Below are 115,000 nucleotides of genomic sequence, written 5' to 3'. Positions count from 1 at the left end.
GTCAGTAACGTGGTACACGTGGGGTGACATGAACACGAGGAGAACTTCTCACCACAGCGTCCCTCACACGACTGAGCTGGAACAGGACCAGAACATGCAGCCATGAACATCACAGATATCAAAACATGGTCAAAAATATTTGGACACTTTCATAACCATGAGCATTAATGTAATGTCGTCTCTACTTTCCCAGGTAAGCTTTTACATCATTTAGGAATGTAACTGTGGGAATGTAACTGTTTCTTTCACATGGCAAACAGGCCGCTGTGTTCAGTCAAACTAGGCCTATTTATACAGGCACAGAGAAGCCACCAGCTGTAGTAAATCCTGATCATTAATCAAGAATTAGGAAGCCATGACACGACACTTTCCAAAACACCCAGCAGATTTTCAGAAAACCAACGATGAATTTTGAAAATGTTGCAATCAAATAATAATAATAATATAAAATAATAATAATAATAATAATATAAAATAATAACAATAATAATATAAAATAATAATAATAATAATAGAAACATAATAATAATATAAAATAATAATAATAATATAATAATAATACTGATAATTTTAATAATAACAACAATAATAATAAAAATAATAAGATAATAATAATAATAATCTTGATAATTCCAATAATAATAATATAAAGATTATAAAATTAAACCTGATAATTTTAATAATAATATAAAGATTATAAAATAAAATACTTTTATTAACAACAACAACAATAACAAAAAATAATAACAACAACAGCAATAATAATATAAAGAAGTAGAATCCAGATAATTTTAATATTTAACAACAAAACAACAACTACATTAATAATAATAATAATAATAATAATCATAATAATCATAATCATAATCATAATAATAATATAAATCCGGATAATTTTAACAACAACAATTATTATTATTTTTATTATTATTATTATTATTATTATTATTAATATAAGGACACTGTGGTTACTGACCTTCAGCAGGGTGGAAGATCAGCTGTGTACAGATCAGGATGAAATAAAGACTCAGGACCGCAGAGCTGCTCATGTTCACTCACGTTTAGCTCCTCCAGTTCGCTCCTCAGCTCCGGACCCCTTTAATCCAGAGTGTAGGATCCAGGTGAGCTCAGGTCAGGGTGGTTTGGTCCTGTAGTCCTGATTCACCTGTAACAAAGGTCTTCAGATAAACATCAGCAGGTCTGAGCTGGTTATACATTAACATTAATGTTCCACATGTTCACACACATCAGCACAACTGGGCCTGGAGCTCATTCACACACTGTATAATAATTATAACGCGTTATTACGTCCAAATGCTCATCAGAATGACTTTACACCGAATATTTACAAAAAGAGGAAATTATTTAGAAATAATTTCTGATGGGGCGCTTCTTTCAAAATTAAAGTCCTGCAGTACTGCAGTTATCCGCCAGAGGGAGCCAAACTCAATCCTACAATCAACGCCCGTTATTAGCGTTAATCAGAGGTTTGTGGGCAAAAGTATTGGGACACCTGACCATGAGCTAGCTTGTCATCCCATTCCAAAACCATGGGCATTAATATGCACTATACGGGCAAAAGTATTGGGACACGACCACAAGCGTGTCAGAATTGCTCCCACTTTACATATTTTTTGTTATATCCTTAATGTGTGTGTGTGTGTGCTTTATGCTCGGCGCTGCTCCACCCTTGTTTTTGATTGCCATCTGATAACGACACTGTACAGCAATTCCAGCGTTCTTTCCGATAATGATTAAAGTTGAAGTTCTCAGGGTTCCTTTCATACCACTTGTGATTATGTGAGGTGAAAATTCAGAGACTCACGCTCAAAAATGTGTGTGATTTAGCGGCCTACAATCATCACTGAATATAGTTTGAGCAATTGAGGGTTAAGGGCCTTGTTGGGGCTTGACCTGGTAACCTTCTGATTACTGGTCTAGTATCCTAACTGCTGAACTATTACTGCCCTAGAATATATAAGAGGATGGAGGCTTCTTGAGGCTTTTTTTTTTTTGTAGGAGACACAGACTTGAAGGTGGACGCTATGCTATAGCTCGTGTGTCTGAGTAGTGGGAGGAAGGGACTACTACCTGTGGACCGAGTCTCATGTCCATATGACTTACGGTTTGGTCTCTGTTTCATTTTATTGGAGAAAAAGAGAATAACAATAAGAAGAATAATAGCGCTGGGGTAAAACACACAAGCAGAGTCACGAGTCGAACCTCAGCTCTGCTTATGGCTGGCAGGACACCTATACAGACAACGATCGGCTCGTTTTAAAGTAGGGAGGGTTGTAGGGATTCCTCATAAGTGCTGCAATTACTCCCTCTGCTGGCTGGTCGATGGTGCTGCACAGAGACGGGGAATAATGGAGATCAGTGCTTGACTCTCTGTGCACGATACGGATCTCTGTATGAACCCAGGTGCAAGTAAAATAGACGAGGTTGGCCCTGCACATATGTCGGAGGGGGCGTGTGTTAGTTATGGCTCTCCTCGGTCAGGAGTGGACGTCTGCAGCAGTAGAGGGGAATCGGATATGACTAATTTGGGGGAATAATGCGAAAAAAGCAAAACATTTCAGGTTTATTTTGGCAAAATTTTATTTAAATACACATGAGCTTTGTTTATTATCATATAACGACATTTTACTCCATCAAATAAGTAGAAAAATTCTCAGAACCTTTTTTTCTTCCAACCATTTCATTTCCAGCAGAGTAAAAAATTCATAAAATCTGGTCAGAATTATCGTCGTCTATTCTACAAATTCAACAAAAAACATTTCAACATCAACAACTCAAAAATAAAGCACAAAGATTCCAGTTCAATTTCTGTTCTGATCCCATAATAAATATTTTATTACTATTATGGACACAAGCATTGGTACACGCCTTCTAATTTGTGTTCAACAGGCACGAATTCCCACAGACATACTTCAAAATATTGTGAGAAGCTTCAAAAGATCATAGAGATCATAAAGAGATCATAAAGAGATCACTTTATTTTAATACCAATTGTTTTTGTTTTCAGGACGTCAGACAAGCTTGCGGTCCGTATAGCCATATACGCCATATAGCGTAAGTCGTATTGTTTTTTCTGGCTCTGTGTCTGTGCTTTTAGATGTGAAGAAAGAAAATATTAGGCGCCCAGGTGGAGCAGCGGAATATTCCGCTAGCACACCAGCGCCGAGATTCTGAACTCCCCGGTTCTAAACACGGTGTTGCCACCGGTCGGCTGGGCGCCATCTAGCGGGCATAACTGGCAGTGCCTGCAGCAGACACGTCTCTGCTAGGGAGGGATGACCGGACTATGTGGGTGGGGTGTTCAAACGCTGTGTAAGGACCCTGATTGGCAGATATAGAGGCGCCTGTGCAGGGTGCATGGGTAAAAAAGGGTTCCGCTAAGGGCTGCACGCGGGTCAGTAATATACCCACCTCGACTACAATCAGGGATCCACCAGCAGCGGAAGACAGATTAACTAAACCAAAGGTCCCCAAAATACAGCATAAACACACAGCATGGGTCAGCGACAGTCCACTGCACTCAGACAAACGAATAAACAGGAATTAAAGTAAATACTGAAGTGAAAAGAACTCAATGCAGCATTTTCTCTAATAAAAAAAATCTCTATGTGACCCAAACATTTGTGGACACCCTTTTAATTAACATATAAGGTCCTTAACATCAATTATATAAAATAATTTTTTTGCTTTTCATCTATGCAGCAAACGTGAATGGAACAGTGTAGAGGAACTCCAGTGTCCTGCACCGAGCCCCGTCTTCCTGACCTTACAGAATGGGTATAAACTCCCCACATACACACTCCAAACTCTAGTGGAAAGCCTGTCCAACAAGCTCACTATAAGGTGTCCACATACTTTTGGCCCTGCAGAGCAAATGCCCTTCTCATTTCTGAACGAGAACGTTTAACGAGGAGGTTCCGACGCTGAGCGACGCTCCTCACGGTCTTTAAACCAGCAGCTTAGTGACCAGCAGCCACCACTGGACCCCCGAGCAAAACCATCAGCCATCAGACACCAAGCTCTAAACAGACGCCCGGGTTCCAAACTCCACGCCGGCTTTTGAACTGTAGTGTAATGATTCACTCAAGTCACCATTCGATTCAATCTGCGAAAGTAAGTAAATGATTCCATTCCGTTCATGATACTGAGTCAACGATTCAATCTGATTCATGATCTGATTCACAAAACCAATTTCACGATTCACATTTGATTCATGAAACAGAGTTCACAATGATGAAATTGATTCATAAACCAAGTCATGATTCAATTTGATTCACGATACCAAATTTATGATAGGATTTGATTCATAAACTGAGTCTCGATTCAATTTCATTCATGACACCGAGTTCATGATTCAATCTGATTCAAGGAACCGAGTTCACAATTTGATTTGATTGATGAAACTGAGTTCTGGAATCAGTTTGATTCATGATACCAAATTCACGATTAGATTAGATTTATAAACTGTGAGGTGTTGGTACGGTGGAGCTGAATCAGATCAGACTGAAGTTCAGAAGATCCAAACTTTCCTTCATCGTAAATAAAAAATCCAAAACTGAAAAAAGAAAGAAAAAATCGTAGAGAATCGCCGCCGCGTGTCCTGAGACTCGGATACGTCTCGGTCAGATCCGTCCAGGTTCCTCAGGCCTCCTCTGTCCTCACCTCTCGCCGCGGTTACAGCGACGGTTCCTGCGCCCGGTTCTGACCCGGGTTCCGGTGCTATTCCAGCTGAATCTGGCTCGAATAAACGGTCAGGATGAGCATGATGCTGAAGCCCGTGAGCAGCCCGGCGTTCTGGATGGCGAAGCAGATGAGGCTCGCACTTCCTCCCGCTTCCTCTTCCTCGCGACTCACCTCGTTCATCTCGGGAAACTGATCAGACACAACAGAAGCACGTCAGAGTCAGGGACGCAATACGGAACCCTTCAGGAGATCTGTCGGTTCTCAGAGGAACCGTATACGACGTCTTCTAACACTTTTGAGATCTTTGACTATGTGACAGACCTTCTTGGTATCAGTGCCTGACTGAATTGGTACGAATGCCCACAGACACATTCCAAATCCATCTGCCTCCAATCATCTGGGACTCTTTCCACCAGAATTTGAAGTGTGTCTGTGGAAATTTGTGCCCAACTTGTCAAGAATTTGTGAGATCAGGAACTGGCCTGGCTCACAATCATCATCCCAATTCATCCCACTGGCTAAATCTCAACGCTCCATCATCTCACCATATCAGCCAGAGAGATGTAGAGGAACATCCCCCCCGCCAGAGCGAAGATCCAGTTAGGGGAGAACTGGTTTCCCGCCAGGATCCCGAATCCCATCCCCAGATAGCAGCAGCAGGCGGAGAGGAAGTTGAAGAAAAGCGCCTGCTGGATGCTCATCCCAGCGTTCAGGAGGATCACGAAATCACCTGAGGAACCACGGAGAGGAACAAACACAGGAACAGAGGGTTATACACAACACGGACCAGCGTCACGGACCAGCGTCACGGACCGGACGAGGAGGTTCCAGCGTCACGGACCGGACGAGGAGGTTCCAGAGTCACGGACCGGACGAGGAGGTTCCAGAGTCATGGACCGGACGAGGAGGTTCTAACGTCACAGACCAGATGAGGAGGCTCCAGCGTCACAGACCGGACGAGGAGGTTCCAGAGTCACGGACCGGACGAGGAGGTTCCAGAGTCACGGACCGGACGAGGAGGTTCCAGAGTCACGGACCGGACGAGGAGGTTCTAACGTCACAGACCAGATGAGGAGGCTCCAGCGTCACAGACCGGACGAGGAGGTTCCAGAGTCACGGACCGGACGAGGAGGTTCCAGAGTCACGGACCGGACGAGGAGGCTCTAACGTCACAGACCAGATGAGGAGGCTCCAGCGTCACAGACCGGACGAGGAGGTTCCAGAGTCATGGACCGGACGAGGAGGTTCCAGAGTCATGGACCGGACGAGGAGGTTCCAGAGTCATGGACCGGACGAGGAGGTTCTAACGTCACAGACCAGATGAGGAGGCTCCAGCGTCACGGACCGGACGAGGAGGCTCCAGCGTCACAGACCGGACGAGGAGGTTCCAGAGTCATGGACCGGACGAGAAGGTTCTAACGTCACAGACCAGATGAGGAGGCTCCAGCGTCACAGACCGGACGAGGAGGTTCCAGAGTCATGGACCGGACAAGGAGGTTCCAGAGTCACGGACCGGACGAGGAGGTTCTAACGTCACAGACCAGATGAGGAGGCTCCAGCGTCACAGACCGGACGAGGAGGTTCCAGAGTCATGGACCGGACGAGGAGGTTCCAGAGTCATGGACCGGACGAGGAGGTTCTAACGTCACAGACCAGATGAGGAGGCTCCAGCGTCACGGACCGGACGAGGAGGTTCCAGCGTCATGGACCGGACGAGGAGGTTCCAGAGTCATGGACCGGACGAGGAGGTTCCAGAGTCATGGACCGGACGAGGAGGTTCCAGAGTCATGGACCGGACGAGGAGGTTCCAGAGTCATGGACCGGACGAGGAGGTTCTAACGTCACAGACCGGATGAGGAGGCTCCAGAGTCATGGACCGGACGAGGAGGTTCCAGAGTCATGGACCGGACGAGGAGGTTCCAACATCACAGACCGGACGAGGAGGTTCCAGAGTCATGGACCGGACGAGGAGGTTCTAACGTCACAGACCGGATGAGGAGGTTCCAGAGTCATGGACCGGACGAGGAGGTTCTAACGTCACAGACCGGATGAGGAGGTTCCAGAGTCATGGACCGGACGAGGAGGTTCTAACGTCACAGACCGGATGAGGAGGCTCCAGAGTCATGGACCGGACGAGGAGGTTCTAACGTCACAGACCAGATGAGGAGGCTCCAGCGTCACGGACCAGACAAGGAGGTTCCAGCGTCACAGACCGAACGAGGAGGTTCTAACGTCCTGGACCAGATGAGGAGGTTCTTAGTGTATTTTACATGCTGGCAGTAATGCCGACCACGACCGTAACTGTGGGAATTTGTGCGTGCGTGCGTGTATCTTACCCAGTTCATGAGGGAACTCCTCACACAGGATGGCGACGGAGGTGCTGATGCCCTGGAACACTGAGACGGTGAAGGAGGCGCCGATAGCCAAACCGTCGATGAAGTTGTGGAGTCCGTCGCTGAGTGTGATCATCCACGCTAACGTCCCGATGTCCGAGTACGACCTGCCCTTCAACCAGTAACACCTACCCTGAGAGTCCTACGGGCACAGAGACGGAGACGAATACTTTTTCACGATTGCCAGACATTAGCAAGTGCATCCTCAATTCCCAATCCAGGCTTTCCTCCCCCCAATATCAGTATTTGACCTCACAAATTCCCACAGACCCTCCCTAGAAACTCCAGACCTCCTCACCTGCGGCGTCTGTCCTGAGCTCAGCATTTTATCTTCTTCTCTGAGCTCCTCGTCCACTCGAGCTACAGAAGCTCCTCCAGCTTCTCCGTTCTGCAGCTTCTCCGTCACCCCGTCCTCCGGATCGCCGTTAGCGTGGCGCTCCACGGGGAAATGCCCATGCCCGTGCCCATGTCCTCCCTGACGGGTGAAAGACAGACACAACATGCTCATGTTGTCATGGTGATAACACAGAGAGATGAAAGAGGAACGAAAACACGCCAGCATGTGTTTAAACTGATCGGTGTAGTGCTCGGTGTTCACCACAAGGCGGCGCCAAAACACCATTTACATTTACAGCATTTAGCAGGCGCTTTATCCAAACTGTGACCAAATACAATGCAAGCAACTAAAGGTTAAGGGCCTTGCTCAGGGGCCCAACAGTGACAATTTGGTGGTCATGGGGCTCGAACTAGCAACCTTCTGATAACTTGTTCAGCCCTTTAACAACTTCCTGACAATCACCCATTCACCTGGAGGACATGGGTGTAGAACGTCCTCAGTGGAGTAGGGGGTACAATCCTTGACTCTGCTTACTGTCAGACATGAGTTTTGCATGTTCTCCAGGTGTATTAGATGACTGATGGCTGAATGCATGCTGCCCTGTGTTGTACTGTACTGGTACCTTGACCAGGCAGAATTCCTGCTCTGCACCTTTGGGTTTTTAAGCACTGGACCCATCATGACCCTGACCAGGATGAAGCAGTTAGTAGAAATGAACACATGACTGGATGAACACATGAATGAAACGAGGCCTCGTGACGGAGCGTGAAGCAGACGATGGTTCTGCTTCAGCTGCTGATGTTGATGTTTAATTTGTCTGGAGGAAGGAAGTTCAGCGGCGATCGTAAACGCATCGGAACCCCCACCGATAGCTCCGCCCCCAGCAGGGACAAGGTCCACAATAACAGCTCTAATGTAGTAGGGAGTTTATTAACACTCTACATTAAACTGTAATGTATAAATACTGCGCTACCGTACCGCACCAACACCGGGGTGTGACATCAAGTACTTCAGATTTCTACCAGTACTAGTTACTCCTGTTTAACTGGTTCTACAACTCAAAAATACTGCAGCGTCAGCACGAGGTTCAACCTGTGATCAAACACACCCACTCGCATCAAAAATACTAACACTACTAATACCAATACTACTAATACTAATACTAATAGCAATACTACCATTACTAATACTACTATTACTAATACCACCACTATCACTACTAATACTACTGTTACTAATGCTACCACTACTAATACCAATATCAATACTAATACTACTATTACAAATACTACCAATACTAATACTACTATTGCTACCACTACTAATACCAATAGCAATACTACTATTACAAATACTACCAATACTACCACTACTAATACTAGTGTTACTAATGCTACCACTACTAATACCAATATCAATACTAATACTACTATTATTAATTGCAATACGACTAATATTAACACCACTAATACTACCATCACTAATACCAATAATACTACAACCACCACTCTACTAATACTACTACCAATACAACTACTACTCTTAATACAAATACTACTAAGACAACTAATAACAATATCACTAATACAACCACTACTAATGCAAACTGCTATCAATAATAATACTACCAGTCAATACTACTAATACCAATAGAATACTATTACTAATACTACTACCAATACTATTACTACTACCACCAATACCAATATTACTGATACTACTACCAATACTATTACTAGTACTACCACCACCAATATTACCAATATTACCAAAACTAATACTACCACAACCAATAATACCAATAATCCTACTTCTACAACCAATACTGCCAATACCAATACTGTCACCACTACTAATACTGCGACCAATACTAATTATAGTAAAAATTTTTATCCTGGTCAGGGTCGCGGCCAGCCTGGACAGTGCACCAATCTATGGCAAGGCTTCAAACACCAGCCCCTCTTACCAGCCCCCCCCCCATCCCAACACAGCCAATCACGTCTTTGTAGGCGCCTGGCTGGCCAATAGCACAGCTGCGATTTGAACTTTATAAAGGCATGTGTGTGTGTGTGTGTGTGTGCAGGCTCACACTCACCCCCTGTTTGGGTTTGAGGATCATCTTCAGCACTTTCTCGGTGAAGAAGAAGAGGTAGAACCCCCCGAAGACCACTGCGGATTTGGATACGTAGCTGGACTCGGTGGGGTCGAACCCGAACGCCTGCGTGAGAGAGGGTTAGATTATTCCTGCAGACCTCAGACTGATGGAACAGAGAGACGTGACGGAGAACGGGGGGGCGCCAGACTCCGGACACGGACTCGGGAGAGTCACCCAACCCCCCCTCGCCCTCCGATAATGAATAAACATGAGAGTGTGAAAGTATCAGTGTTTTATTGGTACTTTAAAAGTGTTTTAAAGTGTTGATTTAAATAAACGTGATTATTTAATTATATTATTATTTAATATTCAATCCTTAGTGTCCAATTGGAGGCGCTGTTTCTCTCTCTCTCTCTTTCTCTCTTGTTGCTGCCACTGCAACCACACCACCCCCCGATCAATCATGCACCACTTCTTTTCACCCACCAGGTTAGAAGTTTAATAGAGCGCAGACTGGCAGACGTCATGCCTGCAGCCGAGACGAGGAGCCCTGCTTCGATTAATCAATCGTGTCTGTGTCAGCGCCCGGCCGGTAGATAGCAGAGCCGGAAACGGTCCTGTTCTGTTTTACTGGTACAGATTCGGCTCTTGATCTTTAGGATTTCAGATGAAGAGAAGATCGATGATTTGGGACTCGTTTTATAGAAGATTTAATGAGGAATTTGATTAAGTGATAAATGAAAACATGCAAAATAGAAACGATCTCCGTAAATTACAGTCGTGAATAATCGATCAGATTTTATTATTAACACGTGAATAAAAGATTTTTGCGGAATTTTGCAGTAAATTAAATAAAAATTGAAACCGGTTTGATTTCACGAAGGGAATGAAAATAACGTGATGGTTACACGTCCGACGTCGTTTACAGATCAGCCTGAGCTTCAAACGTCCGGGCGGAGCAGAAGCTGCCGAGAGTCCTGAAGTGAAAACATCATTAAATCTGCACTGTGAGATTCATCAGAGTTCATTTATACTGCTGTGATGGACCGAAATGTTCAAAAATCAGGAGGTTACTACTGAACCCGACCCCTCCCTCCACAATTTTCTATTAATTTAGTCATTTTCAGTTCCCGGTTACAAATCAAAGCGTAGAAAAGCATCAAGAGTCATGATGTGCACCAACCTGCCAGCAGGGGTCAGAATTATGCAAAAAGATCAAACTGGCCAATTATGCCTGTCCACCCGGCCAGGTCAAAATCGCGACTGAAATTTGAAAGAAGAAACGTCGCTGAAAATGGGCGCATCTGCACTCGCAGACTTTCTAAACCCACTTGGTCGATGAAGCGCAACACAGCGTCTCCACGTTTACTAAAAAAAAACCCTGAACCTTTAATACACATTTTGGAAATAGGCTTATTGTTGGACGTAGTTCTCTCTTGTTTTAATTTACACCAGTTACAGCACGCCGGTGATGTGGGGTAATATGGGGTTACTAATCACCTCCGTTGCCTCTATGACAGCCTCCACTCTTCTGAGAAAATTGTTACCAGTAATCACAGCAGTATAAACGCGCTCAGATGTTTAGCATGGTAACCAAATTCATGTTTATGGATTATTACCAAAAGTAAACTTTTGGATTTTTGTGTTTTGGCTGTTTTGTAAAAAAAAAAAAAAGGATTTTTTTTTTTTTTTTTTTTGACCGTTTCGTGATTTTTTTGGTAAATTTTTTTGAATTTTGTGATTTTTTTTTGGCCATTTTCGCAATTTTTTTTGTGTGTGACTTTTTACCATTGTGTAAAATTGTTTTTTTTATTTTGTTATTATTTTTCTATATTTTTTCGAATCGTATCTGAGCTTTGTTTAGTGTAAATCTGATAATCTCGTGTTTATTGTAGTTTTGAAGTTTTGTCTGTTTTGTGAAGTCTTTGTGAAATTCTTGGTATTTTTGTGATTTTTTTTGGGCCGTTCTGTGAGTTCTTGTCTGTTTATCTAGAGTAAATGGAGACTGTCAGGATGGGAGACTCTACCTCGGGGATGAGCTGAAACAGGGCGTTGGAATAGAGCGTACCGATGGCCAGCGCTATGAAGTAGAGCAGCAGGCGTTTGTAAAAGGTTTTCTTCATGAAGGGAACCACGCTGGCGCCCAACAGCGAGCACAGCGAGATCACCGTTACACTCACGAACCCGTAACCCCAAACTGAGCGAGGGTGGAGCGCCAGGCGAGGGGGGGGGGGAGAAAAACAAAAGAAATGAGAATTAGTCTGATTACAGATCTAAAGAGGAGCAGAAGGTTCAGACCCTGAGAAACACAGAACAATGAATTCAGGTTAATTACAGGTTCAAATCCCACAAACCACAACCAGGTGCGTCATCAGTGATCGATGATCGGTGATCTGTGATCGATTACACACTCGGTGCACAGTGAAAATCAGCAGCTTATTAAATCTTTGAAGGAACTTTTTGATCACCAGCGTGCAGCGTTTTCCAGACCACGAGGTTCAACAGATAAATCACGTCCAGGTTTCAGCCGAATCGGACCTGAGCTTTGTTTAGTGTATTTACCATAAATCTGATCATCTGGTCCTTATGGTAGTTTGAATGAAGCCACACTGGAATTTTGTTCATTTTTGGCCGTTTTATGATTTTTTTTGTCATTCTTTGAAATATTTTGACATTTATGATCAATTTATGAATTTCTTTTGTGAATTTTTGGCCATTTTGTGACAATTGTTTGTGAAATGTTTAAAATTGTGTACATTCTTGGTACATTCTTTTTGTAAATTTTTTTATAATTTTATTTATTTTTTGTGAATTTTTGGCCGTTTTGTGATTTTTTTTTGTAACATTTGTTAGAATCTTTAAAAAATTTTGGCCATTGGCCAATTTTTGATCAATTTCAATTTGATCAATCAGTTTCTTTGGTGAATTTTTGGCAGTTTTGTGAAAATTGTTCATGAAATGTGAATTTTTTGTAATTTCTTTATAAATGTTGTGAATTTTTTGCCATTTTTAAATGAATTTTGTGAATTTTTTTTGCCATTTCTTTAGGAATTTTGTGAAATTGCCATTTCTTTATGAATTTTGTGAATTTTTTAGTCATTTCTTTATGAATTTTGTGAAATTTTTGTAATTTCTTTATGAATGATGTGAATTTTTTGCCATTTCTTTATGAATTTTGTAACTTTTTGAATTTTTTTTATGAATTTTGTGAAATTTTTGTCATTTCTTTTTGAATTTTGTAAACTTTTTGTGATTTCTTTATGAATTTTTTGACATTTTTGCCAGTTCTTTTAAATTTTGGCCGATTTGTGACATTTTTTGAATTTTGCAATTTTTTAGCAGTCATATAAAATCAGTCTTACGTAAAAATGTGGACACCCCGGTCAAATGTCATGCTTAGTTGTTTCCAATTCCCTATTTCAACTCCTCTGCTGCTCAGCGCTCATTAGAGCGGTCACGCCGTGCTCGGTGTGTTCCTCCACCAGCCAGCAGGGGTCGCTGTTGCAGCAGCAGTGAAGAGGAACCCGATCACACCCTCCCTCCCTCCCTCCCTCCCTCCCTCCCTCAGACACGGCCCATTGCCAACAAAACACTAGTGTGACCGGGGCTTCAAACTAGCGTGCCTGGTGCTGTATGGCCAAAAGTATGTAGACACGTCAACATGAGCTTCCTACACATTCTGTTCCAAAATCATGGTCATTCAAACAAAGCTGCAGGTGAAATAGCCTCCACAGTTTTAGGGATGCAAATATGGGAATTTGTGCCCATCCAGTCAAAACATAAAGATGGAGGAGATAGCCCGGCTAGCAATCAATGTTCCAAAGGGATGAATTAAATGGTGCTGAGATCTTCGCCTTACAGGGTGGCTGTCCACATACTTTTGACCATGTGACCCAAAACACCCTGGAATGGTGCAAGCGATAGTCTGGAAAACACTGCGTTCATCTCAACAACCATCGATAAACACTGTGCTGTAATTAATAAACGAACCCTTGGAGAAGAAGAACCGAGTGTTACGAAGTGATGAGAACCCACCAGAACAAAGAACACACTCACACACACTCACACACACTCACACACACTCACACACACTCACACACACTCACACACACTCATCCCCCGGAGGACTGATAGGAACACCTGAGGCTATCTCTGATCCTTCTTCCTAATTTGGTGGATTCAGAACATCTCCTCAGGCTACACGTCCCTCCATCAGCCCTGCAGGAACCCACAGGAACCCACAACACCCTGTTAGCTCGGTCAGTGAGGGGATTCGAACCAAAACAACTTGGAATAAAGACTGGCTGTCTTCATTCATGAACCCAGTGCATCTATGGAAGCTCGTCTGGACGCACCAGCAGATCTCAGGTTGACCAACCACGGCGGTTGAGTGGGTTTGTGGGCGAGTGCATGTGTGTGTGCGCATGTAAGAGTGTGTGCATGTGAGTGTGTGTGCATTCAGGTTTGTATACTGGACCTCTGGCAGCAGCTGGAAGACAGATGTGGACAGGAGTGTACCGATGGACAGAGCGATGAAAAAGACCAGAACTCTGCGCATGAAGCGGGTCCTCATCAGGGGGATGACGAACGCCCCCGTCAGAGCGAACCCGCTCACTATAGTCACGCTGAGCACCGCGTAACCCCACACTGCAACGAAAACCAGACAAGAATTAATCCCAAACGCTTCCTCAGAGGGGCGGGGTCAGGACCTTCCCCAAACTGTTTCCACACAGCATGAAATTATTAACAAGAATGAGCAGCGAGTCTGAGAGGGAGGAACCGGGTGGAAAAATCAGCTGCTTGGTGCTGAACAGCGACTGCTGCTGTCCGATCGGGGAATTACACGAGTGGTTGAGAAATACAGAGAGCGCAGTGTGTTCCTTCATACACATTTGACATATGGTCTTGGGCTCTAATCCACCACGCTCGGCCAGCGTGTGGGTGGTGCACGCTGCAGAGGATCCGACGTCACTGCGATCGTGTATTAATTATCCAGTTTTCCTCTCTTGGGAGGGTCACGCCCAAAACTTGCCGTTCACGTCACTTTGAGAAGCGGGCGCGGTCCGGGCGAGGCTTGGAGGCTTTCGACTTTTACTTCTGGGATTCTTCCTGGTTTTACAAGCTTCATAAATACAATTTACTGCCCCAAAATTAATTTGGGGAGCAAAACCAAGTTCATTTGGTCATTAATCAATGAAGCTGATTGATAAACATCAAAATGTATCTCCACCAAACATCCGTCTGCAAGCTTGAAGCCAGAAAGGGTGAAAACTTCCCACATGGCAACCCAAAACTGAGCTGACTTAGTCATCTTGTGTGTTTTTCTCCTCTTCGGTCACATTTTCACATTTTTGTGGACGGTAGAGGCAACCCGGTCAACCGGTCAGTCCGTGTTCGGTCACTCCAGGACGTCTTTATTCGTGCTGACCGACGGGTTTGTTGTTTCTCCCCCCGGGTGAGATGAACCGAGTTGAACCGGGAGCGTCGGGTCCGGCTGTGCTTTACACTTTAACCAGCTTCTTATAAATGTTCTGGGAGAACGTGATGAGAACCTCGGTGCTCTCTGCTCCATCCTCCTTCACCCACATACACACTGATAACTCCTTTAATATCTAACAGGGTCGGATTAAATTTTACGAGCGGCGTGAACCGCGTGGCACCGGGATTAAAGAACACGGAACTGAAACGGCTGAAGATCCGCCAGCGCGTCGACGTTTTCTAATCTGAGCTCCTGATCAACCAGGGCGGAGAACCGTCACGTATCTCCTGATGAATTCATCCTACTGCTTTCGTTCTTATTGTTAGTCATTTCCGATTCCCTATTCCCGATTCCTCTGCTGGGGCGGAGGAGAGCCGTGGACTAGCACCCGCTCCCTCCGTCCGTCCACCCGGAGAGTCACGCTGTGCTTTACGTGTCCCGGTTCCTTGACCGGACACAGCAGGACACGGCCGAGTGTTCCACCACTAGAAGTGTTCCAGAGGGACTAACCATACAAACAAACTATATAATATATATAATATTCTCCAGAGGTGTCCTGCAACATGAAGCAACATTTACATCTTGTTTATCATCAAAACCTGTAATTAAATCATTCATTAATAAATATAAATAAAACCCAGTAATAATAATAAATGAGTTTCATTTGTGATACGGTTCCAGCGTTTATCCAGCGCGACTTTTACTTGCAACTGAGGATTTAGGGTCTTGCTTGAGGGCTAACAGTGGCGGGGCTTGACCTAGCGACCTTCTGATTACCATTCCAGTACCTAAGGAACCATGAAACCTTCCCACTGTTCTATAAAGCAGGAACCGGTTCCACTCTAGTTTGGACACTTTGACCAGAACTAATCGGGTTCCAGATTGGGGACGGGGAACAGCAGGTTTTTCAGCAGGAACCGTGACGACGTCCGTAGGCGTGTCCTCCCAATTTAGTTGTATCCAATTCCAGACGTTATTTCACCTCTACTGCTGCAGACGTCCACTCCTGACCGGGAGGGTCGTTTCTTTTTACCTACGGAGATCCATATCGCGCACAGATCTCTATTATCCCCCGTCTCTGTGCAGTTCCATCGATCAGCCAGTAGAGGTCGTAACTGCAGCAGTTACGAGAAACCCCTACGACCCTCCCTCCCTCGGACGAGCCGATCGTCATCCATGTAGATCGTCGTCAATACAGGCAGCTTGTTACTGCCGTTTATTTCCACTGTGTGTTGTGCAGCGCCCCCTGCTGATGACATGTCCTCTAAATAGAAACCTGAACGGAACCAGTTCAAGAATCAGAATTATTCTGGTTGATTAGAGGCCTCGGAGGTGTTTGGATGGATGAAATAATTATATGACGTTGTTTACACAGCACACGTGAGTGATTCACTAGATTTGGGATCCTTCACCCCAAACCACAGACTGTGCACTACATAGTGTGTACCAATACCATCAGTAGTGCATTATTAAACGTACCATTCGCCGCCGTTGCCTTTATCTTCACCTTCAACACCCCTATCCCACCCGCCTTCCCGCCCAAATACCCCAGACTTCCATCAAATCAGGCCCAAAATAAACAAACCAACAAACAAACCAACAAACAAATGAAACCTCTCGTCAGTAATAATCGTCATGAGCACTCGTTAATCAGACGTTGGTTCTCTTACCCTCGGCGGCTGTCGGCTTGGCGCTGGGTTCCGGTTCCGGGTTCTGCTGAGCTCGGCACGATCGAGAGTCCAGCTGCTGCAGCATCAGGGGACAAAACTGCTGCAGACCCGGAGCGTCCAATCGGGACTGTTCATGTAGGCCGTGAACCGCCAGGGTTCCTGTTTCTAAGCACTACACACACACACACACACACACACACACACACACACACACAGAACTGATGTTAGGTTACTGAGCACCTGACCCTCGACACTAACCCCCAACACTAACACTATCTTCATGGATCCCCAAAATTAAGAAAACCCCACTTTCATAAGCTAAACCACCTGATAACCACCTGATAACCACCTGATGCCCCTCCACATGACATTATAACCACCAACGGTGCAGCCCAGATCACCAACTACCGCGGAAAATAAGTGACACACCCTAATTTGTCCTGTTTCGGAGAAACGCTGTTCCCTATTGTCAGTCACAAATACACCATGTGGTCAAAAGTATTTGGACACCTGAGCGTGAGCGTATTTCCAAAACAAAATGACCTCTAACAACAGCCGCTCTTCTGAGAAGCTTCTCACTAGACTTTGAATGGGCACAAATTCCCACAGACAGTCCCCATACTTCAGTCATGCACTGATTGATCAGTCTGTGTTCCGGTTCATCCCAGAGCTGTTGAGTGGGGCTGAGCTCAGGGCTCTGTGCAGGACACTGGAGCTTCTCTTCATGTTTTTATAGAGCTCATACAGTCATGCTGGAACAGGAAAAGGACCTTCCCTAAAGTGTTGCTGTAAACTCAGAACCATGTGATTCCCTTTATATGATTGATTTACTACACCTGTTAGCAACAGTTGTGTTTGAAACACGTGAATTCAGTCATTAGAAGGGGCGTCCCAATACTTTTGTCCACATAGTGTAGATACAGCTTTGCTTTCTGCAGAGCTCGGGGTGGACACGTAACCGGGCTGGGGGGGGCTGGTGCAGAGATTAGGACAACCCTCTAAAGCCCTCGCTGCTCCACAGGGAAAAAGAAGTGGAGGGTAGTGATATCTGGATATGGAACCAGTATGAGGTTTCTTGATGAAACTGGGAGGACTGGGATCGTATTAATACAGCTTCTCCATGCTCAATCCTCTCTGAATGGTTCCAACGACCTTTATGTTCGAGACCTGCACCCCACACACACACACACACACACACACCCCACTGCTGGCACTCAAACCAGCAGTTGTCCAGCCTGCCCCGCCCGTGATCTGGCCCCGCCCGTCCAAACCCTGCATTCTTTTCTCTATATAACTTCACTAAGACGCTTCTGGCAAAGCTGCACCCACCAAAATACACAAACAATAACGCGGCTCCTGATTGGCCAGGAACGTAAAGTAAACCCGCCCACACCGAACCCAAACATATCATTACAGTCTGGAAATCACTGGAATAAGCAGGAGCTTACAGAGTCCAAAAAAAACATGAGACCTCGTTGTTCTGTACGGTCTGCGACACGGAGAACATACAAAATATACAGAATAATTCTGACCAGGGTACACACACACACCGCCAGGGTCAAATGGTTACACACACCCGGATTTATTTTTGTTTATGAACTGTTCTTCCTTTAAGTGTTCTAAAAAGGAAAAAAATAAAGAAAGAAAGAAAGAAAAATTAAAGAAATAAAGAAAAATAAAAAAATAAAAAATAATAAAATAAAAAATAAATAAATAAATAAAGAATAAGTAATAAAGAAAGAAAAATAAAAAAAGAAAGAAAAATGAAAAAATAAAAATAAAAAAGAAAGAAAGATTTAAAAAATAAAGAAAGAAAAATAAAAATAAAAAAGAAAGAAAAATAAAAAAAATAAAAATAAAGAAAAATAAAAAATAAAGAAAACAAAATAAAGAAAGAAAAAAGAAAGATAGGAAAAAAATAAAGAAAAATAAAAAAAGAAATAAAGATAAAGAAATAAAGTAAAATAAAAAAGTAAAGAAAAATAAAGTAATAAAGAAATAAAAATAAAGTAAAAAAGAATAAGAAAATAATAAAGAAAAATAAAAAAGTAAAGAAAAATAAAGTAATAAAGAAATAAAAATAAAGAAAAAGAAAGAAATAAAGAAAAAAATGAAAGAAGGAAAAAGAATGAAGATCAAAAAAAGAAAGAATAAAAAAAAAAATTAAATGAGCAAAAATGAAACAAAGAAAGAATAAAAATAAGAACAAAAAAGAGATAAAGAAAACAAAAAGAAAAAAAAGGTGAAATAAAGAAAGTGTGAGGATTTTTCGTTTTCCTTTTATTATTTTTTGAGGGTTTAATCTGATTGGCCGCAGCAGCGCTGAGGTGGCGCTGCAGTAAACTACTGGGATCTGGGGATCCAGGGTTTGAATCTCAGCGGTGCTATCAGGCGGTCGGGCATGAACATGACTGGTATGAAGATAATCTTTAGGGAGGTGCACTGGTTAGTCTGGTATGAGGAGCAGATCTGCTGTGGCGACGCCTAAATAAATCCAGGAGCCGAGAGATAATAAATCTGATGCTGTAACATTCTCGTTAGACTCCTCGTTAGACGATTTGTTTGTTATTGATTATCGATTATTAGTTTCCCTCTCACCGTGGACTCGTTACCCTTGGATTTCGTCTCGGCCGTCTCCTCCTCACTCGGCTCGATGTTGAGGTGAACGAGGAGCGAGCGGAGCTGCGGTACGGAGATGGAACCGTTCTCTCCATAACGGCTCAGCAGATCCTCCAGAAACGGGGAAAACTCCGACTGACCCCTGACCTCTGCTAAAGGCCAGCGTAACAGGCCGAGGGTCAGCGTGAGGAGAACACTCAGGGTCAGCTGGGTGCAGACATGGGCCGGACTCTGGGTCATGACTCTCCTGTAGAACCTGAGTGAGACATAAAGAACAAACGGAGCGATAATGGTTAAAACGTCAAGTTCTATCGAGTTCTGTCAAGTTCTTTAAAGTTCTGTCAAACTCTGTAGAAGCTCTGTCAAGTTCTGTGGAGTTCTGTAAAGTTCTGAGAAATTCTGTAAAGTTCTGAGAAATTCTGTAAAGCTTTGACAAGTTATGTAAAGCTATATAAAGTTCTGTAAAGTTTTGTCAAGTTCTGTCAAAGCCCTGTAAAGTTCTGTAAAGTTCTACCAAATTCTGTAAAGCACTGTAAAGTTCTGTGATGTTCTCTAAAGTTCTGTAAAGTTATGTCAAATTCTGTAAAACTCTGTAAAGCTCTGAAGTTCTGTAAAGTTCTGTAAAGCTCTGTCAAGTTCTGTAAAATCTCTGCAAAGCTCTGAGTTCTGTAAAGCTCTGTAAAATCTCTATAAATCTGTAAGAAGTTCTGTAAAGCTCTGTCAAAGCTCTTTCAAATTCTGTGGAGCTTTGTAAAAGCTTTGAGAAGTTCTGTAAAGTTTTGTCAAATTCTGTCAAAGTGTTTTGAGTCAAGCACTGTCAAATTTTGTAAAGTTCTTTTAAGCTCTATCAAGTTCTGTAAAGCTCTGTATAGCTCTTTTAAGCTCTGAGAAGCTCTGTAAAGTTCTGCATCTGATCTGTTTAATATACCAGGATCGTTTACCTGTTTTAATAATCAGGGGGGTGTCCACATACTTTTGGCTCGCTGATGTATTAGCAGGTAACTTCCCTTCTGTTTCAGTAAAAGAGAACAAACTCAAATCATAATCATAACGACAGTTCAGTCAAACCCGTGCCACGCCCGTTACTGTTCCCCCTGTCCAAAGCAAACACCCCTCCTCCAGGACGACTGGTGCTTCAAGTGTTTGTTCTCCTGCCATGTCTACCAGGATCCACAGATCATCTCACCACACACTCAGAGGGGTGCAGGATCAAATCCCCGAACACTCACAGTGACTGAGAGAAAGAACAACACACTGACCTGCTGTAGGAATTCACCCACACTCTACACCATGTACTCCAACCCCCCCCCTTCACTACAGAAAATAACCCCCCCAGCACACACACTTGTATCCAAACTGTACACCAAGTACCTCCAAGTACCTCCTCAAAAATAACCCCCTCCATTCACTACAGCACAGAATCCCCCCGCCACTACTGTATCCAAACTGTACACCATGTACCCCCCAAAAAAGGAGAATTGCCCCCATACCACCACTGTACCCAAACTGTACACCATGCCCCCCACAAAATCAACCTTGTTACTACAGTAGAGAGGAGAATAACCCCCCCCCCCCCCCCGCCCAACACACCACCACTATCCACTATCCAAACTGTACATCATTAACCCCCCCCCCCCCCCCCCAAAAGGGGAGAATAACCCTGGAATACCCCCCCACACACACACACCCCAACACCACTACTGTATCCAAACTGTACACCATGTACCCCCTCAAAAAAAAGGATAATACCCCTCCGCATCATCACTGTATCCAAACTGTACACCATGTACCCCCCCCCCCCCCCCCCCCCCCCCACAAAAAAAAAAAAAATCACTACAGCACAGACTGCGATACTGAACCTACCGCTCCTACTGATCAATCACCAGACGGAACACCCGGAACATTCCATACACGTCACCTTCAGAGCTGTACGAACACACCGAAAAAGCACCCGGTGCATTCTGGGAATCCTGCGGCTCTCCAGATTAGGTCACCACGACGCGGGTCCTAACGAGACGCTGGAGGATTCGCGATGCTAACGTCAGACTCCTTATTACTCGAGGGGAGCGACGGAGCACCTGGCAACCCGACACCTACGGGACTGAACCACACACACTCCCGAGTGACTGGATGGCAATTCCCACAGCTGTGCTCCAAACTCCATGATGGTTCTGAGGCCTGTGAGGTTCTGCTCCATGAATATCGTCGTGATTTAGATATACTCAACTCCCCGCGCCCGAAACACACCTCACGATTCACCCACCTGAGATCAGACGAGCTGCTCTTCCTCCAAACAGGCTCGACGACAATCCAGCTCACCACATCCAGCGCCCCAGTGTGTGTGTGAGTGTGTGTGAGAGTGTGTGTGTGTGAGAGTGTGAGTGTGTGTGTGTGTGTGCGTGTGTGTGTGCGCGCGCTTATACCCCTGATAACAGAAGGTCGTTACGACCTATTTTGGGAAGGACGTCGCTCGAACAGTTCAGTAAAAACACATCCAGACGTTTCCACGCTCAGCTGGAGGAGGCAGGAAATAAGAAGACAGTAGGTACAGGAAACTTAGGAAGGAACAGTGAAAGGATGGAGGGAGAGTGGAGGTGCTAGGCTGCAGGGCTGCTGGGCTGCACATCAAGCCGTGACCTTGTCGGACGTCCGGATATAAAAACAAACGATATTAAACCGGAGCTTGAACAACAGCCGCTCTTCTGGGAAGACTTGTCACAAGACTGTGGGAATTTGTGCCCATTCGGACAGTATGATTGGGCGCCGAGGTCAGTGTTCCGATTCATCCCAGAGCTGTTGAGTTGGGCTGAGGTCAGGACTCTGGATCCACAGATCATATCATCATGCACTCACAGGGACGCAGGATCAAATCCCCGAACACTGGAGGTCCTTCAAACCAGTGCACAGCGGCACAGTCATGCTGGACTGGAAAGGTCCTTCCCTAAACTGTTCCTGCCAAGTCAGAACCATGTATTTTCCTTCATATAACTGATTTATTACACCTGTTAGTGACTGTTGTGGCTAAAACGCACGAGATCAGCGCCAAACCACGTGACGTCCAGCGTAGCCTAAACGTCTCGTATCAGAGATCTGGACGCCGTCAGCGCCGCTTTTCCTCGGCTCCGAGCACAGAGACTCCTCTCTCTCAAGGTCGTCAGGAATTCGAGAACTGGTTGGGAACACGCCCGGGTGAACGTGGAACTCCAGGTGATCTGGAATTCGAGAGCCGAGGCTGAACGCTGACGCGTCGACTTCAGCAGGAGCGAGAAGTGTTCGTTTCATTTCACGACCTGGATTTTTGCTGAGTCATGATGACTGAGGAATAAAATATACGCTACATGGTCATAAGTATTCGGACGCCTGAATGCGGGACGCCAGATTAGTTACTTCACACCGCATCTTTACAACAATAAAACACACACACACACACTATAAACTAGACAAAAACCAAGACGATCATGAAAGCTGGTAAATATCATGTACAGAACTGAAGAACGAACCCGTGTCCTAGATCATTCAGCGTGTTCCGCCAGTCCAGAAGCGTCCACTAATATACAGAATCATCGATGCATCCCCGGGTACCTGAAGAAGTCGTTCTTTACCTCCAGAAGTGCACCGTCCCGATTCAGACTTCGCTCGGATGACGCTCCGTCGGCGGTCAGAACCTTTATAAGAGCGGCGTGCATGACGGCACCAAACCAAACGGGTCATTAAACACACCGGTGGTCATTAACCGGCCTGCTGAGATGCTGAAATGAGCACCTTCACTCGGGATCCTCGCTGATAATAGCAGAGCGGTGCTGCCGGTGATAATTAAGTCATTACAGAGCACTACTGAGTCAATGTGGGGGGGCAGGTGGGGTCGGTGAGGGGTGACGTGAACACCCCTTGTGGTTACGGTTTCAGAAAAGTTGATGCGTCTAGAGTTACTGAATTAAACAACATTAGGTGGCCGAACGCTCCGACTAATCCTGTTTCCAATCACGTGTGTGTAGTCGTGATCACGTCTTGGTACCAGATACTACAGAATTAAGTCACCTTGGTGGGTACAGCGGGTAAAATGGGTGATTTAAAGTTCAGGACTACAAACGTGGTACGAGTCTACACTAGAGGCGAGGAGCCTCCGTACACACATGAGCATTACAGCCTTGCAGCAGCTTGTTAGCCGAAAGGATCAGCGAGAGGCATCAAGGAACAAAAATAATTCATGTAGCTTCACTTACGGATTAAAGTTACTTCACGCCGCATCTTCACAACAATGCAGAGCTGTTCAGACTGCGTGTTAGGTGGGTGGGTCAAATCTGGAAGACTTTCCTAACCTAAAAATGCTTCTGAAAGAATTTAGTTGGGTGCACCCACAATCCTGCTGATGGGCGGTGAGGGTGGTGAATCAGGACGCTGTTCCAGAAACACTGGGTTCCATCAGGTTTGTAGAATGGTGAACCACCACTAGCATCAGCTAAATCCTCATGCAGGTCCCCTGACCGAGGCTGCGTCTGAAATCGCATACTTCCATCCTGAACAGTACGCGAGAGCGTGTAGTGTGTCCAAATACGTAGTTTATAGGGATGTAACGATTTACCACAAGACAGTTAATAATCGATTCAAAAATTCCACGATTCAAATCGATTTCACGGGTAAAATGAATCGATATTCACGTTGAACAGCAGAGGGCGCTGCCGCTATAAACCTCGCCTTGATGACACTGGCGCTATACGCCTGGTTGCCAAATTTGTGTTTTTTTCAGCCAAATTGGGCTTAATTCAAAATTGTTTTGCATAGTTTGTACCTACCTCAGAAATAAAAGGGCGTTCATTATTTAGATAAACAAAAGATAACAATAAATAATAATAATAACATTTTTGTCATCATTTGTATTCAATTGTTCAGTTTAATTCAGTTTTTAAAAAAATCTGGGAAAAATCGTATCGTGAATCGCATCGTATCGTGGGTAGAGTGTATCGTTACATCCCTAGTAGTTTACATTAAAGAGTACGCCAGAAGTATCCGGGTGCACGCTTGCGGTCCGATAATCTATCCCATAATTCAACTGGAGCTGCAAAGGCGTTCGTATCGAAGAAGAAAGGCGGCGGAAAGCGGAGTACGACAATCATTAAAAATGTTATGATTAAGTTTAACCCTGAATAACGCTATGAGCAGCTTTGTGGAGGACGACAGGATTGATTCAGTCCGATTTTAAAATGGTTATAAGTGTGGCGATGAGGCGTCGTGCATCACGTGACGTTGGTAGGATGGCGGACGTAGTACGTACGAGGTTGCGTGCATACTGGACACTTGCGTACTGAAAGAGCGTACTGCTTTACCGACTGAGCAGATTTCGACGCAGCCCGAGGTACTTCTTGTCTGGTCCACCAAACTCGTTCCAGGTTTCTTCCATTTCTGTATTATTGAAGCCACTGTGGTCCTCGGACACTCAAAGCCTTAAATATTGTTTTATATTACTCATACTGACATTTGCGTGTCCTACACGAGGTGCATTATCATTATTAATAATAATATAACCAGGTAAAGTGAATCTGTTTTAGTGTAAATAACGCCACACTGTGTGTGTAATTTTCATCCGGCAGCTCTTAAGTCTGTATCTCACGTTTGTTTGTTTTGTATTCAAGGTTCTTTCACTTTGTTTTCTTTTCTGTTTTAACAACCGACTGTTCTGTTTGCACTCTTCAACCACGTTTACACAGCATGTCCATAATGTTTCACCATAAAAACTCTCATATTTCTTATCATTTTAGCTTATTTTGTGCTGCACGGAGCCATAAATCTTATTTTTTATTTTATTATTGCTGCTGGTCTCACTGAAGAGCTACCAAACAAGGTTTCATTGTACTTTATAACTACAGTGACAATAAAGTTTGTCTGTCTGTCTGTACTGCTGTAACGAGTTCATTTCCCCAACAAGCTCAATAAAGTCTCATCTTATCTCTGATCGATGTCTTACTGCAGTTTGATCACAGACATCCACAAACGGTTCCTCAGACTTCATTGTTTGGTTTTAGTCTAGACAGTAAAGAGTAAATTGAGGGCCCTGACAGACCCACAGACTGCAGCAGGTGGATTAAATTAAGTTCTAGACAATTAGAGCAATTAAAGCAAAGGGTGTGAATACTTTCTGGGCGTCATAGCGGTTCAGTACTGGTGATTTGGGATGAGCAGCATTTTACTGAAGCTCCTACAGCACAGACGAGCAAATCCCAAACACTATCAACCAACACATCATCATCATCATCATCATCATCCGATGTGTTATTATACATTCACTAACACTCAGACTCACACGACACAACCACAACATAGAAGTACAAATATAATCCAGATAAACCTGAGAAGAATTCTAAATAAATAATTAACCAAATCAAACGAAGAGAAACATCCAACAAATCAAAATGACTGATCTAGAAATGGGGCGGCACGGTGGGTAGCACTGTCGCCTCACAGCAAGAAGGTCCTGGGTTCGATCCCCAGGCATGTGTGTGTCTGCCCTGCGATAGACAGTGTGCCTTGCCCCCCGGCGTGACCCTAATTGGATAAGCAGTTAAGAAAGTGAGTGAGTGATTGATTTTGAAATGCATTTATTATATTGTGAGTATTGTTTTTTTTAATGATCAAAACCCAAAATTAATTTTAACACTCCTGACAACAAATCATTGGTCAGACATTGAGCACATCTCAAAACCTCTGCCCCCTATTTGCTCCTCATTTCTCAATTTATTTATTTATTTATCAGGATGGTAACGTGATGTTTTACACTGTGGTTCCATTCATGACAGGAATGGTAGTTACTCGTTACACAAGATTCATCAGTTCAGGTTTAATATCAAACACAGTCATGGACAATTTTGTATCTCCTGTTCAGCTCACTTGCACGTCTTTAGACTGTGGGATGAAACCGGAGCTCCAGGAGGAAACCAAGACATGGGGAGAACATGCAAACTCCACACAGAAAGGACCCGGACCGCCCCACCAGACTGTGCAGAACCCAGGACCTTCTTGCCGTGAGGCGACAGTGCTACCCACTGAGCCACCGTGCCGCCCCAAAACCTTATAACATTTAGCTGAATGTAAGTGTGCACACATCTTTAAGAAAAGATGCTTTGCGCCATAGGGTGCACCTGGTTCTAATGATTGATCGATTGAAAGATTAGTGCATTTTTTTGGGTTTAGTACAGGAGTGTATATTTATAACAACTAGATGAACTAAATACACCCCCCAACCACCCACCCCAAAAAAACAATAATAAAGGTATAGACTTTATTTCTACATATTTAGACTTCTATTATAAACCTGATTCACAGCAAGACCAGGTGAATCACACTCACACCTCTGATAATATGTGGAAGAAATAGAGTTATAAAAAATATATTTATTTTAAGGATTTATTCCTATAATTTACACTCCATCATCATCATCATCATAATCATGTGTTTCAGCATCACTGCTAACACAGGTTAGCACACCAGCTAATCTCAATCACACTTCAACAACATCATTTAATATCCGTGTTATAATCGAGATTAGAGATTAGATAAATAAATTGAAAGCATTTACAGGATGTGATTCTGAGATCGATATTAATTATTAATAAGAGTCACATGATCTGAAGGTAAACACACATCACATGTATAATACAATGTAATATAATATAATCTCAGGTTTATACTCACCACACAAATTCCACAGCGTTTCTCTGCACCTCTGAAGATTTTCGGATGTTTTAAGATGAACTAAAGCCTAAAATCGAACGATCGCCGGAGATATACCAGGACTGACTGTGAACCGGATGAATGTGCTCAGCTCGTCTCATTCACTCTACAGTTGAGCCGTGTGGGGAGCTGCGCATGCGCACTGATCTTTAACACGCTGTCACTTCGGCCAGTCCGCCTCTTTTCCGTGACGTCACCATGTCAACCGACCTGCAGATGGGATGTAGGGTTGCCAGATCAGCATAGAATCGACAATAATGGAACGCTGTGAAAACAAAGCGACCTCTATGTGATCTTCTCAGCCAGAAGAACAGCAGCTCTTTGAGAAGGCTTCTCACGATGTCTGTGGGCATTTGTGTCCAGTTGTATGGCTGGGAACTGATGTTGGTCAGAAAAGCCTCAGTTGATGTTCCGGTTCATCCCATATCCCATATATATTGTATGGTATTGGTCATTTCTATATTTATACTTATATATCTGTATATATTGTTTATAAGAATAGATACACTATATACTGCTCCTATTATTATTATTGTACCAGATGCACAATTTGTACATGCTTTTTTTGCATACCATATATTCTATATAAGCTTGTTGTACATTCGCTACACCTTACTTATTTCTATTTGTATTAGTTTCTCTTCTTTTTCTTGTTTCTTTTTCGGTGTCTATCACTCTGACTGATGCTGCTGTAATTCAAACATGTCTGGAAATTATAGGGGGGGGTCTTTGGAACTCTGTTAGTTGTTCCGAAATCTCACACATCAGTAGGTGGTCCGTCGAGTTCGACAATGACATCTATGTGCAGGGGTGGGCTCGGAGGTGACTATGGACGTCCACATTCGGGGCAGGGAAACTGGCCTGGGGGTTTCAGTGCTGCTACTGCTGCTTTCTTTTTTTGCACGTGCCTTAGAGATGCTGGCACGTCGTTTGTCCTCAAATATCTCTGTTGCTTTATGCGTCAGGGTGTGCCATCCAGTTCGGTCCTCTGTGCAAATATTTACGTGCTGTAACTATGAGCGCTTGTTTATAGCTGATCCATGCTGCTAATCATAATTAATCAAACAAAATTGCCTCAAGGTCTAGCTGTATTCATGCTGTGTTATTTTATGATATTTAATTATGTACAAATGGATCAAGATGCAACAATATTGATGAAAACAATATTTGATTTCAGACAAATCCAGACAAAACCTTTCAGGACTTTTCATATTTAGTGTCTTACTATATATCATAAAAATAGAGAATGTTCTTTCAAAACATCACTTTATTAAAGAAAATATAAGAACATCTGTTTGCGTCCTAAATGTAAACATTTGTTAAAAGCGTCTTTGTTTCATCACTCTGGAAAGATCTATAAGGGAGAGGTTCCCATCCAGCAGACCACAGACTGGTATCGAACCGCTGAGTCGTTTAATTGGTACCAGAGCCTTCGACTTCCTGTGGGGGGACAAACACCTTTTGTTAAACACATTCAGTCACGAGATGAAATGATTCAGGATTGATCATTGTGGATGAACAACACTTACATCCACCTTATTCTCCTTCTGTTCTCACTGAGCCGGCTGTGAGCTTAATGACAGTAATGACGTCTGGGAAAGTCTTCATAAAAGTTGGCTATAAACAGCCGAAAACTAAATATTAGTGCAGCCACACCCAGTTTTCCTCCAAACATTGGAGACTTAATACACAACACAAACAGATCATTGCAATAGTGCAGCATCTTCGCTGCCAAGTCGTCACTGCTGAGCCCCTGAGAAAGGCCCATAACCCTTAGTAGCTTTTAAAATTAAAAGAATAATTCTATCCCCTCGGCTGCCCCCGTTAGGGGTCGCCGGCAGATCGTGATCCGCATTATTGATTTGGTACAGTTTTTAGGCCGGATGCCCTTCCTGACACGACCCTCCCTATTTATCCGGGCTTTGGGACCGGCCCTACAGTGCACTGGTTTATGCATCCTAGTGGCCGGGTACCTATAGGACAATTTCTCCAATTAGCCTGGTGGCATGTTTTTGGACTGTGGGAGGAAACCGGAGCAACCGGAGTAAACCCACGCAGACACGGGGAGAACATGCAAACTCCACATAGCATGCAAACACCTGGGGATCGAACCCAGGACCTTCTTGCTGTGAGGCGACAGTGCTACCCACTTAGCCACGGTGCCGCCCTAAAAGAATAATTAAAGAATTAATAATAAAAGCATCCACTAAAAGCCATAAATGTACATTTCAGGTACAGTGCTGTTCCAATTAGATATATTTTCATACAGTTAATTACTGATATAAAGACGACCTGAGTTGCCACAACCTACAGTTTTTAAATCATCATTTACTTTAATAAATAAACAAAATTATTCAATGCCAACTAGTGCCTGCTAGTTCGAGGAGTTCGAATCCCATGCTGGGCTCACAAATACAGAGGGTGCATAGTGCCTTGCCTTTGAGGCGACACACATCAGTGCACCCTTAGTGCAGGTCCCAAGCATGAATAAAGGAGGGTTGTGTGAGGAAAGGCGTCTGGTGGTAAATCAAACAATTGATCCGCTGTGGCGACGCCTAACAGGAGCAGCCAGGAGGAATCGTTCATCATGGTCCCAAAAAAAAAAAAAGAGATTCCACCCTGTGTTCACAGCCCTGATACACAGTGTGAACGGGGAGGCCTGGCCTGCCACCCCCCAGTGTGGGTGTAGCTACAGCACCTCAGCTTATTCACTATAGAGACAAAAGTATTGGGACAATACTTTAATTATTGAATTCATGTTTCAGACATAACAGTTGCAATGAATCAGTTATATAGAGAAAATTATAGTTCCAGCTTTGCAGCAGCAGGTTAGGGAAGGCCCTTTCCTATTTCAGCATTAACAGCTCTGGAGCGTCTACATCAGCGCCCAGCTATACAAATGCTCATCTTTTGACTGAATGGACACAAATTCCCACAGACATTCTTCAAAGTCTTGTGAACTTTCAGCACGTATTTAGAATTTGTTCTGTTATTTATACAGCGGTAGCTTGAAACTGGACGTCAGGTCGGTTCTGGGAGAGTTTTAAAGACGTTGAGTTTTAAGGTATTTTTTCCCATAAGGATGTTTGGGAAACTTGTTAATGCGTCCATGGTCCCGTGGAGCTGCAGATATTTTAGTCTCATGTAAAATAATGAGGTTGTTTCTGACACTTAAACACTAAAAATAACACAAATATAATATAAACACACTGAAATACAATTACAAACAGTTAAAAATCAATAAAAACACAATAAAAACTGCACTTTAGTTTTACTTCTTTATTGTTTCCTGACGCTTCTTAATAGTGGAGATGCTCGATGTTGGAATACCGTATTCCCTTCAGCACCGGTGCATTCACATAACGATAAGCGTTTTAGACTCTGGGAGAAGCTGATTCTGATTCTCACCATTTCTCAGAAGCTGGAGCTGTAACACAAGTTTAAAAGTGAAACAGGGAGGAGAATCCAGATAAACACAGATACATGTGGAGCTGTAACCCTGGATCTGACGCTTATTCCACACTGATGCAGATTCAGATCAGATTCACACTTCGATGTTTAACTGCTTAAGCAGAGCGCTGAACAAAGCGTCTGGTTATTGTTCATCTAAAAGTAAATAAATTTATATATATATATATATATATTTTTTTTAAGAAACTGAACACGTTGAGTTTAAGGGTACAGATTTCTCGACGAAGGGCGTCGAGTTTCAAAGATTTTGGGTTTAAGAGACGTCGAGTTACAAGGTACCGCTGTATGTGTATATTTCAGTGCACAGACAGAGTAAAAACGTTTCCACGAAAGTTTGGAATGCAGAGTTGTTTTATTGAACAACAACAACAAACAGATCAATAACTTAACACAACTTTTTTGTAGACAGTTCAAACATTATAATGTCACTTATAAAACTTATAAAAAAATACAACAGAAACATTCTCAATCTTATAAACCTGTAGATGAACATAAAACAAAACCCCGTCGCTCCTTTAAGGCTTAAAAACCGAATCAACAAATGCAAAGGAAAATAAAAAACGTCCACGTCTGAGCGGCTCCTGACACGAGAGGAGAACGAACGTCCTCGTATCTGAAGTAAACATCACGCTCAGCGTTCTTCTCTTTCTCTCAGATTCTCACAGGAAGTAGAGTTTGTCGCAGAGCTGGATGGCGGGTTCGGCGTGGAGGTACTGGCCTGACAGAAAGGCCAGTTTGTGGGCGTATTTGCACGGCGCCGGGACACGGATCGTCCCCGGCCAGTTCCAGTACAAATGGCACATCTTGAAGGTCAACCTGACAGGATCAGAGGCGGGAAGATATATTACACACGCTGTAGTGTAGAGGGACAGCTGTAGCTCAGTGGGTGGAGCTTTGGGCTGTCAATCAAAAGCAGCCACTGTTGGGCCCTTGAGCAAGACCCTTAATCCTCTCGGCTACAATGACTGACTGCGCTCTGACCCCAGCTTCCAAATACAAGCAGGGATATGTGGAATTTTATTGTACTGGGCTCTACTGTGCTCTGTTTTACTGTATTCTCCTCTATTCTACTGTACTGTACTCTATTGGACTCTATTGCACTCCATTCTACTGGACTCTATTGCACTCTATTCTGCTGTACTCTCTTGTACTTTACTGCACTCTATTGTACTGTACTGTACTCTATTCTGTCCTCTATTGTACTTTACTGCACTCATTCTACTATACTCTGTTCTATACTACTCTACTGTACTCTATTCTAATGTACTGTACTCTGCTGTACTCTATTGTACTGTTTTACTGTACTCTCCTCTATTCTATTGTACCTTACTGTCCTGTTCTCTATTCTACTCTATTTTGCTGTACTCTACTATACTGCATTCTGATGTACTCTTCTGTATTCTACTGCACTCTTCTACTCTACTGAACTCTATTCTATTCTGCTGTATTGTACTATACTGTGTTCTATTGTACTCTGCTCTACAATCAGTGTGTGAAAGTCACGTGTATGATGCAGCGTGCTTGTGTCAGGTCAGTACTGTACCTCTGGATGTGATCGGGCGTGAGGTTTGCCGTGTTGTATATGGACACGTAGTGGGTTGGGATACCACAGCCCTGACGAATCGAGTGAGCCATGAGGTAGAAATCCACCCTACAACATATATGTATATATATATATTCAGACAAACAGAGCCCTGATGTTAACACTGTGAGATGAACCACACACAATCAGATCGACATCTAATAGATCCCTCACCCTCACACCCACCATCAGATCAACAGTGTAAATCATGCAGAACAAGAAGACTACAAACCAGTCTTTGTTTGTGACGGTGTGGTCGAGCACGGTTCCCGGAGGTGGTGTTCCGAACCCCTGCCCTCCGTACGAGTACAGCGTGGTGTTGATCCTCTTCTGCACCACGATGAAGGCCAGTTTGGGCTCGTAGTTGGGAAAGGTTTCGAAGCACTTGAGGATCTGCGGGATCTCGTACAGCTCCACCGTCTTCAGCTGGCTGTCCGAGACGCCGTCGCGGTAGATCACGATCTTCTCTGGGAAGCTGTGGTTCACCTACAACACACACACACACACACACACACACGGTTACCCAGACTGCACACACACTACAGGACCAAAAGTATGCAGACACCTGAGTGTTTTACATTCCGCGCCAAACCCCCCCCCCCCCCCCGCACCTTTGATATGGCTTACTACACAATTTGGAAGGTGCCTGTGGTAATTTGTGCCTATTCAGTAATAAAAAGTATTTATAAAAGAGGCCTGATTCTTCATTAGTGTTCAAATTCATCCCAAAGAGGTTTAGTAGGGTTGAGAACCAGGCTCTGATAGCAATCAGAAGATCGCTGGTTCAAGCCCCACCACTGCCAAGTTGCTACTGTCGGGCCTCTATGCAAGGCTCTTAACCCTCAACACATCATACACACACACACACACACACACACACACACACACACACACACACACACACTGCAGAGTTAAGCAGGATTTTAAGGCTGTTGATGTTTTACAGGTAAAAAACAGAAAATATAAACCCGTGAAGAATAAAGAACGTTACGTGCTGCACGGTGAGAACCTTTTACCTCGTAGTATTTCTGCAGAGCAGCTAGGAGACACACTCGAAAACCGTTAATCATCTCCTCGTTGGGCATCTGGAACGTGACTCTGGAGTACCACCGGGTCAGCAGACTGAATCACACACACACACACACACACAGCGTAAAGTTCTTCTGTCTGATAGAGCTACTGTTATACCTTATTTAACTGTGTGTGTGTGTGTGTGTGTGTGTGTGTGTGTGTGTGTGTGTGTGTGTGTGTGTGTGTGTGCTTCGACCAGCCAGCAGAGGTCACAATCTCAGCAGCAATGAGAAACCCCTGCCTGACCATTGTTATACCACGGTGGTGTGGTAGCGCATCAGACCTCCGAGCGCCTCATGAGTGATTTGTACAGATCTTGTGCGATCCTATCTACACCTCAGGTGACCCTATGTGGTGTCCTGATCCCTGAGCTGAGGACTGACACGCCCAGTTCCACATTTTTACCATGGTGAGTTTCTATTAGCATCTGTAGGGTCAAAAATATACAGAGAGTAACTTAGCATTGCCTATATAAGACTGAGTGCTGTCTACAACTTCTCTGTGCACATATAAATACAGCTAGCTTTACTCCCCCTATTAAAACATACTGTACATGGAACAGTGGTCTCTTTCCACATTGGGGAAGAAATCATGAACCGTAACCGTGTGCCGGGTGTAACTTTGTGATTCATGCAGATGTAATTCAAGAACCAGACATGATTTAAAAGCTAAAAACACAGAGGACATTGTTCACAGTCAAGCATGTGTTATAACAGCACAGGGTTCGACGCTGGCACAAGAAAGAAGTCCTTGTCACAGCATCTGACCCAGCAGATTTAAGTCAGAGAAAAAGAACAAGTGCAGAAATCACTGAAGTCAGAGAGTCATGTGGATGACCGGGTGTGGTTCTCTAAACCCAGTCAGGATGTGATTACTGTAAGTTACCTGTTCAGACTGGCCACAAATCCCATCACAGATCTGCTCCTCTTGCTGGTGTCATGATGAACGTCCACGCCGATCACCATCAGGTGTTTCTGCCCAAAAATATAGTAAATATATAGTAATATTGATCAACATGTTGAGTTTGAATCCCAGCTCTGTCATACAGCCACTGTTGGGCCCTTGACCCTCTCTCTGTGACCCTGTGCTCTGACCCCAGCTTCCAAATGAGCTGGGATATGATATGAGCTATATATGTATATACGACAAATATAGACGTTCTATTCCCTTTCTAACACCAATGCAGAGTGTTGGAACCCGAGTCCACACAAATACAACTAGGTGTGTTTGAAGCGAGGAAAGGTCGGTCGGCGTCTCTTCCCGCAGCCGCTGTGACATGTGATCTCCGGGACCGGTCTGGACGCCTGCGTGAGTTTGTGTGTGGGGGGACCAAGAGCTTAGCGTGACTCTCTGTACAAGGTACGACTTCTGTGGGAATTCAGCACTGGCAGGTAATACTGGGTTTAATTTTGAGGCTCACTGACCAGAGGGACGTTGACGGTCCAGAGCTCTCCTCCCAGCTTGCAGTTGATCTGTAGGAGGATTTTCTGCGCGATGCTACGAAGCTTCTGTTGTTGTGAGATGGTGCGAACGTTGATGACCTAAAACCAGGAGACACAAAGAGAGAAAAACACCAAATTACAACCAACTATGATCCAAAAAAACATGTAAAGCATGATGCTGGACTCCAAGGCACTATGGTGGAGGATCTATTATGGTATGAGCAGCACTTTAATAAAAAGAACTGTATAACATAACAGAGGTGCACCCTATGGTGCCCCATATTAAAGTGTGACAATGCCCTCATAAACATGGCAAAAGTGATTTAGAGCTTCAGAAAAGCTGTTTCATTTATTTTATTCTATTACTCCCTTCTCTCCCAATTTCGTCGTATCCAGTTCCCCAGTTGTATCTTCTCTACTGTTGCAATAGCCAAGCGCAAAGACGGTGAATAATGAACCAGAATGGAATATTCACCATCTCTGTGCCGGTGCTTCGACCTGCCAGCAGAGGCCGCTAACGCAGCAGTAATACAGTGTGTGTAAGCGCCTGACCGGTCGACAGCACAGCTGATCTCAGCGGAGGTGAGCTAAAACAGTACACCGATGTGCCACCCTAGCACCAAAGCGGTCACTTTAAAACAAATACTTGTTCATTTATTTTGAATTAGTCAGTGTTTCCGATATTTTGTCCACCCCCTGTATTCAGGCCCCGATATGGACGGAATATAAATACCTGCGATGGACACGGACTTTGGACGCAGCAGAGCTTCTTAATGGCGCTGTACAGGTCATCTCTGTTCCCCGTCAAAATACAAACCACCATCTGCACGTTGGGCTACAAATACAAATGCATGAACACACACACGAATTACAGCCAAAAGTATGTGGACACCTTTAATCTCCTATAAAGACATAAAGAGGTCTGAGCTCAACACTACTGAACATCTTAGGGATGAACTGGAACACTGCAGTCCTAAGACATGCAGTCGAGCCAACTGAAGCTACTAAAAGTGTGTGTGAGTGTGTGTGTGTTTGCCCTGTGATGGATGGACTGACGACCTGTCCGAGGTCTTTCGCCCAACGAATCGGACCCACTGCGACCCTGACCAGGATAAAACAGTGAATAAACAGACTATGAATAAATACAGGTCAGGCATTTTCATCTGACTTCATGGCCTAACTGACTAAAGAGGCACAAATTCTCACAGACCCACTCCCGAATCTTGTGAAAAAGCCATCCCAGGAGAGTGGAGACTGTTAAAGCTGTTAAATTGGCCCATGCTCAGGTATCTACATGTGTTTTAATCATGAACCATCCTTGTTTTCTCACCTCGCTGGTTAACTGGGAGTGAAGGGTTTTGATGTAGGTTTCGGTTCGGTCGTCGCGGAGCTCCACGCGGATCGGTCGGTCCAGTCTGATCCCCATCGGTCCGGCCACTTTGCCGAACGTGGACACCAGCTCCTCGGCCTGGTCCGCGGCCCTCCGAGGGTAGAAAACCACCCAGCAGTACAGGGGGATCTGACGGGGGCGGAGAAACGGTAAAACGTTACTGGTCCAGGTTCTGACCTTGGTGTTTAATAAGGCCAGAAAAACACACTCACGCAGCTGATGGACGAGTCCCTCACCACCTCTCTGGACCAATCAACAGCCGGCGACGTGGAGAAGGAGGCCGACTGCAGACAGATCGTTTCCACGGGCAGAGTCCGTCCCTGCGTCTACAATCACATGGACAGAGAGAGAAATACTGTGGACTATACCCTTAATCTACCCATAATCACCCAGAATGCATCACCAAAAGTATTCAGACCCTTTGCTGTGGGTCTACAAATTAATGAGATGTATCTAGAACTCACTTGGACTCCACCTGCTGCGGTCCGAATTAATTGGGGGCCCTTATAGACGCGGGTGTGCCATCATCAATCGTCACACCATCACCATTTCACTGCTGCTGTCTTATTAACCCACTGTCACGTTTACATTATCAGGGTTAAGGGCCTTCCTCAAGGGCCCAACAGTGACAACCTTGCAGTGATGGGGTTGAAACCAGTGACCCTTTGATTACTAGTCCAGTACCTTAACCACTGCTGCCATATCGCCACCTTGTTGCTAGGTTCTCTTTACTGCCATAATGTGCTCCTATCAGTGTTAACTTCGTGTGAACCTTTTTTTCATGATGAAAACGAGACGATGACTAAATAGAAACTACAAAAAAAGATAAAAACTATGACGAAATGAATCGACACTTTCGTCAACGAATAAAAACGAGACGAAAATGTTTGGCAGGGACGACATCCAATCAGAACTGATTTAGTTTTGTGGAAGGTAGGGACAAGTTAGAAAGAGATCCAATCATAACTACTTTAGCGTATGTGGAGGGGCGGGACAAGCCAGGTAGCCATCCAATCAGTACTAATCTTTTGCGGTAAGACCACACTCGCACAGATTTGATCTAATCCCGGGAAGACCAGACTAGGCTGTGAACTTTGTTTACTCATGGAACTGGATTAACTCCACAATGTCAACAGGGAGAAAGATGAGAGCCGATATATCTGGACACGTTTCTCATTTGACGTCATGAAAAACAAGACGATGTGTGTAAACCATGTTGGGCGACGATCTCGGGTAAAAACACAACAGATCTGAAACATCTGGCACCGCTGGCAGTATAATGGCAACATAACATCACAGCTGCTTTTATGGTACCCAGTTTTATAAAGAATGTAATATGCAATTTGTTATAAACAATGCATATATGTTTCAGGCAGAGCGGAACTACTGCTCATTAATATTTTGTTATTGTTATGCTCAATAAGCAGCTCAGGTAAATAAAGATGTTTGAAATAAGTTACATCTGGTTTTGTGTGTATTGCACATTCAAACATTAATAATATTCCATAACTGGTTAAAAATGTTTCATTTTGTGTAAGTGTATATAATGACAAATAATTTAAGGGAACTGATAAAAAAGCATTTACATTTTACACCCTTTATATGTATTTTAGGGCGGCACGGTGGCCAAGTGGGTAACACTGTCGCCTCACAGCAAGAAGGTCCAGGGTTCGAACCCCAGGTGGGGCGGTCCGGGTCCTTTCTGTGTGGAGTTTGCATGTTCTCCCCGTGTCTGCGTGAGTTTCCTCCGGGTGCTCCGGTTTCCTCCCAGTCCAAAGACGTGCAAGTGAGGTGAATTGAAGACACTAAATTTGTCCATGACTGTGTTCGATATAATCTTGTGTAATGAATAACTACCGTTCCTGTCATTAATATAACCAATGTGTAAAAACATGACGTTATAATCCTAATAAACAAACAAATATGTATTTTAGTCGACTGAATTGACTGTAGATTTCGTCGACTATATTCTTATGATAATTAGTCGACTAAAACTAGACTAAAACTAAAACAATTCAGATGACTAAATTATGACTAAAACTAAATCAAAATTTGCTGTCAAAATTAACACTGGCTCCTATAAAGCCAAAAACGGACCCCGTACCCCTTGAACCGCAATTCTGGCTCGTATCGATCTAAAGAGCACAAACATCAAAGGAACGAGACCACAAAGCGTGGTCCACAGAGACATGGTCGGGGTGGGATGCCCGAACTCCAAATAAATGCCCATGCTTTTGGATTAGGAGGTCCAACAAGGTCATACTGATGAGTCCAGAAGGAAAACATTCATTTTTAGGTACAGTCACCAGTTATACAACCCAATGAGGGCAGCGGTCACCTCACTTGGATGTCTTTGTACTGTGGGAGGAAAGTACGCTAGCGCACCAGAGTCGGGGTTTCTAGATGCATCGTATCGAAACTCGGCTCTGCCTTTCCGACCGGGTTGGGCGGCAGTATGAACAACGTTTGGCTGTTGTTCAGGGTTAGGGGGAGAGTCGGGAGCATAGGTCCTCATAACTGGTGCGACTGCGGCCCCTGCTGGTTGACTGACGGCGCCTGCACAGGGCTGAGGAATAACACTGAGGGGGGTGTGACCCTCCGTGCGCAGTGTCTCTCGGTGGATGAACTCGGCTCGTGCGGGTGAAAAATGCCGGCTGTACCGATTGCGTGCCGGAGGGGGCGCAAGTCAGTTGAGTGGCGTCCTCAGTCAGTGGCAAAAGGGTCGAATCAGTATAGAGGAGCAATCAGGGTAACTGGACACCATTAGAATGGGGATAAAAGTTTTCTACCACCGCCAAGTTGCCACCTGGGTTCCTAAGCAAGGCCCTTACCTCTCAATTGCTCGAACTGTATGTGGTGTGTGTGTGTGTGTTCTCACCACCAGTATTTCGTCACTGATCTCCAGCCCCCAGCGGGACAGTTCGCTCTTCGCCTCCTCGTTGGTGCTGATGCTGTGTATCAGCTGTTTTATGGAGTGTGTGTGCTGCTCCGCACTCACATTAATGTGCATCGTCAGATCCTGTGAAGCAAAAGGGGTCAGGAGAATAACAGGAGAGCTAAACGTGTTCACATGAGCAGATCAAATCTGATCTGAATCGAAAGGATTTCTGGGTACATTTTTTGAATTTAAACTCTCCATTGCAATTCGTTTGCCGCCTGAAACACTCCGGCGACGCTCAAGTAGAGACGTACATATGTACGCGACCCGGGCGCTTCTTTTCACCTGCAAACGGCGGATCCTACAAAGAGCCGTATCGCATACAGGGAGTCACCCGCGACTAGTGCGACTGCCTTGACCAGCCAGCAGAGGGGGCAACTGCAAGGACCGGACAGGTTGTCAGCACCACCGAGATTCAACCTCAAGAGGTACGAGTTCTCAGAAGTGGTAGACCGCGGTGGTACCACAACACCAGGACTCGACGTTGCGTCCGGGTGTTAGGGACAACCCTACGCATGCCGGCCTGCGTTGTTACCACAGCAACCAGGCAAAACGACTACAGTACAAATTGTAACTTGCTGTGTTCGGCACACATGGAGCCAAAGAACCTGAGTGATATATGGCGGCATGGATGGGAATTTTGTCATTTCCAATTCCCCCATTGTGGATCCACTGTCCAAGAGGAGCCGCAGACCACATATGTGCCCCTCCCTCCCCCAAACCAGCCCAGGAGATCCTATATTAAAGCAGCATCAGCGAGGAGAATCCGTCCATCCGACCCACCCTCCCTCAGACGCATTTTTCCCCCAATCTTGTCATTTTTAATTCACAGTTACAATACTGCATCTCCTCTGCTGCTTGCACCGCCCCAACGCTGGCCGAGGAGAGCCCCAGACCATCATCGACCTCCCTCAGGGACGTCTGAAGTCTTGGGCTGCTTCCTTACAAGGCTCCTCGACCATCCAGCGAGAGTTCCATTAACAACCCACATCTGTGGATTCGACAGCCAGTCATCAACTGTGGGGTGAAATTCTCGTACCTTCATGGCTCTGAAGTCTTTCCTCATTTTCTCCGGGATTCCAGTCATGAAGGAGAGTTCAGGTAACAGGAGGAGCTCACCTGTAATCACCTGATGAAAGAAACAACATCATCAAGTCCTGAACCCGGGGTTCAGTCAAAACTAATGCGCCGCAACACGATGCCATCAGCCAATCAGCATTACAGACTCTATACAGACAGAAGTATTGGGACACCCCTTCTAATTAATGAATTCAAGTATCTTAGTCACAACATTTGCTGACAGGTGTATTAATTAAGAGGGATATAAAGAAAATCTTGTCTAGGGAAGGCCCTTTCCTGTTCCCTTTCCAGCACAAGGCCTGCCTGCTCTCATTTCTCTGAAAGCTCAGCGATGGCACATCCAGGATGTCACAAAAGATCCAAGTAGGAATGTAAACAAGCCGGCCCAACTGTTGATTTCACAAGCAATTAAATAATCCTGTTTTTATTGTGTTCTTTCATTTATTTTTACCTTTTGCAAACAAAACAAAAGGTTTAATATTTATTTGTGCACTTAATTATTACACTGCATTTCTAAATTTAGCCAACAGGAGGCGGTATGCGATTACAATTGAGTCTCAATCTGCCAGTCTAGATTTAATTCTCTGTCCAGTTTATTCTTGGTTCTATTTTACATTTATGAACACGTTTAGAATCTGAAGCCTGCAACACACTCAAAAAAAAAATGGGACGGGGGCTTTAAAATGCTTCAGGATCATTTAGAATCCCAGCTCTACACAGACACATCTGAAGCGGGGTGGGATGATGGTCGATGCCCGGGATGGATTGGTCTCCTGTCTGGGGTTTTTTACTGCACTGTACCCAGTAATTCCAGGGAACCCACAGCGACCTTGACCAGGATCAAGCGGTAATAAAACATTAAGTGTAGCATCACTGCTCCCTGCACCTTCACGTGTCGGGTTTCAATCCACACATCTGATTCACACAAAGCAACCGAACTACTGTATATAAATAAAAGGTTATTATTGTTAAAATAAAGTAGTTCAAAGGTAACCATAGCAACCACCACTTAAAATATGTTGAAGGTGAGGGATAAGAGTTCTAAATTAAACAGGTTTACTGTTTTCTTTACATTACATACACACACAAACATATGCACACACTCACTCACAAACTCTCATGCATGCATACACCACCCGAACACACACACACACACACACTCAGATTCTGACACACATTACACTTACACACATACACACACAAACTAACTCAAACTCACACACACAAAATCATATGCACACTACACACACACACATAGATTCTGACACACATTACGCTTACACACACTCACTCACACACTCTTATGCATGCATACACACCTAGATTCTGACTCACATTACGCTTACACACACACACACACACACAGACTAACACTCAAACTCACACACACTTAAACTGAAACACATTACACTTACATATATACACACACCAACATTAAATCATATGCACACTACAAACATACACAAACACATGCACACACACTCACAAAAGTTTCATGCATGCATACACCCCCTAACACACACTCTTAGATTCTGACACACATTATGCTTACACACACACACTGCGACACATAAACTCACATATATGCACACACACACACACAACTCAAACTCACACACCCACACCAACACTAAATCATATGCACACTACAACACACACACACACAAACACATGCACACTCACGCACACTCAAACTCTATATACACCCCCCTAACACACACACACACACTTAGATTGAAACACATTACGCTTACATATACATACACACACACCCACCAACACTAAATCATATGCACACTACAAACTCACACACACATACACACTGCGACACAAACTCGCATAAATGCACACACACAACTCAGACTCACACACCCACACTAAATCCTACGCACACTACAACACACACACACAAACACATGCACACTCACACTCAAACTCTATATACACCCCCCTAACACACACACACTTAGATTGAAACACATTACGCTTACATATACACACACACACACACACCAACACTAAATCATATGCACACTACAAACTCACACACACATACACACTGCGACACATAAACTCGCATAAATGCACACACACAACTCAGACTCACACACCCACACTAAATCCTACGCACACTACAACACACACACACACAAACACATGCACACTCACTCAAACTCTATATACACCCCCCTAACACACACACACTTAGATTGAAACACATTACGCTTACATATACATACACACACACCCACCAACACTAAATCATATGCACACTACAAACTCACACACACATACACACTGCGACACATAAACTCGCATAAATGCACACACACAACTCAGACTCACACACCCACACTAAATCCTACGCACACTACAACACACACACACACAAACACATGCACACTCACACTCAAACTCTATATACACCCCCCTAACACACACACACTTAGATTGAAACACATTACGCTTACATATACACACACACACACACCAACACTAAATCATATGCACACTACAAACTCACACACACATACACACTGCGACACATAAACTCGCATAAATGCACACACACAACTCAGACTCACACACCCACACTAAATCCTACGCACACTACAACACACACACACAAACACATGCACACTCACACTCAAACTCTATATACACCCCCCTAACACACACACACTTAGATTGAAACACATTACGCTTACATATACACACACACACCAACACTAAATCATATGCACACTACAAACTCACACACACATACACACTGCGACACATAAACTCGCATAAATGCACACACACAACTCAGACTCACACACCCACACTAAATCCTACGCACACTACAACACACACACACACAAACACATGCACACTCACACTCAAACTCTATATACACCCCCCTAACACACACACACTTAGATTGAAACACATTACGCTTACATATACACACACACACCAACACTAAATCATATGCACACTACAAACTCACACACACATACACACTGCGACACATAAACTCGCATAAATGCACACACACAACTCAGACTCACACACCCACACTAAATCCTACGCACACTACAACACACACACACACAAACACATGCACACTCACACTCAAACTCTATATACACCCCCCTAACACACACACACTTAGATTGAAACACATTACGCTTACATATACATACACACACACCCACCAACACTAAATCATATGCACACTACAAACTCACACACACATACACACTGCGACACATAAACTCGCATAAATGCACACACACAACTCAGACTCACACACCCACACTAAATCCTACGCACACTACAACACACACACACACAAACACATGCACACTCACACTCAAACTCTATATACACCCCCCTAACACACACACACTTAGATTGAAACACATTACGCTTACATATACACACACACACACACACCAACACTAAATCATATGCACACTACAAACACACACACACGCACATCTACAAACTCTCATGCATACACACCTAACATACACACTTAGATTCTGACAAACATTACACTTACACATACATACACACACACACAAACTCGCACTCAAACTCACACACATACATACTGACACATAAATACTCACACAAACTAACACACATACATGAATACACACTCGTACATACATACACAAACACACTCAAACTTACATGCACTCACACACACACACACACACTAACATACATACCCACAAACACACACTTGCACATACATGCACTAACACACACACACACACAAAAGAATTGTGACCAAATACTGACCAAACAGGCGTCCATACATACAAAACTGTCCGTGCCTGCTCTACACAGAGCCGTAACGTGCACAGAGGAACACGCTAGGTTGGAGTATTCCCTCACCACGTGTGCTGGGTTCCTGATGGTACCCCATCTGTACCAGTGTCTCAGCAGTGCTGCACCACCCCAGCCAGCCCCACCATCCATTATTTGGCTACAGCAGGGCACCGTCGGCACTTATTTCTTACATCAGCTCAGAATAAAACAAGTTTTTAAGCAGCCGAGTTACTCCTGGCACAGATCCGTCACCACCGCTAACGATCCCAATTCATCTTCGGCGTGGCACTGTCGCTCGAGTCGAAATAAAACCCGCCAGCCGTGCTGACGCTGCACTGCTGTCTGAACCGGTCAGATGAACGGAGGGTTTTGAACGAGTAATCTTTATACAGGACACTGCTGTGAAAAAGTATTCACCCCCCACCACCCTCGTCTTCTGTTTTTGTTATTTTGTCCTGGTTAAATATTTTAGATCTTTTAAAGTTAAAGACACGATATTAAGATTTATTTATTTACTTAATTATTTAAAACGTATAACACCCATGTGAATAAGTAATCAGCCCCTAAACCTTTGTTAAGTAGCTAAGGGGGCATTTCTTTTTGACAGATTTACACATGCCCAAAAGTATTTGGACGCCTGACCATGAGCATGTCGGACGTCCAGTTTCAAAAACAAACTGTATTACTGAGTGACGTCTGTGTGAGCGTCTATGTATGGGAATTTGTGCCCGCAAGTCAAAAGACAGCTGCATTTGTATGACTGGGTGATGATTGATCAGTTGGTGTTCCGGTTCATCCCAGAGCTGTTAAGTGGGGCTGAGGTCAGGACTGTGCAGGTCTTCCCTAAACCTTTATAATTGATTTATTACACCTATTAGACATGACTTCAATAATTAGAACGGGTGTCCCAATACTTTTGTCCTTATAGTTTAGAAGAAATTGGAAATAAAGAGGGCAAATAAAAAGGCCACTAACAAAGGTCTCAGCCAACCTACCACCCTTAGACATAGCCAATCAGGTCTGTATGTAGATGCCCGAACAGCAGGGGTTTTGAACCCATGATCCCTAAAATCTATTATCATTAACTCCTGGGTCTCACCTTTCCTCCTGGTTTGGACCGTTCCTTGGGCCGATGGATTAATAAAGGCTGATCCAGTTCCTTTATGGTGATACCGTAGTTCTTCCTGTCAACAGAATAAAGACAAAAAACAACAAATAATTGTTTGGTTCTGTAATTTTATGGTATATTTTAAACCTACTTTAAATAATATTAATTAAAAACAAAAATAAAAGCAGGTGATGAAGGGTTAGGGTTACCTGACCGGGCACCACACAAATACAACTGTGCGTGTTTGAGGGAGGGAAGGTGGGATGGGGTCCTGTCCTGTAGCAATATGCTACCTTCAGGACGTGTAAGTGTTGCAATGGGAAAAATTAAAAAAAAAATGTATATACAATATGGACACCCCTATTAATGATCGAATGTAGTTGTTTCTGCAACATTCATTACAAACAGTAAATGTGCCATGCTTTTATCATTGTGGCAACACTTTGGGGAAGTCCCCCTGTTGGACTAGGTGTGGTCAAAGGAGCTCCTGTTTCCTACACACTCGACCCAACTCAACACTTCTGTGACTTCACTGACCCTACTGACTGAATGGGCACAAATTCCCACAGACAGACACACTCTTGTAGTAGGCTTGTAGAAAGACAAAAGGCAGTTGTAGCCTAGTGGTTAAGGTGCTGGTCCAGTAATCAGAAGGTTGTCAGTTCAAGCCCCACTACTGCCAGGTAGTGCTTGAGCAAGGCCCTTAACCCTCAATTGCTTAGATTGTATGCTGTCACAACGGAATGAGGTGTCCGCATACTTTTGGTGATGTGGTGCAGGGTTTTTCGAACCCTGGGTCGAGACCCACCCAAAAAAAACTGTCTCGCAAATAAAAAAATAAGAAGAAATGAACTAATTAAACCACAGTGGTACCAGATTGTTTTGTGTTTGGTATTGATGCGTCGTTTGTGTTGCCTGACGTGTATAAAAACAGCACTGATGGACCCAGATCAGGATGGATTCGTTTTCCTGCAGCCCTGTTGCAGTGTGAAGCAGAATGAACCTGTAGTAATCGACGAAGGTGGTCTGGGAGCCGTCGGCCATGGTGAAGGAGTCTTTGGGCGATTTGGACCACTCTATATCGTCCACGCGGTAGGTCCGGTTGTTGTAGCGGGTGATGACGATGGAGCCGATCAACTCCTTGGTGCACTCGTCCTGGAAACTCTCCCGACTCTGCTGGTAGATCACGGTCCTATAAAAACACGTTAGAATGTTCTGCTGGTGAAAGTTACTGGTTTAACCGGAGACACATGTGGCTGGTCGATGTGGAAATTTCATTTGGGGCGTAGGGAGGAGGGAGAACTCCCAATATTTAAAGTGGATTGAGACAGTTTTGCTATCGGCCGGCCGGATGTCTACACAGACATGATCGTCTATGTCTGGGTGGAATGGGGTTTGATGCCCTGCGAAGGATTGCCCCCTGTCCAGGGTATTCCAGCCTTGTGCCCAGTGTCTCCCATCAACCCTGCCCAGATGTTGAAAATGAAATGAAACATAAAACGAAATACATTTAGGATGATAGTTCCTCAGCAAGAAGGACTCTGGGCTATCATAAGGTTGGGGGTTCAAATCCCAGCTCCACTGTCCCTGCACTGTCCCAGCTTCCAAAATACACTGACACTCATGCAGATTAAATGGAAATGTACTGCCCCCTAGTGTCTATATACTCGAACTGACACTCATGTAGCTTAAATGGAAATTTACTGCCCCCTAGTGTCTATATACTCGAACTGACACTCATGCAGATGTAAACCATAGACCAGAGAACGAGAGAGCTGTACACAAAGCCTCAGTACAGAGCGCATCTCCGTCTTCGTCGCGTTAACGAGGTTAAAATCAGACCCATGTCCTAACGACCTAGACGGAAGCGAATTCCGACTCTTCCACGCACCTCCTCGTTAGTGTCCACCCACCAACTTATCAATGATGATAAAATAAGTGATGGTGTAGCATTCGTGTGACGTTGGTGTTACCCGTTATCTCACTTACATGACGTCGAGGACCGAATCGTTGCGCAGCACCTTGTGTGAAACGTCCACGCCCAGATACAAACCTCCATCAGTACGTTTGATACAGGTGGTGTAACCCGGCCACACCTGCAGCCTGATGAACACAAAAAACGGTCGATGTTTTAGTCGCTGGACATCGTACAGAAAGTCATGCAAAGCTCTGTGTATTCCAGACAGCAGGAGTCGCTGTTGCAGACGCAATGAAGAGGATCCCTATCTGACCGTCCCTCCCTTTAAACACTCCTGGCCACTAGGAGGCGCTATTAAGTGCTTATTTTATTTGTATTTTGTTTATGCCTTTTCTCCCCTCTTTCTCACGACTTTTTTAGCGCGTCCAATTGCCTGATTGCGTCACGCTTCCTCTCCACTAATGCCGATCCCCGCTCTGATTCGAGGAGAACAAAGCTAACCCACGCCCCCTCCGACACGTGGGCAGCAGCCGAGTGCTAATGCGGATCAGCCCTGTGTACAGAGAGACACACCCTGATCGACGCACTCCTTCCCCATCTCTGTGCAGGCGCCATCAATCAGCCAGCAGAGGTCATAGTTGCATCAGTTATGAGAGAGTCCCTATCCCATCCCGCCCTAGCAGAAACGTGTCTAATGCAGGCACTGGCAACTATGCCCGCTAGCTGGCGCCCAGCCGACCGGTGACAGCGCCTTCCAGCATACATTTAATCAAGAATCCAAGATGTAATATCATCAATTCATCCATTTACCTATTCATGTATTCATGTACCCACCCAGCCAAAAGTGCATTTCCTCCAGTCCAGATGTATACAGAGCATTTTTGTGCTACGGGTAAATTATATTACAAAAATAAATGTATTTTTCATTAGATTCTCCTTCGAAATAGCTAACAAATGCTTCTTTGTCTGACCGGACACAAATGGGCGCAGGTATGGTAAGAGAGTGATGGATACCTGTGTTTGCCAAGAACGACAGCACTTCTGGGATCGTAATGATTCCTGCCTATCAGCTTTAGCCCCAAAATCTTCATCACTCTGAGAGAGAGAGAGAGAGAGAGAGAGAGAGAGCGAGAGAGAGAGAGAGAGAGAGAGAGAGAGAGAGAGAGAGAGAGAGAGATGTAAGTGCTGTTAGTCAGTCCAAATCATTCAAAACGGAACAATAAAAGAGCCCGACAGGGCAGGACGAGAAAAGAAACGATTGTGAGAGGAAGAAAAGCGAGGTGAGAGGGTGAGCGAGTCCGGTCTCCTTTATACACCGTGTGGAATAAAAGTCAGTCCAGACGAACCGAACTGGCGGTGGTCATTTTCAGCTCTGCAGCGATTTATTGTCTTATTACTGTTGCCATGGTAATCCAGCTCACTAAAGCCAGCACTTCTATTACGTTTGATTGAAAACACGCGAAAAAAAGAGACTTTCCTCGCAACAGGGAACTGGGCTCAACGCTTTCAGCCCAGAGCTCCTGATTTTCCTTCGTCCGCGTGATCAGCGACAAACTTCAGCTCGGCTTTAAGGTGCTGCTGCTGTTGTTGCAGGGTAAAACTCACACGACCGCGGACAGTGTGGCCTCAATTCCAGCAGCTTCTAGTAGACGACATCTTTTGTTTATCAGGATTATAACGTGATGTTTTACACTCTGGTTCCATTCATGACAGGACAGGACGTTACTGCTTACACAAGATTCATCAGTTCAACTTTAATATCAAACAGTCTTTGGACTGTGGGAGGAAACCGGAGCTCCTGGAAGGAAACCCACACAGACACGGGGAGAACATGCAAACTCTGCACAGAAAGGACCCGGCCCGCTCAGACCCAGGACCTTCTTGCTGTGAGGCGAGAGTTCCTCCCACCGTGCCGTCCCAGTGTTTATACTGAATCGCTCCCTCTGTCCTTTGAAGCTTTAACATCATCTACGTTTCTGGAAAGCCTACAAGACGTTGAAGTATGTCTGTGGGAATTTGTGCCTGTTCAATCAAGAGTCAGTGAGGTCAGGCACTGATGTTGGAAAAGAGAAGAAGGCCTGGCTCACAAGTCGGAGTTGAATTCATCCCAAAAGTGTCGAGTTAGGTCGAGACCAGGGCTCTGTGTAGAAAACTGGAGCTCCTTCGCACACAACTTTGAGATGGGAAAGGGCAATTTAGAGAACGGAGTGGGCCTGTTAGAGAGGGGAGCAAGAGAGTTAGAGCTGGAGAGCAGATTAGAGAGGGGAGCTGGAGAGGTCAGGAGCTCAGTGGGACCGTTAGAGAGCGGTGCAGGCAGGTTAGGGTTGAACCGGTTGAGGCCGGTACAGACCTGCGCAGGACGACGTTGTAGAACGGGATACACAGATCCGAGTTGGGAGGCAGGATCTTCGTCATCTGGATTTTAATATCGATTTCCTGATTATCTGTTTTTCTCTCTGCTTTCAAATGAACGACCTGGAAACAAAAGAAATGATAATAATAATAATAATAAATTAGTCAGCAGGGGCCACGTTTTAATGCATTAATAGGATCAATCACCTGTAGCATGTGGGAACTCACGACCAGTAGGCCATTACGTTCTTCATCCCGTCAGCTCTGCAGTAATAATACACCCTAAATAGTGCGTTTTTCATCTCACGTTTACTGGTTAATCTGCACTATGAGGCGTCCTAGCAATCCTACGGCAATTCAGTTAGCAATCGCTTATGCCAAGTTCACACCACACGACTTTCCAAGTGGTCGGGTCGCTGTACAGTTCACACTACACGACTGAATCTCCTGCACTCGGGAGTCTTTCAGTCGGTGTGTATTTCACACTACACGACTGATCGGCGTTAGGGGGTCTCACACTACACCATCCATGACCAACTGGAATCGCAGACGAGCTTCTCTGGTCTCCCTTTTTTTTCTTTCTTTTTTTTTTTTTTTAACAAAAACACACGTGAGAAGTGACGAGAAGTTTAATGACACCACGTCCAAAAAAATGAACGTCAACAAGTAGCGAGAGCTCAAAGGGTTTGTGTGCTGATGTGCAGCGTAATATCAGGGAGGAAAAATAAATGAATCTGAGTGGATTTGGCAACACGAACAGTACATGGCTTGTTTTGTAGTAAGTTTTGCAATGCAGCGTGGGTATTATGTTTTGTAGAGGACGATCAAATCAGAAATACTGTAAAACGTGTGTGCCGGTGTATCCTGATATAAACTATATTAATTAAGCCCCTGTCCCCTGTCCTCTCCTGCGTTTCCCCTCACGCCGTATCCTGCGTTCTCATTGGCTGTTCGACATGTCACTCATTCCCAGTTGCCCGTCTGAGATCAGATATCTGACCTGCTAGAAAACTCGATCCGGTCGCCGAGCCGGTCGGATCGAGTTGTAGGATAGTTCACACATAGCGACCGAGAGACGAGTTTCAATCGCCGAGCGAACGCCGAGTTGCTCCCGACCCGGAAAATCAATCGCCGAGCGAACGCCGAGTTGCTCCCGACCCGGAAAATCAATCGCCGACCGGTCGCCGAGCGAAAATCAGGGCAAAAATCGTGTAGTGTGAACTAGGCATTAGTCAAAACGTCCAAGATGTGGAAGAGTAAAGCAGCCCAGGTAACGGAGTTTGGAAACTAACAACCAATTCTGTGGACGCTGAGGGGGTCAAAACATGGAGCAGAATTTTGGTATTTGAGACAGAACATGAAGCCTCGCACCGTCGCTGGATGTTCTACATTTATTTTTTATTTAATTCGACTATTAACGTATCTGTGCTGTGTATCGTAGCTTCATTTATTCTGTCATTCAGTTTACGAGTCGAATTTAATGACTCTTTTCTTTAAAAATCTGTGAAATTAAGCTCATTTTCCAGTGAATTTAGGAGAACCCTACCAATACGCAATGAAGAATTTACCTAAAGTATTTAGACACCACTTATAACTAGTGCATGTGGCTGTTCCAACCACTTTAATCCCACAGATGTATTGAAGGTTGCTGCTCTTGATTGGACTTTAATGACGGTCTGATCTCTTTGGGATCTTCACCAGTGAAAACCAGAATTCTACGTCAATCTAAGATCAGCTTTGCGAGATGGATTTGATGTCTGCCATAAATCTGTGCTGAGATTGAGATCCGTCATCAAATTGATTTGCCTTTCCTAAAGAAAGGTGTGAACACTTTCAGCTCTAAAGCAAGACAGAATAAGATGGAACAGGAAAAGTGCCACAAATTGTGGATGTGTACCCCAGTGCATTTACTGCTGAGGTAGTGTTCACCCTCACCCCCCCCCCCCCAGTCCTTTACCCAACATTCAACCCTATATCATACTGAGACAGAGGTGAAATGTGATCGGTGATTCGTTACTGAATATCACAAATACGAATAATTAAACGATAATAGTACCTCCTCTAGGCGTTTGGGCAGGTACAGGATGGACCCGTCGAAGGCCACCACCTCTCCTGTGGTGGAGCGATGCTCCTTCATCATCCCGAACCTCATGCTGAGAGCCTCCACGTTGGGCCTGACGTCCAGCAGGTCAAACACCAGCAGGTTTAAAGCAGAAAACCAACATTTTAACAACACCACAGGTGTAGCCTAGTGGTTAAGGTACTAGACTAGTAATCAGGAGGTTGCTGTTTCAAGCCCAATAACTGCCAGGTTGCCACTGGTGGGCCCTTGAGTAAGGTCCTGAACCCTCAGTTGCTTCATTTACATTCACACTTTATCCAAAGCGACTGGGACAGTATAATGTCTGAGCAATTAATGAATAAGGGCCTTGCTCAAGGGCCCAACAGTAGCAACCTGGCAGTGGTAGGTCTGAACCAGCGACCTTCTGATTACTAGTCAAGTACCTTAACTGCCAACCTTCGACTGTACACAGTTGTAGCCTAGTGGTTAAGGTACTAGACTAGTAATCGAAAGGCTGGCACTGTTGGGCCCTTGAGCGAGGCCCTTATCCATTAATTGCTCAGACTGTATACTGTCACTGTACTGTGAGTCACTTTGGATAAAAGCGTCCGCTAAATGCTAAACATGTAAACGGTCAGGTGACGGACGGCCGACGGCGGATAAGCGTCCACATCGATCACGTAACCGACATCATTAGCATCTTGATGGTCTGACTAATGCGAGGCCACAGAGATCTGAATACTGATGCCCTCAGGGGACCCGCGCCGTGGCGCCGCATGCATCCTAATCTCGCCTCTGTTTTCCTGCTAACTATGGCGACTAATGAACGCTTGCTAACAGGAAGTACTTATGGGGAGGAAATGAAGCCCTGTATGAAGATTCCGCCAGGATATTCAGACACATCAATTACAGAATCATCTTGGTGCTGCTGTTCCACGAGTAAACAAGCCTGGTGGTCCGTTACGCCTTTTTCACCAAAAAATCATGGTTCTGGTTCTTGAACCGGTTCCGTTCGGGTTTCTCTGAACCTTGGTGTTCTGTAGAGAACCGACGCGCGTTTCCAACAGTTTTTGAGAACCAGGCAGCGTCATCAGCGGTGGGCGTTACCTAACCAAAGTTAAGAGCAGTAATAACATGGTGGAGTGTGTGGATTATGTGAGAGCATTTGTGCTGCTGTTACAGATGTTTGTTTTTATGTAAAGAGCATCGATCTAACAATCGGTGATGAGAAGACGTGACGTGTTTGTCTCAGTTGTTGTTTTCTTTAGTTCACTGACATGAGAAGCGTTTTGTGCTTCGGTTTCACTGCGACTCTCGGCACAAATAACCGATTTACTCAGCGCTCGTCTCGAGCGATAAAACATCACTAAAGTTCCACGACATGAACAAACATCTGTGTGAAATAAACATCAGATCCAGTCTAAAATACCACGTGTATCCGTGTTTAGCTGGATTTACTTCTCGTGTGTTTATGCAGCTCGGGGAGATGAAAAAGCTTCACGCTTTATTTATCACGTTAAGCGTTTTTTCCCCATAATTTTTAGCGCTTCCAATTTCATTCCATCTATCATCCTCTCACTAATGCCGGTCCCCGCTCCTGGTCGGGGCTGACGAGGCCGTTCCACGCCTCCTCCGACACGTGCACAGCCAATCGACCGTCTTATCACCCACGCTTGACGAGTGCAGCTCCAACCACATTTGTACAATATCCCATATCACAAATCCCCTTTTCCTTCCAATCTAGTCATATCCAATTCCCCAACTCTAGCTTCCTCGACCTCTGCATAACCCCGTCTTATCACGCGCCCTGTTTCAACGAGCTTCCTTTCAAGCCAAGTCAAGTCAAGTCAAATTTATAGAAACCTTGAGAGGAACCAGACTCAGCAGGGCCCCCCGTCCTCCTCGGGTGGCCTGGCTGTCAGCCGCCACGATGGACTCACACAGAGAGCGGTGTCGCGTACAGGAAAGTCATGCACTGGCTGCAGCAGAGGCCGTGATCACAGCAGCAATCAGAAACCCAATCGACCCTCCCACCCTCAGACACGGCCAAGTGCATGTGTGTGGATGCCGGGTCGGCCGATAGCACAAATAAGCCGAGAACTCTCAGTACAGATCCAACGTGACGTTCCTACAAGAGGAAAGAAAAAAAACAACCTACGTGAAGGTGACGTGATACTGGAACACGGCTTCGTTCTTGCACTGGATGGGGATGTAGTTGGAGCCGATGGCGACCGGTTCCCCTTTAGTTCCGATTTTCTTCAACGGCTCACTGCAAAAAAAGAATTTATTTATTTATTTATTTGGGATTTTTACGACATGTTACAAACGTGTGTCATTTAGTGGCAGAAACTGGGTATTATATATATATATATACTTTACAGTGTATTTACAGTGTAATTACAGTGTAATTACAGTATTCAAATGTTTTATTACAAAAAATGTAACAATCAGAACGTCAAACGTTGCTTATCCTATCTGATCTATAATAAATATTGTACGCGTAAGTGTAAACGCGTCTCTGGGAGCCGTATATTTTTATTTCTGCACAGTTTTTATCAGCTGTAATCCACCCATTCAGCTTGGCATCAGTAGAGGGAATCAGTCAGTCATAATGAGAGCTGTTTATTGTCGAAATTTAAATCCGAAAACACTTAATATCGCGGAGAGAGCGAGCGAGCGAGACACACACACACACAGAGCCGTAACCGAGCTACAGAGAGAACATGCAGAAAACGAGCACAAATAACTGAGAAATAAACTCGTTTAATGATGTTAAATCTGATTCTTTCATGGCGCTTGTGTTTTAAAGCAGAAACAAACACAGGTACATCTCTGCACATGAGAGGGTTGTTCTGAAACTTAATGCAATGCAACCCCAGTATGTCTCTTCCCTGTAGTTTCCTTTTAAAATAAATCTTTTTTTCTCATTGAAGTGTTGTTTGAATTAGACCTACATTTAAGGCAAGGTAGCAAAATGTGCATGATTGTTCATCATTGATATTAATATCGGGGGTGTTTTATAGTTTACCCAGTAGCGCTTCACGAAGAACGAAGAATCATTTGTTTGAACGGCTCTTTAAAAGGAACCGAGCTGAGCCGCTCAGGTGGCGCAGCGGTAAAAAGAGACGCGCTGCAACCAGGGCTGGATTCTGAGAAGCGTGGTATCGAATCCAGCCTTGCTTTACCGGTTCGAAGCTGAGTGGCTATATGAGCAACGATTGGCCGGTCGCTCATGCGGGGGGTGGGACAAAGAACCGGATGTGGGTCTCTCTCTGTCAGAATGCGATCGCGTTCTCTGCTGGCTGATTGGAGGCGCTTACACAGAGATGGGAGAGGGTGCCCTTAGGGTGTGTCTCTCCGCATGGAACGCTAGGTGGCGCCAAACTCGTCAATGTGTGGGTGGCAAAGATGCATCTGGCTGCTGCTCGTGTTTCGGAGGGGATACGGGTTAGCTTCAATCACCTCCGTCAGGGCAGGGTTCGGCATAGACAGAGAGGAAGCACGATGCTAATTGAACAATTGGATGCGCTAAAAGGGGAGAAAAAGGGGTAAAAATTATTAAAAAAAAAAAAAAAAAAAAAGGAACCGAGCCAAAAGATCCGGCTCACTTCAAGGAGCCATAATTTCCATCACTACAACCAATCAGTGAGCTCCAACTGCCTACCCCTCCCACCCCTCCCTTACTGTGGATGCGCGAATGTCTTAAAGTCTCCGTTTTTAAGGTAGACCTGAAGCAGAAATTTGGCGCTTCACAATTTTTAAAATACCGTCAACATTTTTAAATACCGCGGTATACCGTAATACCGTCATACCGCCCAACCCTAATTGGTGGGTTACTCTGGTGTGGCCAATTCTGCATCTTGTGTATATGGTTCGGTCTATGCGTCGTCCCTGGTGAGTTCTTGGTTTGGTATTGATGATTGGGAGTATTTCTTGGAGTTTGTTGGTGGTCTGAGCGTTCCATTCAACTTGCCATTTTTCCTTGATGTAGGAATGCATTAGTGGTGTTGATGAGATTTTGATGTTTGCAATATTTTGGTCGAGTGAAGGAGGGAAAATGTTTAGAATTAAACATTAAACACAAAATCTTTCTCTTCGGTCTCTATGATATGGCAAAAGTATGAGGACACCTGAGCACGGGCTTGCTGAAGACCTCCTGTTTTTCAGGTGCTGATTTCAGACAACAAGGCCTGGCTTACATGGTAACCAACATTCAAATGAATTCTGTAGGCGTTCGGTCGAGGTTTCGGTCAGGGCTCTGTGCAGGACACCAAGTCTTTGTGGACCTCGCTACGGGCTTAGTAGCTCAGCCAATCAGAGACGGGCAAGAATTCATATCATTAATCGGATGCCGGTTGGGAAGGGCGTGTGTGAAACCTGACCTCCATAATTAGGAAAACTGTCCACATACCTTTGTTGCACCCCTAATACTACCTGGACGGCACATGAATCTCCATGGCAACAGCTTCAGCGTCGAATTAAATCATCTTGGGGTGTCGGCACCCCGCACAGGTACATGCTCACCTGACCGCTTCCATCTTCAGCACAGCTTCAGGTGCGACGCTCGCCGAAGTCAGCGGGGCATCTTTAGGGATCAGGGGTGTAAACGGGGCACCAGAACCTCTACCCACCCCCAGCGGAGCCAAGGGCGCTCTTCTGACTCCGACCAAGCCCCTTCCTGCAAAACTGAGAGGTCACGTGTCGAGAGATTGGATCATTCAGCACTGTTGTGTGTGTGTGTGTGTGTTTATATTTATTCTCAGGTCAAAAAAAAGGTCTGGACTGAATTCTTCGTTACCTGCTGCTGTGAGGAGAATCTCCCGCTCCGACAGCTGACGGTTTAACAGAAGCCAAACGGGACTGAACGTCTGCAAATCCACACACACACATATATATTTATAAAAAGTTACTATAAAGTACTATGAGGTTACTGGTGCAGCCCCAATCCAGGTATCATTCGTCTCTATACTGGTTACCTGCAGGTGGGAATCTTCTGCCCCCCATCGTAGTCGGTTCGATGCCCATTCCTCTGAACATGGACACCAAGGACGATCCAGGACTTGGAGCATCGACCTTAACACACATTTACAAACAGGCATAGACAGACTTTTTAATGGTTTGGAAACTGAGAACATTAACTGTCGCATTCTTGCTTGCAGCGGCGGACTGTGTTCAGTGGCAACAATTTTCCGAAGTACTACCGAGTACTTTCCGAATAACCACATGTGGCTATTATTTATTACAGTAACATAATAGTTTGTCATAAGATTCTGTCTGATGGCTCAAAACGACGCACGTTCAGCAGTGGTTTCCGGCCTTGCTCTACATTTGCTGGGTTCACAAAATCTTTTCACAATATTATGTGTGGTAGATGGTGAAAAACCTAAATCTTTCAGTTTTGTGTTCAGGACTGTTTCAAGTTTTCTTTATTTGTGGATAATGGCTCTCAGTGTGGTTCGCCAGAGTCCCAGAGCCTTATCAAAGCCTTTGTAACCTTAGTCTTGCATGTGTATTTGAATCTCTGTAGAACATGGCATCATGTGCTGCTTTTTGAGACCTTCTAGTCAGCTTCACATTGCCGGACAGGTTCTATTTAAGCGATGTGTGGAATCGACAGGTCTGGCAGTGATCTCGCCTGCGTGTGGCTAGTCAAATTGAACCCAACTGTTTACTGAATTTGGTAACTGGTTAATTTAGAAGCTTAAATGGGGCAATTACTTTTTCACACGGGGCCAGAAATAGCTGAATAGCATTTTGCTTATAAGCATTTTGTGTTTACTCTGGTTTTTGTCTTATATAAAAACTAGTTTGATGATTAAAAGCATATAAATATGACAAATATGCAACTAGAACACATTTTGAAGGGGGCGAATACTTTTTCACAGCTCTGTATAATATAAGAAGTGAGCTACAAGTTCTACAGAGAGCAGCTATGAAAATCTGCAAATATAATGTGCAACAACGAAAGCAAAAAAAATAAAAAAAACAGACCAACCCAAACACCTCGTCATGTTCACCTGAATTTTGTGAGGAGCTTGTTGACCCTCCTGCAGACTGGGCGTGGTCTCCAGTACCTCCACAGCTGCAGGTTTCACTAACAAACCAGCACCTCGTCCTCCTCCCACCACAGATTCCTGAGGGCTCAGGATCATCCCCCTGGCTCTGCCAACCACCGGATCCTGCGATGCTAACGGCAATCCACACGCAATGCTGAGAGGGGTGTCGGCACCTAAAACGGGGGCTCCCCGGGCAAAAGAACAAGGTGGCGTTGTGGGGGCAATACCAGGAGCCCTTCCTCTCCCAACCATGGGTTCAACAGGAGATACAGGCACACCCCTGGCAGACCCGAGCGAGGGTTCATCTGGAATTGTAAGCCGCCCTCTGGCTCGCCCTACAGTGGGCTCGTCTACAAACTTAGCCGGACTTCGAGCTCGCCCTAATTGGGGTTCGTCCGAAGGTACACCAAGTCCCCTGCCTCGACCTGAGGAGGGTTCGTCCGGAGGTACATCCAGTCCTCGGCCTGAAGAGGGTTCGTCTGGAGGTACACCCAGACCTCTGCCTCGCCCTGGAGAAGGTTCGTCCGGAGGTACATCCAGCCCTCTGCCTCGCCCTGGAGAGGGTTCGTCTGGAGGTACATCCAGTCCCCTGCCACGCCCTAAAGAGGGTTCATTCAGAGGTGCACCCAGTCCCCTGCCTCGCCCTGGAGAGGGTTCTTCCGGAGGTGGACCCAGTCCTCTGCCTCGCCCTGGAGAGGGTTCTTCCGGAGGTATACCCAGTCCTCGGCCTGGAGATGGTTCATCCGAAGGTACACCCAGGCCTCTGCCTCGCCCTGGAGAGGGTTCGTCTGGAGGTACATCCAGTCCTCTGCCTCGCCCTGGAGAGGGTTCGTCTGGAGGTACATCCAGTCCTCTGCCTCGCCCTGGAGAGGGTACTTCTGGAGGTATACCCAGTCCTCGGCCTGGAGATGGTTCTTCCGAAGGTACACCCAGGCCTCTGCCTCGCCCTGGAGAGGGTTCGTCTGGAGGTACATCCAGTCCTCTGCCTCGCCCTGGAGAGGGTTCGTCTGGAGGTACATCCAGTCCTCTGCCTCGCCCTGGAGAGGGTACTTCTGGAGGTATACCCAGTCCTCGGCCTGGAGATGGTTCATCCGAAGGTACACCCAGGCCTCTGCCTCGCCCTGGAGAGGGTTCGTCTGGAGGTACATCCAGTCCTCTGCCTCGCCCTGGAGAGGGTACTTCTGGAGGTACATCCAGTCCTCTGCCTCGCCCTGGAGAGGGTACTTCTGGAGGTATACCCAGTCCTCGGCCTGGAGATGGTTCTTCCGAAGGTACACCCAGGCCTCTGCCTCGCCCTGGAGAGGGTTCGTCTGGAGGTACATCCAGTCCTCTGCCTCGCCCTGGAGAGGGTTCGTCTGGAGGTACATCCAGTCCTCTGCCTCGCCCTGGAGAGGGTACTTCTGGAGGTATACCCAGTCCTCGGCCTGGAGATGGTTCATCCGAAGGTACACCCAGGCTTCTGCCTCGCCCTGGAGAGGGTTGGTTTGCTAACAGGCCTCGGCTTCTAGACAGCTGCAATCCCGGCATTCGTCCAGCACCGGGGGGTCCAATCGGAAACGACGGTTTGTTTGGATCCATTGCACTTTTGGTTTATTTTTATCGACAACTGTTCAAAAATAAAAGAAGAAAATGGTGAAATTAACAAAACACAGTGATTTACTTCTACTTACATTTAAGATTTAAAATATAGCTTTTTAAGATTGTGATCCGAACAAAGGTAAACTTGGTATTAGGGTAAATCAATGAATATTGTTTGTGGACAAGGTCATCTGGGTAAAGAGCAGATTACAAGGACGGCTGTATCTCAATCCCATAGCACTGAACTAAGTAGTGTGCTAAATTACAATACACTCAAGAGGAGCTAGGCTACTTATTTTATAGACTCTTTAGTGTAAATTTATGCGGATTAGGATAGAGCCTTAACCCAACGAACGTGTTGTTTCGAACAATTACTGATAACTGGCAATTTTATGAGGAAATTGCCTATATGTTCTAAACACAAATATAATGTTTACAATTATCTTTTAGGGCATGCAACCTTAAATATAATCTTTGTTCAACTTAAATTGATTTCGGATGTCACATCTTGATTTCACGTTATTATTAGTCCATGGCCTTATCCAATTATTTTACATTTTTCACAACATCACTATACACAACACTAAATGTTACTAAAAGTGCATCATTCATTTAAAAATAAATTTTTTTTAAAAATGCAGGCTTCGTGCAGCAGAAAATACATCTAGTCTTTTTATCTTACCTCAAGTTTGGGTGAACTGGGGAATGTTCCACTTCGGACGGTACAGCCCTAAATAGGGTGACTAAGCAGTAAGCCAAAGCAGGCCACTCAAACTGCGAGTACCCGGATAATGATCAAGCAACAGTGATTCAGTGGTGCCATTTGGAACGCAGCCACAGGCGACCGTTAAACTCTGTCGAGCAAAGAAATAGCCAACAATTAAAACTTTAACACATAAATTACATCAACATTACAAATGTATTTTAGTATGTGTAATAAACAACGGGCTGAAAACAATAGAAATAAAATTAATGTTAGTGGTGCGAAGTTGGTAATGAAACTAATGGCGATTTATAGAGGAATTAAGTCACGAAACTGGAATAATGTGTATTTTCTTTGACTTAAATTTATAGTTATAAAAGATATATAAAATATAGCTTTTAGCTCATATTTTTAGCTAATATTACAAACACTTGAGCAATATATCGCTTTGTATCTAACACTTATATAACCTTGTAAAGCTAATAAAGTAACCTGCTGTACACTGCGTCCCAATCCGCACAATACGGTACTAAGTAGGGCACCTAAATGAAGCCTAAATAACACTATTTAGGCACCCTATGGAGTACAATTGTTTGCTTGTTAGAAATCAGCCATCGTCCATCCACGTGTAAATTGGATAGTATTAACTCTGGTTAATAGCCCGTTTTGCGTAAATAATCACTGATTTTGTAAACGAAAAACTAAACAGTAGCACAGGTGATATTTAGTTTTTAGATTATGACACTGACACGCTTTAATGTCCATGCAAATGAAATAAAACAACACTTAAGTCTTTTGCAGACGTGCATTACCTGCTGGGCTTCTTCATGTAGTCCAGTCTAAATAACCACTGTGGTGGTGAAATCCCACCATGCATTGCACATAGTGTCCTAAAAATTGTATGAGCTTGAAATGTTAGTGCCCTCAGAATCTATTTTGGGATATGCACCATTTAGGACACACCCCAGCTAACAAAATTACGATCTGAGAACGTTCCCTAAACGTTCCATTTTGGTTGTGGGAACGTTGCATTGGAATGTTCCCTCAACGTTATTTTGTCCAGTTTTGTTTTTGTTCTCAGAACGTTTTTTTTAAAGTTATGAAAACGTTCATAGAACGTTACCTAAACCTCACTTGCAACCATAATTTAACGTTCTGGGAACGTCTTGAAATGTTCTAAGAACATTTTAAATAAGGTCCTCTGAACGTTCCCTTAACATTTCATTTTGGTTGTATGAATGTTTTATTAGAACGTTCCTTCAACGTTATTTGTCAGTTTTCTTAATATTCTCAAGACATTTAATACAAGTTAAAGAACAAACCCAAAAACATGTTTAAATGTTTTAAATGTTACTTTAACATCCTTTAACATAACTACAGATAATGTTAATCCAAGACACTGTTAATCTTTCTCTCACACACACACACACACACACACACACACACACACACACACACACACATTCATGCTTCCAACCCGTTACATGTGCATTCACTTAGTAATTCTACCCTCATTATCTTATATAGTCATTAAGTATTTACCGTCACCTTCTAACCGTTAACTAATTTACAGTTATATATCACCAAATATAATTGTAATATACTACAGTCCTGACCCCCCCCCAACCCCCTCAGACATTACCATTCATTAAAGAAAATATCTGAATCACTCTGATAACATTTGCTATGATGGTCTAATTCAAACAATTCATGTAAAAATACTGAAATAAACGGAGGCAAAATCAATGCAAACATATTTATTTTAAAACATATTTATTCATCATCAATCAAATTCAATTGAATGAACGAAAAATAAAAATATTTTAAAAGCTATTGAAGTTATTAATATGCTGAATAATTTAAATGCTATTGAAGTTATGAATAAAATAAAGGGTGCAATAAAGGGTAAAAGTGTCAGTATAAGAGTTGTAGTATGTAATGTGTGCTGAATACTTTAAATGCTATTAAAGTTATTAATAAAAATCTGTTTTTGCACTGATGGAGGACTAGAGGATGACTTACACAAACTGTGCAGCAACAGATCAGCTATTGGTTGCTTCCTCATGTGCTCTTCTCTGTACTTGCATTCTTATTGACTTGAGAAACGTCATCATTCGGAGCCCGAGTACTGTTTCATTTACATGTTCACATCTAGCAGAGTACAGTCCATATAACCAGATGTTGTTCTTGCTCACCCATATTATTAAGAATGCATCACCACTCTCACTTGTGCCATATTGCTTAAACATTCTAATGTGAGGAACTATAAACTCACCTGTTATGGCTCTGATTGTGAGTCAGCAGCTGGTTTAACTGGTCAGATTAAATCTTTACTTGGGAAGAGCACTTTTCTTACAGTCTCTTGGTACAACTCTCTTGGCTGCAATATGGTATTAAACTCTATGAATGTTTTTTTAATAGTAGCAGCAACTGAAAAAAGATCTTTAAAAAGAAAAGAAATACTTTTCACACTTTTTTCACAACACTGATTGAGCCTAAGCAGGAGTTATTTTCAAAGATAATCTGTTGTTTGGGTGGTCAGTATATTGCAAGAGATATAGAAACTTTTGTGATCTCAGCATTAATTTTTATGGTGCACAAAATATTTATTGCTGAAAAACATGACTTACCTTCACCTGCACTAATGCACGGCCTCAGACAGATGTTCTCTCTCTTTAACTTCTTTATTTTATGCTGCAGTACATCTATTTTGCAAAGTAGCTCAGGTGAACACACCCAACAAAATGTGATAACAGTCGGGGCTTTAAGTATACAGAGGTGGGCGAGTGGGCACAAAGGTGGATGAATGAATAGATATTGTCAGCACCAGAACTGAAAAAAGCGAGTTGTTCCACAATATATTTTTACACAAATATATTTTAATAAAAAGTCAAATAGCACTTACTTCAATTGATTTAGGACATGGGCTACAAAAACATTGACGTTGTGTGAATCTGGTTGTGGAGCAGTGTACTAAATGTCAAACCTGTTGCCACTATTATAAACTTGAATATGGGCGACCCGTCCTTTTGTGCTGATGTGAATGAAGGCAAATACACTGAGACTCTCTACCTCAGCATGTGGCCATTTTCCTGGAATAAAAAAAACCTGTTTTTAATTTCATATTTTAAATCTGTAGTTAACAGAATGCTACAATAACTAAACATGATGGCACAGATGCAGGGTTTTACCTGGGTTGTTGGTGGGCTTAGGTGGTTTAAAGCACACATATAACCTATTATTTGAAAGAAAATGTTGGACCTCCAGTATTTTAAGTGTAACATGCAGGTTAACGTCCACATTTAATTCATGTGTACAGATATGTGTATAGATATGACATCAAAGGTGAATTGTCTCGTTAGAGATGTTAAAAGCATTTACATACTTCTCCATGTTCATTTCTAAGTAATATTATCTGTAAACCTAAAATCATTAAAAGTCATAAGTGTATTATAGTGCAGTTCAGCACAATAACAGCACTATAAACTAAGTAATTGCACGAGTCTGAACAAGCATTACTAAGTATTTAAAATGCACAGTGAGAAGGCTAATGTTAACGTTTAGCTAACGTCCCAAGTTACTCATTTGAAAACATTTCATGCTGATACCTGGGTTGTTTTCGACTTTCTACAATGATCATTTATTTTTAATAACATGTCAGAGATAATATAGTTTTTCATGTTTATTATTATTATAAACTGTTTAAGTTTAGCAGGGCGCCGCTTGATGAACGTCTTGTTTTCATTTCTCACTGTAAGTTGACGACAACAGTTTAGCCGTCGGTGAGATTTTGTCAGATTCTTTTGTCCTTCAATAAGCTCAGACTCAATAACACATGTGGCAGGAATTTCATCTTCACAGAAGTACACAAGCACGTAGTTTGACAGACTCATGTTTCAGAGTAAAAGAACTGAACTGTGCTGTGTAAAGAAGAGAGCTTTGTGCAGAATAAACATAATAAAGCACTATAAAGTCATTTACTGAATGATATGTAATGTAATATTGGTCCTGTATGGATGGATTCTGATAACCGCAGTTTTTAATGCAGTTTTTATAAAATCATGAAAAATAATGGTTTATCTTAAATATATTATTAAATAAAATATTATATAAAGCAAAACTGTTCAGTAGGAAGCAATGAATGAAGTCTTACAGTGGTGCATCTTATCACCTCTTTAAATCAATGTAAATCAGTTGACTATATATAATTATAATTTTTCCTAATATGCGTCTAAAGAATATCACACACATACTCCTTTAAAATTTAGTAAAAAAAAAACGTTAAAATTTAACGTTCATATAACATTACACATTGAACAGAATATTTATCAAGGTCATGTAACGTTTATAGAACGTTCTATTAACGTTATTGTGAGAACGTTTGCTCATAACATTAGGAGAACTTTCACGTAAGGTTAGTGAAAGTTGTGGGAACGTTTCCTGTTAGCTGGGACATTCCCCCAGTTTTATACATTAAAACTACGCTTTTAAATGCATGCAGAATAGATAGATATAGATATACATTATTTGTCATATATACATATACACGTGTATAGTACAATGAAATTCTTTCTTCAGATATCCCAGCTTGTTTGGAAGCTGGGGTCAGAGTGCAGGGTCAGCCATTGTACGGCGCCCCTGGAGCAGACTGGGTTGAGGGCCTCGCTCAAGGACCGAACAGTGGCTGCATAGCAGAGATTTGAACCGCCAATCTTCCGGTTGATAGCCCAAAGCTCCACCCACTAGGCTACCAGTGTCCAACATCGGACACAACCGAATAACCTGGATACAAGGTTTTTTTTTTTTAGCCATACTGGTTCCCAAGGATCAGTGTTGGAGAGAAAGAACAACTAAACCACCCAAAGTCGAACTATAACTAGAAGTGGTGTCCACATACCATGTGTTTATTTAACGGTGCTCATGAAGTAGCCATGACTGTACCGTTAGAATAATCCATCTTTATTATAACACACACACACACACACACACACACACACACACACCTGGTTCTGCAGTTTTAATAGCGTGGGCTATTATAATCATGTCTGATCAATAGAGAGCCTGGTGATCACTGTTCATGCCACTGAGTCATTATCAGCCGGAACAACCAGACAAAAGCGCCGTGACTCATGACCTGAACGAGGCCCACCACGCACACGTGAGCCCTCTACCACAAGCCCAAATGGGCTGCTGCCAAAAATAAGCGGCTTCAGAGCGACCGCTGATATTCACACCATGCTGGGCGTGTTCTATAATACCCGAACTGCATGAGCATCCTCAGAAACGGACCTCTGTAATAATGTTTGAATGGAATCCATCAGAAAGTGCTCGTTCAGAGGAAAAGTATTCAACACCTTCCTGATTTCTTCTAACCTGTCACACATGGTTCAGGTTTTATCAGGGAAGAAAGAATAACTCAGTTGAATTATTATTGGGTTTTACTAGACCTGACATGCTCAGACTTGATTACTGCAGCCCTGTTAAACCTAAATATCATTTCATTTAAAAAAATAGTTAAACTGTCTTAACAAGCTGGCCTGAATAGGGTTATAAAACTGCTCCTTAGACTCTGGGACTCCAGCGAACCACAGTAACACAGTCATTATCTTAACCTAGATGAAATTTCCAGCACAGGAGCATTAACAGATTACCTACGAAGTCCCAAAAGGACCCAGACGAACCACTGAGGAACTGTTGGCCTTACTGGTGACTACAGCTGGTGACTTCTCATGTGGTGATTTATTCACCCACAGACAGTAACCCACAGCTATATGCAAACTCCTTCACCACCATGCCCTACCTTCACCATCAACCAGGTACAGCGGGAGCTCTTCAGGCTTAAGAGAAGCAAAGCCAGTGGACCTGATAACATCAACCCCAGGATGCTAAAGGTATATCTCTCTCTGAGACTGAAGAAGGTGCCTACACTGTGGAAGACCTCCTGCATCATTCCGGTGCCGAAAAAGAATCGTCCCAGCGATCTCGATGACTACAGACCTGTGGCTCTGACATCACACGTCATGAAGACCTTTGAGAGACTGGTTCTCCGGCACCTGAGGTCTCAGCTGACAGATTTCCTGGCCCCACCGCAGTTTGCATATCGGCCACGCATCGGGGTGGATGATGCGATCAATACGTGCACAATACGGATCTCTGTATGAACCTGCCCAGTATCGGTGAAAAGAAGCGGTCGGCACTGCATGCTCAATCCGATTCCTCAAACATCTAGAACCGGATCCATCTCACATCAGGCGGTGCAAGAGCCTGACTTTTGGTGAATTGCTCCCCCACAAACGACAGTAATATCTGTTGTACCACACACGGTCTGAACCGGATCACACCCTCGTCACCGAGTCCCTCTCAGCCAGATTATTTGATAAATAATAAGCAACGGGGCTTGATGAGGCCGGCAGCGAGACCTCCCGAGGAAATCTGACATTCCTGAGCCGAGCCCGAACTGACCACGCCTACTCACACCATGATCCATCACAGGAGAAACCGAAGCACGCTGACCTGAGGGAGGAGGAACAGGCCAGAACACGAGGCGCGCCGCATCGCGGGGACTAATGCGCCGTAATGAAGGAGTGCGACGCTCTCGCCGCCCTGCGCTCGGCTCCAGGAGTCTGACAGCGCTACTCAGAAATCACTTTATTTCACCACTTAATTTTTAAAAAACTGGACGCAGCGTTCTGCTCCGGAGGTGCACTTTACCTTACTCGCTAATTCATGCTGCCGTATTTTATCAGGACGTGCAGAGGTTTTAATAGTCGCGGCTGCCCTGATTAACACCAGCCAAGATGCGAGTTCACACGGTTCACACACGGCATAACGATGGTCCTAAAGCTGGTCCTGACCCGGGTTCTTTAGGTCTTCAACACTAAAGGGAATCCTCAAGCCCAGAAAGCTTTTCATTGCCGTGTGATAGTGTTGCATGGTGTTAACCACTCAAAAGCTGGTTCAAATACCTCCGGTGCTTCACAAGACTGGTGGTTAAGATCACCAGGAGCTTAGGAGCTTCCTCCACTGGTTCAAGCCTTCTTAAAGCCGACCCTCTGTCTTTTACGGCACCAGATCCACCCAATTCAGTCTCATCAGAGAGTCTCCATGACCAAAAAACCCCAAGCTCTACGCCTTGGTCTTAGACAGGAAGGGATGGACAATCTCAGTCCTGAAGGGACGAAAGCAAGACATGAGGAGAACATGCAAACTCATCGTTTGGACTGCAGGTGGAAACCAAAGCATCTGGAGGAAACCCACACAGACACAGGGACATGGAGAACGACAGATGTTTGTTCGTGTCGTGAAACTTTAGTGTTTTATCGCTCGAGTCGAGCGCTGAGCAAATCGGCTATTTGCGCCGATGAAAGCGAAGCACAAAACGCTTCTCACGTCACTGAACTAAAGAAAACAACAACTGAGACGAACACGTCACGTCTTCTTATCACCGACAGCTGATCCGTGCTTTTTACATAAAAACCAACATCTGTAACAACAGCACAAATCCCCACAGATAATCTACACACTCCACCATCATGTTACTACTCTTAACTTTCATTAAGCAACGCCCACCGTTGATGACACAGGCTTGGTTCTCAAAAACTGGTGGAAACATGTGTCGGTTCTCTACAGAACACCAAGGTTCTAAGAACCCTGAACAGAACCGGTTCAAGAACCATGTTTTTTTTGGTGGAAAAGCGCTAACAGAGACAGGGGATAATGGAGATCGGTGCGTAATACGGATCTCCATATGAACCAGTGCAGGTGAAAAGAAGCGTTCCTCACGGCTCTTCTCATGTTTGTGATGATGGAAGAAAACCTGCTGTTTGTCGGCAGATTCTGACTCAAAACCCCCAACGTCCAAATCAGAGCCGGGAGCTCAAATACAAATCAAAACTGTCAATCCACAGCGTCGGCGAGGCCGCGGGAGGATCCGTCCATTTATATTTCAGGTTTTTATTTTTCCCAGCGGATCTCGAAGCAGGTGATGTGACCCAGCTGTCGCACCGCGGAAATAATCACGACGCCTCTGATGGGGTGCCGAGAACACGCCGTCCTTTTACCTCTTCATTACCGGATGAACACGGTTCCATTCCGCCGGAGGAGTCGGAGATATTCTAATTCATACTTTCACACCTCGGCCTGAATCGCTCGAGACGGAGGCGACGCTTTTATGGATCTCGTTCATGCATAAAGATTCCCAACAGGCACATTTTCTTCTGCTGCTACCCGAGACTAATGTGGGTGTAAATTAGAAATAAAATCAAACTGCTGGCACATGACTGCAAAAACGGGCGGTCCGGGTCCTTTCTGTGTGGAGTTTGCATGTTCTCCCCATGTCTGCATGGGTTTCCTCCGGCAGCTCCGGTTTCCTCCCACAGTCCAAAGACGTGCAGTCAGACTAAGTGGAGACGCTGAATTGCCCTATAGGTGAATGTGTGTGTGTGTGTGTGTGTGTGTCTGCTCTGTGATGGACTAGCGCCCCGTCCAGGGTGTAACTGTGTGCCTTGCGCCCATTGAAAAACCGGGATAGGCTCCAGCACCCCCCTGCGACCCTGATTGGATAAGCGGTTAAGACTGCAAAAGGACATTCATGACAGGACAAGTAGTTCCAGGTTATCCATGATTCATCAGGTCAAGTTCAACGTCAAACACCGTCACAACTGATTTTGTGTCTCCAGTTCACCTCACTTGCACGTCTTTGGACTGTGGGAGGAAACTGGAGCTCTCAAGGAAACCAAGACATGGGGAGAACATGCAAACTCTACACAGAAAGGACCCTGACCGCTCCACCTGGGATTCGAACCCAGGACCTCCTCGCTTTGAGGTGACAGTGCTACCCACCAAGCCACCGTGTTGACCCAGATCTATGAAAGATAAATGAACAGACACACAGGAAGAACATTATCAGTACTGTACAGATTATTCAGCAGTTTTATTTTTATATTATTTATCACCGAGAGCTAAAAAAAGAGAGAAAGAGACAAATCACAGAGAGAGAAATGCTGAGAGGATAAAACAAAATGGACGGGAGAGAAAGTGTGAAAGTTAAAAAGTGAGAGGAAAAAAGATCAGTAAAATAAAAAAGTCATCAGGTGTGAGAGACAGAAAAGACGAGAGAAATGATGATACGCTGTACAGCAGATATTGACGGGTTTAGTCGTCATGTCATGTGGATGGAAGCTACAGTACAACAACCACCCAAAATAATGGTGAGTTACTGGATAACCACAATAACGACGTGCAGTGGAGGCCGATCCAGGTACTGAGACCTGCGCTTCTCTGAACTGACCAGCGTACAACGGCTGCACAATCCACAACCAGAATATTTCCACTTTAATCTCAAAATCATTTCGACTTTAATCTCAAAAATATTTTGACTTTATTCTCAAAAATATTTTCGACTTTAATCTCAAAAATATTTTCGACTTTAATCTCAAAAATATTTCGACTTTAATCTTAAAATTATTTCAACTTTAATCTAAAAAATATTTTGACTTCAATCTCAAAAATATTTTCGACTTTAATATCAAAATTATTTCAACTTTATTCTCAAAATTATTTCAACTTTATTCTCAAAATTATTTCAACTTTATTCTCAAAATCATTTCGACTTTAATTTTAAAATTATTTCGACTTTAATCTTAAAAATATTTCGACTTTATTCTCAAAATATTTCGACTTTATTCTTAAAATCATTTCAACTTTAATCTTAAAATTATTTTCACTTTAATCTCAAAAATATTTTGACTTTAATCTCAAAAATATTTCGACTTTATTCTCAAAATATTTCGACTTTAATCTCAAAATTATTTCGACTTTAATCTTAAAATTATTTCGACTTTAACCTTAAATTTTAAGAAGAAAACGGGGAGAGATTTAGATTTGTTTTATGCAACAGCGACACCCAGAGGTCAAACAGATCAAGCAGTTTTTTTTTTTTTAAACCTGATTAATAGAAACATAAATTTAGTTGTATTTCTAAAATACCTCACAAGCCGTTTCAGGTTGTAGTTTGGTTTGCTTGGTTTAATTCTTGTAAAATCCTCTCAAATAAAAAATCAGAAAAGTTGGGACGGTGTAGAAAATGCAACAACAGAGTAAATCCGGAGTGAAGGAGGAGAAACAGAAAGAGAAAATGAGATGAAGGGGAGGAGAGATGAAAACAAGATGAAAATGTTTACACTGTGTGTGTGTGTGTGTGTAACCTGAGAGTCTATGAATGAGTGTGTGTGTGTGTGTGTGTGTGCGCGCGCGCATTAGTCGTGCACTTTCTCCTGCGCGCTCTCGTTTGTTTACAAATTGATTTGTTGTTTATTTTATTTATTTGATCTTTTTTTTTAATCTTTTCTTTGATCTGGAGAAGAATCGGTGCGCGCACCAGAGAGGAGAGCGCGTGCGCTCGGTTCAGCATGCGCTCTTGGAGAGGTGTGTCGCGCACGCACGCACGCACACACACACACACACACACGCACACATACACACATACACACACACGCACACACACACACACACACACACACACGGAGCGGCGGGGATTTTGCAGCTCGCTCAGAGATGTATAACTCCTCTCCGAGCGCTCCCAGCTTCCCGTCGGCGGATCGGGACGACCGGAATGTGTCGGACGCGGATAACGGCTCGTGCACGGAGCGTCCGCTCGAGTTCCTGCCGCCGGCGCGCGTGGCTGTGGGCCTGGCTCTGGCCGCGGTGACGGTGGTGACGGTGATCGGGAACGTGCTGGTGGTGGTGGCGGTGTGCGTGGTGAAGAAGCTCCGACAGCCGTCCAACTACCTGCTGGTGTCTCTAGCCGCCGCCGACCTGTCCGTCGCCGTGGGGGTCATGCCTTTCGCCATGGCTACCGACCTGACCGGCGGGAAGTGGCTGTTCGGGGAGGCTTTCTGTAACGTCTTCATCGGCATGGACGTCATGTGTTGCACCGCCAGCATCATGACCTTGTGCGTCATCAGCGTGGACAGGTGAGTTCCTGCGGGGCTTTAAACTTATTATTAATGGAACTCTTACCGGGTGTGGACAGGTGGATGATCCGAGGACAGGTGGATGATGTGAGGACAGGTGGATGATCCGAGGACAGGTGGATGATGTGAGAATAGGTGATTGATCTGAAGACAGGTCAGGTGATTGGTGTGAGAATAGGCGAATGATCTGAGGTCAGGTGAATAATCTGAGGGCAGCTGGATGATTTGAGAACAGGTGGATGATCAAAAGACTGGTCAGGTGATTGATATGAGGACTGGTCAGGTGAATAATCCGAGGACAGGTGAATGATTTGAAGACAGGTCAGGTGATTGATGTGAGAATAGGCAAATGGTCTGAGGACAGGTGGATGATCAAAGGACAGGTGGATGATCTGAGGACAGGTGGATGATCAAAGGACAGGTCAAGTGATTTATCTGTTGACAGATCAGGTGAATAATCTAGGGACAGGTGAATGATGTGATGACAGGTGAGCGATCTGAGGACAGGTGGATGATCTGAGGACAGGTGATTGATCTGAGGACAGGTAAACAATATGAGAATAGGTGACTGATCTGAGGTCAGGTGGATGATCTGAGGTCAGGTGGATGATCTGAGGTCAGGTGGACGTCTGAGGTCAGGTGGATGATCTGAGGTCAGGTGGACGTCTGAGGTCAGGTGGATGATCTGAGGTCAGGTGGACGTCTGAGGTCAGGTGAGTTCCTGCAGGGAAATAGCATTAAATTATTATTAATGAAACTTTTACTTGGCGTGGACGGGTGGATGGTCTGAGGACAGGTGGATTTTTGGAGGTGGAAGTGAACTGTAGGTGAACTGACGGTGAGGTTTGATGAGACAGGTGATGATGTCCAGCAATGGTCAGTTTGTAGACGAGTGAGCGTGTGAGGTTTTTTGTTTGTTTTTTCTCAGCGTGAACGTGATCAGCGTGACTTTTGTTTAAAGATCAGTGTGACCAGAACCATTTGAAGAACCATCTCATAAACACTTGCTGCTCCTGAAGGTTCTTTCTAATCAGGAATCATTTCGAGTGGCTCCTCGAGGATCCGCGAGTGCGGTACGATGAACCTCTCGTTAGCGTAACTGCTCATGTTCTCATGTTTGGGTTCCACGAGAGGTTTCGTCCTGATTCAGATGAACCGGTGTTGGATGAACATGTATTTTTGGAGAGCGGGACAATCTACTGCGTGATGGGGTGGAGATCACAAATCCAATATAAACACACTTTGTTTTTGGTGTTTCCGGCGTCACCCTGGGCGCTAATCGGCCTGGCACACACATCACCACGTTAGCGTCGCTGCATGCTGGGAATGAATCAGAAGCCAAATAATATCTGCTCAGGTCAGTGGGGGTCCTATTAAAATCCCTTTCATTAACGGACGTGGTAGAAAGAGGATACAGAGCAACAGATGGACTACAGTTAGTAATTGTATACCCACTCAGTGAGGCTCATCAGATGTAGGTTCGAGACAGGTCTTCCTAATAAAGTGCTTTCTTCTGGTAAGCATCGTGGTGGGCCCGGGGCCCCGGGGCACCAGACAGGATGCCAGTCCATCGTGGGGTCTCAGCCCCCTCCTCAGACATAACCAGTCATATTTGTATATAGACGCCAGACTGGAATTGACACTCTGTGGGCAAAAGTATCAGGACACACCTTCTAATTACTGAGTTCGGGTGTGTCAGCCACACCCATTCCAAACAGGTGTTTCAATTTTATGAAAAATTAAACCCACTGTGTGCCGCATGACGCCCTCGCCATCCTTTCTTCCTCAGACGCTGGCAAATATGTATGTTGAATGTAGACACTGTCTGGAAACCTTTTAAAAGAGCGGAGGCTGTTATAGCTACAAAGAGTGGGAGGTCAGCTTCACACCAATGCTCATGATTTTGGACTGGGATGTTCACTCAGCTCATAATCAAGTGTCCACATATTTTTGGCCTATTGTACTTTACAATACTTTACACGTTCAACAACAGCTACTGATTCATTTCAGTACAAGGAACCGACATCAGAACTGAGGAGTCGACTCTTTATTCTAATTGCCCTGAATTGTTAATTGACTCTTTTTAAAGAACCGACTCACATCTATTCGATTCAGTACGCATGTGAATCAAACCGCATGTACACTTTCAATTGCTTTCATGTCATGTTTATTCCCTGCTTTATCCTGGTCATGGTCGCGGTGGGTCAGGTTCAGCAGGACACACTTGGGCACAAGACAGTGATACCCATCACAGGGTTTCGGACACACCACAAGACATAGCAAATCATGTCTGTGTGACATTACGTCCTCAGGAAGTGGGTTTGATCCTCGCTTCTGGTCACAATCAGTGTGGAGTTTTGTATGTTCTCCATATGGGTACTTCCACACATACAGCTATAGGACTATAATGAACAACAGTGCGTGTTTACATACAGCTATAGGACCATAATGAACAACAGTGCGTGTTTACATACAGCTATAGGACTATAATGAACAACAGTGCGTGTTTACATACAGCTATAGGACCATAATGAACAACAGTGTGTGTTTACATACAGCTATAGGACCATAATGAACAACAGTGTGTGTTTACATACAGCTATAGGACTATAATGAACAACAGTGTGTGTTTACATACAGCTATAGGACTATAATGAACAACAGTGCGTGTTTACATACAGCTATAGGACTATAATGAACAACAGTGTGTGTTTACATACAGCTAAAGGACAATAATGAACAACAGTGTGTGTTTACATACAGCTACAGGACTATAATGAACAACAGTGTGTGTTTACATACAGCTATAGGACTATAATGAACAACAGTGTGTGTTTACATACAGCTATAGGACTATAATGAACAACAGTGTGTGTTTACATACAGCTATAGGACTATAATGAACAACAGTGTGTGTTTACATACAGCTAAAGGACGATAATGAACAACAGTGTGTGTTTACATACAGCTACAGGACTATAATGAACAACAGTGTGTGTTTACATACAGCTAAAGGACGATAATGAACAACAGTGTGTGTTTACATACAGCTACAGGACTATAATGAACAACAGTGTGTGTTTACATACAGCTATAGGACTATAATGAACAACAGTGTGTGTTTACATACAGCTATAGGACTATAATGAACAACAGTGCGTGTTTACATACAGCTATAGGACTATAATGAACAACAGTGTGTGTTTACATACAGCTAAAGGACGATAATGAACAACAGTGTGTGTTTACATACAGCTATAGGACTATAATGAACAACAGTGTGTGTTTACATACAGCTAAAGGACGATAATGAACAACAGTGTGTGTTTACATACAGCTACAGGACTATAATGAACAACAGTGTGTGTTTACATACAGCTATAGGACTATAATGAACAACAGTGTGTGTTTACATACAGCTATAGGACCATAACGTACAACAGTGTGTGTCTACTTACAGCTATAGGACTATAATGAACAACAGTGTGTAGTTTTGTGTCTACTTACAGCTATAGGACTATAACGTACAACAGTGTGTGTTTATATTCAGCTATAGGTTATAATTGTTATTATTAGGATCATTATTATTGCCATTATCATTATTATTATTATTTTTATTTAATATTATTATTGATTACTATTTATTATATTTATTATTATTATTATTTTATTTTTTAGTAATATTTATTATTATTATTATTTTATTTTTTAGTAATATTTATTATTATTATTATTATTAATTATTATTATCATTATTATTATTTATTATTATTATTATTTATTTGTATTACTATTATTATTATTATTACAATTTATTTGTATTACTATTATTTTTATTTATTATTATTTTTATTAATATTATTATTTATTTGTATTATTATTATTATTATTACAATTTATTTGTATTATTATTATTATTTATTATTATTTGTATTAATATTATTATTTAATTGTATTATTATTATTATTTATTTGTATTATTATTATTATTATTATTTATTTGTATTATTATTAATTATTATTTGTATTATTATTATTAATTATTTTATTATTATTATTATTAATATTATAAAAAGTAAGAGGAATAAACAAAACCAACTAATAACAACCAGAATGTATTTTTACACTTTTACATCCTCCCTCTGGTACCTGTACGTACATCAGTGTATTAAAGCCACAGTAAAAACTAAAGATTAAATTAAGTTAATGTAAGACGAGACTTGCTGTAAAGGTACGAAGTGCAATAATCAGGTTTATATTTGTAACATCAAGCAGACTTTGAGGCACCTGAGATTTAAGAACTTTACTCAGGCGCCTGGGTGGTGGTGGGACTTGAACCAGCAACCTTGACACATGAACAGTCCTGACGCTTAAGCGCTAAGCTAACACCGCCCTGAGCTTTATTCTCTAATCCGTCTGTGATTTCTAATCATACACGTGTTTAAATGTTCAGACTGATTTACACCGATCGTGCCAGACGTTAAATTCTGTTCTTTTTATTCTAAAGAACCTTTCACAGCGTGCGCTTCAGTAAAACCCCGAAGCCGCCGTGCTCCGGACAATTACTCAGACAGAAAAGGAGCTTAGAGGTTTTCCAATAATGCAGACTAAAATCAATTTAGCTTCAGCGATGGTGGAGCTTTTCCTGATGCCATCTCTCCTGCCCGTCTGCGCTGGCTCATTACACCGAATTTATGGCTCCATGATAACCTTTCAGAAAGCTTCGCTAAAGCCCGGAATAATGTTATTGGCTATTAAGTGAATTGTGAGAGCAGGGAGAACGTTTTAAAAGAGCGGAAGGTCGTCCTACATCACTTCTATTTATAATCCAGGACACCATTACAGCTGAAACGGTGCAATTTACAATCACTTATATAATATTTAACAGAATAAAGCAGAATAAAGTGTCTACCTACAGTTATAGGACCATAACATACAACAGTGTGTGTCTACATACAGCTATAGGACCATAACGTACAACAGTGTGTGTCTACATACAGCTATAGGACCATAACGTACAACAGTGTGTGTCTACATACAGCTATAGGACCATAACGTACAACAATGTGTGTCTACCTACAGTTATAGGACCATAATGTACAACAGTGTGTGTTTACATACAGTTATAGGACCATAACGTACAACAGTGTGTGTCTACATACAGCTATAGGACCATAACGTACAACAGTGTGTGTTTACATACAGCTATAGGACTATAATGAACAACAGTGTGTGTTTATATACAGCTATAGGACTATAATGAACAACAGTGTGTGTTTACATACAGCTATAGGACCATAACGTACAACAGTGTGTGTTTACATACAGCTATAGGACTATAATGAACAACAGTGTGTGTTTATATACAGCTATAGGACTATAATGAACAACAGTGTGTGTTTACATACAGCTATAGGACCATAACGTACAACAGTGTGTGTTTACATACAGCTATAGGACTATAATGAACAACAGTGTGTGTTTATATACAGCTATAGGACTATAATGAACAACAGTGTGTGTTTACATACAGCTATAGGACTATAATGAACAACAGTGTGTGTTTATATACAGCTATAGGACTATAATGAACAACAGTGTGTGTTTACATACAGCTATAGGACCATAACGTACAACAGTGTGTGTTTACATACAGCTATAGGACCATAACGTACAACAGTGTGTGTTTACATACAGCTATAGGACTATAATGAACAACAGTGTGTGTTTATATACAGCTATAGGACTATAATGAACAACAGTGTGTGTTTATATACAGCTATAGGACTATAATGAACAACAGTGTGTGTTTATATACAGCTATAGGACTATAATGAACAACAGTGTGTGTTTATATACAGCTATAGGACCATAACGTACAACAGTGTGTGTTTATATACAGCTATAGGACCATAACGTACAACAGTATGTGTTTATATACAGCTATAGGACCATAACGTACAACAGTGTGTGTTTATATACAGCTATAGGACTATAATGAACAACAGTGTGTGTTTATATACAGCTATAGGACTATAATGAACAACAGTGTGTGTTTATATACAGCTATAGGACCATAACGTACAACAGTGTGTGTTTATATACAGCTATAGGACCATAACGTACAACAGTATGTGTTTATATACAGCTATAGGACCATAACGTACAACAGTGTGTGTTTATATACAGCTATAGGACTATAATGAACAACAGTGTGTGTTTATATACAGCTATAGGACTATAATGAACAACAGTGTGTGTTTATATACAGCTATAGGACTATAATGAACAACAGTGTGTGTTTATATACAGCTATAGGACTATAATGAACAACAGTGTGTGTTTATATACAGCTATAGGACTATAATGAACAACAGTGTGTGTTTATATACAGCTATAGGACTATAATGAACAACAGTGTGTGTTTATATACAGCTATAGGACTATAATGAACAACAGTGTGTGTATATATACAGCTATAGGACTATAATGAACAACAGTGTGTGTTTATATACAGCTATAGGACTATAATGAACAACAGTGTGTGTTTATATACAGCTATAGGACTATAATGAACAACAGTGTGTGTTTATATACAGCTATAGGACTATAATGAACAACAGTGTGTGTTTATATACAGCTATAGGACTATAATGAACAACAGTGTGTGTTTATATACAGCTATAGGACTATAATGAACAACAGTGTGTGTTTATATACAGCTATAGGACCATAACGTACAACAGTGTGTGTTTATATACAGCTATAGGACCATAACGTACAACAGTATGTGTTTATATACAGCTATAGGACCATAACGTACAACAGTGTGTGTTTATATACAGCTATAGGACTATAATGAACAACAGTGTGTGTTTATATACAGCTATAGGACTATAATGAACAACAGTGTGTGTTTATATACAGCTATAGGACCATAACGTACAACAGTGTGTGTTTATATACAGCTATAGGACTATAATGAACAACAGTGTGTGTTTATATACAGCTATAGGACCATAACGTACAACAGTGTGTGTTTATATACAGCTATAGGACCATAACGTACAACAGTATGTGTTTATATACAGCTATAGGACCATAACGTACAACAGTGTGTGTTTATATACAGCTATAGGACTATAATGAACAACAGTGTGTGTTTATATACAGCTATAGGACTATAATGAACAACAGTGTGTGTTTATATACAGCTATAGGACTATAATGAACAACAGTGTGTGTTTACATACAGTTATAGGACCATAATGTACAACAGTGTGTGTTTATATACAGCTATAGGACCATAACGTACAACAGTGTGTGTTTATATACAGCTATAGGACCATAACGTACAACAGTGTGTGTTTATATACAGCTATAGGACTATAATGAACAACAGTGTGTGTTTATACACAGCTATAGGACTATAATGAACAACAGTGTGTGTTTATATACAGCTATAGGACCATAATGTACAACAGTGTGTGTTTATATACAGCTATAGGACCATAACGTACAACAGTGTGTGTTTACATACAGCTATAGGACTATAATGAACAACACTGTGTGTTTATATACAGCTATAGGACTATAATGAACAACAGTGTGTGTTTATATACAGCTATAGGACTATAATGAACAACAGTGTGTGTTTATATACAGCTATAGGACTATAATGAACAACAGTGTGTGTTTATATACAGCTATAGGACTATAATGAACAACAGTGTGTGTTTATACACAGCTATAGAACTATAATGAACAACAGTGTGTGTTTACATACAGCTATAGGACTATAATGAACAACAGTGTGTGTTTATATACAGCTATAGGACCATAATGTACAACAGTGTGTGTTTATATACAGCTATAGGACTATAATGAACAACAGTGTGTGTTTATATACAGCTATAGGACTATAATGAACAACAGTGTGTGTTTATATACAGCTATAGGACCATAACGTACAACAGTATGTGTTTATATACAGCTATAGGACCATAACGTACAACAGTGTGTGTTCATATACAGCTATAGGACTATAATGAACAACAGTGTGTGTTTATATACAGCTATAGGACTATAATGAACAACAGTGTGTGTTTATATACAGCTATAGGACTATAATGAACAACAGTGTGTGTTTACATACAGTTATAGGACCATAATGTACAACAGTGTGTGTTTATTTACAGCTATAGGACCATAACGTACAACAGTGTGTGTTTATATACAGCTATAGGACCATAACGTACAACAGTGTGTGTTTATATACAGCTATAGGACTATAATGAACAACAGTGTGTGTTTATACACAGCTATAGGACTATAATGAACAACAGTGTGTGTTTATATACAGCTATAGGACCATAATGTACAACAGTGTGTGTTTATATACAGCTATAGGACCATAACGTACAACAGTGTGTGTTTACATACAGCTATAGGACTATAATGAACAACAGTGTGTGTTTATATACAGCTATAGGACTATAATGAACAACAGTGTGTGTTTATATACAGCTATAGGACTATAATGAACAACAGTGTGTGTTTATATACAGCTATAGGACTATAATGAACAACAGTGTGTGTTTATACACAGCTATAGGACTATAATGAACAACAGTGTGTGTTTACATACAGCTATAGGACCATAATGTACAACAGTGTGTGTTTATATACAGCTATAGGACTATAATGAACAACAGTGTTTGTTTATATACAGCTATAGGACTGTAATGAACAACAGTGTGTGTTTATATACAGCTATAGGACCATAATGTACAACAGTGTGTGTTTATATACAGCTATAGGACCATAACGTACAACAGTATGTGTTTATATACAGCTATAGGACCATAACGTACAACAGTGTGTGTTTATATACAGCTATAGGACTATAATGAACAACAGTGTGTGTTTATATACAGCTATAGGACCATAACGTACAACAGTATGTGTTTATATACAGCTATAGGACTATAATGAACAACAGTGTGTGTTTATATACAGCTATAGGACCATAATGAACAACAGTGTGTGTTTATATACAGTTATAGGACTATAATGAACAACAGTGTGTGTTTATATACAGCTATAGGACTATAATGAACAACAGTGTGTGTTTATATACAGCTATAGGACCATAACGTACAACAGTGTGTGTTTATATACAGCTATAGGACCATAATGTACAACAGTGTGTGTTTATATACAGCTATAGGACCATAACGTACAACAGTGTGTGTTTATATACAGCTATAGGACTATAATGAACAACAGTGTGTGTTTATACACAGCTATAGGACTATAATGAACAACAGTGTGTGTTTATATACAGCTATAGGACCATAATGTACAACAGTGTGTGTTTATATACAGCTATAGGACCATAACGTACAACAGTGTGTGTTTACATACAGCTATAGGACTATAATGAACAACAGTGTGTGTTTATATACAGCTATAGGACTATAATGAACAACAGTGTGTGTTTATATACAGCTATAGGACTATAATGAACAACAGTGTGTGTTTATATACAGCTATAGGACTATAATGAACAACAGTGTGTGTTTATATACAGCTATAGGACTATAATGAACAACAGTGTGTGTTTATACACAGCTATAGAACTATAATGAACAACAGTGTGTGTTTACATACAGCTATAGGACTATAATGAACAACAGTGTGTGTTTATATACAGCTATAGGACCATAATGTACAACAGTGTGTGTTTATATACAGCTATAGGACTATAATGAACAACAGTGTGTGTTTATATACAGCTATAGGACTATAATGAACAACAGTGTGTGTTTATATACAGCTATAGGACCATAACGTACAACAGTATGTGTTTATATACAGCTATAGGACCATAACGTACAACAGTGTGTGTTTATATACAGCTATAGGACTATAATGAACAACAGTGTGTGTTTATATACAGCTATAGGACTATAATGAACAACAGTGTGTGTTTATATACAGCTATAGGACTATAATGAACAACAGTGTGTGTTTACATACAGTTATAGGACCATAATGTACAACAGTGTGTGTTTATATACAGCTATAGGACCATAACGTACAACAGTGTGTGTTTATATACAGCTATAGGACCATAACGTACAACAGTGTGTGTTTATATACAGCTATAGGACTATAATGAACAACAGTGTGTGTTTATACACAGCTATAGGACTATAATGAACAACAGTGTGTGTTTATATACAGCTATAGGACCATAATGTACAACAGTGTGTGTTTATATACAGCTATAGGACCATAATGTACAACAGTGTGTGTTTACATACAGCTATAGGACTATAATGAACAACAGTGTGTGTTTATATACAGCTATAGGACTATAATGAACAACAGTGTGTGTTTATATACAGCTATAGGACTATAATGAACAACAGTGTGTGTTTATATACAGCTATAGGACTATAATGAACAACAGTGTGTGTTTACATACAGTTATAGGACCATAATGTACAACAGTGTGTGTTTATATACAGCTATAGGACCATAACGTACAACAGTGTGTGTTTATATACAGCTATAGGACCATAACGTACAACAGTGTGTGTTTATATACAGCTATAGGACTATAATGAACAACAGTGTGTGTTTATACACAGCTATAGGACTATAATGAACAACAGTGTGTGTTTATATACAGCTATAGGACCATAATGTACAACAGTGTGTGTTTATATACAGCTATAGGACTATAATGAACAACAGTGTGTGTTTATATACAGCTATAGGACCATAATGAACAACAGTGTGTGTTTATATACAGCTATAGGACCATAATGTACAACAGTGTGTGTTTATATACAGCTATAGGACTATAATGAACAACAGTGTGTGTTTATATACAGCTATAGGACCATAACGTACAACAGTGTGTGTTTATATACAGCTATAGGACTATAATGAACAACAGTGTGTGTTTATACACAGCTATAGGACTATAATGAACAACAGTGTGTGTTTATATACAGCTATAGGACCATAATGTACAACAGTGTGTGTTTACATACAGCTATAGGACTATAATGAACAACAGTGTGTGTTTATATACAGCTATAGGACTATAATGAACAACAGTGTGTGTTTATATACAGCTATAGGACTATAATGAACAACAGTGTGTGTTTATATACAGCTATAGGACTATAATGAACAACAGTGTGTGTTTATACACAGCTATAGGACTATAATGAACAACAGTGTGTGTTTACATACAGCTATAGGACTATAATGAACAACAGTGTGTGTTTATATACAGCTATAGGACCATAATGTACAACAGTGTGTGTTTATATACAGCTATAGGACTATAATGAACAACAGTGTGTGTTTATATACAGCTATAGGACCATAATGAACAACAGTGTGTGTTTATATACAGCTATAGGACCATAACGTACAACAGTGTGTGTTTATATACAGCTATAGGACTATAATGAACAACAGTGTGTGTTTATATACAGCTATAGGACCATAAAGAACAACAGTGTGTGTTTATATACAGCTATAGGACCATAAAGTACAACAGTGTGTGTTTATATACAGCTATAGGACTATAATGAACAACAGTGTGTGTTTATATACAGCTATAGGACCATAATGAACAACAGTGTGTGTTTATATACAGCTATAGGACTATAATGAACAACAGTGTGTGTTTATATACAGCTATAGGACTATAATGAACAACAGTGTGTGTTTATATACAGCTATAGGACCATAACGTACAACAGTGTGTGTTTATATACAGCTATAGGACCATAATGAACAACAGTGTGTGTTTATATACAGCTATAGGACTATAATGAACAACAGTGTGTGTTTATATACAGCTATAGGACATAATGAACAACAGTGTGTGTTTATATACAGCTATAGGACCTATAATGAACAACAGTGTGTGTTTATATACAGCTATAGGACTATAATGAACAACAGTGTGTGTTTATATACAGCTATAGGACCATAACGTACAACAGTGTGTGTTTATATACAGCTATAGGACATAACGTACAACAGTATGTGTTTATATACAGCTATAGGACCATAACGTACAACAGTGTGTGTTTATATACAGCTATAGGACTATAATGAACAACAGTGTGTGTTTATATACAGCTATAGGACTATAATGAACAACAGTGTGTGTTTATATACAGCTATAGGACTATAATGAACAACAGTGTGTGTTTATATACAGCTATAGGACCATAATGAACAACAGTGTGTGTTTATATACAGCTATAGGACTATAATGAACAACAGTGTGTGTTTATATACAGCTATAGGACTATAATGAACAACAGTGTGTGTTTATATACAGCTATAGGACTATAATGAACAACAGTGTGTGTTTATATACAGCTATAGGACTATAATGAACAACAGTGTGTGTTTATATACAGCTATAGGACTATAATGAACAACAGTGTGTGTTTATATACAGCTATAGGACTATAATGAACAACAGTGTGTGTTTATATACAGCTATAGGACTATAATGAACAACAGTGTGTGTTTATATACAGCTATAGGACTATAATGAACAACAGTGTGTGTTTATATACAGCTATAGGACCATAACGTACAACAGTGTGTGTTTATATACAGCTATAGGACCATAACGTACAACAGTATGTGTTTATATACAGCTATAGGACCATAACGTACAACAGTGTGTGTTTATATACAGCTATAGGACTATAATGAACAACAGTGTGTGTTTATATACAGCTATAGGACTATAATGAACAACAGTGTGTGTTTATATACAGCTATAGGACCATAACGTACAACAGTGTGTGTTTATATACAGCTATAGGACCATAACGTACAACAGTATGTGTTTATATTCAGCTATAGGACCATAACGTACAACAGTGTGTGTTTATATACAGCTATAGGACTATAATGAACAACAGTGTGTGTTTATATACAGCTATAGGACTATAATGAACAACAGTGTGTGTTTATATACAGCTATAGGACTATAATGAACAACAGTGTGTGTTTATATACAGTTATAGGACTATAATGAACAACAGTGTGTGTTTATATACAGCTATAGGACTATAATGAACAACAGTGTGTGTTTATATACAGCTATAGGACTATAATGAACAACAGTGTGTGTTTATATACACAGCTATAGGACTATAATGAACAACAGTGTGTGTTTATATACAGCTATAGGACCATAACGTACAACAGTGTGTGTTTATATACAGCTATAGGACCATAACGTACAACAGTATGTGTTTATATACAGCTATAGGACCATAACGTACAACAGTGTGTGTTTATATACAGCTATAGGACTATAATGAACAACAGTGTGTGTTTATATACAGCTATAGGACTATAATGAACAACAGTGTGTGTTTATATACAGCTATAGGACTATAATGAACAACAGTGTGTGTTTACATACAGTTATAGGACCATAATGTACAACAGTGTGTGTTTATATACAGCTATAGGACCATAACGTACAACAGTGTGTGTTTATATACAGCTATAGGACCATAACGTACAACAGTGTGTGTTTATATACAGCTATAGGACTATAATGAACAACAGTGTGTGTTTATACACAGCTATAGGACTATAATGAACAACAGTGTGTGTTTATATACAGCTATAGGACCATAATGTACAACAGTGTGTGTTTATATACAGCTATAGGACCATAACGTACAACAGTGTGTGTTTACATACAGCTATAGGACTATAATGAACAACAGTGTGTGTTTATATACAGCTATAGGACTATAATGAACAACAGTGTGTGTTTATATACAGCTATAGGACTATAATGAACAACAGTGTGTGTTTATATACAGCTATAGGACTATAATGAACAACAGTGTGTGTTTATATACAGCTATAGGACTATAATGAACAACAGTGTGTGTTTATACACAGCTATAGAACTATAATGAACAACAGTGTGTGTTTACATACAGCTATAGGACTATAATGAACAACAGTGTGTGTTTATATACAGCTATAGGACCATAATGTACAACAGTGTGTGTTTATATACAGCTATAGGACTATAATGAACAACAGTGTGTGTTTATATACAGCTATAGGACTATAATGAACAACAGTGTGTGTTTATATACAGCTATAGGACCATAACGTACAACAGTATGTGTTTATATACAGCTATAGGACCATAACGTACAACAGTGTGTGTTTATATACAGCTATAGGACTATAATGAACAACAGTGTGTGTTTATATACAGCTATAGGACTATAATGAACAACAGTGTGTGTTTATATACAGCTATAGGACTATAATGAACAACAGTGTGTGTTTACATACAGTTATAGGACCATAATGTACAACAGTGTGTGTTTATTTACAGCTATAGGACCATAACGTACAACAGTGTGTGTTTATATACAGCTATAGGACCATAACGTACAACAGTGTGTGTTTATATACAGCTATAGGACTATAATGAACAACAGTGTGTGTTTATACACAGCTATAGGACTATAATGAACAACAGTGTGTGTTTATATACAGCTATAGGACCATAATGTACAACAGTGTGTGTTTATATACAGCTATAGGACCATAACGTACAACAGTGTGTGTTTACATACAGCTATAGGACTATAATGAACAACAGTGTGTGTTTATATACAGCTATAGGACTATAATGAACAACAGTGTGTGTTTATATACAGCTATAGGACTATAATGAACAACAGTGTGTGTTTATATACAGCTATAGGACTATAATGAACAACAGTGTGTGTTTATACACAGCTATAGGACTATAATGAACAACAGTGTGTGTTTACATACAGCTATAGGACTATAATGAACAACAGTGTGTGTTTATATACAGCTATAGGACCATAATGTACAACAGTGTGTGTTTATATACAGCTATAGGACTATAATGAACAACAGTGTTTGTTTATATACAGCTATAGGACTGTAATGAACAACAGTGTGTGTTTATATACAGCTATAGGACCATAATGTACAACAGTGTGTGTTTATATACAGCTATAGGACCATAACGTACAACAGTATGTGTTTATATACAGCTATAGGACCATAACGTACAACAGTGTGTGTTTATATACAGCTATAGGACTATAATGAACAACAGTGTGTGTTTATATACAGCTATAGGACCATAACGTACAACAGTATGTGTTTATATACAGCTATAGGACTATAATGAACAACAGTGTGTGTTTATATACAGCTATAGGACCATAATGAACAACAGTGTGTGTTTATATACAGTTATAGGACTATAATGAACAACAGTGTGTGTTTATATACAGCTATAGGACTATAATGAACAACAGTGTGTGTTTATATACAGCTATAGGACCATAACGTACAACAGTGTGTGTTTATATACAGCTATAGGACCATAACGTACAACAGTGTGTGTTTATATACAGCTATAGGACCATAACGTACAACAGTGTGTGTTTATATACAGCTATAGGACTATAATGAACAACAGTGTGTGTTTATACACAGCTATAGGACTATAATGAACAACAGTGTGTGTTTATATACAGCTATAGGACCATAATGTACAACAGTGTGTGTTTATATACAGCTATAGGACCATAACGTACAACAGTGTGTGTTTACATACAGCTATAGGACTATAATGAACAACAGTGTGTGTTTATATACAGCTATAGGACTATAATGAACAACAGTGTGTGTTTATATACAGCTATAGGACTATAATGAACAACAGTGTGTGTTTATATACAGCTATAGGACTATAATGAACAACAGTGTGTGTTTATATACAGCTATAGGACTATAATGAACAACAGTGTGTGTTTATATACAGCTATAGGACTATAATGAACAACAGTGTGTGTTTATACACAGCTATAGAACTATAATGAACAACAGTGTGTGTTTACATACAGCTATAGGACTATAATGAACAACAGTGTGTGTTTATATACAGCTATAGGACCATAATGTACAACAGTGTGTGTTTATATACAGCTATAGGACTATAATGAACAACAGTGTGTGTTTATATACAGCTATAGGACTATAATGAATAACAGTGTGTGTTTATATACAGCTATAGGACCATAACGTACAACAGTATGTGTTTATATACAGCTATAGGACCATAACGTACAACAGTGTGTGTTTATATACAGCTATAGGACTATAATGAACAACAGTGTGTGTTTATATACAGCTATAGGACTATAATGAACAACAGTGTGTGTTTATATACAGCTATAGGACTATAATGAACAACAGTGTGTGTTTACATACAGTTATAGGACCATAATGTACAACAGTGTGTGTTTATATACAGCTATAGGACCATAACGTACAACAGTGTGTGTTTATATACAGCTATAGGACCATAACGTACAACAGTGTGTGTTTATATACAGCTATAGGACTATAATGAACAACAGTGTGTGTTTATACACAGCTATAGGACTATAATGAACAACAGTGTGTGTTTATATACAGCTATAGGACCATAATGTACAACAGTGTGTGTTTATATACAGCTATAGGACCATAATGTACAACAGTGTGTGTTTACATACAGCTATAGGACTATAATGAACAACAGTGTGTGTTTATATACAGCTATAGGACTATAATGAACAACAGTGTGTGTTTATATACAGCTATAGGACTATAATGAACAACAGTGTGTGTTTATATACAGCTATAGGACTATAATGAACAACAGTGTGTGTTTACATACAGTTATAGGACCATAATGTACAACAGTGTGTGTTTATATACAGCTATAGGACCATAACGTACAACAGTGTGTGTTTATATACAGCTATAGGACCATAACGTACAACAGTTTGTGTTTATATACAGCTATAGGACTATAATGAACAACAGTGTGTGTTTATACACAGCTATAGGACTATAATGAACAACAGTGTGTGTTTATATACAGCTATAGGACCATAATGTACAACAGTGTGTGTTTATATACAGCTATAGGACTATAATGAACAACAGTGTGTGTTTATATACAGCTATAGGACCATAATGAACAACAGTGTGTGTTTATATACAGCTATAGGACCATAATGTACAACAGTGTGTGTTTATATACAGCTATAGGACTATAATGAACAACAGTGTGTGTTTATATACAGCTATAGGACCATAACGTACAACAGTGTGTGTTTATATACAGCTATAGGACTATAATGAACAACAGTGTGTGTTTATACACAGCTATAGGACTATAATGAACAACAGTGTGTGTTTATATACAGCTATAGGACCATAATGTACAACAGTGTGTGTTTACATACAGCTATAGGACTATAATGAACAACAGTGTGTGTTTATATACAGCTATAGGACTATAATGAACAACAGTGTGTGTTTATATACAGCTATAGGACTATAATGAACAACAGTGTGTGTTTATATACAGCTATAGGACTATAATGAACAACAGTGTGTGTTTATACACAGCTATAGGACTATAATGAACAACAGTGTGTGTTTACATACAGCTATAGGACTATAATGAACAACAGTGTGTGTTTATATACAGCTATAGGACCATAATGTACAACAGTGTGTGTTTATATACAGCTATAGGACTATAATGAACAACAGTGTGTGTTTATATACAGCTATAGGACCATAATGTACAACAGTATGTGTTTATATACAGCTATAGGACTATAATGAACAACAGTGTGTGTTTATATACAGCTATAGGACCATAACGTACAACAGTATGTGTTTATATACAGCTATAGGACCATAACGTACAACAGTGTGTGTTTATATACAGCTATAGGACTATAATGAACAACAGTGTGTGTTTATACACAGCTATAGGACTATAATGAACAACAGTGTGTGTTTATATACAGCTATAGGACCATAATGTACAACAGTGTGTGTTTACATACAGCTATAGGACTATAATGAACAACAGTGTGTGTTTATATACAGCTATAGGACTATAATGAACAACAGTGTGTGTTTATATACAGCTATAGGACTATAATGAACAACAGTGTGTGTTTATATACAGCTATAGGACTATAATGAACAACAGTGTGTGTTTATACACAGCTATAGGACTATAATGAACAACAGTGTGTGTTTACATACAGCTATAGGACTATAATGAACAACAGTGTGTGTTTATATACAGCTATAGGACCATAACGTACAACAGTGTGTGTTTATATACAGCTATAGGACTATAATGAACAACAGTGTGTGTTTATATACAGCTATAGGACCATAACGTACAACAGTATGTGTTTATATACAGCTATAGGACCATAACGTACAACAGTGTGTGTTTATATACAGCTATAGGACTATAATGAACAACAGTGTGTGTTTATATACAGCTATAGGACCATAATGAACAACAGTGTGTGTTTATATACAGTTATAGGACTATAATGAACAACAGTGTGTGTTTATATACAGCTATAGGACTATAATGAACAACAGTGTGTGTTTATATACAGCTATAGGACCATAACGTACAACAGTGTGTGTTTATATACAGCTATAGGACCATAATGAACAACAGTGTGTGTTTATATACAGCTATAGGACTATAATGAACAACAGTGTGTGTTTATATACAGCTATAGGACCATAACGTACAACAGTGTGTGTTTATATACAGCTATAGGACCATAACGTACAACAGTGTGTGTTTATATACAGCTATAGGACTATAATGAACAACAGTGTGTGTTTATATACAGCTATAGGACCATAATGAACAACGGAAGAGGAACTGGGTATGACTAAACTGGGAGAACATCCAGGCGCATTCTCTTCTCGGTGCATTTGGAACACTCTCATAATGAATTGCATTAGTAAGCGTATGGGTACACGGTGCCAGCGCGGCGTCGGGGTTCATAAATCAGCGACCGGAGCAAAAACGCCGACAGAAAATTAGAATTTAATCTCTGATTGAGAAATCGATTGTAGAAACCAGACGAATTAATAATTTAACACAAAAACCCAATTAAATAAAAAATGTAGATACACCGATCAGCCATAAGATTAAAACCACCTCTTTGTTTCTACACTCACTGTCCATGTTATCAGCTCCACTTACCATATAGAAGCACTTTGTAGTTCTACAATTACTGACTGTAGTCCATCTGTTTCTCTGCATATCAGGACCCCCACAGAGCAGGTATTATTTAGGTGGTGGATGATTCTCAGCACTGCAGTGACACTGACATGGTGGTGGTGTGTTAGTGTGTGTTGTGCTGGTATGAGTGGATCAGACACAGCAGCGCTGCTGGAGTTTTTAAACACCGTGTCCACTCACTGTCCACTCTATTAGACACTCCTACCTAGTCGGTCCACCTTGTAGATGTAAAGTCAGAGACGATCGCTCATCTATTGCTGCTGTTTGAGTCGCTCATCTTCTAGACCTTCATCAGTGGGCACAGGACGCTGCCCACGTGGCGCTGTCGGCTGGATGTTTTTGGTTGGTGGATGATTCTCAGTCCAGCAGTGACAGTGAGGTGTTTAAAAACTCCAGCAGCGCTGCTGTGTCTGATCCACTCATACCAGCACAACACACACTAACACACCACCACCATGTCAGTGTCACTGCAGTGCTGAGAATCATCCACCACCTAAATAATACCTGCTCTGTGGGGGTCCTGTGGGGGTCCTGACCATTGAAGAACAGCATGAAAGGAGCTAACAAAGCATCTAGAGAAACAGATGGTCTACAGTCAGTAATTGTAGAACTACAAAGTGCTTCTATATGGTAAAATGATCAAATGGACAGGCTCCGACTGTCCCGTTCTTAAAGCTTCAGGAACGTCGGAGCGTCTCCAAAACCACCGGCGCTCTGAGAGGAAACATGCAAATGATGGAAACTCAAAACCAGGTGATCATTTCACTTGCAAAGTTTGAGATGTGATAGGACGAGAGCCGAGCTGAGAGCCATGATAGGACCAGAGCAAAGCTGTGATAGGACGAGAGCCGAGCTGTGATAGGACGAGATGATTTGTGATATGATGAGAGATGAGCTGTGATAGGAGGAAAGCAGAGCTGTGATAGGACGAGGTGAAAAATTCGAGATGCAGTTGGTTCCTTTTGTTAGCAGAGGAGTTCTGCGTGGGCCGTCGGGACGAGATGACCGCGGCGCGGTTCATTGTTTATTGGTATGTTGTTCCTGCTGCTTTCAGGTTGTCCTGCAGCTTCTCGACTGCAGCTACTAACTGATCAGTCGATGTTCCGGTTCATCCCAGAGCTGTTGAGTGGGGCTGAGGTCAGGGCTCTGTGCAGGACGCTGGAGCTTTTCTTCACGTCTTTATAGGAGCTCATAGCTGGAACAGGAAAGGGACCTTCCCTAAACTGTTGAAGCAAAGTCGAAAGCATATGATTCCTGTTCGCAAAGGTTGTGCAAGAATCAAGCATTTTATTTGCCACAATCACAAAGAAAGAAAGAAAGAAAAAGAAACACCCGTCCTGAATGGGAACTCCTACCATATGATTAATGATCCGGTCTGGACTTGTTTAACCGCGAGAGCTCCGGATGCGAGACCCTCATTCGCTGTGTGAAGTGAAGCAGATTAAAACACCGGCAGCGTAAATCAGGTCTTCATCGATTGGGCCGCTCGCCGTACCCGCCGTACTTACCTTCACACGGAGCGGCGGCGTGAAGGTGACCTCCCTCCTCCATTAGCTCCCGGCGCTCCTGACGGTCTGGTGCGTACGGCAGGGCAGTGTGTTATCTCCTCTCCACAAACGCAGGCCTGCTCGCTAACGTTTGGTTCCTCGATGGTCCTGTGGTGTCACTTTCAACCCCGAGGTGTAAAATCACTCGTCAGCGTGCAGTTCCGCTGGACACCATCAGATCCACATCTAATAGATCCCTCACCCTCACACGCACCATCAGATCCACATCTAATAGATCCCTCACCCTCACACGCACCATCAGATCCACATCTAATAGATCCCTCACCCTCACACGCACCATCAGATCCACATCTAATAGATCCCTCACTCTCACACGCACCATCAGATCCACATCTAATAGATCCCTCACCCTCACACGCACCATCAGATCCACATCTAATAGATCCCTCACCCTCACACGCACCATCAGATCCACATCTAATAGATCCCTCACTCTCACACGCACCATCAGATCCACATCTAATAGATCCCTCACCCTCACACGCACCATCAGATCCACATCTAATAGATCCCTCACTCTCACACGCACCATCAGATCCACATCTAATAGATCCCTCACACACACCATCAGATTTTTGGGGGATGGTCCAAATGTTTTGGCTGATCAGTGTAAATATGGAAGAGTAAGCTCGGACACTTGAAGAGTTGCAGGATGACCCAAAAGCAGCAGGAACAGAAGTCCTCTAAAAATACACTATATAGCCAAAAGTATGTGGACACCCCTACTTAATAATAATTTTAGGGTTTCAGCCACACTAAACTTGGTGTTGAGGAACCTTTGTTTCTAGTCATATCCAATTCCCCTGGTTATATCTCTCCTCCCCTGCTGCCGACCGTACCTAACACACGCCCCCCTCGGATATGTGTGCAGTTCCAAACCGCTTCTTTTCACCTGTAGGAGTAGTCGGGTTTAGAGACTCATGCACTGCTCTCCATTATTCACCGCCTCTGTGCAGCACCTCGACCAGTCAGCAGAGGTCACTATAATGACCGATCATGTCTGCGTGTGGACGCCCGGCCGGCCGGTAGCACAGCTAGGATTTGGAGGAACCTCAGTGGCCTGCAGAGATGACCTCAGCCCCACTATATACCTTTGGGATGAATCAGAATGTCTACTGTGACATCAGCGCCTGACCTTACAAATGCTCTGTAGCATTCTGTGTCTAATGGGCACAAATTCCAAGAGACAGAATACAAAATCTCAAACATGGTGATTAGTCACTTTTAGCCTCGTTAAAGTAAACCCGGGTGCCGTCGGGTGGGCGTGAGGGCTCTCTCGTACCCGCGGTGTGTCGGCGCGTATCTGCCACTCCAGTGGAGTGAAGAGAGGAATCATGGGAGATAAACGACGTCTGGCTGGAGTGATTAATGAACCACTGAGTGGGTCATTCTGAGCCGAGAGGATTCGCCACACAGACAATCCGGCAGCTACGACAGACCTCTCCGAGGGGCACGAGGGGGCGGAGGGGCAACCGGGGCTGGACTACACCCACGTGCAGACGTGGCACGGCTCGGGACCGTGTAGAAGAATGCACTCTCTGTGCAAATGTACCACACCCATCAGCCAAAACATTAGAACCACACGCTTAATGTGCTCTCAAAACAGCTCGTGTCCAAATACTTTTGGCCATACAGTGTACCACAGGATTTAGGATGTGACCTTTACAGCTGGAACAACAGCCGCTCTCTTGAGAAGACTTTTCACAAGGTTTTGGGAGTGTGTCTGTGGGAATTTGTGTCAGTTCAGTCAAAACGTTTGGGGGCTGAGGTCACAGTGAGGTCCATAAACACCTCACGAATTCAAAACCCTCGAATGAAAACGTCTGGCTTGCAATAAAAGTTCCGATTCATCCCAACCTCGTGCTTGACCTCACAAACGCTCCTTTGGGCACAAATTCCACCAGACAGACTACAAAATCCTGTGGTTGGCATCCACAACAGACTCGAACGTGGTGATTCAATCTCATCATCTCGTCACCTTCAGCCTGGTTAAAGGAAAACCGGATGCTGTTAGGTGAACTTGTGCTTGACCTCACGGATGCTCCTCTGAAACAAATTCCCACAGACGCACTCCCAAATCCTTGTATAAAGCCTTCTCAGAAGGATGGAGGCCGAACTCCTCTCTGTAATAATGTACAGCTCATGATCGGGCGTCCACATACTTTTTGGCCGTTTGTGCTCACGTGCAGCCCTGGTGGGTTTTCGGATGCGTCGTGGACGTTCCCGGATGTTCTCGCTGCACGCCCGAGCGCTCTGAGAGGTCGCAGCTCCCTGAGCGGAGTGATGCAGCGTCGCAGGATGTTCTCGCAGGAGACCCTGCTCGCTCATGCTGAAACATTACAGGTCCTTCCCTAAACTGCTTCTGCAAAGTCTGAAGCATGCAAATTCCTTTATATGACTGATTTATTACACCTGTTAGGAACTGTGCCTGTGGAAGTTGTAGCTTAGTGGTTAAGATACTGGACTAGTAATCAAAAGGTCGCCGGTTCAAGCCCCACCAATGCCAGGTTGCCACTGTTGGGCCCTTGAGCAAGGCCCTTAACCTTCAAGTGCTCAGACTGTATACTGTCACGGTACTGTAAGTCGCTTTGGATAAAAGCGTCCTCTAAATGCTGAAAATTTAAACGTATTTCAGCTTTGCTCTCTGTCAGTTTTGCGCCCCCTAGTGGGCACGACTGGGACAAAATCATCCACCAGTCTGTTGGGTGGGAAAAGACGGGACTAAAAGTGGGCGGGGTCTTCGGGGTCCTCGAGGCTTTGAGGCTGTAGAAGGGACTAAAAATGGGCGGGGTCTTCGAGGCTGTGTAAGGACCCTGGTTAGTAGCCCGAGGCGCCTGTACAGAAGTGGAGGAACGTGGAGATCAGTGTGTGACTCTCCGTGTGTGAGACCGACCTCACGCGCCGATCCACCGAAGTACGGGGGGATAAGAAGATGTCGCGCTGGAGGGAGGGCGTGTCAGGAGAATATACCCTCCTCGTACACCATCGGGGTCTCCAGCAAAAAAAGAGGAACTGGCTACGACTAAACTGAAAGAAAAAGCAGAAATCTCAGTTGCTGCTTTTGGGTTCGTCCTGCAGAAGCTGCTCATTGGAGCTCATTTGGGTAACAAATCAGGGCGGCTCTTATTCCGACGCTCGTTCTCCGGGTGCCGTTTACATCTGATACTAGAGGTATCAGCCCGTCTGGCTGTACGGCTGGGTGCTGATTGATCAGTCAGTGTTCCGGTTCATCTCAGAGCTGCTGAGTGGGGTTGAGGTCAGGACTACAGGATACTGCAGGATACTTCATGTCTTTATATTACAAAGCTCGCTCATGCTGGAACAAAAGAGGGCCTTCCCTAAACTGTTGCACATGTTTGAAGGCATAAAATGTATTTTTATCAGCACTGATTTTATTCGTCTGTCAGGAATGTGTGTGTTTGAAATATCTGACCTCACTGCAGCCTTTTCCACACTGCTGGACCCACTCGGGGTCCGTGGGTTCGACGAGGTTAAAATCTCAATTAATTTCTCGATCTCACCCGCGGCGAACAAAAGCTGTGATGTTAGAACTGAACCCAGAGGAGCCGTCTCCTCTCCGTCCCACCTCCATCAGCGCTACTTATTACGTCTCTAATGAAAGACGACCCGCCTCGTACCTCGCGGCGGGAGCGCGGCTGCTCGTGCGCCCTGCGGTTCTCGGTAATTAGCAAAACGTGACGGGGAGAAGCGAAACCCGTTCGCTCGGCGGGTTCACGTGGTGTTTTAAACAGGAAATAAAAGGCGGATTTTCGGCGCGAGTGCCGGTCAGAATCATGGTCTGAATTATTCACGTGGCGTGAGAGTCGCGGCGGCTCTTCGTCTGTCGTCGAGGTCGGAGGAAGCGAGAGAGTACGAGTGATCAGATAGAAAGAGGCAGGTCGGCATTAAAATTGCAAAAGTTAGCATTCCGCGGTTTTGTGCGTTTGCATGTAAAGAGTTCCACGTCTGCACGGAAGCTTCACGTCTATTCAAAATAAGGAGGCGCAAGTTTAAAATAAACACGTAAACACACACGGCGTTCCTCGGGTACGTTTACTGGAACGGCCCTATTTTCTCTGCACATTGGCGACCTCTGCTGGCAACACGACATGCTGAGCAATTCTTATGTCTCGGGACACACAGGAGGGTCACGCTGCTTTCTTTTTATTCTTCCACCGCTCGTGCAGACGCCCCAGACAGCCAGTAGGTGTCGCTGTTTCAGCAGCAAGGAGACGATCGCTCGTTCTGCCTTCCCTTCCTCAGACACAGCACATGTACGACACCGCTGATATATTGTGATGCAATAGCTTTGTAAAAAATGCATTATTTATTAGTTCCTCAGACCGGTACTTGAGCTTAACGAATACATTTGCACCACCACTGTTCAGAGAGGCGCAGACCAAATACCCTACCACACAAGCGGTCACTGGTGGTGGGTCCAAAGAGCCGTAGAGCACATGGAGAGACAGCACACGTCTACATAATTCCTTCCAGTGGCCTGGACGATTATCACCTTTATTTATTTATTTATTTATTTATGCATCTATTTATTATTTCAGAGTATCTGCAGGTACAGGAAAATACAATTGAAGACTTTTTAAGCCACTCAGAGGGAAGACAAAAACAAAAGCACAAAACAACACCAGTATTACGTTTATACAACATAATTTAACAGTACTAACATTTCCAGTAGCTAAACACAAGATACGAACGCAACTGCAATCTGACTCCCCGTTCGAATCTTAGTTCTGCTACCGGTCGGCTGGGCGCCCCCTAGCGGGCACGTTTGTCAGTCCAAACAGTGCAACAGACAAAATCAGCTGCTAGTCTGCTGGGTGGGAAAAGACGGGACTAAAAAGTGGGTGGGGTCTTAGACAGGTCAGTAGGCCGAGGCACCTGTCCAGAAGTAAGAGGAACGTGGAGATCAGCGCATGACTCTACATGTGCGAGACCGACCTCACGTGCCGATCCACAGAAATACGGGTGAATAAGAAGGGATCGGTGGAGAATGCACCCATCAGAGGGAGGGCGTGTCAGGAGGATATACCCTCCGAATACGCCATCGGGGTCTCCAGCAGAGGAAGAGGAACCGGCTACGACTAAACTGGGAGAAAAAGGGAGGAAATGCTGAAATAAAAGAGTAAAAAAAACTTCGTACGAAATCTGAAGATTATAAAATCAAAACTGTATTTATCATCTGTGGCATTTTTAATATGTTCAGAAGATGGAATTTAGACATTTGAACTTCAGGCTTTTTAAAAATAAAACAAATTTAACACTTTAAAGACTTTTTAAGGATCCACAGAGACCCTGTTTGTGGTTATTCAGTCGGCTCATCTCCATCCACCACCTGATTTTATTATCATAAACACTCGTCACTTTAAAATCTCCAGTCTGATTTTATTCTGTATTTTTATTTATTAAAACCTCGTTAGTTTAGTTCGTGTACACACAAAGAGTTTATTCTAAACTGATGCACCTCGTACGCTACAAAATGAATTCCCTCAGGGATCAATAAAGCACTCCGAGTGTGTGTGTGTGTGTGTGTGTGTGTGATCGGTAAGACAAATAGCATTTACTCCAAAAGTAAATTTGTTTATAGAGCGCATTTCGTACACAGAGGCAATTTAAAGTGCTTTACATGATTAAACACGAGTAAACGAGCGTAAAAGTTCAATTGAAAGTAAATAAATAAATAAATATAATAATCAATACCAGATAATGAGGGTGGCACAGTGGCTCGGTTGGTAGCACTGTCGCCTGGGTCCTGGGTTCGATTCCCAGGCGGGGCGGTCCGGGTCCTTTCTGTGTGGAGTTTGCATGTTCTCCCCGTGTCTGTGTGGGTTTCCTCCGGGAGCTCCGTTTTCCTCCCACAGTCCAGAAACATGCAGTCAGGTTAATTGGAGACACTGAATTGCCCTATAGGTGAATGTGTGTGTATGTGTGTGTGTGTGTGTGTGTCTGCCCTGCGATGAAGTGCCGCCCCGTCCAGGGTGTTACTGTGTGCCTTGCGCCCATTGAAAAGCTGGGATAGGCTCCTGATTGGATAAGCGGTTAAGAAAGTGAGTGAGTGAGAATACCAGATAATGCCTAATACTGCAGGCTCGCTCACTACGGCTGACATCTAGAGTCGAGTCAGGTTTATTTATAAGCCATCCAAAGCGCTGTACAATAAAATCAGAAAAATAATAGAGCAAATCAATGACATACAATACAGTAAAAGACTTACAGCAAGATAAAAATCTGTGTAAATAAAACAGATGGCACAGAATAAAGCCATACAACAAAACCCAAAGCCTGTGAAAATAAATAGATCTTCAAGTTGGATTTAAAACGATCAGGGTTGTAGGGGACAAGTGGCAAGCTGTTGAATAGTTTCGGGGCAGCCACAGAGAAGCCTGGTCACCTTTGGACCCGAATTTAAGCAGTGCTGTTGGCCGAACAGTCCAGCACTCGAGAGGTGCACTCGTCAGTGTGCTCTCAGTGCAGGTCCCAAGCCCGGGTACAATAAAGAGGGTTGAGTCAGGAAGGACATCCGATGTAAAACGATGTCCAGTCTGGTATGAGGACCAGAACGATCCACTGTGGCCACAACTAACCATTATGACACGGTACCTATTAAACTCACGGGAAAATGAGCTTAATTTCACAGAAGTTTTTTTAAACATCACAGATTTTTAAATCATTAAAGGACACTTATAAACTGAATGATAGAATAAATGAAGCTACCTTAATAGTCGAATGTAAACCTAGAACGTCCAGCGACGGTGCGAGGCTTCATGTTCTGTCTCAAATACCAAAATTCTCCTCCGTGTTTTGACCCCCCACACACAGAATCTGTTCTTAGTTTCCAGACTCAGTTCCCCGAGTCGTGTTTTTAGCTGCTTTACTTCCACATCTTGGATGTTTGACTGAGCGATTGCTAACTGAATTGCTGTAGGATTGCTAGGACACTACATAGTTCAGACACTTGAACGCTGCACGAATGAAAAACGTTTAATCGCTAAACACAAACCTTACAGTTTTAATTTCACAGCAATAGGACGTAATTATGACCCCTTATTATCAAACCCCCCTCAATATTTTGCTGCCTGGACAAACCAAGTCTGTCAGCTGAGACCTGGTACTGTAAAGGGTCTCCAATTTCATTCTGGATCCTGAATTAATCCCCCCCGGACTGCTGCGTCTGTAAATACTGCAGACGGGTTCAGACTCGGGTCCGTGAGAAGGTTAATTACACGTCAGAAACCCGAGCTATGGACGCGAGCGAGTTATAAACCACACGTATAGATTTTTCATCTCAGAGCCGTAAACGTTCTGATGGAATTTGTGACCTCTCTGAGCTTCTGTGTTTATTTTCACTGTACGAGCAGCAAAACAGCTCGGTCAGCACGGGCAGTCAGACCGTACAGGATGGTTCTGATACCTGGCCCCGCCCGATGGATTTCCTCTTTATGGGAACGATGATTTCACAGCCTCTGTTCGGATGTAATTACGGCTCGATACGCCGCCGTACAGCCAGAAGAGTCTTTTGGTCCATCTGAGATGAGCTCGGGCTGGGAGAACTTGACTGTTTCTCTGAGTGATAGAGTTTCAGGATGAATTTCCTGATGCAGCGGCGTGCTCTGTTAAGTAACAACGGTTTTCTGAAGCACTACAGTTCTGTATTTATCACAGCAGCATCACGTTCAACTGTGATCTCTGACCTTGCCTACACAGCCCGAGGTTTCCCTGAATCTTTCCACAATATAATGTACGGTAGATGGTTGTGTTGAGAAATGCTCTTTGTAAACTGACTGACATTAATGATGAAGTTTGGAACACAGTGGTGAGCGAGGACCCTTTATTCCAACCTGATCAGGAGTCCCTCACCTGTTAGCAACTCATCTGCTCATCATGGAACGTTTCTAAACACCTGAACTTCAATATTTTATAACTTTTTATTGTTATTCTGCCTCTAAGCTAATCAGTAAAACGTTTTCTGGTATTGAGGTTTGTATAGCGATTAGCAGTTTGATAACCCCTTGCTAACACGTGCTGAAAATAGTTTGGGGAAGGCTCCAGCATGACCTGTGCAGAACTTCTCGCAGCTTTGCTTCTCAGCGGCCACCCAGACACCAAACTACGAAAACATTAAGTCTAATTCTGGCTAGTGTTGTTAGCACAGTTAGCGCGAGAGCGGCTTAAATGATTACGAGGGTTTGTATCCGCGAAAGAGCCGCTAATACACGCGTCCTAATTACAGCCGCGGCGCTAAGACTTTCGGCCCGGATATCTAACGGAGCAAGTGTGAAAGATTGGTGCTAACGTACTACAGGATGCTGGCGAGGTGTGAAGTGTGTGTGTGTGTGTGAAGTGCGTGTGTGTGTGAAGTGTGTGTGTGTGGAAGTAAGCGGACGCATGGCAAAGACAACATAGAAAAGCGTCTCATTAGCTTAAAAATGTCATGCAGCGCTGGAACATAGCGGCTAATGAATCACGTTCCACATGTGCTGTAAAAAACAGAGGAAGCGGGGGGGTGGGGGGGTCGAGCGGTGCATGCTAACGGAGAGGAAACGGGAAAGTGTGTGTCTGTGTGTGTGTGTGTGTGTGTGTTCTAGTTCTCCATCTGGCTGCAGTGTATGGAGGAGTGTTATTAGTCAGGAGGAGGATCGAAGTCATTATGTACAAGGTGATAATGCATACCAGTGTGTGTGTGTGTGTGTGTGTATATGTGTGTGTGTGTGTGTGTGTGTGTGTGTGTTGATGCCCTAATCTTCAGATTCCACCTGCAATAGCTACTGAATGAATGAATGTTGCCCGGCACACAGGAGAATTCTTTGGAATCGGAAGGCGGACGGTGTGGAATTTCATATCCGTAACACAATGACACAATCAGTGAGCGTTATTTGTCCTGGTCAAGGTTGCTGTGAACGATGCCCAAGTGGCATGGTGGGATGTTTCGGGATTCTGACTCCCCCGAGTTCGAATCTCAGCTCTGCTACCCGTCATCTGGGCGCCCCTAGCGGGCACAATTGGGACAAAATCAGCCACTAGTCTGCTGGGTGGGAAAAGACGGGACTAAAAAGTGGGCGGGGTCTTGGGCGCTGTGTAAGGACCCTGGTTAGTAGCCCGAGGCGCCTGTACAGAAGTGGAGGAACGTGGAGATCAGCGCGTGACTCTCTGTGAGCGAGACCGACATCCACCCAAGTATGGGCACCCTTAGAGGAAGGGCGTGTCAGGAGAATATACTCTCCTCATACACCAGCAGAGGGAGAGGAACTGGCTATGACTAAACGAGGAGAAAATGCATGTATTTTATTATACTGATGCTCTGTTAACATTTTCAGCATTTAGCGGATGCTTTTTATCCACAGCGACCTACAGTAGACAGTTTTTAAGCAATTGAGGGTTAAGGGCCTTGCTCAAGGGCCCAACAGTTTGAAACCTGGCAGTGGTGGGACCGGCCACCTTATGATTACTGATCCAGTACCTTAACCACTAGACAACTGCCCGGTTAAACCTGATGCTGGACCTAATGAGAACTCGGTTGTGGGATGTGATCAGAATTCAGTACGAGTCCCCTGCCGCACCCCGCCCCGCCTATTCGACACCGATCTTATTATTTTTGGGCCGATATGGTATTTAAATATTGTGATAATGGCCACGGCGGCGCTCATTGTGATGTGGAAATGGGATGTCGGCACACACCTGCTGTGAACACCCGGGCGGCCTCGGGTTGGCCGCGACGTCGGCGTAAACAGCATTTTGACACACGGCGCTCCATTATGTAAATGACGGTGGGTGGATTTGCATACACACGAGCTGCACGAGTCCTCGCGCTCTTCAATCTACACGCATTAATCCGGCCACGTTAGAGCCGCCCACCCGCGCCGGAAAACCTGACAAATAACCCCGGAAAATCAATCCAGTCCCACGTTCTGTGACACGCAAACCGCGTTTATTTGCATCTTCCTAAACAACAGCAAGAAAATGATACAGAATTATTCATGCTTTCGGTTTTGGCTCTGGACCACAGCCACGTTCGGGATGAATCAGAACTTTGACTGCAACACAGCCTTTTTCATTTCTCAGTGCTTGACCTAATAAAGCATGTTACAGGAATATGGAAAGCGAAGAATGATCTAACCGAAAGGCGTCCACATACTTTTGCCCGAAGTTATTCAGCACCAGCGCTTTAGCTGCAGTGTGATTTTTCATCCACCGCTGGCCGGCTTCATACTTGTCGGTTCAGAGGAGGTGCGTGCTAGTCTGCCACAATCCTCATCCAGTAGAGGTCACCAGAGTGCGCAGGGGAGTCGAGCATGTCCAAATTCGGATGATGCAAAAAGAGAAAAGCAGCTGTAATCGAAGACCTCCTATAGAACGCTCCTTCTGTTTCTGCTGTTGTACCCAAATGACTCCTCAGCTTCAGCTCGGACGGATGACCTCACATCCTGCTTTTGTATCTTCCAGTGGCAGCACAAGTATTGAAGGAAGGCGCACAGCTCCCAATTTAGTCATATCTGATTCCCCTCTACTGCTACAGACCTCCACTCTCGACTGAGGAGGGTCGTGACTAACACACACCCCCTCTGACACGTGTTCAGTACTGATCGCTTCTTTTTACCCACACCAGGGTTCAGACGGAGATCTGTATCGTGCACGGAGAGTCACACACTAATATCCGTTATCCCCCGTCTCTGTGCAGCACCATCGATCAGCCACTAGAGGTGTAACTGCAGCAGTTATGAAAAATCACTACGGCCGTCCCTCCCTCAGACAAGCCGATCGTTTCACCGCTGTCACACCCGAGCGCCCCGGTACACCGAGGCATGTTCACAGGGAATTAGATATGACTAAATTGGGACTAAAAGGATTGAAAGTAAAAAAAATAAGTCAGATTTGAATGATCTGACTGATGAGTGTATTCCGTGTGACGCGTCGGTCCATCTGGCTGTGACAGTCAGTGTAGGAGGACCAGCGAGAAGCAGCGCAGAGCTTTAATGTGACTCATCTGATCTACAGGAGGGATGAAGTGAACTTACCTTCACACACCTCCATTCAGTTCAGTCGCATCGCTGACGGAACGTTTCAGAGAACGTCTGCGGTCATTATGAGAACGTCTGCGGTCACGGCAACCCCAGATGTTCTCACGATGACCGCAGACATTCTCACGATGACCACAGAAATTCTCACGATGACCACAGACGTTCTCACGGTGACCGCAGACGTTCTCACGATGACCGCAGACCTTCTCATGGTGACCGCAGACGTTCTCATGATGACCCCAGACGTTCTCACAATGACCGCAGACGGTCTAATGGTGACCGCAGACGTTCTCCTGGTGACCACAGACGTTATTAAGGTGACTCCAGACATTTTCACAATGACCACAGACATTCTTAAGGTGACTCCAGACGTTCTCATGATGACTGCAGACGTTCTTAAGGTGACTCCAGACGTTCTAACAATGACCACAGGAATTCTAAAGGTGACTCCAGACGTTCTCAAGATGACCGCAGAAGTTCTCACGATGACCGCAGACGTTCTCATGATGACCGCAGACATTCTCACAATGACTGCAGGTGTTCTCACAGTGACCACAGACATTCACTGTCAGCAGACGTTCTCATAAAGACAGCAGATTTTCTTAACCAATTTTTTGACTAAACAGGCACAAATTCCCACACACAGACGTACTTGAAAGTCTCGTACTAGTGTCCAGTTACTTTTGGTCGTGTATCGTGAGTATAAAAACTGGTATTTAGTTCCAGACTGGGATGTAAATGTGATTTTATTACATTTTGTCGTTTTTACGGAGCCGAGACTTAATTACTGACGTTCTTTACATGATGCGACTGAACGAGAGTGAGACGGTGATGATGGGAATAAAGCCGATCAATAAAAGCTGATGTAAATGAGCGAGCGCTTTCCTCTCACTGCTGCGGTTAAACGAAACATGGAGCCACTCACCTCGTTCCCACCTCCTCGAATCAGTGCAGATTTAATTACTGTCTGTGTAAAAGGTAACGCCGCGCTCTTAACTCCAGACGTGTTCCTGTTCATGCTGCAGATAAAGAGACAGAACATCACATCAGATCAGTACGATCATATTAAGTATATTATTTCTATAAGTCAAGGTGCTCGGGTGGTAAATTATGCTACCTCACTACTGCTGAGGTCTGGGGATCCGGGGTTTGAATCTCGGTGGTGCAATCAGGCCATTCAGACGTCTGCATGGACTAGCCATTGGTCAGTGTGGGTGGAGGAGGGTGGAGTCACTAAGAGTCTGGTATGAGGACCAAATCCGCTTTGATGATTTGAGTCCCGAGTCATGTCCTGTAGTCATGTGATCAGCAGTCAAAAAGATCCGAACGTAGGAACTCGGGTGGCGCAGCCGTCTTTGAGCCAGCCTGCTCCAGGAAGGAAAAACTGCTGCAACAGCGCCACCTAGTGTCTGCCTGAGTCGCCAGCATGACAGGTGGAGGAATACTCAAGTATATACTCAAGTATAGCGTGTTCCTCCCTATGATAATCAGCTGGCTCTTGAAAAGAAGACGAGGCAATGGAAGGGGAATGGACACATTTAAATGATTTTAAATAAGAAGGGGAAAATAGATATAAACTCTAAATGATAGAGCTTAACAAACAAGCTTAACAATGAATGGAAGACTCAAGAACGATCCACGACGGCGTCGTTAAACACACTCGAGACGAAACCTTGTGTCGCACTTCACTAACACAGCTTTTTTTCATCACTGCTCTTTTTGCATATTTAATTAAAGTGTAAATTTTATGTACATAAACGTTTCAATACATTAAGTGGCAAAAGTATGTAGACACCTGAAAACAAGCTTGTTTGACACAGACAAATCTACAGCCATAAATAACAGCGCACTATCAGATTAATATACAGTCTAGGTATATATATAAGTCTGAAGCCAACAAATGCAATAAATTCCAACAAAACCAGCCCAAAAATCAGTTAAACACTTCTGAGGAGTGGAGGCTGTTATCACCACAAAAGAAAGACAGCTTTATATTATTAATTTTTAGTCTTAAGGTCAGTTTGGTGCATCAACAAGGATGATTATACGTTTACATTTTGGCATTTAGTGGACACTTATATCCAAAGCAACAGTATACAGTCTAAGCAACTGAGGGTTAAGGGCCTTGCTCAAGGGCCCAACAGTGGCAACCTGGCAGTGGTGGGGCTCAAACCAGCAGTCTTCTGATTACTAGTCCAGTACCTTAACCTCTAGGCTACAACTTGCCTTATGGTAGTTGATGTTTTGGGGTTGAGTTCTCTCCTTTCCTGAAATGTGAATGGAAACCTAGTGTGTATACAACATCATGGACTTCATGAAGTACCTGGAGATTTTTATTCATTTATTTATGGTTTTATTGGCATTTTAGCCCTTAATGGACTGTTTCATGGATACTCTTGTTGGCATTAACAATGTAGGTCTTAGACCCAGTGGTTCTATTTCTGCAGTAAATAAATTAAGGTGTTTTAGGAAATTATAATACGTTTGTAGAGCAGCTGATTAGGATGCGTTGGTGTAGATGGACTGGTCATATTCTGTGCTGGGGGGCGGGCTACCAGGAGATAAGAGGACCATGTCTACTCTTGACACGGCTCTCCCGGTTCCTTGGTCTAAAGCCTGTTGAAAAGCTTTATGGTGAGAATCGACTTAATAGGATTAAGAAGCTTGAAGGATCTGAAGAGCTTCAGAATTAAAGAATTGCTCTCGAGTTACCTTACCAAGCATTTTACGAGAAATGACAATTATTTTACGAGAAAAGACAATTATTAAGGGTGTCGGTAATTCTATAAATGATCACACTTTAATCCCGCTGGAATATGTGTGAAACAAGATCAAGTATATTATACACATTTCCCAAATCTCCAATACTGCATGTCAGGACAGATGTAAAGTTCTAGCTTTCCACGTACGCCATCATTAGCGTATATCCCTGTCATGATTTGACATTGACATGATGGGTACAGTACATCACCCCCGCACCGTGACTGACAGTTGGTATTTATATGAACACAGAGCTATTAGCACGGCGAAATGCCGGATTAATTAATAGCCGGGTGGCTAATGGAGAGCTATTGATGTGTTCATTAAGCCGAGTCAATAGTGCCTCAATAGAGCAGGTGGCGTTTAATGCACTGAGAGCAATTAGCCACTTCAGTGCTTCCACACATGAATGAGCCGGCGGGGTGTTTCATGCCCAGAATAGCGCATCTTCCTATTGACTATTCAGCAACGGAGTTTCCGTTTCAACGCGCATGCGCCGGTGCTTCAATAGACACAATGCGAGAGCATGTGGCTTTCCGTGGCTGCCCACAATGCCGTTTGTTTGTGTTCGCGTAGGAACAAGTGGATGATATTTCAATCCATATTTCCTTTCCTACACAGCGAGCACAATCGAGCTAGCAAAGCGTCCAAACTTTTACGAATGAGAGTTTCGATAAGATTTATGTCCCAGCATCTGCAAAAATAAAACGCTACGACAACCTGGTTGAACCAGGAACTTCAGCAGTGTGCACAAAGCCCCGATCTCAACCCCAAACACCCCCATACGTACTGTGGAATGAATCGGAACGACAATTCCAACTTTGAAGAAACAGTTAAGGAAAGGAGCTCCAGTGTCCTGCACAGAGCCCTGACTTCAGCAGCACTCAACAGCTCTGGGATGAACCGGAACATCAACTGATCATTCAGCACCCAGCCATACAACTGCCATCATCTTTTCACTGAATGGTCACAAATTCCTACAGACACAGATCAAAGTCTTGTAAGAAGCTTCTCAGAAGAGCGACTGTTGTTCTAGCTGAACTGACCACACAGAGGTCGCTCCATTTTAATACAGTTTGTTTTCGAATGGGACGTCCAACAAGCTCACGGTCAGGCGTCCGAATACTTTTGGCCATGTAGTGTACAAGCGTATGCAGTAGCGGTGCCCATGTTTATGTTGTTTATGTTGTGAGCAGAAGTGAAACTCTGAGATCTTCACTCAGAAAATAAACTTCCCACTCAAACATGAAGCATCATCAGAAGTGCCATCCTCATGTCTTCCTGTCCTCTGCCCTGGCATGACTAATAACCGCAGTGTGACGCCCCCAAACGCTGCCCTGCTATTCCCAGACCCATCGTTTATCTTCTAAAGTGTTTGCACTTGTGTTCGACTGGTGTTCATCCAGGCTACATCAGACTGGCACGCGGAATTAAGTGTTTAGACCCAAACATGTTGTTTATGCCATGAAGTGCTGGAATTTATGGATAAACGGATGAAAATTTAGGCCCCTTGGACGCTTTTATTAAAATGAGCCGAGTATGTTCCATGTAGCTTTCTGAAACAACAAACTGAGTGAACTGGCAGAACACAAGTGCTAATATTTAATAGACAAAATACAAACCAAAACCTAGTACTAAATTCTGATATAGAACAAGAAACAATATAAACATAGAAACAACTTAAGCAAAGAATCTAGGAACTCTAATAACACTAATGCTAAATACAGAGAACAAGGGAGAGATCTGTAAGCTAAGCTACTCTAACTGCTACACTAGAAAGGAAAATAGGATGTTAGACCCTGACTAAATGTTCATTCTGATGCTAAACACTGAGCACAAATTAACTAAATCCTAAAATAAGCTAATCTAATCACTAAACTAGGAAGAAACAAGGAATGGTAAACCCTATGCTAATCGCAAATGCTAAGCGCTAATGCTAACCAATCACTACACTGAGCTAAACATAGACAGATAGACAGATAGACAGATAGATAGATAGATAGATAGATAGATAGATAGATGGACGGATGGACGGACGGACGGACGGACAGATAGATAGACAGGTAGATAGATGGATGGATAGATAGATAGACAGACAGATGTATAGATAGATAGATAGATAGATAGATAGATAGATAGATAGATAGATAGATAGATAGATAGATAGATAGATGGACATTAAAGGACTAAAGAAATACAAAGCTAAAAACCCCCACAAAGAATTCACACTAAAGACAAAGTTCAAGGAACCAGAGAGCACGAGTCAAGCAAACAGAAGAACATCCAAGTGTTCTAACACAGATCAGGAAAAATCAATCATGTCCGACAAGGAGGACGGAAAAGACAGTATTATATATAAATCTAATCAGGGAAGACAATGCACGATGAACAGAGGACAAATCAAAATGAAGTGGAGGGGACTGAGGGGTGTGAGGTGACAACAAAAAAAACATAGAGGGGACTGAAACGCTTACACTTCCTGGTTCTGAAAAGTCTCCGAATTTGAATTCTGGTTAAATTCTGAAAGGTTCTTTAATAATATGAGAAAGGATTAAACCCAGGTTCCCAGATCCTGTGTTGTTCTGCAGCACTCACACTACCAGCTGTGCCACTGTGCCATTCTAAGTCGAGTAATAGATACTCAAGTAATACTTTATAAAAGTCACAAAGGTAAAGGACGTGTTTTTTGCCTCCCTGGTTAATGCCGATGAATATTGGAACCCCTGATGGTTTTAGTTGTTCCCTGAGGTGGGATCTGATCATCCTGTGAGTCAGCGTGACGGGTTCATGACTCGTATCATCCACGTCCACATGATGAAGCGCTGTTGACTGATTTTATTCTGAGGGCACTGATGATGGTCGGGGGCGTGTGTTAAGTACGACCCTCCTCGGCCAGGGTCGGAGCGTGGAGCGGTGGAGGAGATACAACTGGGGAATTGGACATGACTAGATTGTGAGAGAAAGGGAAACAAAACACAATACGAGATAATCAGGCGTCAGCCAATCAGATCAATGAGGATTCAGTCATTAAAATTAGTGATTAAAATAAAGAGCAAAACCGCTCTTAGCTCTCATCCAACAGCGTCTTCCAATCTATTTTCCCTCTACAACATCAATCGAGTCTCAAATAACAAAACATTTACCAGTAAAAAAGCTATATTTCCATTTTATAACTAAATAAATGTATGTGTGGAATTAAACATTGTGTTTAACATTTTTGTTCATTTCATTTCCAGTAAACAGCAAAGCTGGTAGCTAACAAGCATTGCCGGCTGTGTCCCAATCCACTCAATCTGTCCTAAATACATAAATTACTACAGCACCAGTGGTGTCGTAATTATTTTTAATAATATTTAGTATGTGGGAAAAATAAACTTCGCCCACAAACACATCAGTAGTCACATCAGTGGGTTTTCTGATGGAAGCCAGGAACGTCAATGTGAACAGACTCAAGGTTCTACAATAAAGCTGAGGGTTCGGTTCAGGTTGGACTGGTTTGGGGTCCTTGTTTGGGGTCACAACTTCATCCAGCTGTTTAACATCAGGAATACGACTGAACTGATGCTGATTCGTCTGTTTCTTCTCTCATTGGTGTTGGCAGGTACCTCGGCATCACGCGACCGCTGACCTACCCGGCACGTCAGAACGGCCAGCTGATGGCGAAGATGATCTTCGGCGTGTGGTTGGTGTCGGCCTCCATCACCCTGCCGCCGTTCTGCGGCTGGGCCAAGAACGTCAACGAGGACGGCGTGTGCCTGATCAGCCAAGACTTCAGCTACACCATCTACTCCACCGCCGTGGCCTTCTACATCCCCATGATCGTCATGCTCTTCATGTACTACAAGATCTTCAAGGCGGCCAGGAAGAGCGGCGCCAAGCACCGTTTCGAGTCGGTCCGGATGCAGGGGCTGAAAAACCAGCAGCACCAGGTGGGCAACGAGTGCGTGGCTCTGTCTCGGCTCCTCAGCCCCCAGCGCCAGAACATATCAATTTTCAAGCGGGAGCAGAAAGCCGCCACCACGCTAGGCGTCATCCTTGGCGTCTTTTTCATCTGCTGGTTGCCGTTCTTCATCCTCTCCACGGCGAGGCCGTTTATATGCGGCGTGGAGTGCAGCTGCATCCCCATCTGGATCGAGAGGACGCTGCTGTGGTTTGGTTACGCCAACTCGCTCGTCAACCCCTTCATTTACGCCTTCTTTAACCGCGACCTGCGCTCCACCTACTGGGATTTATTGCGCTGCCGATACCGAAACATCAACCGAAGACTCTCGGCCGTGGGCGTACACGAGGCTTTGAAATGTTAAGGTTAATAAAATGTCGTTCGGGCACTAAAAATGAAGAGAAAAGGAACGTTATGAATGAATCCTGTGTTGGGTTGGGAGGCGTTTTTGAGAGGATGAGCCTGAAAGTGGTTTTCAGGTTCGTCACACAAAAGGTCGTCATTGTTTGGGAATTTGAGAGAATGGGGTTAACACAATGGATAAACCTCAAAGAAGTGGCTCCAGCATCATAAAGGAGTCTAAAAAATAGGAAGACAATGCAGATGGACCCTACCACACCTGAATGTGCTCTACTGGATTCAGATCCGTTGACTAGGGAGGCCGTTAAAGTATCCTGAACTTCATGGAACCAGTTTAGCATGCTGGTGGCTCTTATAATGTGGGTGAACTGGGGACATAAGGCGGTGCACATGGTCAGGAGCATTACTTAGACAGGCTTTGGGTACAAATGATGCTTGATTTGTATGATGGGGCCCAATGTGTGGCCAAAAACATCCACAACACTATTACAAGTGAGGAATTAAAAGACTAGACACCAGTTTAAATCCTCTTATAGAGCCTTAAAAAAGAGGACACCATTTTAACCCAGTGATGGTTGTGAGGAGCCATGAGGTAGCGTTTTTCTGGAAACGATAAGGGACAATAAAAGGTTTTCATAAGAACTGGACGCCACTTTGGACCCTGTTAATAGCACCAAGGGCTTCTTGCTGAAAGATTTGGTGGTAGTGTGAGTGCTGCACAGAAGCATGGGTCTTGGGGACCTGGGTTTGAATCCCACCCTGTGTAGGGAGTTCCGTGTGTTGTTTTCCCCATGTCTGTATGTGCTCTGGTGTCCTGCTACACTTCAAAACATCCGGTGGGTGGATTGGCTGTTCTAAACTGACCATAAGTGAAGTGTGAGTGTGGTCACTATGCAATGGATTGGTGCCCTGTCATGAATACCATTTCTGGACCCGTTTAGGGACACCAAAAGGCCTCTGGAAAGTAAGGACTGAAAGTGGACGTCTGAACCTTGAAGAGAGCATTTAGGTGACGGAGCTGGAGGTCAGGGAGCAGATGTTTTCGGACGTGTCAGATGGGGATGGTGTGAGCTGGTGAATAATGGTCGCTCCGGGCTTTACGGTCTAGGTTGACTAATATCTGAGACCTGAAAGTGTTTTGGAGCGTGGAGGGGGGCGGCAGGCGGGCCGGACACACTCCTCGTCGTTGCAGTGACTCAGGAGTTGTGGATGCAGCTTTGATGGAGTATTAAACCCGACAGCAGTGCGTGTCTTCATGGTGCACTCTGTTCTGACCTGGTTTTCGGACAAATCTGACATCCGAGGGACCAGAAACACTGAAGAACGTGTTTCTGCTACTGTGGAACGATAAAAGATCGAGCGGAATACGAGGTGGATCGAACCTCAGAAGCACCTCTGATTGGCATCTACAAGCGCTTATAAAGGATAAATGTTCTACATGTACAGCAACGTTAAACAGCGTCATTAAAAAAGTATTTGCCCTATTCCCTGTCCTCCACTTTTTCTTCTCGTTTTAAATATCGTGGCTCTGGGATGGGCTCTCAGGTTTGATTAGTGGAGCCTGTAAACAAATGTGAAGTAGCTACAAGGTCTTACAACGTGACACCATCATGCCCCGATCAAAAGAAATTTAGATTTAGAAAGAGACGAGATGAAGGAAAGGTTTGGAAAGGGTAGAAAGTCGATTCTAAGGCTTTGGGACTCCAGGAAAACGAGGTGGGTGACTTTTAGATCATCAGATGAAGAGAACTTAAAACAGCGGCCTGCCAAAATTTCCCCTGCAGCGCATCGACAACTCATCCAGAACTCATCGAGCGCTGGAGATCTCAGCACTGGTGGGCTAGTGTGTTTAATCATAATTCTGTAATCTAAAAACTAGATTTTTTTATTTTGCAGAGGTCCTTACTTGATCCTCGTTGAGATGCTGTAGTGCAGCAGGACCTTAAAAAGGAATTTTTGCTTCAAAAGACCCCAAAGTTCATCCAGTGATTAGAACATTCCCAAGAGTAGCACCACCAGTTATTAAGGGTGCAATTACTTTTCACACAGGGTCAGTTTGTGTTTTGATAAAAAGGGTTTTAATGCACTAACCCACCACTGCTAAAATCTCAGCTGCCCTATCGACCTCGCCTCGCTGCTGCTGCTGCAAACGTGACCTCTGTCCAGTGATGGATGATTGGCGGAGAGCATAGTGTGACTCTACATATGTGATACGGCTCTCTGTGAGACTCTAGCAGGTGAAAACAAGCGGTGTCGGAGGGGGCGTGTTCAAGTTCTAGGAGTTACGATGGAACACTGAGAACGACTCGCTTTACTCAGGTTGTCTCTGTCTCAGGAAGGGGGCACATACTTTTTCACAGCACGGCATTGTATTTTAATGAACATCTCTGACATATCTCATCACTTTCTATAACATCCGATTCGGGATGTTGTTGATAGCTTTTTGTTTTGCGTACTGGAGTCTGAACTCGTGTTTGTAGATGCAGTGATGGACCGTGTTAACTGACGAGGGTTTTCTGAAGAAGTCTTTGTTGTTCTATTTATTATAGAAGCAAATCAGGTTCTAACGCAGCACCGTCTGAGGGATTAAAGCTCACAGGCATTCAGTATTGTTTCAGCCTCAAAGATTCACTAAATCCTTTATCAATGTTATGGACTGTAGATGGTAAAATAATTCATTTGTTGGATTGTGTGTAGAGAAACGCTGTTTTAAACGATTGAGCGTTTCCTAAATGCTGTCATTTTCTGTCGTACTGAATGGACACAAATTCCCCACAGACACACTTCAGATTCTCATGAGAAGCTTCTTCTGGTTCCAGCTAAAAAACATCACACAGAGGTCGTTATGTTTCAATCCCACTGAAATGGGATGTTTGACAAGCTCACAGTCAGGCGTCCGAATACTTTTTGGCCATACAGTGTATGTGTATGATCGTATATTTACAAAGTCGATGAAGTTGATCGAATAAAACATTCATATTTTCTTCATGCTGATTTTGTTGATTTATTTACTTCAGGTCAGTAAAACTGCAGTTAAATTTGCTGGGTTTAATAAAACGGTCGTGTCCTTATATTAATGCACCTGATGTATATATTAATGCAGCTGATGTATATATTAATGCAGCTGATGTATATATTAATGCAGCTGATGTATATATTAATGCAGCTGATGTATATATTAATGCTGTATTAGTCGTTTTATTTGTATATATTTGTGCTTTTCTCTACCTCTAATATTTTACATAAAATGTTGTATGCAAACATGTAGCTGGTGTTTCATGTTTCGACTCGATTCTGATTCGTTTATTTGATTCTGATTCGTTTATTTGATTCTGATTCATTTAGTTGATTCTGATTTGTGTAGTTAATTGTGATTCGTTTTTTGATTTTAATTCGTTTTGTTGATTTTAATTCGTTTAGTCGATTCTTATTTATTTAGCTGATTCTGATTCATTTAGTTGATACTTATTTAGTTAGTTGATTCTGATTCATTTAGTTGATTCTGATTAATTTTGTTGATTTTTATTTGTTAGTTGATTCTGATTTGTTAAGTTGATTCTTATTTGTTTAGTTGATTCTGATTCATTTAGTAGATTGTGATTCATTTCGTTGATACTGAGTTGTTTAGTTGATTCTTATTAGTTTAATTGATTCTGACTCATTTAGTTGATTCTGATTCGTTTAGTTGATTCTGATTCGTTTAGTTGATACTGATTCGTTTAGTTGATTCTTATTTGTTTAGTTGATTCTATTTTTGTAGTTGATTCTGTTTTGTTTATTTGATTCTGACTTGTTTAGTTGATTCTAATTTGTTCCGTTGATTCTGATTCATTTAGTTGATTCTGATTCGTTTAGTTGATTCTGATTCATTTATTGAATGTAAAATGTAATGTAAAATGATTCCTGAGTTGTTTTGGTGAGGTTCATTGCTGCTTGTCTTGTTGCTAATTGGTTGTTACAGAGACTCAGTGATTTTTTGTTTTGATTGGATGCTTCTCTTTTTGGGTCACATTTTTGTGGGCGGAGTTTATTTGTCTAATATCGTTGGACATCCCTAAATGTGAGTGAGTGAGTGAGTGAGTGAGTGAGTGAGTGAGTGAGTGAGGGTGTAAGCTGGCACTCTTCTGAAACTCTTAAATTCATGTGTTTGCCACAACAATTACTAACAGGTGTAATAAATTGTTTATATAAAGGAAATAACATGCTTTAACTTCACAGCAACTGTTTAGGGAAGGCCCTTTTTCGTTCCTTCATGAGCTCTATAAATACATGAAGACAAGAAACTCCTGTACAGAGTCCTGACCTCAGCCCCACTCAACAGCTCCGGGATCACTCTGTTTCACCGTGTGTTTTTAAAACGGGACGTCCGACACGCTCACGGTCAGACGTCCAAATACTTTTGGCTGTATATTGTAGATGTGTGTGATGAAAAGGGGTCGTCGTGGCCTCATGTGTCCACCTCAAGACTAAATGAAGGAAAACAGGTGAGCACAGTGAGCACAGAGAGCACGGTGAGCTGGATCTCTTCTAAATAAATAATAAATAAATAAATAAATTTCCTCAGGGCTTCAGTCTCAATATAAAAAAAAGAAGAAGAGAAAGTCAGAAACTCGTCTCCAAAAAAGCAGCTTTTAAAATAAACTCCAGTAACGACGCCGCCACAATTAATAACTGATGAGTGTGAGAGTTCGAACCCTGAACACGGAGAGACGCGGAGCCAGAAAGTGCAAAGTGTTGGAAAGCGCTCCGTCTGCGAGATGAAGAATGAGGTCCGTGACCCAAAAAAAGCTTTTTATCCGCCGCTCGCTCGGATGATGCGCCGATGTTTTATTCAGAGAGAAATAGCTTTCAGCAGAGCCGAGCTTATCACGGCCTGATGAGCACTTAGAGAGGGAACGAGGTGGAGACACACACACACACACACACACACACACACACACACACATAGAGTAGAATAGAATTAATAGAACTCCTTAATTTGTCATATATACAACGAAATTCTCTTTCAGTGTATCCCAGCTTGTTTGGAAGCCGGGGTCAGGGCGCAGGGTCGGACATTGTACGGCGCCCCTAGGGCAGAGAAGGTTAAGGGCCTTGCTCAAGGGCCCAACAGTGGCTGCATGGCAGAGCTGGGATTCAAACTCTCAGCCTTTCGATTGATAGCCCAAGGCTCCACCCACTAGGCTCCCACTGTCCCTACATACACACACACACACTCACACACATACACACACACACATACACTCATACACACTTAAACACACACACACTCATACACACACACACACACACACTCATACACTCACACACACACACTCATACACTCACACACACACATACACACACACTCACATACACACTCATATATACACACACACACATACATACAAACATACACCTCATACGCGCTTAAACACACACACTCACATATACACACACACACACATACATACACACATACAACCAGTCATACACACTTAAACACACACACTCAAATACACACACACACTCATATACATACACACATACTCACATAGTCATACACACTTAAACAC

The 115,000-nt window shown here is 42.9% G+C and overlaps 4 protein-coding genes across 5 annotated transcripts in view; 1 reads left to right on the top strand and 3 right to left on the bottom strand.

Annotated features, from left to right (window-relative positions):
- Positions 1 to 1,117, bottom strand: part of susd2 (sushi domain containing 2) — a 23,496-nt gene extending 22,379 nt beyond the window's left edge. The window contains exons 1-2 of the mRNA XM_063018228.1: positions 977 to 1,117; positions 1 to 76 (exon numbers count right to left, since the gene is read on the bottom strand). The exon at positions 1 to 76 is cut by the window's left edge and continues 123 nt beyond it. Of these exons, the coding sequence (XP_062874298.1) occupies positions 1 to 76; positions 977 to 1,049 (149 nt within the window). The 5' untranslated portion in view covers positions 1,050 to 1,117. The remainder of the gene's footprint in view (positions 77 to 976) is intronic.
- A 1,466-nt stretch (positions 1,118 to 2,583) lies between these two features.
- slc39a14 (solute carrier family 39 member 14) lies at positions 2,584 to 27,071 on the bottom strand. Of its 2 annotated transcripts, none has more exons than XM_063018229.1 (9): positions 26,984 to 27,071; positions 19,277 to 19,553; positions 16,679 to 16,850; positions 11,557 to 11,726; positions 9,530 to 9,652; positions 7,396 to 7,572; positions 7,041 to 7,239; positions 5,250 to 5,434; positions 2,584 to 4,893 (listed from the first exon to the last, which is right to left on the bottom strand). In XM_063018229.1, exons 2-9 carry the CDS (start codon positions 19,535 to 19,537, stop codon positions 4,741 to 4,743), a joined length of 1,440 nt encoding a protein of 479 aa, XP_062874299.1. In that variant the 5' UTR covers positions 19,538 to 19,553; positions 26,984 to 27,071; the 3' UTR covers positions 2,584 to 4,740. The 2 variants fall into 2 exon arrangements, with proteins under 2 accessions (XP_062874299.1, XP_062874300.1); XM_063018230.1 differs by lacking the exon at positions 26,984 to 27,071 and adding an exon at positions 20,239 to 20,323.
- A 3,755-nt stretch (positions 27,072 to 30,826) lies between these two features.
- Positions 30,827 to 60,474, bottom strand: piwil2 (piwi-like RNA-mediated gene silencing 2). Its single transcript, XM_063017880.1, has 24 exons — positions 60,411 to 60,474; positions 59,578 to 59,749; positions 57,279 to 58,923; positions 56,238 to 56,334; positions 56,060 to 56,129; positions 55,786 to 55,947; positions 53,420 to 53,530; positions 51,256 to 51,373; positions 49,198 to 49,322; positions 47,862 to 47,942; positions 46,919 to 47,032; positions 45,933 to 46,121; positions 44,921 to 45,005; positions 39,956 to 40,045; positions 38,857 to 38,997; positions 36,191 to 36,304; positions 35,919 to 36,107; positions 35,322 to 35,423; positions 34,571 to 34,687; positions 34,032 to 34,120; positions 33,092 to 33,197; positions 32,308 to 32,561; positions 32,037 to 32,144; positions 30,827 to 31,309 (listed from the first exon to the last, which is right to left on the bottom strand). Exons 3-24 carry the CDS (start codon positions 58,893 to 58,895, stop codon positions 31,153 to 31,155), a joined length of 4,236 nt encoding a protein of 1,411 aa, XP_062873950.1. The 5' UTR covers positions 58,896 to 58,923; positions 59,578 to 59,749; positions 60,411 to 60,474; the 3' UTR covers positions 30,827 to 31,152.
- A 9,678-nt stretch (positions 60,475 to 70,152) lies between these two features.
- htr7c (5-hydroxytryptamine (serotonin) receptor 7c) lies at positions 70,153 to 109,449 on the top strand. The gene is made up of 2 exons (XM_063018280.1): positions 70,153 to 70,571; positions 108,747 to 109,449. The coding sequence occupies exons 1-2, from the start codon at positions 70,153 to 70,155 to the stop codon at positions 109,447 to 109,449; spliced, it is 1,122 nt and encodes a 373-aa protein (XP_062874350.1).
- The last annotated feature ends 5,551 nt before the right edge of the window (positions 109,450 to 115,000 follow it).

The sequence above is a fragment of the Trichomycterus rosablanca genome, chromosome 21, assembly GCF_030014385.1.
Source record: "Trichomycterus rosablanca isolate fTriRos1 chromosome 21, fTriRos1.hap1, whole genome shotgun sequence".
Classification (NCBI taxonomy): domain Eukaryota; kingdom Metazoa; phylum Chordata; class Actinopteri; order Siluriformes; family Trichomycteridae; genus Trichomycterus; species Trichomycterus rosablanca.
Note: the sequence above shows the minus strand (reverse complement) of the source record. Positions and strands in the feature narration are given on the sequence as shown.

What these genes read in the sequence shown, in the direction of transcription:
- htr7c (XM_063018280.1), top strand. Translation starts at nt 70,153, where the DNA reads ATGTATAACTCCTCTCCGAGCGCTCCCAGCTTCCCGTCGGCGGATCGG. An exon ending in TGCGTCATCAGCGTGGACAG is followed by an intron (nt 70,572 to 108,746) that starts GTGAGTTCCTGC and finishes TGGTGTTGGCAG; the next exon opens with GTACCTCGGCATCACGCGAC.
- slc39a14 (XM_063018229.1), bottom strand. Translation starts at nt 19,537, where the DNA reads ATGACCCAGAGTCCGGCCCATGTCTGCACCCAGCTGACCCTGAGTGTT. An exon ending in GCTCAGGACAGACGCCGCAG is followed by an intron (nt 7,240 to 7,395) that starts GTGAGGAGGTCT and finishes CTGTGCCCGTAG; the next exon opens with GACTCTCAGGGTAGGTGTTA. An exon ending in ACATCTCTCTGGCTGATATG is followed by an intron (nt 4,894 to 5,249) that starts GTGAGATGATGG and finishes GTGTCTGATCAG; the next exon opens with TTTCCCGAGATGAACGAGGT.
- piwil2 (XM_063017880.1), bottom strand. Translation starts at nt 58,895, where the DNA reads ATGGATCCAAACAAACCGTCGTTTCCGATTGGACCCCCCGGTGCTGGA. An exon ending in AAGACTTCAGAGCCATGAAG is followed by an intron (nt 38,998 to 39,955) that starts GTACGAGAATTT and finishes TTTGCTTCACAG; the next exon opens with GATCTGACGATGCACATTAA. An exon ending in TTTGTGGCCAGTCTGAACAG is followed by an intron (nt 33,198 to 34,031) that starts GTAACTTACAGT and finishes TGTGTGATTCAG; the next exon opens with TCTGCTGACCCGGTGGTACT.